Below are 119,524 nucleotides of genomic sequence, written 5' to 3' on the forward strand. Positions count from 1 at the left end.
GGGAGCATTTTGTTCCCGTTTCTCAACGCCTGGAAGCCTGAGATGTGCAGAAAGTATTTGCTTCTTTTAGTTAAAGTAGATGACATAATCTCAAGTTTATTTGATCAGATTTTGGCTTTAGAGTTTTATTTGCAAAATGAGTAATATTTAAAATATGAATCACATTTTAAATGTTTTTGGTTTCGTAGTTTTTCACCTACTCTAACCACTTTCATTCAAGTCACTTCAAGATGCATTTGCTGGACTAAGTAGATTTAGTCAAAATAACCTATTTTTTCCACACACATGGTAGTCAGATATCAGAAATGTATAACAACCAATCTGCAGTTGTACTTGAAATAAGTTTTTTTTATGAATATCTGTCAACATACAAACGTCAAAAATTAGGAATTCACAAAGCTCTAAAACAGTTCAGAGTCATTAGTTTAGTAATTGGCTAACATGTTTTCAGAGAGAACTTGTTTACATATTTATTAGAATTGGCAGGTAAACATGTCAAAATTAGTTATTTTATCTCCAGTAAAAATTATTCTTTAGTTTCTCTCTAGTCTATTCAGATTAACACAAAATTATGAAAGTTTCACAAGAAAAACTAGAAATTTCCAGCATCAGCAATATAACCCTTGAGTCACAGCAGAAATTAGTGCTGTGTACATTACGTGTGTTAACGCTGTAATAATGAAACCAGAGATATTTCCCAACATACACAGAATAAAACATTAGTAAGGGTTTGAGCTGTCACAGGACAAAGTATCATGCTGAAAACAAAGGAAACCAGCTTAGACTTGGGGAAAAGAAATGTTGGTGCTCACAAAGAAGAAAAAGGCCAGACAATGTTATCACAGCTTTCCCAAGTGTCAAGAACTGGAGTTAAGGGCATCAACAACAAACTTCCCTCAGCACAGGACAAGCCTAGTAGAAGAAGGAAGCCAAGGATTATGAAGAACTAGAGAGAAATGTGTGTAAAATCCCTTTCTGATTAGATAGAAATTGTAGTCTCAAAGAGGATGATAACTCTGCTCAGGAATGAACTGTGTGGTCGCAGAACAAGAAAATCTCCATTGTGCAGAAATGAAACCTTCAAGTGAGACTGAAGTATGAGAAAGATCATCATGTCCGTCGTTCAGCTGAGAGAAAACTAAACTCTTTGGCCATAAAGAGATTGCTTATGACTTGAGAAAGAAGGTAGAGAAGGGTGTATAACCAAACACTGAAACGCAGCTTTAGAAGGATTGTGCTGCGGAGACACTTCCTTACATATGGAAATGGGAATACTCTCAGGGAGGAAGGAATCTGACTGATGAAGAAAGAGAATATCTAAAAATTTTGATAGAAATCCTTAAGCAATCAGCAGCAACACTGGATCTGAGTTGTCGCTTTGTCTTCCAAAATGGCAACGCCTCAAAACATCTGGCAAAGAACTAGCTCCAGATAACCTTAGTGAATGTTCTTTTTTGTTGTAGATGGCATCTCCTATTTATTAAGTACAAAAACATGGTTTAATGAACTGCTGAGATATAATATATTTAGACATATAATTTAGACAACTCCTACATGGCTCAGTGGAGGTGCACCATATACAGAGGCTACAGCCCTCAACACAGTTGTTCCCGGTTCAATTCCTCGCCCCAGGCCATTTGCTGCATGTTTTACCATTGTTTCTCTGTCTGCCCTTCCTCCTATTGTGGCATAAAGGTCACTAGTGCCATTAAAAACGCCTAAAGGGATGGCATTATGTATTTTCCAAGCACATAGTCCTGTTTTATAGCAGTCAAGTAAATATGTTAGCTTAATCAAATTGTATCATATTTTACACCTTGAAATTGGGCTTCTGTCTCTTTAAGAAGCTCCTGCTCCTTCTGACACTCTCTCTTCAGCACAACATTAACAACCATTCTCAGAAGTAGTTTGTATGATGAGCTCAGCAGACTTGAAGTTTCTCCAGACGTTTTCTAATTGCTGCTGCCGTTAGTCTGGAGGAGCTGAGTGGGGAAGGCGAGGGAAAGGTGTGCTCTCTTTTAAGAAAAAATAAAATCTACCGATTGAAGGGCGGTCATATCTGGAGGAGCTTTAAAGTCACAGAACGGACTGGGATTTTATGGGAGCTGTGTCGGAGATATATTGAAAATTACAATGAACGATTGAAGCTTGTTATCGAAAATAAAAGATTCACAACCATCAGTATCAGAAGTAAAATTTTGGCCCAGGTGGCTTTTATTCTTTGTGGAATAATTTTGCTTCTGTGTTCAAAGTAAAATCTTGTAAGGATCCAGAGCAAAGTTAGGATGTTTGAATGACAATAATTGTGTCCTCTTGTGTAAAAGTCAAGAATTGTTGGTGTTTTAACAACTAAGCACCATTCTATTTCTAGACATCAGTACTGGATTAATTATGCCGCTATTCATGCTTCTTAAACTTAGTTTATAGAACTCCAACTAAATTGCATATTTCCATACATAATTACACTATTCTTCTAAACTTTTCTGAATAATGATTCTTTTTTAATTAATAACAGTCAATGCCACTCAGCTGCAAGCACAAACACATTCCTCTTTGGATTTTTTTGATTTGCTCAAGGGCACCAAGGCAGTGAGTTAAACATGAATTATTTTTTTCCCCCCTCCAATGCAAATTATCCAACACGTTGTTTCCAGTTCACCGGTTTGAACGCGTCTGAAGGACTGCCTCTCTGTCCTCCAGGCGGTCCTCTGTGACCCTGTCCTTCGTTAATATGTCGCTCAGACTGCTGGCTGCGGCCCGTGTCATATAGTCTTTATGAACATGACAAGACACCATTAGTTTGCTGAAATATCTTGTGCAGACAGTTCATGGCCCCCTAGCATCGCCAGCTTCTATCTCATCACGCTAATCTCCAGCTAACAGATGCAGCTGATGATGCCATTTACTGGACTTTTCGCCCCCCTCCTTTTCTTTGGAACCATTTGCTCACGCTGCCATTTTTTTTCTTCTGTTAGCGATTTTGATTAAGTGCAATGCTCTTTGCAGTCAGTTTAATTTCCTCTTTTTGGCACTCGGTTCACAGAGTCATGACATCGTAAGAGATTAGTCTACAAGAGCACAATTTCTAAAAATTGAATGCAGACGGCGGGGAAAAAGTCAACAGTGAAATATTTTTTTGAGGCGGGAGTTTTTTTTGAGGCGGGAGTAAAGTATACATACACACACCAACACTGAGTTTTTTTATTATTTACTTCTCACAAGTTAGTTTCAAAGAGTTTGTGAACACACAAGAAAAACGTCACTGACAACTTTCCTTTGGACTCGACATGAATTCAGTGTGTGTCCAATGAGAAGAAAGAGGCAGAGTTTGTTTGTATTCTGTAATTGGTTTTAAAAATTGAGCCGTGTGCTTTGCACATTTTGTCACATTAAAACCACAAACTTTAATGTTTTGCATTGGGATTTTATTTCATCTTAATTGTAATACGCCTAAACACAATCCAGTGCTTTCAGTTGCCTTCAGAAGATTTTAAATAATAATAAAAGTTTACCTTTCTGTCATTTAGTGGTCCATGGCGACTCTGGAGGAGCTGCAGAGAGCTACTGGACATCTGTTAGCCATGCACTGCAAAATGATCCGACCTTTATAGGATTTTAAAAAGTCATGCAGGGGATACAGCAGATATGTTCTCTGGTCAGATGAGACCAAAGCTGAAATTCTGGCCTAAATGTAAAAACACATCACCCACAATGACAGCATCTCCATGGCGAGACAGGGTGGTGGCAGCATCATGCTGTGGTGAAGTGTATTTTCATCAGGACTGGGAAGTGGACGAGAAGATGAGTGGAGCTCAATACAAGACTATCCTGAATGAAACATGTACAGCAGTTCAACCAGGAGGTTCCTAAGCATACAACCAGAGCTACTGTCAAATAGTTAAAGCACATTAAAGCGGCCCAGTCAAAGTCCAGACCTAAATTCAGTTGAGAATCTTACAAAGAGGCTCTTTACCCAACCTAAAAGCTCACCCCTCAAACACTTGCAGCTGTGATTGGAGCAAAAAACGTCTCTGCTACTATTATAACATTAACTAAAGAGGGTTGAATACCAATACATGGCACTTTTCAGATTTTTATTAGTAGAAAAACTTAAAACAGTGTATAAGTTTACATCCATGTGACAAATTATGCACCACTTTGTGTTGGTCCGTCACACAAAACCCCATTAAAATACACAACAGTTTGTGGCAGAAAAGTGACAAAATGTGAAACATGTTTTTGTAATTACAAGTGACTCGTCTGCAAAAGCTGAATAGAATATGACCAGATTTGTATTTTAGAGACTGGGAAATGAACCTGATTAACAAGTTGAGAGGATATGAAGAATATCTCTTAAATGTTGTAGCAAGCAGAACAAGCGGCACCTTGGACTCATTTAGACATCCTCTTTGTAGAAATGCATAGAAAAACACAGTGATGGCAGGACAGAGTGAAGGGCCAGTCATGCATTCATTAATTCACCCAAACTTCCCTTCTGATAAAGCACAACAATTATTTGGTTTATGACACTTTTCTTCTTCATCGTATATTCTTTTCTTTAAAAAAGAAACAAAATAAACAGAACTTTTTAATTAAAGTTTCTTTTATCTCTACAAACACAATCTTGTTCTTCTGCCTTCCTGGAAAAAGTACTACATGAGGGAATGTCATATTTTGTCTATAAACCTCTGTTGTCCAACGTAATATCAAAAATATCATCTTCTTAAATGTTAAAAGTCTCTGTAGAAAAAAATGGCTGAAATATATAGATATCAAACATGTTTATGTATATTTGTACACAAATAAAATTTGATGCAAATTATCACCTCCTCAACAATCCTTTAAAGCTGTAATTTGCCACATTGGACTGAACCTCTCTGCTTTTTAACCGTGGAGTATGCATGGACGCATGGCACCAGTTGAGCAAATACAGAAATGATGGACGTTAACGACTGGACACAGACCGGCGGCCAAATCGATATTCATTTCCAAACACTGGTCGCAACAGAAACAGCACATGGTTGGGATATGGCACATACTGACATAATACTATTTTCTCCTTTTCTGCAGTCCAGCGGAGACGCTGTTTTTTCTCTCGCAAGCCGGGCCTGTCGGGCAATCCGTGCACAATTACGATTCTTAAAAGGCAAATTCCATCGGTTGAGTGGAGCTATTGATTTCCATCTGACAGAGCAAAAGTCTGTGTTGGCATCAATCAAACACCAATTGACATCATTTCAACCCATATCTTGTGCGGCTTCATCCAAATCCGCCTCATTACTTTTGATAACTCGGTCTGGGCAGCATTCCGATCTAATTTAGACGGTTTTATGAACAAACATATCACTCGCAGCGGCCGGCTCTCTTGCCTTGCCTTGTTTTGGAGAGCAACGTTTTTTTTTGTTTTTTCCACCTGTACAGCTGTCGCCTGAAGGTTGTTTCATGCTCAGAAGAGGATATTGTCTTCTGTCAGTTCAGAGCCATTAGCACTTTCAAGCACCAGAAGGCTGATGTTTGGGCTCCTTCCTCCCTGATCAACCCTGGTCGATTAGAGTGTGAAGCCAGCATCCACTCCTCTCAGAGCTCAAGGATCTCAATGGGCCCTGCAGAGGAGGAGAAAAAAAAACAGGAGACACATTAAGGTGGATATCTTACTGCACAGAGGAGAGGCACTTGACAGTCGGAGCAACAACAATTGCTTTTTATAGAGAGCCAAATGAAAGGTACCACCGCCCAGTTACAGGCGCCCGGCGCCACATCCGCAGGTTATCAAAGTGAACGGGAATCGTTTGACACGTTTTCCTCTGTGGATTACAACAACTTCTTAGAGAGCTGTCATCTTTAGTCAGGTCTGGAGCAGTAGGTCACCGAGGACAGAGAACATTCTGGGCCACTGTTGCTCTGATGCATCTGATCCAGTTGTTGAGATGTTGTTTCTCTCTCCAGAACACAAAGCAGCTGAGCCCTCTATGTTTTAACTTCAAAGGGGCGTGAAAGCCTCAAATTAAGCAAAGCCACACCATCGAATCTCTGTAGGTTGCAGTGGACCATCATGGCCTTTGACTCTTCCTTACACGCATGGCTGCATGACTGCCCCATTAGCGCTCGCTCTTTGTACTCATATGCCTTGATGTATCCCTCATATGTGTCCCTTTAAAGTTATAATTTATGCAAATGACCTACTCACTTTCCAGCATCATGACTCGGTTTGACTCATGGGCTCAGAGGAAACAATGAACTGCAAGAAAGTAAACCTTACATGCATCTGAATGAATGTGTTTTGAAATGATTACACTAACTTAATATTTCCAGAGGTTGAAATTCTTTTTTTAAAAGCACAAAGGCAACATTCATAGAGATGCATTGATCAGAATATTGTGGCAAATTTCCAACCTTAGTTTTGGCCAATACCGATTTTAGTCAGGTTCGATTTCACTCTTGCACTTATAAAAGTTGCAAAATCCCGGCAAAGCAGCTTGAGGAATTTGACTGGCAACTAATCAGAAAGATGAGCACTGCAAATAACATTACAGCAAATTATTTCAACTTGTCTTTTAAAATAATGGTTGAAAAACAGATTAGAGCAGGGGTCTCAAACTCGCGGCCCGCGGGCCGACTGCGGCCCTCGGGACGATAGTTTGTGGCCCCCGCCTTAATATGAAAGTTTAATGTTAGTGTGGCCCGCGAGTTTGATATAATTGGCACTTTTCAGTGTTGTGTGCGGAGCTGAACGAACTTACCAATCACGGTGGAGTATATTGCTCTCGGGGGCGGGACATCGGCTAGGCCTATTTGCATTTTCTATTTGTCATTATTTGCATGCGGTACATGCGCAATTTCCGCGGCCGCTCCCGCTTCACGTGCTTCAGCATCCAGTCTAGACCCAGAACTTGCTGATCAGTGTAATGTAATTAAGGTTAGGCGCTGTAATGCTTGGGTTGTGTTTAAGGGAGGAGAGGAGGCGGCAGATTCGTCAGGACGGTCAAAAACTCACAACCACACTGGTACTGGGAATTCCACAGTGTTGTCCTTTAATAAATACGCTCTTCACCAACCTTACAAAGCCCGGTTGAACGGCTGCTATATTATCAGACATGAAAATTGAGCAGCGTCCAAACAACCCGTAACATTACTAAAAAGTTAGGGAGCTAACATGTCCGTCTAACATGTTTCTCCCACGCTCTCTACAGAGAAGCCGTGGCGCATACTTCTGACATCATTAGCAATACTAGAGTATCTTAAAGAGACACTACACAATTACCGCTGTTACAGCGCCTGACTACGGCCAAATATGGTAATAGGCAATCAGAAAGGTTCTGCTGAGGAGACCGTGTGTGTGAATGCGGCCCAGCTTCACCCAGACTCTACCTCCAGCGGCCCCCGGGTAAATTGAGTTTGAGACCCCTGGATTAGAGTTAATGATGAGAAAAATTATTAGAATAAATGTTTTTATTTTGGGTTTTTTTTTCCCATCTTCCCTCCAGATTTCTGAGACCATCCTAGGGGTCGCGGCCCCTGCTTTGAAAAACACTGAGATAGTGAACAATATGAGATAGTGGATGATGGAAAGGGATTGGAAGGTTTGATGGGCAGAGAATTAGACAAACACATGAATGGATAGACAAACATGAAGTACTGTATGGCTGCACATTTGGATGCACAATGGATAAATGGATGGATAAATAAATAACTGGGCAGATGATTGGTTGGAATAGATGGATGTATAGTCAGACAGATTGATATGTGGACAGATGACCAGATGGAAGGATACGACTTTAAGACATACGTATCCAAACCAGTAAAAACTCCAGAGTTGTCCAGCAACCTTCATTTTGTGCTAGAAACGAACCTTTAATACAGGATCTTCTGTGCAGACACAAGCCCTCTGGCATGCTGGGTCATAATTGCTTGTTTAATTTTGTTTCACGCTTCCTCGTATCGTTTTCATTTTATGTGATTATATTGAAATGTAGCTCATTGAGGAAAACAGAAATCAAAGTAAATGATGCATGCAGAACGAGGACGAGCAAACAGACAACCGTGCCTCTTTGCAGGACTATCACCAGCAGCAATCAGACAGAGAAACAACTGCTAATTAATATTCACTGGCAAAATGTGGGTCTCTCTCTGACTGTCGAGTTTTATTACTCGCTGTGCGTTTGCCAGGTTGGAAAATCAGATAAGACAACAGGAGGAGTAGGAGGATAATAAACACACATGTGACTGTAATTTGGCAGAAATAAATCAGAGTTATGACCTACAACAGGGAGCTGCACAGGTAACATTAAAAGGACATTAGAGGTGATTTTAGATTTATGCATTTAAGTTTTTTTATAATTTAAAAGTAAAGGTAATAAGATTACAAAAGACAAGCCCCTGACTTAAATTCACCTCCTTGGATGTTCTACCCTTTCATTTCTTTTGCAAATCAACCGTAGTCAACAAAATGTGTCTTTTTTTTTTAACAATAACAAAAAAGTGAAAAATGATTTCTACAACATAATGACAATCACATACAAATATTTTCTCTGACTTCATTTGAGTGAATATTTATGCCGCCACTTATTTTAGGTTCAACGTTTTATTTAATTGTCATTATTTTGTGAAATCGGTTTTCCGTTTTGACATGATTTTTTTGTGTCAAAAAATAGATGCTGTTGATCGTGATTGATTTTAAAAGCAACAAAAGGGTAAAAGATCCGAGGGGGTTGAATACTTTTCATAGGCACACTTAAACACTGAAACTAACAACTCCTTTTGCTGCAAAAAGTGTTGTTTCTTTGATAACAGCAACCTCACCCACATGTACACGGAGACGCATGCATGCAGAGAGATTGTTGTGCATACAGATGCTGCTGAGTGGGAGTGAAGCATCAGCCAAGGGGAAAGGAAAGAAAGAAATAAAGAAACAGTGAGTGCGAGAGAAAGATGGAGGCAGAGATACAGAGAGAGGGAGAGAAAAAAACGGAGCTGGGGTACGAATTAGAGCGGTGAGCTGGAGGGAGTGGGTCAGTGCCGTTGAGTCAGGCCTGACTCACGATGGAGGCGGTGGAGATCCACCTCCTTCCTGCCCATTACAACTTTATCTTGGAGCCTAGAGCTCTGGAGTACAGATAGCCTTTAGAAGACAAAAAAAAAAAAACCCAGCAAAACACTCCCACAGACATGATCAGGGGAGCAGTGGTATTCTGCTAACAAGAGCAACCTCATTACAAATTATGGGTGTATTTAATAATGTCTTATGAAAACAGAAGCTTTTCTATTTACTGAATGTCAAAATATTCTCTCTGATAAACATTGGTTTAATCTTGCATCAACCATTAGCTGTCTGTCATGGTGTCTTTAAGGTTTATTCTGCAAGAATGAAGCAATATTTAGTGTTATTCTGTGGCTCAAACCTCAATACAAGCATTAAATTATGTAGCATGATGGTAAACTGCCAGTGAGTGGGTACAATTACATATTTTGACCTTTTAAATCAAGCAAATAAAACACAGCGACTTGTTAAACGTTTGATGCTTTCTGTATTACTTTGAGTCAACTAATATCAACAGTAAAAGGTAACCAAAAAAAAGGATATTTACACATATTCATTTTTACAGTGTTCTCCAAAAACGTTCAGATCCTTAGGACTTGATCACATTTTAGCAAATTAAACCAGGAACTAAATTTTGTACGTGATCTATCAAACACAAAGTAGCGCCTGACCGTAAAGCTGAAGGTGAAGGACACAGGGTTTTTAAGATGATTTAAAATCTGAAAAAGAGAGCATGGATTGCTAAGTGGTTCATGGATTTTCTTCATGATTCATGGATTTCCTGCTCAAATGTTCTTAAGAAAATGTAGGTTAGGAAGCTGGGATACCCAGGTGAAATGCTACTTGACAGGCAATTGGCTGGCATTTACAAATGAGCCGATTCAGAAGCTCCATTCATTAATTTTAAGCACTGATTGGCTAAGATTAATTCAATTTGGCTGAACAAAGAAAGCACTGACCCACATCCTGTTCTTGTCACCAAGGGTACAGAAAATACATTTTCTAGCCCAAAAACAAAAACAGTTGAGAACAAATATTAGGAAATCATATTCCTGTCTTTTAATGAGACAGTCCTTGTTTATGTTATGGATCAACACTGATTTACAGATTCCATCAAAATATCGTTTTCCATTCAAATCTCTAATGTTTAGTATATTATTGAACAGATAAAAGAAATTTATTTTTCCATTCTTATTCTAAAAAAACAAACAAAAAAAACAAAACTACTTAGTTGCCCACCAGTGTTTTCAACTTGATGATTTCGGCCCTTGTGCACACCACTGCTGTAAAGCTTTCTATTGTAGCTCTGGATGTGAGTTTGGGTTTGTTATCCTGCTGGAAGGTGAACCTTCATCCCAGCCTCAGGTCTTTTTCAGCCTCTAACAAGTTTTCTTTTAGCTCCATCCATCTAACCAACAACTCTGACCAGCTTCTCTTTCCCTGCTGAAATAGAAACATGATGTTTGCAACTTTATCCTTGTTGTTTTTCCGTCTTTATGACTTTGTTCAGTAATGTTCTCTAACAACACAGCTGGATTTATACTTTACAAGTGCAACTGGTTGAGTTGGATTTTATGAAGGGGTATTAAAAGTATTGAGGAAAGAAGCGCCACATTTTAAAGAATTTTTTTTCCAACTTTATATTTATGCACTACTTCGTGTTGGCCTACCTCATAAAATCCCAGTAAGACACATTAAATGTTTATGGGTTGCAGTTTGACAAAACATGGGACGTGAATATTTTTGCGGAGCGCTGCACCTCAGCATTTGTATAAATATAAACGATCTTCTCCAAGATCATTTATGTGTGTTATTACTGGGTTGCTGCATGTGTGGATTTTTAAACGGAGTTCTCCTCTGTTTATTTCCCTGCATTTTTAAAACCCATATTAAATATTCCCGCCTATCAGCTAGGAAAATAAAAGCAGATAAGAGGGATGTATCCTTTTAATCAACTGATTCCAACCCCACTGTGTCAACGCCTTTGCTTTGGGTAAACAGTGCTTCAGTAAGTAAGGATGCACTGCAGAAGAAGAGACCTCCCATGAATTGCATATAGTGATGATACTGGCTGACTCTTTTCAGCACTAATGTGAATCCGTGTGTCTGCATGTTGCTGCCAGACTCATTAGGACTCACTGATACAAGATAAATAGAGTGAATGTTTCACACTGAGCAGTCATCAAGAGGCCAAAAAACACACAGCAGCAAACATCATGCACATGTCTCTTCTCCTCTCTCTTCCACACTTTCCTTCTTGGCCCCTACCCGACTCTATGCTCTAACTCAGTCTCTATTATATATATTTTTTTGTTTGTTTGCTTTCCTCACGGCTGGAAGTCTGCTGATCCCTATTCCAGATGTCGATTTTAGATTGTAAAGCTGACGAGTTCACGGATCAGATTTAGTCATCATCTACTGTTTTTTCATACCCTGATTTTCTCATCTTCCCACCCCCTCAATCCCAGAAAATAATAACATTAATGTTTCTAATCCCAGACCCCCTCTTCCCCATTTCCTAAAAAAAGCTCACCTACATCTTGAACTTGCTGTGCCTTTCGCTGATTCCTTGCTTTAGGTCTCCTCACCACCCTCGGCTGCTCATCCTCCCTGTTTATCACAAACAATATGTGCAGCAGCAGTTGGGAGCTTTGTCGAGGCAAAGCTGGGAACAAAGGTTGGTACAAAGGCTGTCTGAGGCAGGGCTGTTATCTTCTGTTGTCTAATGCGGCTAATTAAGGGCATTGCTGGGAGGAAGGTGCTACTATTCTCATCTAACTCAAGGGTATGCTGTCTCCCTAAGTCTGCCAAGCTGACATGGGCTTGTAGAAACGCATACACAACTAGGAAAGGCGTGCGCACACACACATATCCCTTATGCTCGGTCTCCGAAACAATTATCTGCACCCCCACACACACATGGCAGTCGTAGGCTTTATTAAATATACTTCCTAATAGAAGCTGATAAAATGGAGAGTGCTTCTGCTGAAATTAGGCTGAGATGGTATTATATTAGCATAAGGTTTTCTTATTTCCAGATGGATTATCAGCATTTAAGAGCAGAACTGATAAGCTTACAGCTGATTTAGTCTCATAGATATGAGAATAGGACGATAGGTAGCCGTCTCAGTGAACGGAGGCTGGGTGAATCGGCACGAGCGAGACTTGACGAGGATTTTTTTCGCTCTGAATTTGCTCAGAAATCAAAGGTGTGTGTTTAAAAAGAAAAAAAAAGAAGAAACATTTCTCTCTCCCTCTCCACCGGTCCAGCAACTCTCCCCTCATTATCTCTCGCTCCTTTCAATCCCACAGTCTGATAACGTCAGATAAACGCCACTTGGACTGGGAAGCAGTGAAGGAGAAGTCGGAATGATTGTATTCATACAGATCTGCGCAAAGATACAACTCAGTATTCAGGCACAGTAATGAAACGACTGCCTATATCACCTTCTGTTCATATGTATTGATTTGTGTCTACAGTTCTGGTCAGAAACTTATGTCCTCTTCACAAAGTGAAAGTCATATTCATCCAAGGCTTTATTGATGCACTTGAACTGTACAAGATAAATGCACTAAACTGTTTTGGAATCATGTTGTGTTTTTTTCTATTCCAAACAATGGAATAGAAAAACGTCTGAATGTTTTGGACGACATTCAGATGTCCAAAAATATTGGTAAAAGCCCAAACGTATATTTCCACCACCACCACCGATTCAGATAAATGTTCAGAGCAGAGAAACCACACACACACACACACACACACGCCCACTTTGCTACCATCTCTGTCTGGATATTTGACCACTCCTCTTATTAGAAACTGTGAAGTTGAATATTTTATTAGATTTTCTGGGACAGGGAAAGAATTTCAGCATAATACAAGGATTCCGAAAGTCTAAGAGCTTAATGTTGATATATCTACTCCAGAACCAGTTTCAATGTGTGTTTGGGATCATTTTCATGTTGGAACATCCAGTTGTGTCCAGCTTTCCTCTTTCTGATCCAAACTGTCATGAAAGGCGATTGGTTACTAACATTAAGATCAAACCATGAAGTTGCTGAAACTCCAGTGCAACTATCCACAGTGAAGCAAAGTTAACTTGGACTGAGACGGTACCAGCCAAGAAAGAAGCCCCTTTGCCAAAATGGACACACACCAGCAGCTGGTTTTCGGGCTGGACAATGCAGGCTAACGTTATGTTTCTGCAGCTAAACAAAGTGGTGGCAGAGAGACAGTTTTTCTGTTTGGACGACTTGCTGTATTTAATCGGATCCTGAATTCTGCTCTCTACTAGAAAATCTTAATGCACTTTTGTTGTGCAGAAGAATAATCAGGAGCGCAACAGCCATTCAGACATGTAGTCTAAAAAATACTTGTTGCCTCCAAAGGTAACATAACCAAAAGTCCACATCATACTTTCTCATATTCTGTTCAGTCCCCTGTACTCATTATTTTTTCAAAAAGTTTTGACTTTTGGTTAATTCCTTTGTACTTAAACCATTTTAGTTTATTCTTGCATTTTGTTCTTTATGCATATAGATTTTGTTCTCTTCAGTTAGTGTTATTTTTCTCCCCCCTCGATTTGAAGTTTCCTTTACTCTCAGTTCTCCTCCAGTGTTTATTATTCACCTGTCTTCCTCCTGCCAGTTTGCACCATTCCACAGCTATTTTCCATCCTCTGCCTCAGCTGTTTCCCATCTGCCTCTGATTAGTTCTGGTTTTCATTCTCCACCTCCACTCTCTTTCCTGTATTTAAGCTCTTGGATTTTCATTGTTTGTTACTGGTCCTTCTGTAACTCTGCAGTTTTGTGTGCTATTCTGTCTGTTTGCTTCCATGTCCCACTTTATCTGCATTTGCTTCTTCTGTAAGTTAATATTTTTTTAGTAAATTTCTCCAATTGTCACCAAAGGCTGCTCTGCATTTCGGTTCTTTATACTACAAACATGACAGTTTAGGGAGCAATTACTTTTTCCAAATAGGTCCAACTTGGTTTGAATATATTTTTTCTTTTAATATCTGAAATCATTGTTTGAACTCTACTCTTTCCTTTTACACAGGTTATCTTTGGAATTAAAATTTATTTGATGATCTGAAAAACTGAAGTGCAAATAATTTAAAAAAAAGCAACAGGAGAAGATACTTATAATCACATTTTGATTTCATATCATTTTAGCTCCAATAACAAAATCCTTAACATTAAAGTTTGATGTTGTACCATCTTTCCCACCTGAAATAAGATCAGCTAAAACAACTAATCAAATGCCCAAAATTACTACAAGAGCCACCCTGAGGTTGAGTGTATGCAAACTTCTGACTGGCACTGTGCTTATGTGTTTGAAATGGGATAATTTGTTGGCTAGAATATGAAGGAGGAAGGTGTCCTTGTTTCATCCAGAAAGACATGAATTAATCACGGCCCCCTCGAAGAAACAACTTCCTGACTTTGAGACTTGCTAGTAACGATTCTCCTGAGAGACGCAGATGCAGTTTCACTGTTTTGAGTCGACTTTTTGAATATTCCCTGATCCTTTTTTTTCCTTCACGCGGAATTCACTGCCTATTAATGCATGTATCCACAAACACATGAATAAATCTCATAAGAAGACATACTCGCAGTCATGCATCGATGCACACGTGCATTTGCTCTTCCTCCCTTTCCCCTTCCTGCCAAACACAATCGCACATGCACACACACTCACCGCTTCTCCCTGATCTCGCTGTTTTCCATCTCAGCGTTGCCCTTCTCGCCATTCCTTTTCACTTTATCCACTTTTTCTGTTTCCAAACCCTCTCCTCTCTCTTTGTTTGGATAATCCGAAGTTCAGCTTGAGTAGAAAACACTAGGAATCTTTTTCAACAATGTTTAAGTTGAGACCTATCAGGGTCAAACTGTGGTGGTGGTTGTTTTGCGTAGGATTGTTTTATGGGGCTTTAGGGAAGGTGTGTGAGGAGGCACACAAGGTGGTGGAGTGTGTGTCGTTGGAGGGAAACTGTGGCTGACTGAGAGCCCTCCATTTTCCAACATCAGTGGATGAGGGAGAGGATGAAGAGGAGGGGAAGAAGAGCAGCAGTGAACCGGGCTGAGCCGTAAGTCGCTCAGCTCGGCCTGTAAGTGGAGTTCTGCGTCGTCTACGTCGTACTGCATATCACAGTCTGGGCAGTAGCCGTGATACTGGACTTTCTCGCTGAAACGGACCCGCTCTCTCTCCCGGTGCTCCCTGCCTGGAGCCTTGGGGCATTTGTTTTTCTCATGCCGGAGAAGCGGCATTGGCCTGGGCAGCGTAGGAACCAGACCAGATTCCTGCATTTCGCTCTCTCCTGAAATGAAGCATGGAGTGGAGGAGAATAAATCCTTATTTGGTTTCAGTGGGAAAACGCCACCGTTCCTCAACAAAGACCCATTAGCCTTGGATATATTCCCTGATAAGACCAAAGTCGGATGAGGCAGGTTCTTGATGTTGTGTTCCTCCGTTCTCAGTGTAGTGTGTCTCGGCGGTGGCAGCGGCGGGTGTGGCTTCTTGAGCACCGTCAGAACTCCAGGTTGATGGATGGGTACCGGACTCATGGGCACCTGTGTCTTGAAGATGCAGTCCTCGGGGAAGAGCTTCATCTTCTCCAGGCTGGACGCGGTTGTGGTGGTAGTGGTGGAGCTCGAGCTGGAGTTGAGCGTGTCGGTCTTCGAGCTGTCGGTCAGTCCGTCCTCCTCCAACTGAAGGTCTCCAGTCAGGGTGTCGATGTCGTGAACAACCTGGTGACGAGAAGATCTATGTGTCAGTTTGGGAGCTCAGGTCACGGGTAGCGAGATTACAAAACTATTCATAACCCCTGGAACTTTGGAGATTTTGTTGTGACACTACAGCCACAACCTTCCATGTTTTGTATTAGGATCTTATGCAATAGCCCAACACATGCTAGTGCATGATTGCAAAATAGAAGAATTGTAAGTGGTTTTCAAAAAAGACACCCCAAGTCAACACTTTATATAACTATTACGGGTACTAGTTTTGGAGGCATGTCTCTACCATCTTTGCACATCAAAAGTAGAACTTCACAATCAGTTCTAGTGTCACAGCCACTACAGAAATATAACTAGTGTAGGCATTAAGGGTGGCCATTTAACTGGCCTAATATATTATAGAATAGAATAGAATAGAATTCAACTTTATTGTCATTGCACTGTCACAAGTACAAGCAACGAGATGTAGTTTGCATCTATCCAGAAGTGCTCTACGAGATATAAATATTTATTCGTTATTATTTTAGATATGCAGAGAGCAAAGTTGTTTGTGACTGCAAAATTACACAGATTGATACTGGAATGTCGACTGCTATTCAATATACTGAGCCATGTGTGTTTTTGCATCCACTTTACTACTATGAGCTACTTTGTGTTTGTTAATGATGGAAAATCCCGATACATTAGATTGAAGTTTGTAGTTGTAATGTGACAGAAGGTGAAAAAAAGAGAATGGATAGTTTTGCAAGGCAATGTGTGTGACAATGTGGCCCAGACTGAACACAACTAACAACAAACTCAGCTGTCTCAGAAAATAAAAGTTAAGAGATATAGCACTAAATGTGAAATAGGATTTTTTAAAATAATCTTTTCTACATAAAATTCAAACAAAGATGTTTAAGGCAAGAGGACAAAATGGGGACAAAGAGGTTAAAACACCTACCTAGAGGAGATGAACAGTCTCTAAAAGCGATGTCCTTAAGAGACAGAACAGATTCCAGCAAAGACCTGAGAGATTCATCCTCCTTCAGTTCATCTACTGTATGCCAAGCTTTTAGCTAAAAGCTGCTTGGGAATCACCTTAATGGCACTAAAATTCAGCTTTATGTGTGTAAAACTGTATTGTCATAGCCATTCTTACAGATTCAGCTAGAACAAAAGGTAACACATCTTGCTTTTGTAACAGTCTGTCAGCTAGGTGCTTATCTAAATGCTTATTTGTCTGTTATGTGTATACACAGCCCTGGTCTATCCCTTGAATTTAAGGAGCTTTTTCATGCCTGAATGACTCATAGGTTAGAGTTAAGACGCTTGACAAACAGAAAATTAGACATTCCTCTGAAAAACATCTAGACAAGACACTGAAAATGAGAGAAAAACAAACCAAAGTTCAAAAAAACAGAGAATAAAGTATGAGGTAAGACTATACGTCAAATGTACGCACACACAAGATCCATTAGACATGTATATAATTTATAGCAAAATCTACTGGACAACTTCTTGAGTTGTGGCTGTGATAATATAGAGCATAAATGCCAATGCAAAATAAAAAGGCATAAAAGCGATAATTTATATAAGAAGAGAGCTTGGGAAGAAAACAGAGGGCAAAAAGATATGAAAAATCAATAGGCTGGCAGTCTGTTGCAAAGTCGGCACAGTGAAGAACTGCTTAAGTAACAGAATGAATCTGTTATCTCTGAATGTTATATAATTTATGAATACAGAGAACACTGCAGAAAACAATTAAGAGGAGAGGCAATGAATACAAGTGTATAATAAGGAAAACTGGAAAATTGGTTCAAAAATGCAGCAGAAATTTGTATTGGATTTTATCTTGACCCTTTGGAAATAACATATATAGATGAAACCAAGATAGAGGACTTTAGTTTGCCATTAAAGTTTACACAGAAATATCAATGATTTCTTTTGGACAAAATTTACAGACCTGCAGATGTTTTTGGAACTTGATGATTAAGTTTATCTATACATTTATCTACACATTCATGGATTACTCATTTTATCTATTTAAAGGTGATAGGGGACTTGAGCCTTAGTAGGTGTTAGTATCTTCCAACTGTCACAAAGCAATCAAACGAGTGCTTTAATCCCTTCTTGATTCATGTAGGGCGTACTCATACTGCTGCAGCTTTGCTGTTATTGGCCAAAACATGAAAAACATTTTTAAAATAAAGCTACCTTCAGTGCAATAACTTAATCTTACACTAAAGAGAAATAAGAAAAATGTGGCCTTTAATTTAAATACATTTGTTCAGTTGAGGGAACTAGTCCTATAGATCTCTTTCAACGGCCATGGGAACCTTGTTGGAGTGAATAAATTATTTGAAATACCAGAACATTTAAATAAAAATCTAGAGGCCTGAAAATTACTTGCCATTTCAACTAGATAATGATCTAAAACACATGGCCAAGTAAACAGAAATGGTTAACGAGATACAAAATCAACATTTTTCGAAGGCCATCGCAGTCTGCACAGCTGTGTGAAATGTTAGATTTTTTTAATCTCCTAATCTATTTTCCACACCTCAGAAAAAAAGCTAGCATTTTTCAATGTTATTCTATGTTGTAGCTAAAAAAACAAATATATTTTAAAGCTTTTTCACATATTATTCTTAAAGGGTACCAATGCATTTGGGTGGCACTACAGATGCCTGTCCATGGTGGATACTGTCTAAAACACTGTCTAACCACAATGGACAGGAATTAATAATAGTTACTTAACTACTCTGATATTCAGAAATATTAACTTTTTGTTTCGTAACCATTTTTAAAAGTCCACCCAAAACATTCCTTCTCAAATTAAATTATTTTCCCTTTTTTAGAGCTGTTTTGCTTTGATACACACAACTGAATATTTTAAAAATCACTGCCTGACTTTGTCAGAACTAGAAAGAAAAGAACTTGAGCACGAAATGTCTACCGAGCCTTTCAACAGGATTTATGGTCCTTGAACTTTTTTGACATTTTGTCCCCTGACATTTATAAATTTCTATGTATTTCACAGGGATTTCTTTTCATACAACACACACCAGCACATACTGTACATATGAAGTGGAAGGTAAAGGGTACGTGGTTTTCTTTACAAAAAAAAAATCTGGAAAGCATGTCATACATTTATATTTTGCACCTTTTACCTAGATACCTCTACATATAATAAATCACTTAATTATTCTATTCAATTCAAAAGTATGATTTATCAAAATGGGAAATTAAATGTTGTTGTAGCTCCTCTCTGGAAGCAGTCTTGAAAAAAATCTAAAGAGGCCTCTGGTTGAAGACATTGTTGCAGATTGTCAAGACATAAGTGCTCAATTTCTGGGCAGCAGAGACTGTTTTACATGTCTAGAGGACGCATATTGCCAGTAAGCACTGCTAATCGACCTCATTTTCTTTTGCTGCTTCACTTTAAATCTGTCTCTGGTATTGTTTTAGCTTTTGATATGCTCCAAGTTGCAAAACAATACCTTGTTGGCAGGGCTACACACTTTTACAACTGTCCAAAAGAATAAAAGCAAGAGCCAAAGTCCTTCCAACTGCACAGCATTCAAAACCAGAGGGAATAATTATCCAAGCATGCAATGCCTCAATCCCAAAAATTATGAACTATAGTTTCCAAAAATAACAAATCAGAACTAAGGTAACAAAGTTATTCCAACATGCTGTCGTCATGAATGGTGCAATTATAGAGTCCACTTGTGTAAGATTAATATCAGTATAAATAACACTGTTCTGTCAGAGCCTCAGAAATTTATTAAGAAACAAGGAACAATGGATAAAAACAGTATGACAAAGCAATATGTGGCAGAAAAATAACACTGGATAATGTCCTGTACATAGCATTCCCATGGTGAAACATGGTAATGTTTTTCTTCAGCAGGGAAAGGAAACCTGGTCTAAGCTGATAAGAGAATGGATTAAGTTAAATATAGGGAAAACCTTTTAAAAAGCCTAAAAGAGGCTGCAAAATTAGAAAACATCCTGTCCAGGAGTGATGCTGAAAAACTAGTTCATGCAGTTGTTACTTCAAGACTGGACTACTGTAATTGTTTATAATCTATAAAATGAAGTTAAAAGTCTCCAGCTGATCCAAAACGCTGCAACAAAAGTTCTGATTCAAGTGAAAAAGAAACAATATTTCTCCTAATTTAGCTTCCATTAATTGAGTCCTTGTTAAATCCACAAAAGAATCTTATATTCCCCTGGTCCCATATAAAGCCCTTACTAATCGACTCCATCAAACATCAGAGATCTGATTGTTCCACATGTTCCTAACAGAGAACTTCGCTCTCAGACTGCAGGTTTACTGCTGGTTCCTAGAAACTCTACAAGTAGACTGGGAGGCAGATCATTTAGTTACCAAGCTACTCTCCCAGGTTTAGTCTGTGAGGCAGAGACCCTGTCTATTTTTAAGACTAGACTCAAAACTTTTCTTTTAGATAAATCTTAGTTTAAAACACAGATATGTTGCCAAGTTGGGCTATTTCCATAGTTATAGCTAAGTCTATAGACTTAGACCACTGGAGGACAATCTGGCCACTTTCCCTCACTCAGCTACTTTCTTCTTCTGCTACTCTCCAATTTGCATTATTTGCTGTTATGGGGTTTATTTTCTCTCCATAGAAGATACATCTGGTCTGGTATTCCGTTTGGCTCTGCTGCCTTCCTGGAAGGAGGCATAAACTGAGACAATGCTGCCAACAACAAAACTCTCTCCCTCTCCTGCTATTAACTTTTTTAATGTAGAAAGTATTCCTACATCAGTTCTTCTGTTTTTCTTTGTGTGTATCTGCTGTGTCTTCTCAAACCCCCAGTCGAATTTAACTTCTTGTACTGAGCCAGGTTCTGGTTCTGCTGGAGGTTTCATCCCGTTAAAGGGGAGTTTTTCCTCTATTGCTACGTCGATGCTCAGAATGAGGGATTGCTTTAAAGTCATCGACACAATGCAAGCGATTGTCGCTATGTGCTCGTCCAGGAGGAGTGAAAGCTGCAAGTCAATGACTCGATGCAATCTGCTGGGTTTTCTCAGAAAGAAAACTGTTTTAATGTGTTTGAATAGTGAACTGAACTTAATGCACTGTTTGAACTACCATCAGCTAGGATGTATCTATGAGTAAATTGAAACAACTTGCTTTTGTAAACTGCCTTGAACTGTGACTTGGCACTATTTAAATGAACTGAACTGAATAGAGTTAAAAAAGACCTTAGACTGGCCCAAAGGTTCACCTACCAGCAGAACACAAAGACCAAAAAATAATTGCCTGTACTGGATCTTATGTAGGCACATCCACGCTTAAAAGTACGCCACTCTTTTCAGGTTTGGTTTTGATACGCTTTTCTTTTTTTTCAAATCATGCAATCCTTTTACTTCTACATTGCAGTTATGCCCTGCTTAGTGTTAACGTTTGGAGTTGCAAAATGACAAAATATTGAAAAAAAAAAAATTGTTGTAGCTGTGAAACTACTTTTATAGTTTCACAGCTCCAATGCCAGATCCCTTGAAATGATTACAAATATATGGATTTTCCTTCAAATCATGTGCTTATTGCTATGTTGTGAAGAACAGCGTAGAGTATTTATTGACCTGTGGGGTTTAAATGCTTGTCTGGATTTGCTAACGGTGGTCAAAAGAGAAACAGAGAGACAAGGAACGAAATAGAGAAAAGAAAATAATAAAACGAGTGGAGAGAGCTTAACTCTTCACGCAGTCTTTAAGTGGATAATTTGTTGGGACACACACAAGAGGTAATATTGGTATCCCAGTGTGCAGCCCCTGCTGTAGGCCAGGCAGCCTGGGCCGCTGTGCCAAGCATCCGAGCAGGGTCCTTCCTCAGAGCCAGACTTAGCTCCAGCCCTGTCTCCGAGTTCTAACAGATAAACGCATTTCAAACGGATTATGCCCCAAACACTGGCTTTGATAGTAACACCCCCTCCAGCCCTGTGTTTAATGTGTGAGCGGTGTCAGAATAACTGATCCTCTATACAATTTCCTGCAAGGAAGAAAAAAAAAAAAACAACGTAATAATAAAAGAAACAAGAAAGGGAAAATAAAAGAAAAGGGCACATCAGCGAAGATTACAATAGACAGATTACAATGCCCTCCTGTTGTCATTTAACTTTGATGCCTGCTGTGATAGGTTGTAAACTGCTGAAAAGGACAAAAGAAATTTTATTAATCTCAAACTGTGAGAAGGAAAGAAAAGAGAAACAGAAAAGAAGAGGGAGAAGGAGAAAAGGGATGCAGGAAGACAGATGCTGTGGAGTAGCCATCCATAATGCAGGAAGCAGAGGCTGTATGCAATAAGATTTCATTAGAATGACAGCTTGTCATGTTAAGGTGAAAGGTTTGGGACGAATGCCTGGTATGTACCCAGTGCTGGAATGCAAACATAAGACCAACAACAACTGCAGGTTGATTGCAACCGAGGTGGCAGCCCGCGATTCTATGACTGGAATCAGAAGAACTGATTTGATACCAGAAAACAAGTCACAGAGGGACTCAGTGAGAATAGCCTGCAGTATAAATATTTAAAATTCAAATTAAATATAAAGTATAAACCCAGAGCCATATGTGTGAGTCCCTATTAGCATATCTACCTCTTCATCACTGAGCTCTTAATGCATAGATAGTTGACAGGGGTGCCACCAAGGAGGCCACACAACCATATACGCACATTTTTTATTCATATAACGTTAAAATAGGAGAGTGTATGTTTCAATGGGTTAAAAAATGTATTGTTAATGCTAAATTCTGAGCGTTGTGTCCAATTTTAGATCTCTTCTCCAGTAAAGCTTCGACAGATTACAAAGTTTTAAAAACAGTAATCAAAATCTTTGGGTGGGTACAAGTTCATGTCCTGTGCCAGACCTTTTCATACCCAAAAAAGTTTGGAAGAAAACAAACAAAAAAAAACTAACTGAGGCCATGCTATCTGCTGCAGCAGCCTTTTTGAAATAAGGTCACATATTTAGATTTTACAATAGTATATCCTCTTGTGCCTTTATGCTTGCTATATTTGCTACATTTAAACACCTAACTAATGAATGGCCAACTTCAGGTCTTCTTCCCACATTAACAACTTCCACACTGAAAAGTGTTACTGATCTGAAAAGGAAGGAATTTAGGAGTTTCAGCAGTGGATTTCTCTATCTCTAATTTACTCTCACTAAAGTCACACAGATCAGAATTTTCCTTGCAGATATAAATTGCCAGTGATCTTTAACTTTTTACCTTTTTGATAAAGGTTGAAGTTTTGAATCCAATAGGGAGCACAACTCACACTCATGTTCTACAACTTTTAGGGTGTTTTCACCAGAGATGTTTTAGTTTTAAAACCAACTGATTGTTTTCCCCCTTGGTCCGGTTTGTTAATATAGCTGTGAACACAGGGCGGGAACCAAAACAACTGTATTGAGACCATTTGAAGGAGGTGTTCCCGGTGCGGTTCAAAACAAACTCTAGAGCAGTTTGTTTATGGTTCGAGTGTGATTCAACGTCGATCCAGTGCAGCTACGAGGTGTTCGCTGCAACTAGGGCTGCACAGATTTATCGGCTCTGATTTCCTTAATATTGGAAGATCAGCAATCGGCCAGTACTTAAATATGAAGCCAATCTTGCACCAATCTTGTCTACATCAGCAAAGGTCTAAAAATCAACCACTGTCCTCTTCTGTTCTCTGGTGAGAGAAGTTTGACTGGTAGACCGGCCCACCAGGTCATGTCTGCAGGTTTGCCAGTAACAATAGTCAACCCACTGGTGCCAACTCAGCTGCATTTCAGACAAAAGAAAAATGGTATTGGCCAAAATAGTTTTTTAAAGATTGGTAATCGACAATCAGAAAAAAAACTGCAAACGGTGCACCTCTGCTCCCTAACCTTTACTTGATTTTTTTCCTAAACTAGAAAAGAAGTGGGTCCAGGTGTACGCAGTCGGTTGATGGATTTGTAGGCAGAAAATGTGTGCTTAACAAATAAGTAAGAAGGAATTGTATTTTTAAGTCGATGAAGGGAAAATCTCCTGATTAACGAGTGCATCTCTTATTTTTATGTCATCTTTTGAGGGAATGGAGGCTTCATATTGCTATCACTCATTCCCAGCTCTGCTTGACCCAACCCACTTGTGTCCCGCCACACCTTTGAAAAACTTTCTGGAGACACCCTTAAGCTTCAAGAGTTGAGATTTTTTAACAAGGAAGGCAACGGACACACAGAGTGATTGGTTGGGATTAGTGGAAAAATAATTTAAAAAAAGACAGCGAGACACCTAAAAAGAGATGAAAACGCATTCCTATTATCTAGCAGGAGACAATTCCCAGCGAACAACAGTCTGCATTTAGATGATGAAACGCAATGCAAAAAGTTCCTGTGTGGCTGGACCAACTTGTCCATTAAATATTAATTCTGATTACATTTTCTCACTTTCATCATGGCTTGTGAGTCAGGATGAAGAAGGAGCTGTCCTGTCATTTCGCACCCCTACACCCTCATGTGCCAAATGTCTTTCATGTTGGCCATAATGATCACATGCATCCCTGGGCATGGGGGCGGAGGAGGAGGAGCACAATTCAGGCCACAGTGAAGTGGACGTCAGTCTCCCATCTTTTGTAAGGCAAAATATCCTAAGAGAGCATCTTCAACCTGGGGAGTAAGACACAATAATACCAAAACACACGTCTTCAGCAAGAATAAAAATGTACCTCTTTGAGCTCCTTTGCCACATCCTTAAGGTCTCCCAGGATGGTTTCCAAATTCTCCACGATGGTCTTGATCTCCTTTTTCACTTTTACTTTGGAGACTACTCCTTCAGCCTCCGCATGTGGTGTCCCTGACATTCTTCACTTCGTGACACTGCTGTCTATTTCGCGAAGGATCTCGGGTCAAATCCTTTGGTGAAGCCACTTTTGCCAGCGCATGTTTTTTGTTTCTTTTTTTCTCCCTCCCTCTCTCTGTCTCTCTCATTCAGTCCTCCGCTCCTCTCCACTTTCCGCTGCTGCTGCTGCTGCTACATCGCGGCCAGGACGAAGCGGAGTCGCGTCTGGGCAGCATTCTGGATCTCAAACGGGGCATGCGCAATAGAGCGAGACACGAAAAATAACGGCTATCCGAATATCGTAGCGCAGTGTCAGAGAAGCGCCCGGCCACAGGTTTGTGAATCTAAGCGCACCTGCGTCCAACGGAGGCGAAGCACGACGCCACAGAAACATCTTCGCCGTCGGTGCGAAAGCCTATTTTGACATTTCTGAGAGAATTTGAGTATGGGTAATAAAACGATAATTAAAAACTGCGTTAGCTATGGCAGGGGAGGGCATGAAGGGAATAAGTAGGTAGCTATCCAAACCGTCACAGCCAGGGTCCGTAATCCTCAAGCATCGGCAAACATTGAAAGTCTCTCTGCCTCCTTCCCAACCAAAAGAGTCGGTTCTGGTATTGATGCAAGTGGGTAACGACACCCCAGAGGCACTTTCCTGTGAAGCAACTCCCCGCCAGGTTCATCCTGTTTCCATCTCTGCCTCCTTGGAGAGTCTGAGGAAAGCAGCCAACGTCCGGGCTCTCTCTCTCTTTCTCTCTCTCTCTTTCTTTCTCCCTCTCTCTTTCTCTCTCTCCATCGCTTCACTCTTATCGATGCTGACAGTCTTTTTTTTCACTTTATTTTATTTCCCTACCTCCCCCCCTCTCTATCGCGTCTTTATTATTAAGGGTAGCCGTGGTTGTTATGACCAGAAAGCTTAATTACATCCCCATAGCTTATTATTCCCAAAAGTACAACAATCAAAAAGATCCTTCAGTAATATTTTTTTTTTATGTAATAGTTTAAATAAAACTGCCAATAAATACTTTAAATAAATAACTGTACCCATGATTTATCCAGCCAGAAAGTCCTGAATTCAGAACCCGATCTGGGGTCTTTCTGCACAGACTCTGCATGCTCGCCCCGGCTTCCCTCCCACCAGGACTGGCACACACAAGTTAGTATGGTGAGAAATTTGTTCCGATGCAAAATGCAGGCAAAGAAATACAAAAATTGAAATGTGAAAAAAACCTCTAAATTAAAAACAACATATTGAGAGTAATTGACAGTATGCAGACAACAGTTGCACACATTTGCATTTTCCCTTTTTTGTAGTTTTTATTCTTTTACAGATTTTAATTTTTTAAAACTTTTTTCAGATCTTATTTTCAGGTTTTTTTCTTTCTCTATTATTATTATTATTATTATTATTATTATTATTATCAGATTTTTTTTCACATTTTATTTTTTAAAAGCAGCATGACTTGGTGGGCCCTCTTCCTGTTGAGAACATATACCACCACTAACAGCGTTTAAATACAGATTTGAATAATCTGGCACAGGAGGGTATAAATAATTGGAGGAGCTAAAAGGCAATCACTGAAAACTGGTTATTTGCTGAGAGGTAAACCGAGCTCAAACACAAAGATTAAACTCTTTAGATTGTAGCCGTAGTAACAGCAATCAAGTTATGTTTACTATTGTCTGCACTTTTATAAGTAAACCTGACAATTTCTTTATGTCTTAAATTTAAACGATTTAGTGCTGGATTCAACACTATGTATGCTGAAAGTATTAAATTCAATTCAATAAATAGACTAATTATGTAAACAAATGTTAAAATTCTGCCTTATTAGAGATGCAACTTTAAGACACTGTTCCACTATTGTAGATTGTAGATGTCCACATTTTTTCTAGAGGACTTTTGAGATGAATCTTGAAATTTCCAAGTTGTTGGTAAAAATGCACTTCTTTTTTTTTTTTTTTAAAGTTCTATCTCCAATGGCCCTGAGATGTCATATTCTTGGAAGAGGCATTATGTCTGACTTCCATCTGAAAGATCTTCATAGATCTAGTTTCAAGCTTGATTCTTTTGGGCTCCTCCACTTGTACCTCTTCATCTATTTTAAGCACACTACTTCATTTAATTTCATAGTCAGGCATAAGACCTCAGTTTGAATAAGCAGAAATAGTCCAATGAAAGATACTGAGATACTTTTAAATAATAAAAAAAATATATTCTTTGAAGTAGAGCACAAAGAAGCTGGGCGATTTAAAACATTTGCACAGCACTGGATTTCTTACAAAGACAAAAATATGTGTCCAGTATGGGAACAATAAGCAGTGGTGAAAGGCAACGGTAGTTTTCTTATACAATGTGCAAGCAATGGAGTAAAGTAGAATAACAAGTGGAGGACTTTCACTTAGAGCTATTTTTATGCTGTCTTATTTTCTGTATGTTTACATCTACACACTGCTGGGTGCCCCTGCTTGTTCCACAGTCAAGAGAGGATGACAAGTTTATTTTGACAAGCTCAGAGTAAAACATGTCAAGAACTTGGAGGATTCTGCAGTAGCGAAAACAGGGGAACAAGAACTGTGAGAGGCATAAAAATATATACATGCATTTGAAGTCAATCTTCTTGAATGTGACTTACAAGTTATTGAAATCCTTTTTAGTTGTAATGTTTTAGGTACTAGGTTGATAAATATGTGAAATTATCTATGTGATCATAACAGATTTATGAAACAACATAAAGTTGCTCCATATACAGTATATTCAATATATATATATTGAATATACTGTATATGGTTATAGTCAATAGTAATTTTTAATCGGTTCCAATTCAGTTCTGATTAATATAACTAATTAAAATACAATACAATCATATATTCACATTAAGATCCTGTTGCAAACACTGAAACTCAATCAACTTTACAATTGCTAGTCTGCATTTAATTAGTCAAATGCAGACTAATTAAATCATTTAATCCCAAATATTTTGCGTCTAGTGAAGTCCATCTGATTTTACTGCAATACTTTATCCTAAATAAGCATGTGGCAACAGTGGGGAGAAAAAACTGTTTTTTTTTTTAACAGGATAAAAGATTTCCTAAAATCATACTTTGTATGACCAGCCATCAGTCCTAAGTGACTCGAGTTTAGCGGAATGGGATTAATCCATGATCAAGAAGTAAGTAGAAGTCAGCTACTGATAATTAATTGGATTTTATTCTTCTAATTCATGCTATGTGAATGAAAATTGACATGAAAAATGAAAAATCGAATAAATTTACAGCTGGTTGGCCTAAAGGAATAAGTTTGAAGTTAAGCTAACAATGCAAAAGAAAAAGGAGATCATAAATAATTTTCTAGAGGCAATCAGTGCATGCCCATCGAACTAGTAAAGAATCCTTCAAAGTGACATTTTGATTCACTTTGAAATACTATAAAAAGTGCAATGTCTTGAAAGTAACAATATAAACGTTTAAGAAAAGAATTTTTAAGTATTGTTTGGGTGCATTGTGAAGCCAGTTATACTTAGAAAATGCATTGTAAAAGTTCTGAACATTTTGGAAACTGTGCATTTGCATTTTCAAACTTGGAAGTCAGACATCTGCCGAAATGGTTATTTCAAGTGTAAATATTATTTTAATAAGAAATTCTGTACTAAAAAGACCTTGATGCATCTGATTTAATCAATTAATTATGAAAGCTTTTGAGTTGTTTATCTAACTGTTACTTCCCTCTATTTTTTATGTATTGACTAATACTTTTGTTTATTTGAAACAGAGTAATAAGAAATGCCAGACTCTGTTTTTATATTTATATTTAACATATTTAATTATTTATTTGTCTTAATTAACCCAGTAAATATGTCTCTGTTTGGAAATGACACAGACATCACCCAAAGAATAATAAGACGATTTATCTTTGTTGAGTTGATCACCCTCAGTGTTGAAGTTTGAAGGCATGAATCAAACGGGAACAATACAAACGATACACAAACAAACGCTGGTAAGAAATGTAAAATAATTACATATGTTTAATACATAAAGGGCATTATTAAAAGTCGCTAGAGAACAAGAAGCACTGTTTTAAGACATTACATCAAACTGTACAGCCTCCACGTGAAACAAAGCGTCGCTATAGCAGCATCAGTAAATCGAGGTATCTGATTGGTCAGGACTGAGACTCCCCCTCTTCATGCGGAAGTTGTAGTTCTCTGTCACTACTGTCACTTTCTAGCATTCAGTCCTGCAGGTGAAGCGTCGGAGACCGTCCGTCCCTGAAGCAGAGAGTCCACGGAAATGTCTTTGTCATTCGAAGGAAGAGTGGCGCTTGTCACTGGCGCTGGAGGAGGTAAAACTGCAGCTCCGTGTGTTGTCCGTCACTTTAAATGGCATTTAGAGCTTTAGCTTCCGATGCTAACTGGCTAACTGTGGCTGACATTTGTTTGGGGTACTCTTTCTAGAGAAAAGTTACGAAAGCAGCTTGTGCACCACACAGCTATTTTACTTTATATTACACGCCCAGTTGTAAATCTGTATATTTTGCTGATTGCTAAAAGTTGGGACGAATCTGCAAAATTACTAGCAGATATAAAAAAATAATTGTTATGATTAGATATTAAACAGGTATGTTGCTATTTTATGTCCAATAAGACTGTTTCATTTGTAAACTCGGGGAGCAAAGTGCAAATAACGCAACGACCTATTATTACTCTGCTGTAAGTGTGTGAAAGGGCACCTGCATGAAGCAGCTCTTGCTGCTGGATTTGGGTATTTGAGTCTGGTGAAAACTTTGCTTAACTTGTTTTATTTTTCTGTGTTCCTTTCTACAGGTCTTGGCAAAGAATATGCACTGGCCTTCGCTTCAAGAGGAGCCTCTGTAGTTGGTAAATAATTGATGAAGTCTAAACTAATTGCTAGATTTTCAGAATAAAAGCCCTGCAAGCTTTGCATTCTAATGACATGAATGTAAACATTATTACCTAGGGTCTCAGTTATTATGTCTGGTCAGTTAGTTGTATTGTTTTTGATCATGTATAAAAGCAACATTCTTAAAGAGGTTCTATTATAAAAAAAAAATCAACTTTTTTGAGCTTCATATCATGTTATAGTATTATTCCATCATCCAGAACTCTGTTTCACATTTTTAGTTCTGAAAAAATTATGTGTGGGTGGAGGTACACTTATGTAGATAAGCTGTACCGTATAAGGTATTTGAGATATGTGCACTGCAGGTATTGCAACAGTTGTGATTGAATTTTATACTCACCTGCGATTGTCGGCAAAAATAAATGCTGCCTTTAATATTGACTTCGAACGCTGCTCTCATCTCTGACCAAGAATCTCCTTTAGTTCAATTTTCCCTTAGGGTTATCTGCTTTGGAGAACTGCACAATTTGCGCTGTGTTGCTAATCTTTGTCTTCTTTTTTTTTGCAATAAAGTGAATGACCTTGGGGCAGACACAAAAGGGGGTGGAAGAAGTTCTGCAGCTGCTGATAAGGTGGTGGAGGAGATAAGAGCAAAGGGGGGCAAAGCTGTGGCAAACTATGGTGAGAAACATGGCCTTCCTTCTATTAAATGTAGTATGTTGTTTATTTGACAGCAGACAGAAAAACTGTATGACTTCTTTTCCAGCTTGTCCCTCTGATGAATTTGTTAGTGAGTTTTCATAATGATAGAACCCCATATTATTTTCTTTGTGCTTCTTCTATGTGAAAAAAATAAAACAAGGCTTCCATGTGTCTTACTAGTTTTTTTTGTTTTTTTTTCTTTTACAAATATCAGATTGGTTGTAGGATGACTAATCAGCTAACTAATTGCCAGATTGTTGCTTTTGTAGTCAAAAATAGAGTAAAGTAAAGCTTTTTCTGTTTGTTTTTGTTATGTATTTTTGAACTCTTCCTTTTTTCTCTTTGAAAATGCAATCAGAAACAGTGGAGCTGAGATTTAGATCTGAACTAATATAATCAAGTCTTAAAATCCTCTATATTTCCTTTTGTGTATATAGATTCTGTTGAAGATGGAGAGAAGCTGATCCAAAGTGCCCTTGATGCCTTTGGAAGAATTGGTTTGTATTTAATTTTGGAAAGCTGTAATCAGTAAATGAATTTTAGTGGTGGTTTTTCTAGAATTTATTTTGGTAATATTCTTCTTTTTCAGATGTTCTTGTGAACAATGCTGGGTAAGTCATTCCCCAGTTATAATTATGGAGATCCTCTGGTATTAGAACGCAGTAATTAAAGTGTGGACCATTATAATAATGTGAAAGTGAATTTTAAGTGTTAGCTCATACATTGCTTTTTTTTTGTTGCCCAGAATACTTCGTGACCGTTCATTTGCCAGAACCAGCGATTTGGACTGGGGTAAAGAGATTGTTTGGATTAAAAATACTGTTTATTTATTTACTTATTTATCAGTAACTCAAGTTATGAGTCACCTGGATACAGATAAAAAAAAGTATTTTTCTTATGCTTGTTGTCATTTCAGACCTTATTCATAGAGTTCACTTAAGAGGGTCGTTCTTGGTAACTCGAGCTGCCTGGAACCACATGAAAAAACAAAATTTTGGCAGGTGAGGATCAAAGCAAGCAGCTGCCAGTTGACATTTATACTCAGGCTCAGGAGAGATACAATTCTGGCTCCAAAAGGTTTGTAATTAGGTAATCTACAGATGCATCTCAAAAGATGTAAAAAATCTTTAGGCTTTTCACAAATTCAGCTGTAAAATCTCTTTATGTAGATTTGTTGTTACATGTGCATAAAAACAACTGACTGTTTACAAGAGGTGAAAACTGTGGAAACGAGTTGTAAAGATTTATTTAGTTTGTTGGGATCAGTGATGGTCAAGGAGTCTCAAAGGAAAGACCTATGAGAACGCTCTTTTGTGCACCTGGGATGCAGCAATCTGCCACTGAAGGAGCTCTACTATAAATGTAGTCTTATTTGCTGTACTCTAAATAGAGAAGAGTAAATTAGAAAAAAAAAATGTAGGTTTTGGGCCTTTTTTTTCTTCCTTTTTGATGAAGTATCAAGTAGTATTTTGTGGAAGAGTAGAAAGAGGTGAACTCAAATGTTGCTGTTACCAGGAGTGGCATATTTCTAGAGTTTATTATATATGTTGTTATATATCACAGGAAAAGTACTTTGTATTGATTTGTGTTTTTTTAACACACCATACCCTTTATGTTGCAATAAATGCATCTTAGACATTTAATTATGTTGTATGTTACGATCTTTTCTTTTATAAGACACTTTGAATTCCCTTACACAACTAATGGCCACTGAACAGTAATAAATGTTAATTACACCTGCACTGATGTATAGAAATGCATCTAGCAGTGACAGGTCTATTTAGATGTGGCTGTTTGGGATTATAATTAGCGGAGGAAGGTTGTTAGCTTAAAGTAGGAGGCAGTTGCCCTTCATGGGTTCATAGAAGCTGCTCTGCTTGAATTGAAATATTACATTTTAAACACTGACTTAACTTTTTTGCAGAAACTTTCTTTGCACTGCAGCATGCTGCTGTTGACCAAGTCTAGCAGAAAGCAGTTGAAAATAGTTGTGCGAGTTTTAAATCAATACGTTGACAAATGCTATTACGGTGTTTTTCTTAATAGAGACAGAAATCATTTTAAATTCTCTTTTGTTTGACTATATGTTTTCCATTTTTCATGTTCGGGCCTGAAATTCAATCTTTGTGTGCAGCCACCCTAAGTAAAGAATTTATGGTGCACTTGAAAGAAAAGTCATATCGAGGAGACATAAAAAGAAAAGGCGAAATGTCAGTCACCTGACTCTCCAGTTCTGTCTCCGTGATGGCGTGGAGAAATACTGTCACTGAACAGCTTTATCCTCTCTACCAGCTATCTGGTGCAGCATTTTCTCAGTGTTGCTTTGTAAATGCCAGAAGATTTGTGCTCCATGTCCTTTGTGCATAATAGCTATTGATGTGAAAAGCATTTTGTCATTGCCAGTCCCTTGGAGATTGCATTGTTGTAGACTGTATGCTATGGATCACTACTTGTTTTATAAGCAGTGAGGTTTTGCAGATGTCTCCTGCAGTTAATGTGGCATTGATGCTTAACCTTTTTACTTCTTCTCGGCTGAGTTGAACTGCCTGCACGAGATTGTGCGCACAAGTAATATCCTGTGGGTTTGATGTATAAACATCCCTGAGCTCCTAAATATGGATTTCAAACTCTCACGGTTGCTGAAGAGAACATATTCTTTATTTGCAATGACTAGGTGCTTAAAGATGCTCAGCATGCATGGAAAGTATCTTTCCTGTGAGACTGTGTGTGGGTTGTTGCTGTCTCCTGCTCTTACACAGCGATTTCTGTCAAAGTGCTTTAACTCGGCCTTGTTTTCTGTGACCAGAATCATCATGACTGCGTCAGCTGCGGGCATTTATGGTAACTTCGGCCAGGCCAACTACAGCGCTGCCAAGTTAGGCCTGCTGGGGCTGGCTAACACTTTGGCCATCGAGGGACGCAAGTACAACATCCATTGCAACACAATCGCTCCCGTGGCGGGGTCCCGCCTCACGGAGACCGTCATGCCGCCAGGTAATCAGAGATGGCATCGCTACACTGAATTGGTCTATATAAGGAAAATAGATGTAAACCACACCCTTTTGTTTTTTTGAAAATGTTAGCATATGTCAACAAAATGCTTACTTTATTTTTATCTAGCAACCAGAGAGTGAGTGAGTTAGTTGATGCCAACAACCTTGATTAGCTGACTGGGAGAGGTTGAGCGGCTAAACCCTTTAATGCCTGTAATGTCTACTACACAGAAATGACGATAAAGCATTGGTTAGCCACAATAATATGAAAAAAAGCTTGGAACAGCTTTTATAGTACGCCTCAATACATATGAATCATTAAAAGTTAATTTATTAATTTATTTTAGTTAGTCAAGAAAGTATATTGTGTATATATTCAATTCAGAAAAATCGATACATTCCTCTTATTTCCTTAGCTTTGATAGTTATGGCTTACAGCTCAGGAAAATTATTACATAAGTCCAGCAAAAAATATCTCTTAAGATTAAATTCAAATATGTCTTGTATGCCCTTTTCTACCGCATTTCGTCTTTCCACTTAATCTTCCATTTGTTTGCTTAGTGCTCAGATGCAGCTTCTTTAGAAACGACCTTTGTTAAGCCTCACCCTGTATGTCAGTGGTCTCAAACTCCAGTCGTCAAGGGCCGACGTCCTGCAACTTTAAGGCGTCTCTCTGTTTCTGCACACCTGGCTCCAATAATAGTTAATCAGCAGAGATCTGCAGAGCTTGACTGCATGCTAGTGGGGCAGTTTAGCCATTGAATTTAAGTGTGCTGGACAAGGAGAACATCTAAAAGTTGCAGGACACTGACCCTCTAGGAATGCAGTTTGAGGCCACTGCTCTATGCATTGTCTGTATTAAAAATCCTTTTTTGTTTCTTTTTTTTGGTCTGAATTCATGGAAAATAGAAGTTTGGGTTACCTTTAGCTGAAAGCCATAATAAAACTGAATTACTGAAATAAATGTACTTTTCAATCATATCCAACTTTCTGAGATGAAATTTACGTGCTGCCTAGTAAAACGACCTTAAAACTAGTTATTTAACCAGTCAGTGAGTTAAAAATGAGACTCTGTGCTTGTGTTTTAGCATCATAAAGACCAGGACGATGGTGTTTGTAAATGCTTTTGGTTCATGGGCATCCTCTGTGACTACAGCTCTGTTGACACGGGGAATAAACAGGAATGGTTTTGTTGTCATGCCGTGCTTGTCTGCAGTAGCATCTGTCACGCTGTGCTGTGCCAACTGTCTCAGGATGGCGTCACCTTAGTAAATGACTTGGTTCCATATGTTCGGGCTCACTGACTCAGACTTTTCTGAAAGACAAAGAACAGAACTCAACCTGGTGCAAACATGGTGAACGCAGCAAGGCAGAATTCCTCCTCTCTTATCACCAGTGTGCAGATATTTTAAGCACATATACTGTATGGCGTCTGAAGGTAAATATTTCATAGTTGATGAAGGGTATTAGAAGAGTTCTCTATATTGGGCTTCTAACGTCTATATGAGTTGATTTTTTACGGAAAATAATTTCCTCCATTTTTGCAGCTCATTCTGTTTATTTTTACTATTAAAAATATGAACCTTAAAATAGAAGCAATCAGCCTTGTGTTGTCTTCTGTTTGGAGAAGAAGTAATAAGCGTACTATAAAAACCTACTTTAGATAACTGGACTGGTAAGTATCAAGAGCGTTCACATAAGGAGATGGTATACTGCACACAATGATTAAAATGTACAGATGTAGCTTCTATCATCCATCCATCCATCCATTCATACATACATGCATATTTAAATATATATACAGTATATATATACTATATCTCTGTGGTTTATGCAGTGTATAGTACTAGTATAGGAATCCTGGACTATAAATCAACTCTGCTCTGTATTAAATGTTTGTGTTTTGTGTCTTTAGACCTTGTGGCGTCTCTGAAGCCTGAGTATGTCGCCCCTCTGGTTCTCTGGCTCTGTCATGAACAATGCCAAGAAAATGGAGGACTGTTCGAGGTAAAATAACTGTCCTGCTGGACAGTGACAGCCTTCAAAAGATAATTTTTCTTCTTTAATTCGAGTGTGTGGTGGCTTATTCTCACATTTCCTGTTCTTGCAGGCTGGAGCTGGCTGGATTGGTAAATGTGAGTTCTGTGTAGTTTTCCTGAAGAGATGTCTGCATGTGTTTGGAATATCCATTAGCTCCAGGCTCTGCTGTAATGTATGCGTTGAATTTTTACCGGGCGGTGACCCCCTTCTCCTCGTTTGTGTGTATCCGTGTGCGCAGTACGCTGGGAGCGAACTGAGGGCCGGATCGTGAGGCAGAGGAACAAACCGATGACTCCTGAGGGGGTCCGGGACCAGTGGGACGCGATCTGTGATTTTGAAAATGCCACCAAGCCAGCTAATATACAAGGTCAGTGATACCTGAGGCCAATTATATGCTACAATATTTTTTATTAGTACACATGTATACTGTACTGTGAAGAAGCATTTTCCCTTCATAGATGGTTTTTGTTCTTTCAGATTATTAAACAAATTTTAAAGGTGACCCTTTACACTAGTAATTACTGTTAATGGGCTTCAACAAAAAAGCAAGAAGTACTGTTAAAGGTCTCACAAAGAAAGGGAGAAAGTCAAGGTGAAAGCAATGTTCAATCTGAACAAGTGCAATTTTCCTGGAAAGGTCTGATGAAAACAGGGAGGTTGTCCAACACTGATTATTATTTCTCTACGCCTCCTCCGGCCGTCTCTGTTCTCTCAGATGTTAAGTTGGGGGCCGCTGGGGGTTGACGTTAACCGAACGGAGGTGGTTTTCCCACAGGGTGTGAGCAGCTCTCATTAGCATGGCTTTGTTGTGCCTCCTCATTTGTAGCTTAATGCGAAGACTTGTTGCTGCCTGTGTTCGGTAACCACTTGCCACTGATTGATGGTAATGAGCGGCTTTAGTCTTCCCTCAGATTCTGCTTCCTCTGTTCTCTGGGATTGCCTTGTTGTGTTCATGTTATCTGCGTATGCATAGGTATTTAAATCTTTACACTCCAAATTCAGACAATGTAAAGAAGAAACTAATAAATATAACAATGAGAAATTTTTTGGATCTTTTTTCAAGCTACATCTAGACTGGTATTGTTAATTAAACTGCTTGTGTGTTTTCACGATATCAAATTAAAATAAACACTATTTTAAAATGTAAAATTGGTTATTCATTTATGTTGCTGATATAGAATTATTATTTTTCACAAAGTTATATAAAACCTTTATTTGGATTAGTATGGAGTTTGATCTTAAGTTTTAAATGGTATTTTGTTTCTAAATGCCATTTAAAAGTAAAGTTTTTTACTTTTTTAAAGTATAAAAGAATCTATACAGGAAAATGTTCCATATAACTTTTGGTAAAAGTATTTTTCTTGTAATCAGAGTTGCAGTTTTATTACATTCATCACTCCTGAAGCTCATAGTTTCTTTAATGATTTAGTCATTGAGTCTAGTGGTTAATTCAACATATAAAAAATCAGCTTGGTTCATTTGAAATATATAAAATTTACTGTTCTCAACAAAAAAAAAAACATCAGTAAGTTGTTTTGTTTCTTGTGAAACTCTGCAAAATCTGAATTCAGTTATGGTGAGTTTTAGACAAAATTAATTAAATTCAATTTAAAAATACTTTCTTTATCCCAAAGGAAAATTAAACATTGCAGTAACTCATATCATCTAAGAATCTTCAAGGAGTTGTTGTCGGAAATGCTTCAAGGATCTCCAGTAGCAGTCAGTCTTGCTGCCCGAAGAGGCTTCTGACTGAAGAAAGTGTTACTGAAATGCCATGAAATTCTACCAGCTCAGTTTCTGGGCACTTTTCCACAGTAACATGTCATTATATACACCATCAGCTGTTAGCAAGCACTGCTAATTCACCTGAAAGTTCAGGTATATTTTGAGTGCTTAAGATGCTAATCAGTAAAAAAAAAGTAAGAGCAAAAATACTTCCAGGTGCACAGAATACAAAACCAGAGGGAAAAATTGTTCAAAAAAGCAACTCCTGAACCAATCAATGAGTAAAAGTCCACAAAAAGAACAAATCAGAACTCAAGCGACCGAGATGCATATACCTTATATTTTTAATATTAAAAAATTACTACATTAAGTTGTACTCGACAACCTTGGGAGCAAGTTTTATTTATATCTGGTGATTGATGGTAAAAGCTAATTGAGAAGATTAGTGTCACTCTCTGCTCTTTTCTCTGTTTGGGAAATATACATCTTACATCAGCAAGTTTTTTTTTCCAGTTTTTGCGATGTGTAATATGGACAGAGTAGTTGTACGTTGCCAGCCGAACGTTAGATCATATTACAGTGCAAGAAGATGCAGCTCATCATTATTAAAACTTTCTACCGTTTTAATGATAAAGGCTCAGAGTTTCTTCTCTTGTTCTGTATTTTTCTTTCTTTCTTGTCTTTTTGCAGAATCTCTGCATTCAGTTGTGAGTGTGCTGTCTCAAGTGGAGTCAGATGGAGAAGTTGGTGCAAATCCAGCAGCAGCTGCCGCCTCCGGAGCAACAGGATCAGGGTTTAATCCTGTAAGTTAAGATGCAATTTCTGCTTCGTTTTTCTTCTACACTGGGCTAAAGATTGCTGAATTTAATTTCATCGTACTTCCCTCTTTATCCCTGTTGTAAACATTTTTCCACCCTGTTGTCGGGTTATGAATAATGTTTGGATTCAGCAAGCTGAGAACTTCATGGTGGGCTTATTTTAGGAAATCTGAAACATAGTTGAAGCACTAGATGCCTCAGACTTAAAGGGGAAATATAGTTTTCTAGTCTGGATCATATTTTACAAATAATATTCAAGTCTAATGCAAACAGTTAAATAATGCTAGTCATTTTAAAATTAAAGTAAAAACTATTACAGGAAGATTTTTTTCCCTTTGGAGTGGCACTATGACGGGCATTTTGTTAATTTCCAGTTCAGTCTCGTCATATTTAATATTCTGAATATGCACAACATAATTTTATCTATTTTTATAATTTATTTTTATCTATATACATGAGTAAAACCTTGATTTATTTTTTTGTAGGATGTTGAAAAAGCTAAACTTTCTTTTAGTAAAAAGAAAATATATAACTGGGTAACAATAATTATAAATAAATTGCTAATTTGAGGAGCTGAGCATTTATTTTGGTTTGTTATTGTCAGTACTTCACATGGTCACACGTTATTTGCTGAGTCAATTGAAGGCCACATGGAAATCATCAGAAAAGAGTTTGAAATCACAGTCAAGGTGTTTGAAGAAGCTGGAAAAATATGGAAAATGCTTTTGTGATTTTCAACTTTTGATTAAGACAAGAAAGATATGTTGTTTGTTTCGGAAATTACTGTTTCCTAAAAGTTCAAAATCCAAATTTCCAAAAACAACTTCTAGCTTTTTTTTTTCCTTGAAATTATTTTAAATAGAAAATCTTCTACTATGATTTGCCACATCAGAGTTTGGCTTCAATACTTTAACCCTCAGTGGGGTTATTTTTCCGTTTCTGATTGGGAACACAAAAACACCCAATTAAAAAATCTTTTTCGACCAGTATGCAATCTTAAATCAGGGTTTTGAACTGGACCAACGGTTCATAAATTAAAAAAATTATCAAAGGAAGTTTTGAAATAACTTTTGTTTTCAGGTTTCTCCATCCAAACTCTCTATAGGATTACAATTGTGCAATTATTTCAATATTTCACATTTACTTCGTTAGTCAAAGTATAATTTAGACCTCTAGAAATGATCCAAAAGTCAAAAACATAAAGTGTGCTCCCTCATTTTTGCTCTGCTTGTTTCATTGTTCAGACGCCCATGGTGACCTCTGCTTGCATTTTGTTTCTTCTTATGTTGGCTGCACTTACGAGGAGCTTTAGGGTTTTACCCTGTGGCCTGTGGGTGTGACAACAAAGGACATAGTGACTTCTGAAAGTACGCGGCTGTAAGCTCTCTGACTCTTTCAGACGTTGCATCTCATGACTCTGTAATAAACCCACACAGCATAAAGTCAGGGATGATAATTCCCTCTTTAGCAAAGCTCCTACAACATACATACTGCAGGAAGGTTGATATCCCCCGTAAATCTGAAAAGTCGACACACTAGACAAGCGTCTGCTCAGATTAGCTTTTTAAAAAGATGACTGCGGACAGCAGAGTATCTCCCCTCAGTAGGTGTTTGTTCACGTTTCTGTGTTCCCACTCGCTGAACTGCGGACGCTGAATCTGTGACAGCTCACATTGCAGAGTTGCTTAAATAAAAGATTAGCACTACAGTAAAATCACACCATGTGCAATGATTATCCACAAGGACAGCAGCCGCCTCACACTCATAGCATGCAATAGTCACGTTCAAACTTAAAATAAATAACTGCATTAAAATCATCCTCTCCAATGGAGTTTAGTTTATTAGAAAAACTGTCATCAGAATAATTTATACGATGAAAAATTTCAATTTTTGGGTTCAGTGCAGCATGAAGACTGCAGAAATGCTCACTGGAACTATAACAGAGGCTAAACGGGGTGAGTTAAAAAAAAAAAAAAAAAAAATCTGATCTTTTTTTAAAATCCTGCGGTGGATGAGAAGCCCTCGCCGTGCTCATCCAAAGATTTTATAGCATTGTTCCTAAAATGTTTCCGTCTCTCTCTGGTATCTCGGTCCTCCTCACTTTGTTTCTGCTGCCTGCTTGGGATTTGGAAGAGAGTCTCACTGTAGCCTGAAGATAAACATCCCCATTGTGTCTTCATTAGACTGCATGCGTGAGTTGGTGTGTGACAGTGTGTGCAGCTCCGCTAGTTGCATTTGCATTCTTGTCCTTGCTGTGCAACGCATTGCTTAAGTTACACCAAGCTGTGCTGCCGCTGTGCTTGTGTTGATTTTATGACATGCTCCTCTCCAAGTGCACAACTGTCTTACCAGCACTAAATGGTTTTATGTGTTTAGATGTTTGAAGGAGGATGTAAGGGCAGTAAAAAGGTTGCACAGTTTCAGAGAGGCCGCATGATAATTACAGACTGTAGTTTCCGGTTCAAATAACTCTTTTGTATTATTCAGAATTGTTTCTGTGCTGCTTTCACAACATGGCATGTAAAATATTACAGATGCTTTTCAGTTTAATGCTGTTATGCAATTCAGAGGCTACAAACTCTCTGGATGAATCTCTTATCAACTAAAACAGCCTAATAATTAAATGTACTTCTATGGTTTAATGCAGATGTTGATACTTGTAAACGGTGAAAAGGTTACTTATTATTACAACTAATAAAATATGTAGAGTGGACCCATCAGTGCAAAAGAGGATATTAAGAATCTCCAATTGTGGCAATGTCATATTTTCCTTGTTATAAAGACACCACTAAATTTCAGTATTAGTACTTATTTAACATAGATAACACTGTGCAACAGCCAAAACATTGCCTGGAGTTTTTCAACTGGTGTAGGGTAATTTTGATGTGCCGAATCCAAAAATCACATTGGTTTTGCTCAATCAGGTCAACTTTCTGAACTACAGATGCAACATGAGCATCAAGATGCATGACTTGTTCTCACATATGGATCGGTTTCCTGAGAATCTGGGATCAATGAGTGAAGAGCAGCAGGAGAGAAAAGAAAAGGAGAATTTTGTACAATGAAGACGTAATGTTGAGTTTATATGTACTAAACCTTATCAGTGTTTATTATTCAATCTACAGAAATCCAAGTTTGTAACATTTAATTAATACACATTTTTCTTCTTCTAAAATCTTTTCTGGATGAGTGAGAATAAGGGATGTCATTTTTGGATTCAGCAGTGCAAAAAAAACAGACAACTTCCAAAGAATATTTTTTTGGAAGTTGTCACAATTACACATTATTATTCTGTTCTGTTGCATAAAACTTCAGTAAACTACACTGAAGTTTTGAGCTTAATGCAGAGATGTCAGAACCTTTTGCCATGTAGGCTTTGTAGTAAAAGTTTGTAGTACTTTTTATCCTTTTTATCGTTATCACAATAGTACCACAAAACATTGTGATAAACTTCTAAGTCCATATCGCTCAACTCTGCAGTGGTGTAATGTGACAAAATATGAGTGAATACTTTTATAAGGAACTGTAATAACACTGTCTATTCAAACAATCGCACAATAGAGAATATCAGTATAAGTTCAAATTGATGCAGGGAATCTAAAAACGGAGGAATAATGTAGAGAAAATAACCTTTATGTAACTAGATTTTTAGAGATCAGCTTGCTAAGTAGTGAACTATTATATCACAATATTTGCAGTTTTGAATAAAACATTGAACCACCTTTAGAAAAAAAAAAAGCAGCATAATGTTCATTTGATTGTGATTTTTCCTTTTTCTTCTTTCCCCGATATTCTCAAGAGGCAGTGAGATTAATCTCTGTGTGAACACATGAAAGCATATAAAATGAAATCAAAAAGGAGTGTGGGAACAGTTCTGAAACAACGCCATTTCCAACATCTGCATTTTAATGCAGTTTTAATTAAAAGCGAGCCTCCGGAGGCCGGGCTTTATGGTGATTTCTGACCAACTGAGAGGTGATATTATGCAGAGGGAATCGCACCACTCTGCCAAGCAGGATCGTTTTAAGCTGAGGCTCTGCCATCATTAATATGACAAATCAGCTGCAGCAGGAGAGCTGTGACTGTAATGTTTCCACAGAGGTGTGATAATGCTATACGTTTCTCACGTTTAATAACTCTGATATGAATGAGCCGCTGCAGTCAATTTCCAACTCTTATTTAATTCATTCTCTTTCTAAAGTGGATATTTCCATATTTTAGGTTTTAGCACACTCTGTGGTGTTGGACATTAAGCATTCAATTAGCACTGTAACATGAGCCTGAGGGCCGTCGAGTTTTTGTCTGGGGGAGACAGAGAAGTGGGAGTCATATCAATTAAATACACACTTTTTAATTAAACATAAAAATCATTAACTTGATTCCATTATTCATAATTTCTTATTCAGAAATTTGCTCCTGGGTGACATTTTATTTAGTTTCTCTCCCCCGCCCCCACTATAAACAAGGATTGGGCAAAAGATTAAAACAACTTTCTGGAGCAACATAAAGAATCGGCACAACATTTTCACTGAACTGAGTTAGTTAGCTCCTATCAACACTGTTTTCTCTTGGCTTAATTTTCAATGCTGCAGCTATAGCTGGACGATATGGCTCCATACCTATCAATATTGATTATTATTAGTTTATTGTTTTGAATATCGGAAGTACTGCCAAACTAATGAAGTGACCTTTCCCATTTTAGACACCGACTACAAAGTCTTAAAATGCAAACATTTAAGAAAAAACTTAAATAAATAAGCAATGCTTAGCTTGGTGGGGGCACAAGTAAAGCCTGGTGGCCCGCCAGGCTTATAATACATTGGGGGAAACCGTGGAATATGAATGCAGGCAGATGAATGGCAGTTAATCTAATTCTTATATTTGGCAAATTTCAAATCTTCATCATCTTCACCCTTTTCCTATAGTTTTATTTGATCTAATCAGACTATATTTGGCCACTATTCCTAAGAGTTGTTAACACATGACTGTTGTAGGTCATGTCTTCTTCCTGGTGTTTTTGTTTGTTTGTTTTTGTAACAATGTATTTACTGTAGGAGCCTTCATTTCTCATTTTTTGTTCTTTTCCTCCTTTTTGTATTTGTAAGCCAAGATTTTATCTCAATAACTTAAGAAGCAACTAAAAACCAACCAAAATAGTCAGACTAGAATGGAATTGATTCATAGCCTCTTTTTAAAAATCTCTTCTCTTTTCTTTAATGGAGGCTTGAGTTTAACTGCTTGGGTTCAGTTCAAAGCTTAAACATTTTCTTAATTTCCAGAAAATGCATGATAGGAAATTTTGAGTGCAGGAGAACATAATAATCTAGTATCATAAATAAAAGGAAGTTTATAAATCTTTAATGATGTTTATTGGGTTTCTCCAGTGACTCATAATTGTGAAGCTGAAGGAAAATTAGTACTGACAGCTTTTTGCAAGTAAAAATTCTCAAAGTATGGCATCCATTTGTAATCCATCCCCTCTCTATTGCAACAAATTGACTTCGTCTAATTTGTAGAAAGTCTATCTGTATGTTTTGTGAAGGACTCTAGAGGTTTGTTAGAGAACAGGCAGCTTCATGAAGACCAAGAAGCAGCTAGTATGAAATAAGATTGCATGAAAAAACGCTACATGTGGTGCCGGCGTCATGCTGTGGGGAAGCTTTTGTTCAGCAGGGATGATCAGAGCTGATGGGGGGGAAATGAATGTTGCTGAAAACGGGTGAATAATGGAGAAAAACCAGTTGGAGATGGCAAAACATGTCTAAATCCAGCAATGGATTTAACCAGTTGCCTTCAGAAAGTACTTAATTAGTAAATATTAGTGGTGGGATTTGATTAAAGTCTTTAATCGAATTAATTGCTAGGTCTTTAATTCATTAATTTAAATGAGTCGTATTTTAATTGAAAGCTAAATATTGCCAAAATGAACATTTTCAATTCAAAAAGTGTTTTTGCTGCTAAGTTATTAAATAAAAAAACCCATATGAGCTCAACAACAAAGATATTTACTGATTAAATCAGTTGTTGTTGTTTGTGGATGTGGCTTAGTGGTGGGACTCGATTACCACATGGATGATCCAGAAACATGTGAATACAAACGTTCTGGCTCTAGACTTTAGTGTACATTAAAAAGAAAAATTATACAAGTTTTATGTACAGTGGTTAAATTAGCTAATTAAATTTCCGGCACCAATAAATAGTTATGTTTTTTTTTTAGGGTGAAAATATTCAAGTCTTATTTGTCACTTAGCCTGTGACAAATAAGACTACGTTTCAAATCCAGCCACTAAATTTATTATTTGTGGAATATGATGCTAAGAATAAAAACAGAAACATGTTTGTTTTTTTTACTTGTTCTGGAGCTGGAAGTTAATGACCTGAGGTTCTGCCAGATGTGCTAAAACTGCGGTTGTTGACGGTTTGAGAACATGTCCGACCCGGCGGATCGCCTCACCTCATTGATCTTTAGGACGGCTTTTGTTGCTCAGTATCATTAACGGTTAATTACTGTTCCGCTCAGGAGTTTGTGCCTGTTTTCAGGCCTCCCGGTGCCTCCGATGCAAACACAAATCGAAGTTGGCTCAATTCTTGGCCGCCTCTCTCCACTCGTTGTGTGATTGTGCTGATCTCTCACAAAGCTCAGCCTGATCCGGGCCTGGAGCGCAGCCCTGAGCTGCTGATTCTCTCTTGCTTTCAGAGACCACCCTCCGCCCCGCAGGCTCTAGGACTGCCAAAAACACACGATGAATGAAATTCATCGACTACTGAATATAAAAGTGTTATTCACTGAAAACAGGAAGTGTTAATCTTTCACCATAGTTTACTATGTTTAGCTAGTGGTCGTATTATTTCCTTTTTGTAGCAAACACTTGGTGTGTATTTTTTATTTATTTATTCTGTTTCTTAATCTGTTACAAGAGATTAAGAAACTCCATCTTCATCACACCTATTTCTTAAGAATGCAAAGGATTAAAATAACCAGATGAAATTCTTTTATTTACTCCAATTTAATATTTTAACTCCTTACTGATTCATAAGGATTATATAATTTGTTTATTTTTGCCTCTCACTTTCTTCCAGTCTTTTCATTATGAATATACTCTGTAAATTTTGTTACGTCTTACACATGCATGGTATTTTCGCTTGCTGCAAAAGCAGTTGTCCTTTGGGGACACACAACTAAAGTTGGCATGAATACTGAGATGACTAGTGGTTGATTTTTAATATTAGTCGTTGGCAGGAGAATCTGAGGGTTCTGTTTTATTTGGCTTAGTTTGAGAAGGAGAACAGAGTTTTTCTGCATTTTCCTACATTCGAATCACAGATTTTAATGTGTTTTATTAAACACATTAAATTAAATTTTATATGAATGTTGGTGCATAATTGTGAAGTAGAAGAAAAAGGGGATCTGAGAGGTAACTGAATAATAATAATTTTGTTCTTCAGGCGGACGCTATCGGACAAAAACTACCATCAACCTCGTTCAGCTTCACCTCTAACCAGTGTATCCTCTATGCGCTGGGAGTCGGCATGTCCACCAAAGATCCGGACAGCCTCAGGTATTCACCTGCTTTTTGTTTGTGTGCCAAAAAACTAACAAGTTGTTGTGAGAGACCCAAAAGTTTTTGACTGTTCAAAACTGCATTAAAAGGCAGTCATCCCAGATACTGACAAAATGTATGTTAACTTTTGAATTCAAGGAAAGTTACACAAAAGAAAAAATTTCAAAAAAATGTTTTTGCTACATTTTCTGGCATTTTCCAAATAGATATACTTTTTGTAATTCTACCTGTCCTGAAACAAGAGAAGTTTGGTGGGATTTATCTTCAGACAGTGAGAAAAAAAAAGAAGTTTGTATTGTTTTATTTGGCGTATTTAGATATCTGGTTTCAACTGTATTTTGTTGTGTGCAGGCATTTAATTTTTAGCAAGAAGGTCAGTTAGAAGAAACAGCCTTTATTGTCCCGCAAAGAGGAAATTCAGGAGTAACAGCTAAAAGTTTTGAAGTGTTAAAAACAATATAGAAAGTAATAAGATTAATAATAATAATAATATAGTGTTTACCCATGATTTATTCGGATTATTTCTGTATAGTTATTATTCAAAATGGCAAAATTGGTTATTATTGCATGTAGGTGATAAAAAAGGCTGAAATTTAGGGATTTTTTCTTCTTGGGCCATTTCAAAACGTAAAGTGTTGCTATATGTTAGTTTACCTTTTCGCTGCTGCAGAATTATTAATAGGAGTAATAAATATAATGCTGAACTGAAACTGTCTTGTACATTTGTGTTGCTCATATCTCCAAAATGTGATGCTGGAAAGGACTGAAAACACCTTGAGAAGTGCTTGAATTTTACTGTGGGAAAAGTGCATGAACTCTGCTTGCTTCATTGTCATGCATGTTCTGCCATCTGTGCAACTATTTCTGTCTTGGTGCGCTTTTTCACACCTCACTGACACTTTGCATCTTAACGTAGGTTCCTGTACGAAGGGCATCAAGACTTCAGCTGCCTCCCCACGTTCGGGGTCATCCCCTCGCAGGCCACCATAATGGGCGGCGGCCTCAGCTCCATCCCTGGACTCAGCATAGACTTCACACAGGTCAGGAAACGTGCAGATTACTCTCCAGGATATCCGCCTTGCGATCTTGCACATATCTAAGTTTACACACAACTTTGCTGTTTGTAAATATGTTGATGCAGATTTATGTCCATATGGGGTATTTCACACAGCCTTGCACACAGAAGAAGAGTAAATAGTACACTGCTAATGCTAATGAGGCTGCGAGACTTTCTGGTGAATGTGTGTCACAGCTGTTGTGTTGTTTCAGGTTTTGCATGGAGAGCAGTATCTGGAGCTTTACAAACCTCTGCCTACTTCAGGTATTTACCCCCTGATTCTACGCAGTGGTAAATTAGGGTGGTAGTTCATCATGAAAGGAAGTAAACGCTCTTTCAGTGTCATTTACTCAGGCTTATAAAATAACATATTATTCTCTTGGATATTTTAAATAATAAGCAGTTAGTTCTTTTACATTTTACTGGATGAGAAATTGTCCCAGAAATTATTGTGATAAACAATGATATTGTTGTTTTAAGATCATTTTCAAGCCGTAGCATAATAATTATTTTTTAAATGCTTTATATTGGAACTGGATAATATTTTAAATATCCAAATGTCTGAACTTTGTGTATATTTTTTAGATTCTACAGCCTAAAGGTCTATTCCTACTTAATAAATACAATTTTTTCATATTAATTTGACATGCTTTATGCTTGATTTCTCAGATAACATCCTAAACACATAAAGAAATAAAAAAAAGGGTAGTTTTATTACCTGTTTGGTCTCTAGGTGACTTAAACTGGGCCTAAAATATTTTTTGGAACCCAGAAGCTTGTTGATGCTCTTTTTGTTGTTATATTTTTCCTCAGAAACTCTTTTAATCACATTTCTTTTTACACTCAGCTGCTGGATTTTAAAGAGTTTTACCAGCTGTGACTCTGTTTTTGCATTTCTAACAAAGACTGTAGCCCACAGCTGCATGCATCAGTATCTCTTTTTATCCAGAATATTTTAGTAGAGAGATGGAAAATAATGCCACTCTGTCAGTTTTTCCAATTGATTGATCGCTCTGATAATTGATTTTCTCGCAGAAATCAACAAGCAGCTTAGAAATGTAACATTGACTGGTTCTCTTTTGAATCAAGATGTTGCAGAATTGTAAATATTTTCATGTTAAGCGTTTAATTGTCCCTCCAGGCACCCTTACCTCTGAGACTACAGTGGCAGACATTCTAGACAAAGGATCCGGAGCCGTCATCCTGCTGGACGGTGAGTTTTGATTTACCCTTTAACAGCGCAGAGTTTTCATCATACAGTGTATTTATTCAATATCCATTAGTTTTTTTCAGTTTAATGTATTTTTTGGCCTCACAGATCCCTCTCAGGCTGAATTAATGAAAGTTAATTTACAGTCTGTGTCTGCAGGGGCCAGAATAACATGCAATGCCTCATACTTTTGTGTGGCAATTCCTCAGAGATGAATGTTATTTAAAACCTTTCTGATCTATAATTAATCCATCTTAAACCTGGAAACTGTGGAACCTGGGGTTTTTCTGTGTGTTGACTCGGGAGAATGTCAATAAAATGTTCTCACTCACATTAAACCTGTTAGCTGTGGTGAAAAGAGAAGTTATATTGGGGTTATTTTGCATGTTGCAGTGACATCATGTCTATTTTCCTTCTACTTGACAACTATGCAGAAATTTGTTTTGGTTTATCATATTAAATGGCAGCGTTTGCTCTGTTTTGCAGTGAACACCTACAACGGCGACGAGCTCGTGTGCTACAACCAGTTCTCAGTGTTTGTGGTTGGAGCCGGACGCTTCGGAGGAAAGAGAAGCTCAGACAAAGCTAAAGTATGTCAGAACTTTGTGTTGAATGTTTGCTTAAGAGTCATAAAAAAGGCTTTTCTGATTGAAACAGCTAATTAACAGACTGGGAAGCAAAAGGCTTGTTGAAATGTCCCAGTTTGTTTGAACGTAAAGAGGCTCATCAGTTCTGAAATATGACACCGCATTACAAATTATGGAAGCTTTTTAAAAAATAAAATGGCAAAAAATGAAGATTTCATCAAGTAAAGGGAAGAAAAACAATTCAAAGATCCTCCTATGCTACCTATTGTAATAAAAATTAAATATTACAGCCATTATAGAGAAATGTCCAGATCTGAGTTGGATAAAGTGGAAAACATTCTTTGATACTAAAACTTTACCCAAAGAAGTAATATTGTAATAACCTTGTCAGTAGATAATAAGAAGTTTCAGTGATTGTTGAGACACTTTACACAGTTAATAAGGAGCAGTATGTGCCAGAATTCGCTGCCATATTTAGTATCCTTCACACTCATTAAATCAATCTTTTATTGCAGCAGCACAATTTTATGCAGAAAACTGTATGTTTCCACTAAACAGGCTGCAGAGGAAATAGTTATGTTATTCATGTTTGCATCTTAATGTTAATAAAACTGTAGATATTTTCTCTCGGTGGTCTTTAAGTAGAGATCCTGACACTTCACAAACTACTTTTAAAAGATATCACGTATTTTCCAGGCACATAGTGGCATTTTATACCACATTTTTTAAAATGTTTTTCCATAAGTGGTTATGAAAATTCTGAATATCTGAAAGATGACTTAAAAGAGATTTTACGTTGCAATTTAATGCCTTGATATTTCCACTTATTTATGATGGTAAATGTGACTTTTTACTCGCTGTATAGATTGTGGATTATAATCTGACATCAATTACGGCTGAGGCAGCTGTTTAGTAGATGTAAGAAAGTTTTTGGCAGTTTTTGAGAAAAATCTGCAATAAATTCCCATTTATTAGTGCAAAAAAGTGTGGGGATTTGTTGATTTTGTGTGAATTTCCAAGGTAATTCTCAAAAAACCTTAAGGACTGATTGATATAATTTGGCAGTAAACAGATAAAAATTGCATTGATTTGATTGATAAAATAATATTTAAGCACACTTAGTGTTTAGTCTAGAACCTAGAGGACCACATAAAAAGCTATGAAAAACTGTTCTGAATGCTCCATCATATTTAACAGTTTTTTTTCCTTTGCTTTGTTTAAATTTCCCCAGGCTCCTCTGCCTGCACCCAAGCGCGCACCAGATGCTGTGGTGATTGAATCAACCACAAGAGACCAAGTGAGTGCGTCTGTGTGGGTTTTGCTGCAGAATAAATCAGCCGAATTGATGATGCAAGGGTGAAACTAGAACATGTTGGATTTTCTTTTTACTCCTCTCTGCAATAATCATTAAGTTCCAGTCAGAATATGTGTGGCGACGGAGAGTTTGAACGCGGGTTTTCGTTCTGTGTCAGAGAAGAGAGATTGCTGACTGCAAGAGGCCGTGGAAAGTAGCAGAAAGAAAAGAGAAATCCCCCAAGCATTTTTAAATGACTGCATCTGTGTCACCTCAAAGGCATTCTTATTTTAGGTGTCTTTATGATAATTTAATTTTATCCCACAAGAAGTTATGAATAAGATATAAATCTAAACAATGTCTGCTCCCCCTGCGGATACAGGCCGCCTTGTACCGTCTGAGCGGAGACTGGAACCCGCTGCACATAGACCCCGACTTCGCCGCCATGGGAGGTGAGAGCAGAACAAGACGAAATGCTGTTCAGTGCGGACTCCCTGTCTTCTTTTGGTTTTTTTTTTCTTCTTACGCAAACGATGTGTCTTTATCTCATTTATTCTTGCTCATGCTGTGTTTAAAAATGCTGTTTGTTCAGGCTTCAGGGCTCCCATCCTGCACGGCTTGTGTTCGTTCGGCTTCGCGGCGAGACACGTCCTCAAGCGCTTCGCCGACAACGACCCGGCGAAGTTCAAGGCCATAAAGGTGAGCGTTACCTCTCTGGGGTTTCAGATCAAATGTCTACATTGCTGCTTCCGTTGGCTGCGAAGAATCATCACATAGTTTCCACATGAGATTTGGTGAAAGTGTTAAGAGTAGCTCTGTTTCTGCCTGCAGGTTTATTACAGCACTGAATTGTTGCAAATGAAACAAAATATGGACATAAGGTAGAGATGGGGAAATGTTTAGAGTCGATAGGAAGATGAATGTAGCTAAAAGCAGGAGAATCCTGGAGGAATATCTGTTAGGCTACGTTCACGCAGCAGCCTCAAGTGACTGAATTACGATTTTTTCCCCCTTAATGCAACCCATATCCGATTTTTTTTCATCCATGTAATTCTGTAGTTGTGTGTCCTCTCCCTTCTCGCTGCTCTTTCAGGTCCGCTTTGCGAAGCCCGTATTTCCGGGTCAGTCGCTGCAGACCGAGATGTGGAAGGAGGGCAGCCGGATCCACATCCAGTGTAAAGTGAGTCTGTCTCTTTTTTTTTTTTCTTTTCTTTAGCGGCAGCGAGGATTACACCCTCATCACGAGCTGCGGTGAAGAAATGAGCCCAAGCCGCCTGTTCTTCTGATGAGCTCTCGTGTCTTTCATGCAGGTGAAGGAGACGGGTGACGTCGCTCTGGCTGGGGGCTACGTGGATTTGCACGGCATGTCAGAAGCTTCTCCTGAAATTCTCCCTCAGGTACATGAAGTCTGGGAACGAAAAAAAAAAAAAACTACCCTCACTGTCAATTATTCCACTGTAATTCCTTTATTACATTTTTTTTTTTTGGTGGCCTCATTTCTTTCCATTCTCAAAGTGGGCGGACAGCGGCGTTCACAGTGGCCTTTTTATTCAGCAAATTAAAAAAAAACTGCTTAATGTCGCCTCGTTCATTTAGGGGCATCAAAGTGAGCAAATGAAGCTCAGTTCAGGTTTTTATTGAGATGTTAACCATCCAGATTCAAGCGAGAGAAATGTTGTCTGTGATTGCAGGGAAAATTCGATGTCTGCTTGGACTTTGCTATTCGGATTTTATGTTATGCAACATGTTATGCTTCATCAGATCGTGATCTGCAGCTCTCGCTGGATCGGTTCGCAGCCGAGTGTGAAGCGGCCGGGATGGGGATCAGTGCCTCCAAATCCGAGGCCATGGTCTTGAGCCGGAAAAGGGTAGAGTGCCTTCTCCGGGTCAGGGGGGGTGTCCTGCCCCAAGTGGAGGAGTTTAAGTATCTCGGGATCTTGTTCACGAATGGGGGAAGAAGGGAGCGGGAGATCGACAGGCGGATTGGCGCAGCGTCTGCTGTCAAGCGGGCGCTGTACCGGTCCGTCGTGGTGAAGAGAGAGCTGAGCCAAAAAGCGAAGCTCTCGATTTACCGGTCGATCTACGTTCCTACCCTCATCTATGGTCATGAGCTTTGGGTCATGACCGAAAGAACGAGATCGCGGATACAAGCGGCCGAAATGGGTTTTCTCCGTAGGGTGGCTGGGCTCTCCCTTAGAGATAGGGTGAGAAGCTCAGTCATCCGGGAGGGACTCAGAGTAGAGCCGCTGCTCCTTCACATCGAGAGGAGCCAGTTGAGGTGGCTTGGGCATCTGGTCAGGATGCCTCCTGGACGCCTCCCTGGTGAGGTGTTCCGGGCACGTCCCACCGGGAGGAGGCCCCGGGGAAGACCCAGGACACGCTGGAGGGACTATGTCTCTCGGCTGGCCTGGGAACGCCTCGGGATTCCCCCGAAAGAGCTGGAAGAAGTGGCTGGGGAGAGGGAAGTCTGGGCCTCCCTTCTGAAGCTGCTACCCCCGCGACCCGACCTCGGATAAGCGGAAGAAGATGGATGGATGGATGGATGGATGGATGTTATGCAACATAATGAGGAGGTCTAACTCAAAAAATCTTTTTTTACAAATTGCAAAAAGGGCTTTCGCAGGTTGTTTGATGTGTGCATTTTCCCTCCACAAGCCTCCCACCACTGAGCACCTTTGATTTAGACAAAATGGATGTATATTTTCTGCCTTTTCTCCTCCTGCTGCAGGGAGGAGGCCTGCAGAGCGACCTGGTGTTTGCAGAGATCGGGCGGCGCGTTAAAGGCCTGGGCTCAGAGCTGGTCAAGAAGGTGAACGCCGTGTTCGGCTGGGAGATCACCAAGGACGGCGAGAAAGCTGCAGAGTGGAGTAAGTTACATGGACACAAACGTTTTTCGTTATCACTCAGCAAAAACGATAGTAGAAAATTAGACGGACATCACTTAAAAAATAATATAACACTAAAATTGAAGAATACATTTATATTATATAATATATATATTTAATATACATATTTTCTGTTTTTATTTTCATTGGAATATAAAATTCCCTCAATAATCAATGGAAAAAAAAAAATCTAACTCTTCCTATAACTGCTGAACAACTTTTTGCATAATTATTTCTACCGGAAACTCTGTGAGGTTGGAAGGCCTCCTTCCCTTCCAACCTCACAGCTTCCTCCACAGGATTAGCTTCCTGTGGAGGAAGCTAATCTTCAGCTTCCTCCACAGATTCTTTCAGATTTAAGTCTTATTTTTTTCCAGAGCTGTATAATCGACTTTTTCACAGCAGTCCTAAATACGATCTATTTCAAATTTCAGCCTCTTCTAATTCAGATCTGATTGTTTTCAAAGCGTCTGCAGTCTGAACGTTCATTTTTGCATTTTATCTGGCTTTTACGTCATTCTTGTGAATAAGTCTGTAATTGAAGCACATCACAATCCCACTACTTCTGGTTTTGACTACGTATCCAAACTGATTGTTCTACAGAAGTTGCTCCACAAAACACTGTTTCTATTAGTTGTGCTTTCTTTTTACTATCCTTCGCCTTATGATCTTGTGACGATACTTTTTGCTCCCGTTGTTGAATGAACTATAAAATCGATCCATAAACGTCTCCTTCCATTGCTACTCCCATAAACAAAACCCTGTTGGTTGACATCAACGTTCCTCTCAAGGATCGGCTCTAAGCGCCGTCCTGTTTGCTTTGCTAATGGACAAGCTAGGAGACGAGGTTAGAGAGGATTGTTCATGGACCGTCATGTTTTCAGATAACTCTGTGATGTAAGAGAGGACGGAAAGTTGGTTGGTTCATCGGATTGCACTAAATGGCGACAGATGTGAACAAAAGAGAACCGAGATTAAAATTGTCACTTTTTGATCCAAGTTAAGTTGATTTCACTGATGTCGACGTTTAAAACCAGGATTAGTTTTTACGTTTCGTGCTGGAATTTGAGGACTAAACGAGTCGATGGAAAGTGGAGCTTTTTGTCTTTTAATCCGTCTTCTTGTCTGTGTTTGCCTCCGTTCCCCTGCAGCCATTGATCTGAAGAACGGCAGCGGCTCTGTGCTCAGAGGGCCGCCCGGCGGGAAGGTCGACGTGACCTTCACTCTGTCAGACGAGGACTTCATGGAGGTGGTGACGGGGAAGCTTCAACCTCAGAAGGTAACGTCTTTGAAACTCCTCCGCCGCCGTCTGGGAAACTTCTGCCTCGCATTTAGTAATCGCCTCCCGTTTCAAACGGCCGCTGCGACGGCGAACCACTTCCTGTACATTCTCATTACGGGGAAAGTTCCTTAGAGGCTCCCTTCGATCCATAACGACGTCCTGTTTGATCTCGTCTCGTCAGATAAAATATGGAAGCGGTGATCTCTCGGAGAGTCCTCAGCGCAGACAATCAATCGCCGCTGCTTGTTATGTCCGTGGCATCCCATCTGTCAGTGGGAGTGGCCGTCACCGCGCAGAATTCATGCGCTTCCTGGAGCTCTGCTTATTGATCTCAGGCCGCCTGCGTTCGTCTTTATTGAAAGTCGGAGGGCTGGAGATCCCTGAGGCGGGTCTTCTCCTCTCTCTGCGGTGATGAAAGGAGCAGCTGGGGGAAGATTAGCTGACGGAGTTGAAAGAGGAGCTGCTAACTGTCTTCCAGGGTCATCATAACCCCGTTGTTGGATTGATTTCAGCCGAGCAGAGCAAAGAAAATCCTCATCAGAGGCTCGGTTAGCTTTCTTCTGCGGAGGGATCATCTTCGTCTCCTTTCATCTTAATTTCCTGAACGCTGTTCAGCTCTCTGATGACAAATGCTGCAAAATAAACGTTTGTTTTTCTTGTTAGGCGTTCTTCTCCGGCAAGCTGAAGGTGAGAGGGAACATCATGCTGAGTCAGAAGCTGGAGGTCATCCTGAAAGACTACGCCAAGCTGTGAGCGCCGCCGCCGCCGCCGCCGCCAACCAATCAGACGGCTTCAGGAACCCGACCACATCGACTCCCTCCTACTTTGTGTTTGGTGACCATTTCTTGGCTCTCTAGGGAAATTCATTTTTAAAAAATCACCCACTGAGACATTTCAGGAATTAATTTATCTCCATTGAATTAATTTAAGAACTCCCAAACGGCCTAATCCAAGCATCAGTTGGAGAAATGTTTCAGTTCACTCACATCTCTAGGTGCTCAAGTCCCTTCAGAATATTTAATTAACCACATTTTTCATGAGTTGTGAACATTTATTCACATTTTAAAACTCACAAGTTGAATTTATTAATGTTTCAGTTAAACTGAAATAATCGATATCCAGAGCAGCTTTTATGATCTATATTCTCGTTTCATGACTAATTTACCAAAGTCAGAGGCAGTTTGATGTATCTGATACTCTAATCAGCTCAGAGTTTTATACTAATGTAAACTTTTACTTTATTTCAACTTTATTTGTGCAATTTAATGCAATGTCACGGTTGCTCTTGTAAAATAAATTGTGACTCTAATTAAAGCCTTAATGCATTATCTCACATTTTTCTTCTGCTAATTTACATAACACCATTTAATAAGCCTGATCTGAAGACTTCAGACACAAACGAGCAGAAATTGATCCAAAAAAGTTCTAAACTCCAGTTTCATCCTAGTAGAAAAACGACGGAGTATTGCAGTAAACTCACATGAGCAAGCATGTGGCGACTGTGGGAAGGAAAATGAACCAGTGTCTTAATCTGTCCGTCACGGCGTCGAGTTTGAGACCCAAAAATCTCTGTCAGCAGTAGCTCTTCGTAACTCTAGCAAGTAGAAATTTAAGCTGTTTATGTAATAAACTGATTTTGCATGAGATAATGACACCACAGTTACCACTGACGTTGTTTTTATCTATTTTTTTTACATTAGAAATGATGTATTTTTATTCCCATTTTCCAAAAACTTCAACATTCCCCAGACGGAAACACATCCATCTTCTTTTCAGCAAAAGTTTAGTTTTCATTCAAAACTTAAAAACAGAAATAAAATTGGGTAAATCTGAACTAGATATTTATCAGAATGTTTTATATAAATGAAAGGTCATGTAACAAGTCTTATCTATCTTAACTGAATGCAGACATGGCTGCTGGGACTGTAAAGGTTGCAGAACTGAGTGAATCCTCTGCAGTGAAACATTTATTACTGATACTAATAATAACATTTAGTAAGTTATTGGCAGCAGCAGTAGCTCAGCCGACGGGCTTCAGCAAGTTTTCACAGCTAAACAGAAACTTTGGATGAGATATAACTTCCACAAAAAAGGAAATAAAAGGGAGAAAATAAAGCAATAACAGCTATCTGGAGAGTAGTAGGAAAAAGTTTGTCTTCCAGCAGCCAAAAACCTGCAGCAATAGATTATCCTGAGTTCCTCCAACTATGGGTTTTATCAAAAAGGAAAGTTTTAAGCCTTAAAAGTAGAGCTTTCTATTTCAGGGTGGAAGTATGGGCAATTATTTTGGTTTGTAAGTAAAGCAAAAATAATTACCACACAAGAATGGCTGCACTTTGTGCTGCAACTATTCTGATTAATCGGATAAAAATATCACGTTACACATTTTTCATTTCACCTCTTTAGCTTTAATTACACAGATGCAAAAAAAAAGCAAAAAATAAATTATTTTATTGCCTAAAATACAGTAACATTCCTTAAATTAATTTGAAGCGGGGAAAGGCAAAACATTAACAGATGCTTTTATCTTAAATGCAAATTGTATATATATTTTGTACTGTTTTGACTGTTCTACTGCTCATAATGTTTTTTCAGTAAATGGCCACTTTTTGAGCCTGTATTCTCCATTTAACGATTTATTGACTATTAAATCACTTAATATTTGATTCATCACAATTAGTCCGATTAACAGTTTCAGCCCCAGCTGCACTCGAATGTTAATAAATTTAATTAAAGCTTTTATTTTGCAAAGGAGTGTTTACCGATTCCTCTACTGCTTTTGGCTGATGATGTTCAGGAAAGAATGGATTGTTTGTTGCCAAGGTAACGTCACCCTTAGCAACATCGTGTCAAAGTGGCCACTTTTGATTGGGCCGTAAGGCAGTTTGTTACCACGGAGACGCAGGCTGGTGGAGAATCGTTGCTGTCCTTGAAGAAAACTCAAATTTCTTGGCGTATTTCTAATCCACCACCAGAAAAAAAAAAAAAGTTATTCTTGATTCGTCTTCAAATGCGTACTGAACCCAGAAGTTACATTAACAAAAGTGACCAAACGTGCTAAAAACACCATGTTTCTCTTTAATTAAGTAGAAAAGTGACATAAATGGAGCCAACTTATAGCTATGCTTAACAAATGAGCCACAAAAAGAAACTGTCGACATAAAGTGTCAAAGCTACAGAGGCGAGACGTTGGTGTCAGTTTTCAGCAGGTGTTTCCATAAAGATAAATGAAGAGCATTATGTTGGATGAGAAGGTCTACATGTTAATGTGACTCACAGCCATTTACTAATAAATTAAAGCTGATCAGATGTGTCAGTTTGCATGAAGTCACTCCTTATATGGTCACGGATTATTACTCTGAATCCTTTCATGTTAAAATTGCTTCATATATACATAAAAGAAATAAATAAAAAGACAACTTTCTTTTTTGGTTCCACATTTTTCCTTTATTACATCAGTAGATTTCTGTATATAATTCAATGATTTACATTAGAAAATTAGACTTATTTAATCAAGTTCACATTTGGAAGATTAAAAGAAGAGAGAAGAAACAAATCATTTCAATTCAATTCAGGCCAGCGACGTTTGTTTGATCGTCTTTGTGCAGCAGCAACCTGAAACAAAACACTGTTAAACTGCAGGACTTTAAAGAAATGAGCAATGATTTGTTTTTTTAAAAAAAGATCTGTTTATTGTCCAGTTTCTGCAAAAATACACTCAGCTGGCTACAATAAAACTGACCGTTCTCTCCAAGCTGCTGCAGAACATTTTCCAAACACGCATATTTGCAGAGACAAACAAAAAAAAGGAAGGAAAATACGAGTTGAATTTGCGGTTTGATCAGCTTATACTCCTAAACATGAACATATTTCATAAATATACCCGTCTACACAGAATAATCTTCATAAAGTGGCTTTTATTGTTACCCACCGTTTGTCTACGACTAGTCGAGATTAAAATAAACTTGTGTATGTATATATGTACAGAATTGCATGAAACACGTTTTCCTAAGATCAGGTATGTCTGATACAAGTTTTAAGGGTTTTAATCAGAATAATATCAAGATATCACTAGAGCTGCACTGATCAGTTGGGCAAAAGCTGCAGGAATTCAATAAATGCATCAAAACTAGAAACTCCCACCCTTTCTCAGTCTATGAACACATCAATCAGCATGAACTCTGATGGACTTTTCTTTGGAGTGTAATAAAAATCTGATAAATATTAGATGATATATGTTCTGATGCACGAATTGGGAAAAAAAATGTTACTTTCTTTGATTTAAAACAAGAGAACCTGCAGCACATTTTTCCTCATATTTAATAGTCCTGAGAGAGAGAGAGAGAAAAAAAATCAGAATTGGTCAAAATCGGAAAATAAATTGGCCTGAAATCGGTGCATCTCTGGGTATTTTGCTGAAAAAGGTTTTGTCTCTGTTTGGACAAAACAAAGGCGATGACTGAAGTAACGCCCCATCCATCGGTTGATGGGGAAATTGCACCAATTTTGGAATAAAACATGATTTTCCACTAAAACAACTTCCAATTTGAGCCTTACATCTCCCCGTTTCCATTGTCAACAGCAAAGTTTCCTGCCACAGGGAATAATCTGTGGAGTCAAACAACAAGAGAAAGCTCTGATAAATTAAAGCTACTTTGTGCAACACTATAACCAAAGCACTGTGCCGGATTGGCAGGAGGAGATTCAGAGGATTAAGGACACTTAATGTTGATTATAACACCACTGGTTAAATTTAGGCTGGGATAAACACACATCCTGGCATCTGTTATTTTTATTACCTTACCACCTTCAGCCTGCCTACTGTAGTCATATGCATTACACTACATATAATTAGCTTCATTTATCTTATGTGCAAATACAGAGAGAAACTGGTGCAGAGATGAGGAAGCGTTCACCTTTAAGAGACATATTTGCTTTCTGACAGATGGATGAGAGGCGTGACGCTCGATTCACGCTCGTAAACTACTGCATATCAGCACTTACATTTATTTTGAAAACAAGTCATAAAAATGTTCAAATCCCATCTATGATCATATTAAATTGTAACGTTTTGTTACTAAGAATGGGCAATTATTGTTTATGGTTATTGGGTAGATAAAAGTAATTATAGTTTTCTATTTCTGGTTTCATTAGAGGACCAATAAACGTCAATATATCGCACTACTTGGTGTAACTGGTGAACTACAGGAGTCGATTTCATAGCTTTATTTCTAAGGTTAGGTTCTGATTATCAGTGCTAACAAATTTATTAGCAAAAAAGGAAAAAAAAAAAAGAGCCTGCACTGAATTTTTAAATCACTTTTTATTGTAACTTTTGTCATTATCTCCCTGTCCATTTATTTTAGTTCTGCTCTTCAGAAATATGTCTGGTCTAAATAACTAAGCGTCCTGCAGAGTTCAAAATAACCAGAACATCAGATGACTGGATGAATCTCTGCTGATTATCTTTGCTCGGCTGCTTCTGCCTGGAAACAGCAGAGCTAAAAGCTGTTTGGACCTTCATTATTGCTCAGTTAGTGTTTTATCCAACCCATTTGTCAGAAAGCAAGAAGCATCTCCCTGTAAAGGCGACCGCCTGCGTTCATCTCTAACTTCATCCGACTGATCGAATCCGGCTGGAGAGCAGCTCCAGTGAAAAGAGTCACGCGATACCAGCGACGGGAAAATTGGCATCTGCTCGCTTCCGACGATCCGTCTGAACATCCCGCTGCTTTCTGACCGGATGTGATTCTGTTACATCAATCCTTCCCACAGAGGGTCACCTGTCATTTATATGAGACGTCTCCGGCTTCCCTCTCTGTGCAAAACGAGCTCCTCAGTGGACGGGGAGCCGGCGGTTCTGTTGGCTGAGCGTGCTCTCGTCTGTACCCTGTGCAGTTTTAAACACTTGTGACAAGCTCCTGTGCTTGGTCGCCCTTGGAGACAAGATTTGGGTTCACATTTCAGAAGAGAGAAAAAAAAAAAAAAGAAATTCACAGCAGGTTATTTTACTGCGTTGTTCGTATCCGCCATGTTTTCCCGTCTAGATGAAGAACTTGACGTCGCTCTTGGGGGTGCTGCTGCTTTGCGCCGCGGCGAAGCGGTTGGGGAGCGTCCTCATCTTCATGGTCCCGTCGGCGCCGCAGGAGAAGATGTGGCTGGCCGGACCCACCTCGATCTGCATCACCCCCGTCCCCAGGTTCCTGAACAGCGACTGGCGGGCGTGTTCGTTGGGGAAGTGGTAGAGGAGGCCCTGCGTAGCCAAACTCCACACCTGGAGGCAAAAACCAGATCAGGACCAAAATAAATGACTGTAAAAACTTACCACGTGTTATTTTGGTAGTTTCTAGTCCAAATGTCTCTGTATAGTTGAAATAATCTTTATTGTCATTCAGCTCCATTTTCAAATCTTAAAACAATATTTATTAGCAAATGATCAATCTGGTTTCCATCATTCTGCTTTTACAAGTCCATCAAAGACGAAAGCAGCTCAGATTCAGCGGGGCGGGGGGAAGCTAGAAGCCTGAGCATATTTTCAAACGGACAGAGTCCAAGAGCAGGAACATGAGAGTAGCAGCAATTTATGGGCTTTAGAAGAGTAGCTGCCCTCAGAGGAGACGAGTCTTCAAAGCCTTTTAAAGGTTTAGAGGGACAGTTCTGCTCTGATGTCCTTCAGTAGCTCTTGTCCTCACTGTGGAACCATAAACGAGAACTATGGACTGACAGAGGAATAAAGCAGCTGCTCTGAGGACAAAACGGAGCAATAAAGTAAAGTTACAGATGGCTGCACACCGTGCTGTAAGTAAAGGCTTCGACTTCAATGGCTCAAACAGCATCGCAGGGAAAAACTAAGTACACCCCATGAACCCTTCAGAAGTAAAATAAATAGAAACCACATGGGAGTAATCTAAAGAGAACACTAGTGGGAATGCTTTGTAGCATCAAAACTGACAGAAGACTAAAGTAGGTCATCTCTTTAAAAAATAAAAATAAAGCAAGTTATAAGGAGCAACAGACTAGAAAAGCAGCTGAGTCATTGCTTAAAGACAAAAGGAGAAGTCTTGCTCTTGTTTGCAGCATAAAGTTAAGTTAAAGCTGCAAACCTTTAACTTAAATAACCTTTTAGTTAGGTTATTTCCCATTTCCTTCCTCTAAAGCAGCTCGATTTCTGTGCACACTTTATTACTGGATACTGAATTCAATACCCTAAAGTCTATTAAATATATCAGCGTATCACCCAGTTGCTGGTCTTTCTTGCAGTGCTTTAAAAGCTTCTCCCTGTGCAGAATAATGACAAAGAGTTTCCATTAGCCAATATACAATTAATGACTTCAGATCAGGAACATCTCACGACGCTTTGAAGCTTTTTCACGAGCAATAATCCGGAGTGAAAGTCATTTGAATTCTGAGCAGCGAGATCTGTAACCAGAGCACAATGGCCTCATCCTGCAACAGCTGGCTGATCAGCACCAATCTAATCAAGTCAGGAGATTAAAGTCCCCATCCCCCGATATGGAGGAAAAAAATAAAACATCTTCATTCGAAAACTTAAAGAGTAGAAGTCCTCTGCCTTATTTTTAGTGCCACCCACTTTCACCTTCGACATACGTTTCCATCGGTCACTGCTGTCCAGAGCAGATGGTTAATCATGGAGTGACATTGATTTCCATTGACTTTGATGGGGCTCGCCGCCCCTGTGGACAAACGGCCGTCATCTGACTGACGATCTGGAAGACGGCCAGACACTTTCCCACCTGGGTGCCAGACGCCCTGTGGGGATGTTCTCTCTGTCGGACAACTTTACTTTGTTCAGAGGAAATGAAGTGCTTTCATTATCAAGGGCTTCATGTCTCCATATTACTGTGTGGATTTAAAAATGGTCGATTTTCTAAAACCCGAAAAACTTAACCTTTTCTTGGTTTTAACTCTTTCCTCCCATCTAATCGAATCCTCTTCAATCAGCTCGTTTAAGTACCTTAATGTTTCCCTCAGCGGATCCGCTGATGAAGCAGTCCTCAGTGGGATCGACAGCCAGCGCTTTAACCGGCGAGTCGTGGGCCTGGAAACTCTGCCGCTGGTGTCGATGTGGAAGCTCCAAGATGGTGATCCAACCTTTCCTCCCGCCGGTGAGGAGAAGCTGCCGCCGCTGCGCCATCGAAAGCACGGTGGCGCCGGAATCATGGCAGCAGAAAGCTAATGAGAGAGACGAAGAAATGAGGGAGAAACAGGAAACATGAGGACTCAAAGCAGAATGGCCGTGAGGTTTTTAATGGGCTTCAGTGCAGAGCTGTATATATTTGAGAACGATTAGTTTATTTCTTAAAATTAAGAAAAATAAATCAGAATAATTCATAACTAATAAAAAAAAATAGCGTACCATGAACTAGGCTGTTTGCAGGAGTGACGAGTGTGTCCCAGAGACAAACATTCCTGCAGAGCAAAAACATTTCCAAATGATGATCCACTTCTTATCACACAATCTGATATTATATATGCCATTTTGTCAAAGGAATTGGCTTTTCTGTCACAATAAAGCCTCACTGACAGGATTTACTACGTCAGCCCATTCTTAACAGCTTTAGCATCTTCAGCTGTTGTGGGAATGATTTTCATACGGTTCAACAACATGGTTGTGGTTACATTTTGACCATCCTTTCAGAAGCATACTTTTGAGGTCAGACGCTGATGTGGGACTGGATACTTGGCTGGCTTACGGTTTTTTAGTCATCTTTATCTCGAAACAAATCACACCAGCAGTCAAAATGCACATAAACAAAACTCATAGGACATTAAGGATTCAGGGTAATTCAAGTTACAGGGAATACAGATTTAGGACAGGAAACAGTTCAAAAAGAAAATAGTTCATGTTTTTGTACCTGTTGTCTGTTGAAAGACCTGCGGTGGCGATGAGGGAAGAGCAGCCAACAAAAACAAAGTCATGAGCTGTTTTGTTGTGGCACTGCAACGTCTGGCAGAGAGGAGCACAGAAGGGAGTCGGTAAAAATGACAAAAGAATAAAACCGGTAAAACATTTATTTCACATAACAGCCGTAATGGGATATAAATAAAACTATAAATAAATAAATAAATTACCAGGTACGGTTTGAGTGTGCTCCCACTGGTGTTGGTTTGCCAGAGACTTAATCCTCCATCTGCATCTACAATACCAAACTAAAAAAAACAGACAGCAGATTGCAGTAATTGAAGTAGTAGCACCATTAATTTATTTGAACAAATAAAACCCCTAAAACCAGGTTTGCAACACGATACTGAGAGCTGTAAAGATTGGGCCAAAATTATTCTACAAAACACAAAAGTCACTTGTCATTCAAGTTGAGGGGAAACAAATAAAAAAATAAAGGTTCTGTTGGGAATCTGGGATCAACAGAACATCAATAATGTTACTGAATTTCACCGTCAGTGGTCATAATGTTCTGGCTGATATGCTTGCATAACTAAAATGAGGTGCTTTGCTTGTATTCTCTCTGCATTACTTTTATTCCAGAGCCTATTTCTCTCCCTGCCAGCACAGGCAGATAAGTACTGGCACAGGAGAGGCACCATCTGAGAAAATTATTGGCCTGAGGCGAGAGCCTGAGTTCAAAACGCTGGCTTCGTTCAGCTCAGTAACAATATGTGCTGAGGACCAACTCCCCACGGTGGTGTGAGCTGGAGTGGCAAATTTGTGACAGCAAGTATGAAAATATCGTTGAATACAACAGAATGGTGACCCATTTCATAACAGTGTACCAACAAATTACCTAACGGATATATAAAAATGACTTGGAGCCAAAATCTCCTAAAATTAGAAACATGCAAGACAAATCAATCACAATCAGGCTTTGTGTTGTTTTATTTTTACTTTTCTGACACAGGAGTTTTCAAGATCACATCTCTCTAAAACAGAAAGACTGAAATTGATTGATTTTGACAAAAAAATGACAGATTTGTCACATGACAGCACATCGAACAAAGAAAGGATGGAAGGAGAACTTCTAAATCTAGCCCTAGTGAAGTCCACATCCAGACCTCTGAGCCAGCTGTGGGTATTTGTGAGACTTAAGAAACTTTGTTTTACCGTGTGGTTCACTTTATGTGTCTCTTGTTAGTACAAAACAACTGCTGATGTTTATAATTTGTATTTAATAACTCAGTCCCTGTTCTCCAGACCATTCCAGTTGCATTTTAGCAGCTGCAGGACTGATGCGTTAATCTGTCTCAGACAAATTAACTTTACAGGAATTAAATCCCACTGAGGAGAGAAAATTGTGACTTTTGACTACTTCTATTCCCTGCTACTTTTGTTAAATGGCCACAGCAACCATGCTTTTTAAAAATATTTCAGGCATGTTTATCCATGACTTATAACAAGAGCAAAGACAACTTTTTTTTCTACAAACTGCAAATTGTATTTAGTATGCAGCATTAGTTTGAAGTCATTTTTGGGGGAAAAACATGAGAGAACTGACTTTGGATTGACTAAAAAGGATTGACTGTAGCAAAGTTAAATCTTCATGAGTGGACAATGTTATTAGTGGAAAAAAGTGAGAATTGTTTCTGCTTCCATTGATTCCTGATATATTTTACAAAACCACTAAAGGATTCTGTTTGCAGTTTGGAGTGCTGACCTGAGTCTTTGTGCATCAGAGAAACAATGACGAAAAACTAAATACAACCACAATTTTAGTTTTTCATCATAATGTTTGGTAAATGTTTGTACACTATAGTAAATTATGGACTGAAGTCACCACAAAGAGCTTTTAAATTGCTGAGCATTGTGCTGGTTTTTAGATCCCCTAAAATACTCAGACAGCATTTTTCTTCATTGTAAAATTTATAAATCTCCACTTTCTAAGCACAAACTAGAGCTGTAGCTTTTGCCATCACTACTTCCTTCTTTGAGAAACATGGTGTCATGCACTGATGCCTGAGTTCATTTCTGTCTTATACTCAGTTGACATGGCAATTAATTTAACTATTGTTAGATGCAACCTTGGATATAATTTAAAATGATGAGCTTTAAAAAATGCAATTCAATTAAAATGTTGGCTGTACAGCAGATATTGAAAACAAAATATTGCTGTGCTCCATGAGGTATTTATGCTTCATTTCTATCAGATTCATTTCAAACTTCAGATGTGGTTCTAGTATTCAGTCTTTATCAGCTTGCAGCCCATAGGATGAGTGTGAATTCACCTTGTTCCCTTGGTGGTTGAATCGGATCCTGGTGACTCTGGAGTTGCCTGGACTTCTGAAGCAGATGATCTGCTGAGAGTGACCCCACTCAAACATCCTCACGCTTCCGTCTTGAGCTCCTGTCAGGTCTGACGAACAGGAAAAGGAACAGCAGAAATGAAGATGTAACATCTTTTAGGTAGATGTCAGTCAGTGCACGGATCTCAGCATATCTTCGCTGCTGTTTAGTTCCCAAACCATCCATAATTGATCAAGGAATGGGTTCATTTATACACGCTTCAGGAGGCATTTTCCTGACATGCTGGGAATTGTCCTCCCCAGTTTGCATTTTCAGAGAAAATGTACAAGAATCTCAACCAATATACGCTAATATACGTAATCTTTATTTGAGGAGGAGCAGAAAAAAAATAATAAAATTTCAGTTGCAGAATATGTAAAACTTTTGGTCATGTAATGCTCCCTGGAGGCTTTTCACACCAGAATATGACGAATGTGTTGCATTTTTAATATAAAGGCAATGACTCCTCCGACCTACTGACAGACGTCAGAGTTCTACTTACAGTATGGCAGTGTGGGATGAGAGGTCATTCTTCTCACGTTGTTGATATTTCTCTTTATCATCTGGGAGAAGGAGAGGAAAGAGGGGGTGGACATGAGCTTAACCAAGAAAACTAAACTTATTTTTAAAGAAGAAAAAATATACTGTTGTAAAAGAAAGAGGTCAAAATAAATGCATTGCTAGGAATGATGGTGCAGGTCATAGGGGGATCTCAGAGAAAAACAGAAACATAGCAAACTTTTTGGACTTAAAAACAAAAACCCTTCAATGTTTTAAGGTTATTACTGCACTGAAAATGAACCACAGTTGTGGAATAAACTTGCAGGCTGAATAATTTAGAAAGGTGACAAAAGCTGATGATAGAACAGAACAACCCATGTACTCACAGTGAGATAAAGATGGATTATAAACACAGAGGGTGTTTGATAAACAGATACAAGTACATCTAAAAATATGATATTGTGAAAAGTTCAATATTTATTCAGTTATTTCAGAAATGTAACCTGATCTATTACATAGAAACGTTAAACATGGAGAAATGATTATAGCTTAGAGATGATGAAAACCCAAAAGTCAGTGTCTCAGAAAAATGGAGTATTGAAAAAGCACGTTATCGGTAACTCATGGGCTCACATCTATGGTTTTTCTCGAACTTCTACTGAACTTCATGCCGTCCTCTGTAGAAATCCAGAAGCCGATTTTATTTTCTAGCTGGATTTGGCAGCAGCTCACACTGCCAAAGCTACCGAAACCTGGTTTGGTAACTATGAATCTCTCTCCTGACCTTTAACCCGATAGAAAGTCTATGGGCTGTTGTCAAAAGATGGTAAATCCATCAAAGCAGTCTGGGTTTCCATTACGCCTACAGAGTGCCACAGACTGATTGCATCCATGCCACGGTGCATTGATGCAGTAATTCATGGAACAGGAGGACCAAACTGGAAGTTAATCTACTTTTCAGAGGCTTGACATTTCTATTTAAATATTCTTTTTTTTATTACCAATTACTGCGTTTTTGTTTTTTCAAAAACTAAAGTATGAACTTCAAAATTACAAGACATAAGGGCTTGACATGTTGAAGCATGTTTTTATTGAGTCTATATAATTTATAACCTTCACTCTCTGAGATTAGTGACAAAAAACATATTCAGCTTTTTCCACAGTATTCACATTTTTTCCTTTTTTTTTTGATGAACCCGTCCTGGATAAATATCAAACAGAACAAACTTCAAGAACAAATTGCCACAGCAATTAAGCTGGGAGCTTAATGTCTTCTAACGCGCCAACCTCTCCAGAACGCCCTCAGGCTTCACAGCCATCCATTTTCAGGGCTGGTTTAGAGTTGTTACACACCACTTAGCGCATGTTTGCCCAAGTCCAGTCCTCGAGAGCAACTATCCGACAATTTCAGATGCATCCCTTCTCCAATACACCTGAATCAAATGACTGGATTTCCTCATCAGCATTCAGATCTGCACAGGTTTGGTAACGAACCATTTATTTACTTCCTAACATCTCTTTTCCTCATTCCTACAGACATAAATAATGTGGTGACCTTTGTTTTCATGTTTTGCCTTGGATTATTATTTTAAGATCATATCATCCTCTAGTTCTGGTTTATAACTTATAAAGCTGGAAAGCTGTTAACATGAAAATTAAAATAAAATTAATATCTCTGTTGACACTAACATTACATAAATCTAATATGCAATGTTACTTTGAACAACAGAATTAGACAATTGTTTCAGTTTAATCTACTGCAGCTTTTCTGTCCCACTTTTCAGCTGTTGGCTCTGTAAAAGCACACATTAACCTCAGAGTTTTATTTCTTATTCCATTATTCAGCCACAACTTTTTCTGCTCCAACCTTCTGCAAACCGCCTGACTGCTTAGTAACATCATAATCATCCTGAGTGGATTTTACTGCCCAGGACTGACCCAGGACACGCTGGAGAGACTATGTCTCTCGGCTGGCCTGGGAACGCCTCGGGATTCCCCCGGAAGAGCTGGAAGAAGTGGCCGGGGAGAGGGAAGTCTGGGCCTCCCTTCTGAAGCTGCTACCCCCGCGACCCGACCTCGGATAAGCGGAAGAAGATGGATGGATGGATGGATTTTACTGCCCAGTCCGCATAACAATAAGTGAACTGGGTAAAAATCAACAAACATGACTCACACCTACATGATTCAGACCATAAAATTAAATCCAGCTCCCTTCTGGTTGAGAACGCCAAGCTTCTCCGAGTCAAAACAGCTTCCTGCCTTTTTATATTGAAACCAGCTGAAACCACAGCTTCAAAAAACAAAAAGGTGGGAAACAACCTCTCATTTCTTCTGTTAGCCTATGATAGGAGCTAATGTTAGCAGCAGCCAGAACGCTTTTGGCAAACTGAGTACAGATGAAAATGAATTATTAATGTAAATTATTTCAGCTGTATTGAGGATTTTGCTTTGAGAACAAAGAAGAGCAGATTAGGAGCAAAAGACATCAGTTACTTCCAGAACAGCAGGGTTTGGTATTATACTTATAAAGTTATTCCATCTCTGCTATTTGAAAGCTGAGATTGTTTTGCTGCTTTTTGGAAAATGGGTCTTTGAAATAACTTTCAAAAACTCTGATTATTAACAGTCAGAACAAAACTGGGTTGTTTCATATTGATTGATCCATAAACATAATTTTCATCTCGACCTGTCTCGATAATCTTTATCCAGTTAATTTAACTTAACTGAGAAATATGCATCAATAAATTCTTTGCAGCAATAAATTATGCCACCAAGTAGGTTCAAACATTTTGTTTTTACATTTTTTAAACTACATTGATCCAATACATATTGTGTTGATTTAAACTACTAATTAGAGTGCTCCACAAGGTTCTGTACCTGAGCAAATTACTTTTGTATTGCGAAATTCTAAAAAAGTATTTTTTTAAATTAGAAATACCCTTATTGGATAATCAAAATCCTCAGTATTTCAGCACTGGAGCTCCTGATCTTTGTGCTTTAATGTCTGTGTTTAGATCGGTCGGTAATTTTTGCAGACACAACTTGCCAAACTGTGCAAATGATATTGGTAAGGAACTGAATTCCTCAACAAGCTAAACGCTTCACTCTCAACATTGATGTTCACATTTAACTGATTGTACAGGCTACTGTTTCTTCCTGTCTGAGTCAAGTGACTTGCTTTGTTTACAGATATTTCCAAAATGCAGTTTGTATTATTCAAAAGCAAGACAAAAAGCAGATATTACAGGTTCAGATGTTCAAAACAAAGCAGTATGGTTAAAGATGCGGATTTTTTTTTTCCTGCAGTTTTGTCTGCAAATGATTTATTGGATATGCACTGAAATACTTCATGAAGCAAATTATCAACGAGTCACTTGAAAAGAGACAAAGCATGCTAACGTTAGCCTAGCACTTTCAGAATACTAGGAGGACTTGTTTTTATTGAAGCCTGCTACTGGACGTGGCAAATCAAATTTAGAGATAAATGCTATGCACATTTCACACATAATAGTTCTGCCTACAGAATATTAGCAGAATATGAAGCCCATCCCGCAGAGTTATTTGGCTGGGACAAAATGGTACAGATTTAATTTTTCCTAATACATGTCGACAGATGACCAAAAGCCTAATCTATAGTTAATCAGATCAGTGACAGGCAAAGAAAACCATTATTGCACCATCACTAGCTTATATACTATGAAGTAAAAATGAAGCCTAATAAGCCATTGTCATTCTTAACACCTGCAGCGTTCATTGGAGTGCCTAGTTTTAACGTTACAAACTCACCACAGCTGCACCTCTGCCGGTCTGGTGGCCTCCAAGCCACGGCACATTGATGGGTGTGCCGGGGCTGCTGTGGGTGTATGGAGTGGTGCCGTGAAGCGAACCAAAGTCATCACGCGCATGGACCACCAGGAAGTCATCACCACCAACACTACAGGGAGAAAATAATTAGACATGTATAATTAGATGACATGGGTCACAAGACAGAGCCTGACTGGTTAGGGATTAATTTCACGCAGCAAATGAACAGCCTTACATCTGCATTCAGGAATATATTAATATTTTAAGACTATAGCTACATTAAAATGATTGTTTATACTTAGATTTTAAATTAAAATAATCCAAATTTGAGTTAAAATGAAAAATACTGTCAACAAATAATGAGTGGGCGAGTTGATATCACCCCTGGTGCAAACCAGCGCAGTGTGAATAAGCAAAATGCTCAAACATGCAGGATTGCTCTCATACCCTTTGGATTCGACTTCATCTTCATCGATCCAAGTCAAGATCTGCGTGGCCAAGATGGATGACACATCCAGCTCCTGAATGTCATGTGTGGAGGCCATGACTAAACAATTACGGTTTGCCTAGTGGACAGACAAAAGACGGGGCATGAGGAAAGAAAGGGATGGAAGAGAGGAGAAAACAGGTCGAGTCTCAGAGGAAACTGCATCAGACAAATTTAATGTGCTCTAATCAAGTCTGTTGACCCCGGCCTCCAACTTCCCTACTGGCCAGAGCTCATCCATGTCGGTTCACATCAGCATCAAGATCTCACTTGCAGACACAAAGAGTGTGTAGTAACACTTTGTGCTTGTGTTGAACAACAAACCTGTCTGTCCTTAAGCAGAAAATATTTCTTTTTTTAAATATACAGGTGTATCTCAGTAGATTAGAATATCATCAAAAGGCTTATGTAATTAATTAAACTGAAGAATCATTAACCACAAAGGGAAACATTTCTGTCAATTACTTTGGATAACTTGAATTGTTATGGCTCATGGCTAATTAAAACAAAACCTTTCCAAATCAAAATGTCAACCTACTAAAAAGTATGCCCATGTATAGTACACAACATATGGACTTGTTTAAAGTTAATATTGATGAAGAATTTTCAAATGAAAGCCAAACTTTACTTTAATCTGGGAAAAAATGGCATTAAACCCCTGAGCAACAGTCCAGTTCTTTTTCTCCGTAGCTCAGATAAGTCATTTCCGACACAATATTTGGATCAGGAGTAGCTTGACACGAGGGATACGATATTTGTAGTCCATGTGTAGGAATCGTCTGACTAGTGGGTCTTAATGGACCGACTTCAGGCTCAGTCCACTTTTTGTGAAGTTTCTTGATCGGATTTTCTTTGTCAAACTTCTCAAGGTTGCAGCCATCCTTGTTGCTGGAGCACTATTATTATCACACTGTTTCCTTCCACTCAACTTTCTATGAATATGCTGGGATACAGAACTCTGAGCAGCCAGTTTCTTTCACAATCATCTCATGCCGTAGCTTCGCTGTAGATGACATTTGTCCAGTCAGCAGTTTTACCCACTTTTGTGTAACTTCACACCCAGACTCGGAGACCTGTGAGGACCTCAGGAAACCTCTGCAGGTGTTTTGAGCTAATCAGATGATTAAATTCAAAATTCAAATTCAAAAAATTTTTACTTTTTGAAATGAGTGACAACATTTTTTCTAGTTGTACCTTTACATATTTTTGGCTACTGTCCCATTTTACCAAGAAAAATTAAGCTGTTTTTGGAACTATAGAAAACACACAGTGCTAAAATATTAACTGAATAAATAAGAAGACAGATATACCATGTTTCTGCTGACATACTTGTTCCACATTCAGTCCAAATTTAGTTTTTATCACGAATTCTAGTGAAAAATTTCAATGACTGAACAAACTTACTCTATGTACAATGTTAGTCTACGCATGAAATGTGTAGCATTTTTACAAAAACAATGACTAGAGGAGATAAAAAAATAAACACTGAAGGAAAATAATAAAATGAGCAACGTTTGTTGCATAATATTTGGTCACAATGATGATTAGAATTCTAAGTAAACAAGTTTCTACAGCAGTTTTCCATTACAGAGAACCGTGTTTCTTCAAAGACAGAGGAGCTACAACACAAATCACAAATACTGCATCAGCTTCCATGGCGCTGATAAAAGTTTTATATTACTGAGAAAAAAAGCAAAAAAAAAAGCAAAGGCAGCCAAACATGCAACTGAAGTAATTAACTGTGAACACTTGTATCTTTTTTCATAATGTTTTCTAATACTTAGTGACATCAGTGTGAGGCTTTTACCTTGTTGATGGCAAAGGCTGTAATGATGTCAGATTCCTTGTGGATGATGCGTGCTTTGCCTCCGGGGCAGCCCAGATCTGACTCAGTCTGTGGCAAGTAACAGACAAAGACACACACACACACCATGTCACCACCATGGAGATTTAGTAATTACAAGTGAAACATTGGCAAATATTTCCTGCAGACAAATAACAGCCTTAATCCCTGCTCCATTTCCTTTAAACTATGGAACAGACATAACAGAGCTGAACAAATTATTTGTCAAGTTATGTTCAGCAGAATTTATCTGCAAAGCTAATCCTATAAATTATTTTTATTTCTATAGCATTTAAGAATCTCCCGCTTCTGTTTAACAGAAGAAAAATTTAATCAGGCCAAGCTATTGTTCATTAAGGCTCGATTACAGCGCTACAATGCAAAAAGTACTCACACTTCCTAATCTTTTTCACAGTATCACCAAAGCTTCAATGTGTTTAAATGGGAATTTACGCGACAGAGCAACAAAAAGTGGTGCAGGATTATAAAGTGAAAAGAAAAATGAAAACCAGAACCACCTATTACATCTCTACTAGTTTTGCATATCCAGAGACTGAGCATTAGGAGACAGATTGGATGGAGAGCACCAATAAAATACAAATGTCAAGTCTTCCTACTGATTTTCAATTGGATTTCGGCCTGGACTTTGACTAGGCCATTCTAGCCCATGAATTGTAGCTAGTAATGCATAGTATTAATCACTCCTTCCAGAACTATTGTTCTGGAAGGAGAACCTCATCTCAAGTCTTCTGCAGCATCTAACTTGTTTTCTTCCAGGATTGTTCCATCCACCTTCCCATGAAGTTGTACCAGTTGTACAGAAATCCCAATAGCATGATGCTACCACCACCATGCTTCACCAAAGAAATGATGTATTCAGGAAAATGTGCAATGCTTTTCATGCAAAATATGTTTTTTATTTAGGCAAAAAGTTCAGTTTTGGACTCATCTGGCATCAAAATAGTTAAACCTGATTACTGCCCTTTCTCTTGTCTGTTTATGTGGATGAGCATGTCTTTGTAGGATTGCAGTAGTGTCATACTACCTCTATTTTCAGTTGATAGATTGAACAGAGATGTTTAGAGCTTGGGATATTGTTTTGCAGCCTAATCTTGCTCTATACTTCTCCACAAACTTCTCCTTGACCGGTCTTTGTTCTCTGGTCTTTAAGCAAACCTTCACAGAACTCTAAAGTTTAAAGTGAGATTAAATTACACAAAGGTGGACAATATTAACTAAGTAGATGACTTCTGAGAGCAATTAATATATAATAGGGCATAAGAGTAAAGGTGGTTGTGCAAAAATGTATAAAACACTTCCAAGGTTTTTATGTACAGAAATTTTGAAACCTCATCTATCATTTTCACAATTATGCATAACTCTGTGTTGGTCAATTATTTAAATCCCAATTAAAAACAATAATGTTTTTGACTGAAACATGAACACAAAAAAGGTCAAGGGAGATGAAAGGCTCAGTAAGTAAATGCTGGCTAGTAGAGAGCAGAAGGGAAAAAGACCCTGGAGCGATGAGTGGTCCGGTGGAATGCGTACAGCTCTGCAGGCTCTTCTGTAGCTCTGCACATTGGACACAGAAGCTAGAACTTAATGCCCAAGTTACTCGAGTCGAGATTGAATTAAAGTCTTCTGCGCATTCAGTCAGGAGGAAAAGATTGTGCCGTTTTCTTTCAAGGAGTCAAACAAAACTTGACCTGCAGAAATCTAAATATGGTGTTTTGCCATTTTCTCTAGCACATAATCTCTGCAGGATGGAGATTCACTGCGACAGAGTTGAACCCATTAATGTGAAGCTGTTCAGCTTCATAGGGTGTCCTCCGAGAGACTGGGTTAATTAAAACTGAACCAAATGGGAGTACCTACAATGTGCCGGCTCTCATGGTGGAAGCCAGAAGATCTGTAAAGCATCAGTTTACAGACTTATCTTAAATTTATGCCATCAATATTGAGGCAGGTAAATGTAAGATTAATCTCAAACTCATGACAGCAACATTCAGAGTTCATAGTCCTAAAAATACATGTACTGTAATTCTGTCAGAATCATTTAAAATTGGATTAAAGAGGTCACATTTGCAAGTACTTTGAACACGTGTGCATATTGCCACTCCTGCTTGAACCATTCAAACTCTAAACCCATGACGTGCATTACATAAGGTGTTACATTTACAGAAGTGAACAGCAGCATGCCATACACATCTTAGTGTTAAAAGAATTACATAAAATGTTCTGTTCTGCAAGTCGCAAAGCTTGTGTGCTATATTTAGAAGCACTGTGCTTTGTAAAAGCCTGCTGATAAACATGGAGCCCCATCAGAAAAACTTTACAGCTGAAGACACTTTGATTTGCTTGACTTTTTTCTAATGAATCTGCATTTCAAAGCTGGACTTTGAAACGCAGAGAAGAGTTTTTTCTTAATTTTATTTTTACATTAATTATCACATCTCTCAGAACCTGTTGCAACACTGCTGTTTTTTATAAAGCGAAGGACCAGAAATGACCAAGATAATTTGCTAGTGACCAAATTCAGACAATTTTCAGCTTGACCTGCACTGGACCACAAAACGTTTGATCGGTGGACCTTTGGTTAAAGATTTTAAAGCAAGTATTTCATCTTGGGGAGTTTGGACCTAATAAAGTGTTGCAAAAAATTATGAGATTTGAAACCAAAGTCCATCTCACTCATCCCACTCCCATATAAAAAACAATCATTGATCAAAAGTAGCAGTACCTGACTGTTTCCTGCCTCCTCCACTTCTGAATATTTCATACTGTCAGTGTGGTCCTCAACCGACTTTAGTGATTGGGGGAGCAGCGAAAGGTAGACCAGCACAAACAAAACACACAACAACCAGTGATAAAACATGCAAATACACAAACTTTGATTTACTGCAATGTTATTAGTTCAGAGTAATTATTTGCATACAAAATGGAAGCGTCAACATGCTAATGAAGGCAATTATGATACATGTGGATTGCATGCAGCACCCAAAAAGCACAAAGGCATTAACAGGGATTTAATTATGCTATCTGACCGGGGATTCATGCAGATGCACTGTGGTAAATGGTAAATATGACACTTAGTGAGGGTTAATATAGCGTGTCTCATGCAGCAGGTTGGTTGACTAAATGTGACGCACCTGATTTGTGCCTGGTTTCTTGGTGAAGATGTTCCTAATGAAAGTCTCCTGCACCTCTTCCTGTTTCACCAAGTACTGCCATAAACGCTTCACCGGCAGTACTGAGTGGTGGTTATTTCTGGGAAAAATAAAAAGAGTATTAGAGTAAAACATATACATTCTTTTGAGTGATGATTAATTAGTAGCACAAAGCTAATACAAAGAAAATCACATTTTAAAAACTCTGTCAAAATACAGCTTACAAAGATGAGGAGAAAAGGGAAAAAATAATAGCAACAGCAAATAAAACGAATCAAGAAATATTTTATATTTTAAAAAATTCCCTAAAACAATAGCACACTCTCATCCTCTGTCTTCACCTCCCAATTGCCTGTGAACACCCTAAAAACAATGAAGCCCTTCAACAACGGACAAATCATCTGGCAAATTAATAAGCAGGGGAGACCAAACATCAAGAATTGAATCCTCATTTCCTCCGCAGAAACGCTTTCATGAGGAATAACTCTAAAACATTTCAGTTTACCACAAACTACCAGTAGGAAGTTTATAGCCAGAATATATTTCAGAGCCACCAGCAATAGCTTATCATATAGTTTACCCTGTAAATAAGTCAATGATATTCACCTTTTCCAGAAATAGAGGGAAAGTATAGATTTTTTGAATCTTATACGTGCTACATATGGGTGGGGTTCGTGTGGTTTTCTACACAGTTCAAACTCCAAAGAGATAAAAGATAAAGGAAACAATACTTCAGGGGAAACGTCTTGTTTCAGAGTCAATTCTGCTAATTTTTAAAAGCTTTAATCAACTCAGATTTAATCAACTCAGATTTCTCTGCCTTTAAAAGAAAAAAAAAAAAAAAAGAGAGATTGATCATTTTAGTTCAACCTATAAAGCGATGGTACCTGAAGGGAGTGTTGGATGGCTCAAACAGGGCTTTGTGTCTGAGAAGGGCGGGGCCAGGAGTTAGGATCTCATCGTGAAGGTGAGTGGAGATGTACTTGGGCGGAGGGCCGCCGAACAGCTCCAGCCGCTTTTGCAGCACCTGCTCCCATCGCTGCAGCGTCTTCAGCACAGCGTGACACAGAGGCGAGGCCACAGGCAAATCTGTGTTTAAAAAAAGCAGCCGCACACAAAGGAGGAGGCAACAAGATTAGCTGAGTGAGGCAGAATGAAGTAGGGCAGCACTCATCTCCATCCTGGATATTATTTGTTTTAGCATACAGAGTATTTTAGCACTTACCTAACAAATCATATCCTGCCATCGGGTAAAAAGACTTGAGGTTGACCAACACCAGTTGTACCATGGCCAGGCGCATCAAACACCAGCTTAAAAAGAAAAGAAGTCATGACAAATCAGATTATGATGGGGGGACGTCATGCGGTGTTCAAGCTGAATGTGGAGCAGCAATTCAAGGAAGCTCCAATGGAAACAACTGAAAGGAGAAACACGAGGCTCGGTGAACACATTCAGGATTAATCTAAGTGTCTGGTTTTGAGGGGGAAGATGAGTCACAGTACACAGAGTATGTATAAATTATGTCACCTGTATGAATTATGGTTTGAATGCTCTTTCGCTGGCAGGTTGGGCTCAAACACATCTTCAAATTCAAGGTCTTCATCATCTTCATCCTGGCTGTCCTGGCTCTCCTCTGAGTCATACTCAACTCTGTTTTGTGACAGTGGCAGCTCAGGCTGAGAGGCAGAAGGACAGATGCAACAAGGAATCAGTTGAAGGAGCAAGCAGAGCCATGAGTTTTTGCTCATTGTTGTCTGTGCTGTACCTTGGCAATGAAATAATCCCAAATACTGAGATCTGGAGGAACAAAATCCTCTTTAAAAATGGAAGTCGCTTCCTGTTCCACTACGATCTTAGGACTGGAAGGTCCTTCACGGTCGATTCCAGACTCTTCCCTGGATCCACTGCGGGATGACAGAATCCTGAATCGTCGTGGTTTCCGGTCCAACCCACTTGGGGAGGCTGATCAAAAAAAAAAAAAGAAGAGATAAGTTAAACATGTTTCAACCAATCCAAAAAACAAACAAACAAACAAACAATAGTAAGCCACGCATAATTTGTTTTGGAGAAGCTACGTTTCATTTATGCCAAAAAAAGTGCAAAACAATCACTTGGAGGCGGAGTTCTTGCTGGACTGCTGGCTTTATCCATGACAGGGACACGGGCGCCTCCTCCAAACACAGTCATCCAAAGCTTGCAGTTGAGTGGGTGAGCCACGATGCGAAACAGCTCGTTGCTGGAGTGTGTGGCCATGCCGTGAACAAACAGACTCAGGAAGACTGCTGTCAAGATCTCACAGAGCAGCACAGCGAGGCCTGGCTGGGTCTCCTCACCTGCAGAGCTCAGCAGGCGAATAAGAGAGGGGATACCTGGAGAAACAAAAAATTAGAAAAATTGCAAAGCGATGAAAACTTAAGCATTTTTGTGTCTAAAAACTTTAAGCAACAGCACAGAATCTTTTAGATTTTAAATTACTTTTGATAGGACATGTTGATAAAAGCAGGATTAATTTTTAAAGAAACAGTATCCATGTCATAATTATAGATTTTTCTAACGATACCCCTCTCAATCAATGAAACATTTCAAGGCATTATACTAGTCAAACCTTTTTATAACAGTCAACCTTTTTTTTTTTTTTTACATGTTTCCACTTCTATTTAGATAGTCTTAACTGATGACCACTACATATTTGAGGCTGGATGCCACCATCCTAATCTTCTGCTCCATCCTGAAGGAAATGCATCAGTAATATAGAATAGTAACAAGAAAGGCCTTAAATACAATAAATTGCACCAAGGACAAATATATCCATGTTAAACATGTGATTTAAAAAAGGGACGCTCTAGTAAAAGTTTTTATGTTAGTAATATTGTGTGTTTTAATCAGAAAGGCTTTAGATCTCAAGAGTGGATCAACGTGTGAGAACAAAATAGGCTTTTAAAATTACTATAAATGGTTGTTCCCAACACATAAAATAAGGATAGTGTATGTCATTAAAACATTAACAGGAAGCTATTACTGGCTTCTCTTAAGCTGAAACATTTCTTAATACCGCCGAGGATTTTCTGCTGTATGTTACTAAATTATCACCACCAAACATCTATAAATAAAAACAAACAGACAGCAGACACATCCCAAGCCAGAGAGACTGAATAAAAAATTTATGTATAAATGATTCCACCTCAAAGACAACATTTAAATCTAAATAAAATCCAAATGGAGATCAGAAGGGCTGATATCAGTGCAGTCAACTGCCACGCAATGAATTATTAAAAAGACGGACAGCAGCAAAGAAAGATCTCTAATAATTAATGCAACAATAAAACATCTGCACTGACGGCCTGCAGTGTCTGATGAGAATAAACATTTCTGTTAAAATGCTGCTTGGTTTACTCTAAATTCTCCTTTCCACTTGCAGAGTAAGCAAAATCTAATGTTTTCATAACATCCTTTAAGTTTTGCTTTAATTACGTCACAACCATAATGTTCATTGTTCATATGGGGAAAGAAAATATTGACGGCGCTAATAATTCACTTTGCTCTGTCCATCATTATATCTGCTGGAATGCATCAAATTACTGTGTTAGAGTTCAGTGTTTCCACTTCAAATAAAAAGACTGAGAAAAAAAGATACTGAAACTTTAAACATCTACTCAGTGGAAGAGAAATGTTTATTGCTGTATTCTCTACAATCACATTAAAATCACAGCCAAAAGCTAAAGTTTAAATGGCAAGTCAAAAAACTTATAAACATTGATTGATGAACTCTGGATTCAATTGGCCTTTACATTGGTTTCCAAAGCAGATGTGCAACTTTAAAATACATTTTAAAAACAATAACAGTCTTTAGAGTCCCTGTTGTGCATTTATCTGTATTTGGTGATATGTCTGCTACAAGTTTAGTGAAATTAAAGCTAACACAGACTAAACATTTAGAAGCAACTTAAAGTTTAAGAATTTTGGGGTGTAATTTCTGATTTAGTTATATTATTAATATGTGCCATTTTCCTTTATTCAGCTTTAGACCTTAATGTCACTAAACCATAGCTAAATAAAAGACAAGCCAGAAAAACTTAAATGTCTCAAATTTATAGTAAAATTGCATTCTGATAGGTAATCCCATTTATTTTCTTACAAAGTACACCATTAAGCTAAGATCTTTTTGTACAGATTTGAGAAGTGTATGCAACGTAATGCCACACAAGGAGAGAAATAGTTTTGTTTTTTTTTAAATCGCTGAAAAAACCCCCCAAAACTTAAAATATTCCTTTAAACCGAGCCAAAAGTTGAATCTGTGGGACTTACCAGGCCACTGAGCAGGAGAAGTATTTGGCTGAACAGCCTCACCCAAGCTGACGGTTTTCACTGCCTGCTTCTGAGACAGTAAAACACTCTGATACACAGTCCCGGTGAAATGGTTCACATGGCTGTCAGGGGAGCAGAAAAAAAAAAAGAAATGGACCAATTCAAGATAAAACTTCCAAAGTAACATTTGTGTTTTATGCATAATGATTAACTGAAAGGTAAACTTTGAGGAAAAAAATGCATAAGAATACACAGATACTCATGCACACAAGATTTACAATGCCGTAAATTAATTAATTTACAATTAATCAAAAATTAGATTTTAGTTTTTTAAATGAGTTTGTCAAAAACGGTCCTTCATTACAGTGGAGAAATGCAAACAGCTTGGGCTTACTAAGAATATTTTTAAATTTCTGTGTAGTTTGCCAGTTTGTTAGGTCTCTAAGCAATAGATCACAGACAATCTTTCTCCTGACTTCTTCTTCCTCACTGGATAAATGACAATATAAATCTACATTCTATTAACTCTAATTGAAGCTGCAGGACTGAGGCAATATTATTTTTGTTCATGATCACTGAGTTATGCATTGAAGCAAGGAAAAAAATCAAGCTGCTTTGGACTGCTTCTCAATTTCGAAGACTGAAAACAAATGAACTTTTATCAGTTACGATCGCAAACACAACTGAATAAAAATGATGACACATGGCATTTAAATGTGACATAACTTGCCTAATTTGAGACCTACTTACAGCTAAATAAGTAAGGGGAGAGAACTTTAATAGTAAGAAGGAAAAGAGCTCTTCTCCATAAGACATGACACACCTAATTCATTTCTATTGTTGTAGTACTGTGACTTTAAGCTCCAGCCTGGTAAAGCATTCATGCAACTGTAAACATGGAGGATTCTGACAAAACCATGACAGCAGCGCACAAAGCAGCACAGCTTTAAGCCAAACGGGCTATTTTAAAAATGGCTTCCCACGCATTGGAATTCATCTTGAGTTTAAATCCGACTCCATTGTCAACCTGATTGGAAGCTTTGGTACATCAGACTCTTAAATAAACAATGCTGCCCCCCATGTGTAAGAACCAAAAAACATAATTAAGCATTTACAATAAGAATAACAAGCATCCTTAAGAGTTTTCATAATTTATACTCCACATTATCAAAACAGACAAGTGCCCGTCATACTTCTGCATCTCTTTATCCGTTTTAGTTCACTTTACAGCAGCTTTTTGCAAAACCTCAGTAAAAAATACTTACCAGTTATATATGCAGTCTTTGACTTCAACTGAAAGTGTGTATTATCCTTCCATTATGCAACACATCCTTCTTACCAGCAGCCGTGTCGCTGCCTTATTAATTATTATTCAGCACCAACAGCCCTTGAAATCATTCAGTTCATACACCGTGGATGAACTGACACAAATGTTCTGGCTCGAATATTGACAGTCGGGTTACTTGTGACGAGGTAGTAATTTGGATTTATAGTGAAGGTTAATCACACTGGAAGTGAGAAACGTGTTGAAAGAATCACCTGGAGACCAATAAGGGATTAAAGCAATGGGAGCAGGCAGGACACTAGCCTGGAGCTAACACTTCCTCAACCTTGGTTGCATGAAGTAGAGTTTGCACAGTTTTATGTAGAACTCTGGAGAAAAGATCCAAAGTATTGTATTGTGTAGGATTAAAATGCTTGTGTTTAAAAATTCTGATAGGAGGATCTGTCAGTACAGATCATTTCAGCAAATTAATATTGACAGCGATGATCGCCATGGTAACAGAAAATACATGAAGGCAGCAACCTCTCCCATGCTGTATATGTGAGAAAGCAGTGGTGAAATCAAAGACAGAGAGGTCCAGCTGTGTGAAGCAGGATTAACACTCAGGCGATGTTGTTCTTTTCAAAGCATGTGATGCAACTGTGCTGTCATATGTTGTTCATGAGGCTCAGGCCAGATTACATCAGCTTTCACAGATTTGCTTTTCTACAAAACCTGTAATAGTTTTATATATACACTTTAAAACAGGTAAAGTCAATTATAGCTGATGTTAAACCACTGCGAAATTAAAGAAATAGTATATACATTTAATTTGATCATAGAAGTTGCCATTTTACATTTGTCTAAAATACATTAAATAGAGAGAGAGAAATACAGAGTTATAGATTATAATAAAAGAGAAAATATTCTGCCACACTCACCTGTATTTGTGTCCGTCACAAAGACATTGATAAATACATGCAGACAAGGAAGCAGCCAAGGTATGCATCACATAGATCTGAAAAGGGGGGAAGATGCACAAGGGTAAAAAAAATTTCTGTTCAGGTAAATATTGTGTTTTTAATTAAAATTATATTCATTGACAAACATAAAGCGTAATAGTAACAATAAAAATATTACTTCAACTAAATGTTAGCTTTAGGGCTGCACCGTTGTACCGGCACCAATTTCCTTAATTTTGGAAGATCTGTGATTGGCCGATAGTTGCATGTGAAGCCAATCTTATCCCCTGATCTAATCCACTTTGGCAAAGGTTTAAAAAACAAAAACAAAATCTGCCACTGTCCTTTTCTGCTCTGCAATAAGAAAGGTATGACTGGCAGACCAGCCCACCATGTCTGCAGTTAACAATAGTCACCCCACTGTTACCAACTCAGCCACTTTCTTGCTATATTTAGCGATATTCCAGACAAAAAAACTGATATTGGCTAAAATCAGAATCAGCAGGTCAGGCTTTTTAGAGATCGGTAATCAGAAAAAATCTGTGCACCCTTATTAGTTTTGTGCTCTACTTTACAAATGGACCAACTGTTTTCAGCCATTTAGAGACACCGATGCAAATTAGATTTCTTCAGTTTTCACATTTGAAGACCTTCAGTGGCACAGTATTGAATGAGGAAGAATAAACTGCCATACCTCGTTGTTAACGACATCCGGATGTGGAGGAGAGTCGAGTGCATTGATGGTATGCAGGATGTCGTGGGTCAGATTGGTCAGATAGACAATGGGGTTGGCCACCACCGTCTTTACACTGACCGTACAGGCCGTGAGCAGCGGGATAGAGGTAGGCTGGGAATCCACTGCCACCACAGACTTGAGGGAGTCATCCTGCAGACAGAGGGGATGCATCCAAATGTGCCTTTAAGAACACTGTGTGCACATTTATCATAAAGCAGACTATACAGGAAAACCCTGTGTCCAAAGGGACACAATTGTCTAATGTGTCCTCTGCACGACATATAGCTCGTGTCCATACCGCTTGAACTTTTCAACCACAAATGTATTTAAAGTATTCTAATGAAACTTTCAGATCAACATGAAGTAGCAAATAATTGTGAAGTGGAAGGTATAGGACAAATGGTTTCAGGCATCACAAGGTCCAACTAAAGTAATTTAAAGTCTTCTATCAAATTTCTCAATTTTTTAGAAGGCTACACATAAGAAACTCTCACAAAGAGAACAAAAGACTGTGGGCAACATCTTTAAACCTTCAAAACAGCAGCCTTTCCTCAGCAATGAAGTAAATCAAGTCAAGATGAGCTAACTGCTGGAAATGTCACACATAATTTCCACAAGTATCTGTCTATGTGTGTGTGATTGACAGTTAAAGAGAAAAGAAGAAAACACTGGCAGTAGAGAGGTGTGTGATTCTGGTGTGTACTATATTTCTAAACATGACTTTCTGCGTATAAAAATACCAGGAAGACTCATTTTCTTCACCCTCGATGAATCACACTCAGTTCTCACTAACCTACTTAACAGGAACTCTTCACACCGTTTGAAGTAAACACAAAGGAGGAACATGAACATTTTCTCAACAACGAGGAAATTTGACAACTAAGGGACCCAAGCTGGGGGATCAGAAATTTATTTTCTTTCAAAATCAAAGCAGAAGAGCAAGAAGTACTCCCTGTGCCCATTGACTGTGCTACAAACACAGCTCCCATGTCGTCTCATTGGGTTGTTTACTACCTACCCCGCGTTTTACTTGTCAGTCTTAAAGCAGGAGGTGTTTGGACACTTACAGCAAGTCCTGTCAGCTCATTGCTGGAGGTGTACAAACAATCACCTCAACAGGATGTAGTAAGTAGGTACAAATATGTGTCTAAATTATGGAAAAATTGTCAAAACAATTTATTATTTTTAGACAGCTTCGTAAATGTGCTTTAAAAATACATCAGTGCTAATCTGCTCATTAGTTAGCAAAGATATGTAATCAGTTGCGGGGTGACAAACAAACTGTAAAAGCAGTTAAACAAATGCCTGCAAGAGTTAATCAGGTCAGTTTAAAAATTTTCTACTCCGTTTATTATTTAGAAAGATGAAGAAAGAAAATTTTACTTTATAAGTTTTGATTATGTCATATTCATCAGACAAGTTGTCAGTGTTTAACCTAGTTTGACTTACTGTCTATGTGATTAGACTTGTGAGTGACACTCAACATCTAGTAACAGTAACTTTCTTGGCTGAGGGGTGTTATTGCAACAAGCTTTTTCATTTCTCTTATGAGAAAAGCCGACTCTGGATTCCTGCCCACCTCCACTTGCCTTCCCCTCTTTTACTTTACCCTCTGCAAAGAGTCAGAAGGAAAAAGAAAAGAGGGAAAAAATATCTGTAGATGGAGAAAGGAAGAAATAGGAGGGGAGAAAAGGCAAAGAACAAACAGTAGAGCAGGAAATAAATCAATGGGTGCTAAGAAAAACTGAAAACATTAAATAAATACAGGGTATTAAAAAATTTGAAAAAAAAAAAAAAAAGAGTAAGATTGGAAATAAAATGGAAAATTAAATATTGCCCATGTTACATTTAAGCAGTTGAAAATGACAAATATTAATTTGGCACACTGTATAATGGAATAGGATGGGAACAATCTTATTCATTTTTTGGATTCAATATTTGGCATTAAAATTACAATTTATTTAGATTGATTGCAAATTTTGGCAGGTTGTGAACTCTACAATTATGCATGTTGCAGCTCTCTGTACAAAAAAACTCAATGACTTCTGTCTTTTCATACAACCGATAAGCTGATGAAAACGCTGATAGTGTTTTCTCCTCCACAGTAAGGCTAAAATTGATTATGGAGGTGCAGAAACACCCATATTCATAAGGAAATTCTGTAAAAATACTGAGGTGTAAGTAGCATTGTTAAAATCAAAACCGGGAAACAAATGCCTTGTGTCTACCAAGAAAACCAAACTGAAAAAAAAAAGAATATAGAAAGCAGGTGGATTTTCTCATCCTCACATTCACATACAAAATAGGTTATGGTAAATGGACTGAACTTATATAGCGCTTTTCCAGTCATTTTGACCACTCAAAGCGCTTTATACTAGAGTCACATTCACCCAGTCGCACTCACAAACACACACGCAGATCGGTAGGCAATTTGGGGTTAAGTGCCTTGCCCACAGGCACATCCATATGTGGCAAGAGGAAGCTGGAATCGAACCTACAATCTTCAGATCGCAAGACGACTACTCTACCAAAGAGCTACAGTCGCCCCAGTTATGTTGGAATAGCTGCAGCTACAATTCAAAACACTGCCAAACCCTGCCCAGAAGTAGTCTGTTGGTTTGCATCTGTGCATCTTTTATTTACCTGATGAGACTCTTGAAGCAGTAATATGAGCTCCATGCGTACAGAAGCCAGTCCTCCACCATGGGAGCCGTGCAAGCTGCAGTAGCTCAGAAACATCCTCAGTAACGGCTGGTTGCTCTGGAGCCAGAGCCTCCTGCTCTTCTGGCCTTCATTGTGGGGGCTGCCAAGCTGAAAAACATCTTTGCTTTAGTAGTTTTTGGAAGAAATTATTTAGCACTCTGTATATACATGTCACTATGTCTATATTTGCAATTTTTCAAACTGAATGAGAGAAAAACATGTTTATAAACAAAGTAAGGCAATTTGTTCCTTGGGATATAACCAACTATTGATTTTTTATGTGATTGCCTGACTTGCACAAGCTTGCAGCGGTAAAAGCAATCAATAGTTGGAAAAAAGAACCAGAAAATCATGTCAGTAAATAGACATAGAGTAGTTGTCTTCATTTAATATCACCGCAAGGAGCCAGCAATCACCACCCACCTGTTCCTCCTCCACCAGGCCAGAAACAGGGCCATCACCCGAGACGGACAGTTCTGGTAAGGAAGGCTTATAGCTGCAAACATGCTGGTGAGCCACAACCTGAGGGGTAAAGGAAAAATAAGAAATTTATTCTCAAATTCAACTCATCAGGAGTGAGTTTATTATTTATGCATGACAGACAGAGCAAAGCATTTTACCAAAACATCAAAACATTGTCTGTTGTTCACATGAGAGGAAAGCAGTGGTGTTTCAACTAAAGTGATGTTTATACAAACTGACAGAGATAAAAATGCTGAAACAATGACAGGAACAGAAGAAGAAATGATTGGGAGTTATGCAACTTCCAACTTAAATTTACAAAAGGTTAATTCCACAATGGAGAGGAACGCTACAACTTTTTGGAGGAATGTGGAATTGTGCGTTTGTACCTCTCTCTCCAACCACTGACAGAGCTGGTACCGCAGCTTCCCTCCATCCAGTTCGTATCCCGTCGACAGAGTCCGAAGCTCGTTGCTCATGATCTTCAAGCAGGCGGTGAACTTAAGATGGGCCAAAAAGATGTCTTCAGATGGAGCAATGAAGTCATCGCCGTCTTCATTTTCCTCGCTTTTTACCGTTTCTGCTATAGTCAACATGGAGTCCTGTCGGTCCTGAAACACACTGTTGTCTGTTTTTATATTGTTTTCCGGAACGTTCTCTTCGTCTTCGTCCTCTTCATCTTTGTCGCTGTCCCACTTCAGCTCCAGATGCTCAGCTGGTAGCGTCATCGACGGCTGGCTCCAATCAAAACTCAACACCGAATCGGACCTGCTGTTGCTGTTTCCATCCGACTGGTAGCCGTTCAGACCCGGCGGAGACCAGTCGGGTTCCGATGCCGGCCCATTCCTGCTCCCGACACTCAGTTCATTCGGAATGTCTTTTACTCCGTGTTGGGAAACTTTGGAGTGCTTGTGAACTTTGGGCATTTTGGAAAGGACTTCCAGTGCTAACATGGGGCATCCGGTGTGGAGGTGTGCGTATGCAGTCGTGAAGAAGAGTCTCCTCTCATCCAGGCTGATGGTGTCGGCCCTGCGGACTTCTGTGGTCAGAGCAACTTTAGCTTTGTCTGAAGAGCTGAAATGGCGGCGAAGGAGCAGCGGGTGTGTGCGGAGGTAGATGTAAAAGTTGAAAACCTCAGGGTTACTTGCAGACATGGTTGAGGAACCTGGAACAGATGCAAGGGGACAAAGAAACTGTCAAATCTAAATCCAGAAGTCCTACAGACCCCCAAAATACAAGCTGTTTACACTGCCATGTTTAAGCATTTAAACTATCTAATTTTAATTTCTGTTTCATCATGTTATGTTGTCAAACTTCAGTGTATTCTAATCAGATTTTATACATTTTTTTTGCATGTCTCAAACTATTTATCTTTGAAAAATATCCAGTCAGAATGGACTGAGAGCATCTGTGAACATCATACCACAGATTCTCATTTCGGTTACGGCTTAGACTGGGCCATTCCAGCAAATTGATATGCTTTCATCTAGACCATGGATGTCCAGCTAAAGTCTTGCAGGTTTTCAAGTGTGTGATGGTTGAATTAATTCCTCAAAAAGTAACACAGCTCTGCAGAGGCCTAATAATGAACCATCTTTGAAACATTTACCATGTCCTCTGCGTGTTTTGAGACAAACTATACCTCTTTTGGCTTTTCTTTCAAAAAAAGCTTTTCTTATTTCCACTCTAACATAAAGGCCAGATTTATGGAATGGACTTAATCATTGTCCTGTTGACAGATTGTTTGAGCTTTGGATTTTTGCAACTCCTTGAAAGATTACCATTAGCCTCTTCTCTGATTAATGTTAGTCCTGTGTCGCCAATGCTTGGGGTATTTTATAACCTATACTAATTTTGATTAGGGGCATCAGCAAAATGTGAAAATGCATGTCATATATTTTTACCTCAACTTCAAAATTACGTTTTGCAATGAGTTGGTGTTCTGAATAAATTCCAAATAAAAATACACTGACAAAACCTAATGTTTAAGGGATATGAGGCTTTAACAAGTCACTGTAACCAGATCAGAGCTCAACCACCTCGACTGTCTCCATTGGGATTCTAAATATATGAAGCAGCAGCAGAAGTTGCTCACTGATTAACTATACATTACGGTTACTGAAATGTGAAAAGAAGAGCAAGAAGTTAAGGGAAAGAAATAGCTTAAGGGCAGGAAGGTGAGGAATCAAATTTCCTTATCCACGTAAATATTAAAAAATTCAGAGATAGAGAGAGAGCATCTAAGTTTAAAGAGCCAGAGTATTTTTTAAATTTACAGGAGCCAGTATTATGTTTTCTGTAAGCATACCAGCTGTGGTTCGAGGACATCATTTATGGAAAACATGTTAGCATACGGAGGATTAATCTGGGACTGGTTTGGCTTTTAAGTAAAAAAAAAAAAAAAAAAGGTTCACACTGAGTTCAGGTCTTCATTTATTGTTAAAGGGGGAGTTCAGATTTTTCACGGCAGAGCTCATATTCGTAACTATGCTCATTTAGCAAATTCTGACAAATATCTGTTACATGCTCAGACTAAAGATACTTTTACGGTTCCTGGGTTACCACTAGCACAATTAGATTATTTCAGAAAACATTTTAATGTTAAAAGACAAACATTACAAACTAAAGAATACTGACTGGATATTCAACTCTTGTGTGGTGCAATGAATCAAATGAATGTAGGACTGTCCCAGGACTGGTTTTAATATTCAGCAGCAGAAGTCCCAGCCCAATACCCAATTAAAATTAATTAAAACTCAGTAGCTTTAAAGTGGTGTGAAATAAACAACATTTCATCAGCATCGGTATTGGACAGTATTTAACTCATTCACCAGAGACTTTGTGTTTCAACATGAAGATCTAGAGGAAGGTAATGCTTATAAAATACTGTATATTCGATTTGACATATGCAGATATACACTTTAATTAAATCATGTTTTGCGCCTATGGACAACATTTTCATCCACAGCAGTTGGCTGAAGTGTTAGGCTAAAGTTTTCATGACTAAGTTTGGCTTCAATTGATTATGTGAATACAAAACATTCAGAAAAAACTTCTCAAATTTAACACTTCACTTTGAACAAAAAAATGAATTTATGTTTCAGTTTACGGGGGATAGGTGAGGTTTGGAAATGGTCAGCATTACCTCAACACTACCAATACGTAAGTTTATGGAGAAAAGCACCAAGCATTCCCTCTATAGAGTAAAAGGTAAACGTAAATGTGATAAAGTTAATTCTGCAGAAATACATTTTATGTCATTACAGGGGACAGGTGTAAAGAGAAACAGGTCAAGTGACACTGACAGAATGGTAGCTGCAATAGCCAATACAGTCTCTCCATAACTGTGAAAATCACTGAAAATTACAAAAACAATTTTGATCAGTGAAATATTGTGCCTGTGATACAGTTTTAGACAGCCATAAACACAAAATAAGCTGCATATATTTATATATGTAAAAATATATGTAAGATATAGTGATGAAAATTGCACTGTTACAGGTGCAGCATGCATAAAATTATAGAAAATAAACTTACTACAGGCATCATGATCTACAACAGGCATTATGTTATATAAAGCCTCGACTGAGACCCAGTACTTGTGTTTGGATGTGGACATTTTTACCTTACCTTTACAGCTAACTACATAAATGTTTGTGTGGAAACAAACCAAGTGTTCCCTCTATAGAATAGAAGGTAAACTTAAAAGTGATCATGTTAATTCAATAGAAACAAATTTCATCATTAATAAAGTCTGTTTTTGATAGAAAAAACAACAACTTTGAAAGTAGATAAAAAGACGACCTCAGAGCAACATTATACATACCACTGTCACATTTGCTCTGAGAGGGTCCAGAGCTTTTGCAGTTTGTAGGCTGCTCAATCAGTGTGTCTAATGCTTTGCTGTAATCTTCCAGGACCCAGAAAGCTATGCTTCGCAGGAATGGATCTGGATGGACTGGAATCTGAAAGACACAGGAAATGACTATGGCTACAGAAGTTCACATATTAAAACGAGATGGGTGGCATCATAAAATATTGCATGTTTAAAAAAAATAAAATACTACTTGTGTGTCTTTTACATCGACGTACACAAACTGCTTACCTGTTTGTCTTGACCCAAAACATGTCTCTGGAGGATCTTTTTATAAGTAGAAGATGTCTCAAACTCAGATTCATACAATCTAGAGATCACCAAGGCCAGCTGCAAGTCCTGCATTTTCTCTAAACACACCTAAAGGAGCAAATAAATCATTCAGTCAGTTATTATAAATACTATTTGTTTCCTATTTATGTAAAAAAAAAAAAAAGAAGTAAAATGTCCTAGGAGGAAAACATTTTCGTTGCTCAAAACTGATTTATGGTGAGGTGCATTTCAATGAGACAACCTCCGAGCCAGGGAAAATGAGTAAAGTCAATGATAGCCCTTCGCCTGGGTGAAGCTCATTACCATAAAATGCTTAGAGAGGTAGCGGTTACTCATGCAAATGTAACAATGTGACTCATTGCTTAAGGGATCATCTGAGCAGGAATAACCTTGATAAGTAAAAGCCTAAATAATCATGATGGCTCGTGTCAACTCCCTGATAGCGATAGCTGCAGACTGACAGACAGCAGCCGTTTTCGTCACCATGCAAACACAGCAACAAAAAACAGTCAACTTTTAAGAATTAGTATGCAACAAATGTGACTTCAAATCCACTTTACTCTCAAATGAAGACATTTCAAGCATAAATATAGAAAATATAAGGTGGATTCAGTGTATGTATGCAGAGTATTGATCTAACCACTCTAGCTCTTCTGAGTACTTTTCAAAATTTAAACAAGAAAAAAGTCAAACTGATTAATACATTTTTAAACCACAGACCCAACCACAGGAGGAAAGGCTGCAGCACTCAATTAACAACTCAGATGCCAATATTAAACAACTTTTCCAGACTACAGTCTCCAGAGTTCTCAATCTGTTTTTTAGCATAAATAAAAGGTTTTCTAAAGTAGTGACTGTAGATATTTCCATTGATGTTTCTAAAATGAAACCTAGAGAAACCAGAAAGTGTAAAATAGAAATGTATAGATGGTCAAACAGATAAACAGAGGACTGAAAGCCTGATGGACAGATAGGTGAGTGGGAGTGTTGATGAACTGACAGACAAACTGATAGATAGATGGACAAAATCAAAAATGATAGGGATGGCTGGATGGGAAACGCTGAATAACTGATGCAGAAACACAAGGATGGGTGGATTATGATACTGAAAAACTGATTCAGCATTTACTTATTAAACCTGCCATCTAATTGGGTTGTGGACAGGCAGTGTAGCTGAAACAACAAAACCTTCTTACAAACACATTGTCATGTGTGTTTTTTTTCCACTTGCCTCCACAGCATCTTTAAGGGAACCAGCCAGCAGAAAGAAGGCGGCAGAATGCTGGAACCGCTGCTTTCCCAACAGAGAGAAGGCGTTCTTCAATGCAGCTTTCCTCCACCTGTCCTCGCTGAAGTTGTTGTGGAAAAACTCTGTCATTTTTGTATTCTTCTGAGACCTGGAGAGAAAAACATTTAAAGAACATCAACGTCACAAATCCTTAGCAGCTTGACACAACTAAGGTTGTATAGGAACAATGTGCCACATTATATCAGACCTACCTGTACAGTCCCCAAACCACTGCCTTTTTTTTCATTGCGAGGTAAAATATAGCAGCATCCAGAGGATCATTGTTTCTCTGAAACGAAGCCTTAGCAACCTGGAAAAACAAGGAGGAGCGTATGATTTGGAGAAATATGCTCTCTGACCACTTTATTTAGTCCAACTATTTAAAGGTTTAACTCAAAATAGCCAAGCAGATAATCTTTCTACACATCTAGATATGATCATGGTGACTCACTTAAAAGTAGAATGAGCACCAAACTGGGGGGAAAAAAGAGGACTTAACTAACATTAAATGTGACATGGTTATTGATGCCAGACTAGCTGGCCTGGGTATTTCAAAAACTGCTGATCTGAGATTTTTAACACAGGATGGTCCAAAAATGAGAAAATATTTAGTGAGTAACAGCTGTGTGGATGAAAAACATCTAATCAATTTCAGAGGAAACCTGACAGACTGGTTCGAGATGACTGACAGGCAACAGCAACTCAAGAACACATTTGTTACATCCATCCATATTTGGACGCACAGCATTTCAAATCTTGCAGCAAACGGCATAAAACAGCAAAAGATCAAACTGTCAGCTAAGAACAGAAAATTCAGAGGAACTCAGACTCATCAAAATTGGACAATAGCAGACTGGAAAAATGTTGCCTGGTCTGAAGAGTCTGGATTTCAGCTGCAACATGTAGATGTATGAATAAAACTTTGGTATAAAAACAAATTCTTCAATGTATCAACTGTTCTGGTTGGAGGTGTTGAGGTTTGGGGGATATTTTCTTTGCACCCTCTGGGGGGAGCTTAGATGAATTTACCGTTTTCAATTGGCCTTTGTAGTCACTTTGTCTCAATCACTTTTGAGTTATGATGGAATGGGAGATTTACAGCAGCAACCGTGAGATTTTATAAAACCAACAAAAGCATGTGGAATCTATGCTGTTGCAATTAAATTGAAGCTCTAATGGTCATTTCAGGAAAAAAAGCTCCGCTACACTGATCTATTTCAGACACCTGACAACATTTCATTTATAAATTGCAGTCAGTGCAAGTATGAGTATACAAAGCTCACAAAGCAGTCAACTTAATTTTATGAGAGAATGTCTGAGATACATCTGTTTAATATTTTGCAGCTGTTTTGGTTTAAAATCATCTAACAACTTTCATCAAATTTTTATTTGAAGAATAAAAACAACAATTATTCTAACATGTTGAAAACTATTATTTAATTAAACCTAATTACTTTGTAATTAATTTAGATACGTTGGTTTAAGCAAAATGATTAATTATAGTTTTCTTGAACTGTACTCATGGTGGCAGCATGTTGGAGTAGTTCTCTTACAGTTAGTTCAGAGATTTTGTTTTCCTTTAGTAGACTATTGTTCATCATAACTGAATTACATGATGGTCTGTTTTACCTTCTCTATACACCTGCGCAGCTTGTTGGTGCTGCGCAGCCACCAGCCCACACCCATGGCTCGGAGCTCAGCCCAGGTAGGCTCTCCCTTCTGCAGGGCGGGCAGCATGTTCAAGAGCTCCTCCTCCGCTTCAGAGTGGAAGGCCCAGGCATACTGACAGGTTGAAAGGCCTACAGACAGAAAAGAAAGATCCAGAAAACTAGTTTTACAGTTAAACTTCCAACAATGTAAACCAAAATTGTAAAATAAGAGGCTGCTTCAGCAACATTGACAAGGATTTTCTCTAACGGATAACATATGGAGAGCCTAAAGGAAGCACTTTAGATGTCTCAAAGGAAACATTACTGCAGTAGCTTAGAGTGATGAATAGACAGTAGCTTGTTCACGTCTCCTAAAGAGATCTGCAGTCAAGTGATCACAATTGAGACCATCATTGCATTTTCTTTCTTAATTGAGGGATTCTTGGAGTTACTGCTCTGAACGATGCCCAGATTAAACAAGCGGAGAGACAAACAACGAGGTAGAAACTTACAATGTAAATTATAACATGCCAACAACCCCAAAGATGATCCATGTTGATGAAAACATCACTGCTACATATTTTAACTAATTCTACTCTTTAAGTTGTGTATGTACAGATTTTTCAGATAAACTGGCTCATCAAAAGATGTATATGTATATCTTAGAATTGAATTGAAGTAAAGAGTGAACGGTCTACCAGTGTCTGAGATATTTCAGTGGTAGTGAGAAAATGAAAGATGGGTGTTTTCTGTGGTGTTTTATGGTGGAAGCATTCAGAGTGGTGCAAGTTGTGTCCAATTGCCATTTTAACAACAACTGATGAGGAAACTCTAAGACGCTTCACCAGACAATAAAAAGGCTAACTGGATAACAGAATGTTTCTTTGTTTTATCCTTCAGACACTTCAACTGTGAACTAAAGGGAATTCCTAAATACTCCATAGCTGAAGGAAGTTGATGGCAGACAAATCAAAGCACACACAATTACTCTCAGAAGGGTCTTTTGTCCCTCACCTCTAATTGATTGTCTAGTTCTGATTTAGCAGCTTTTTAACTGATAAATATAGTCATGAAAGCATCAGTTTGTGGTTTGTTATACAATCATCAATGTTAATACATTGTATTACAGCACTGTACAAATACAGCTGAGAAAATTGGCAAAATTGCTTTTCATAGCTCATATTCTGTAACACAACAACCTAAAATTATAGTAAATGTTCAACAAAAATGACCAGTGTGGCAGATATTTAATTTCAAAATTGCAGGATTAGATCAGAGTCCCAGAGGCCTGGGATGGAGCATCTTTAAGCAGTTGTACATACAACACCACTGTACCTTGCCGTAGCAGCTGGGCTCGATGGACAGGAGGCAGGGATGTTAGAAGGAAGGTATGGAGTCTGACAGCCAGTAAGAACTTCAACCCACACTCATCCAGTGTTTCTCCACCTGCAATATTTATTAAAAACTGTTTTGCCTCCAAATATGACCACATTCTTCTGTGAATGGTAAACTTATTTGCCCAAGTCTTTTGAATATTATTATGTCTGGTCTACCTTTGCTCTTATCCTGGTTATCCTTGAGGTCTGTGCTTGTCGTGGCGATGGTGTCAGCCAACGCCATGAGGGACATCTGCTCCATTCGGGTTAATCCAGGCAAACTGGAGTGGAGGAGGTGGCTGGACAGAACCTGAGCATGCTCTGGCCCAAAGTATGTAGGACTGTACTGGGAAAGATCTATAACCTACAAATATGGAGCAATACAGGAGATGATGGGTACCATATAAAGTTTTAAGTTGCATTTAAATCAACTTGACATAAAGAATTTGTAAAATATGTCCAGACAGAGCAGACAAGAATATATTTAATAGACTTTGTTTAGCCAGGTACATAATTTTTGCAGAACATTTGCTGATCTCAACAATGAATTTGAAAACCAAAAAAGCCCAAACGATTGCTTTGTCCACGGAACAAGTTCAAAGAAGCAGTTAACCTTATTCCCAGGTTCTTCCTGTTCGTTGTCCAGAGGATTGAGATCGAGAGTGTTGTGTGTATGAAAGAGCTCATCATAGGCATCAGTCTGACTGGAGCCATGTCCGCTATCACCGCTCATACTGCCTCCTTTCTCTGCAAAAGCAACACATTACTGAGCTGAAACAGACAAGACAAGCAGAGCACAAAAAGCAATATTCTGTAATACTGCTGAAAAAGTAGACAACAGCTTGTATTCTTTTTGTTTTAAACATGAGAAAGGCCATAACAGAATGCTGCTGAATAAGAAGAGGTTGCCTTTCTTTGTATCTCACACAGTAAGGAGGTTTAGCAAACAATGATTCCCATTTTTAGCCTAGTGTTAAACATCTAGCTCCAGACATTGACATATATAGCATCACTTTTGACATGAATCCAGGTAGATTTACAAAGTGTTTCAGTTAGAAAAAATAGCAAATCATTTACATTTTTTAAACCATTTCACAAAGTTTGCTCAATTAGAAATTATTAGTTCAAAATGTTGTCAACTGAAGACAAAACGTTTACATATGAATATAGTGTCAAATCAGCAGGTCAGAATTCAACAAAATGTTGGATTTTGGAATGAAAAAATTCATTCCTGTCCATATTTTTACTCATTAGCATTTGAGGAGATCTACCAAACTAAATACTGCTTTATTTTCAACTTGGCATATTCTCAATAATCTGTATGCTTCAAACTCACCAAGATGTGGTGCATCCTCATCAGCTGCCAGCAGAGCGTACAGAGGCAGGGGAGGGACAGAGCTTATCTCGGTGTAGTCAGGGCTGGAGCTTTCTGACTTGTTGAATATCTTTTGGTCCCTGGCTGTGCTGCCTCCCACACTGATAGTCCGAGAGCGCACGCGTTTCTCTGGATGGGTGGCATTGTCCTTAAGTATCACAATTTCCCCAGCAATGCATTTTACCAAGTGAGAGAGGATTGCTTTGGCACGGTTAACCTGAAGACAGAGAAATTACGTTGCAAACATACAGCTTAAATGAAGGTACTCGTTTTAGTTATTTTGATAAATAGCTAACAACAACCACTGTAAGCATAAACATGAACTCTACAGAGTGGGAATAAAAGAGGGGCCAAAAATTATAAGGCTGTGCAGCTGGCTGCCCTCTGCAGGAGTCACTTGAGCTACAAGAGCAAATTTTGCACCTCAAACTAATTTCACAGCAACCATTCAAGCCAGACAATCAGTAGAGAAATAGTTTAACAGGGGATAAACTGGGTTACTTTCTTGCCTCCATGTTCTAAGCACATTTAACTGAACTACTACTTCTCTCAGAAAATCTTGCATGCTTTAGTTTAATTGCTAAGCTCTCAGATGATGTGTTTGTTTAATCTGCAGGTGTTTCTGGGTAAAGAGGACTCAGCAGTTTTCAGTGTAAATCGGATGTTTAAAAATAAATTTTAGCTGAACCACAAAAGGTTAGCTGGGAACATTATAGCAAAGCTGTTCTGTATTAGCCTTCTGAAGAGTTACTGCCACAGAACATGCTGGAGGAGAAAATGTTGACAATCTTTTGTAAATTATGTTAAAACATAACAGAAAATCACTGCTTTCTTCTTTTCAATTAAACATGAAGCTGGATACAGTCATTCATTCTAAAAGGAACTTGTAATGGAGGAAAATTAGGTCATCATGTGATGTTAGGCATATTACATTATCAGCTGTGCAAATATAGAGTTAGTGAGCTGTAATAATCTGTTCGGTAAACGACTAAGTAAGCTGCAGTTTTTTAAATACATAACTATGTTATATAAGAAGGAGGATTTGACTATGTTTTCAGCATAATGCAGAAGTAAGGAGCTCTAAATTTTGTGTTGTTTTTGAGAAATCACTGGGTTGGATTTTTCTCTAAATATTTTATTAGGACGACTCAGCTTTTGGTTTTTAGTATTTTGTTGTCATTTATGGTGATTAAAGAGAAATTGGCTTAAAACTCCTGTCAGATGAATCTAATGTTGTGCAGATGTGCTAAAAATTCTTGATAACCATTGTATATTTGGGTGTAAAGTTTTAATTTTACCAATATGTTTCTTCTGTCTGAAAATAATAATGCTTGGGCACAGCCCCGCCGGGCTCCTGACCTGAAGTTGATGGGAGGATCTGTGGAGCTTACAATTATTAGAAGCTCATCAGCAAAAAAAACAATGAAAACTTTGCAGTGCTGCGATTAAAACGAAGGTTTGATTGCTAGAAAACCACAAAATTACTTATCTAACATTTAATGAAAAGGGTCTAAATACTTTCCAACATGCAGGTAAAATGTAAATGATAGATTTTTTTTTTCAAAGCTGATCCTCCTTTTACATTTCTTTCCAGCCTTATTTTGTTTGATAATTGTCCATCATATTTGTCAGCCATCTTCTTGGTTCAACAAAAATGCTTCTTAAACTAAATTTGTCATTTTGGTCAGTATGTGGACCAATTATGTTTTTACAAAAGTGCAGGCACTTTTAGAAAATTAGCAGTGTTTGCTTGTAATGCACAATTTGAGATGAACGAACACTGCAGTAACAGAATATTACCGTGAAATTATTGCTCCAAAAAAGGGAATCAACTAAAAACAGAATCAGAGGATATTTTTTTACCTTCCCCAGATCCAAAAGCTCCAGTAACTGAACAGGATGGTATTGAGGCAGAGTAGGAGAAAGTTGGTGAGCCGCTTCAAAGAGTCCGGAGTCTTCCAACTCTACAGGAAGGTCATAAACGGTTTTCTTCCCACTAAGTTTCTGCGCCAGGCTCATCATTGATCTTGTTAGGGATCGTTTGGGTAGGGTCAAAAAAGCTGTGGGAGCACCAGTGGTGAAAACGTCCTCTTGGCACTGTCTGACAGCTGAGACGATAGAGGAGACGCTGCTGCTGATATCTGCGTCTTGGACGACCGTAACGCTGGGTTTGGGAGGAACTGGTGGTTGCCACTGGGAATAAACATGCATCTCACAGTCCATGCCCACCACCAAGATCCCATCTCGAACCCAGGACAGTGAGACTGGGATAGGTAACGAACCTTCAACAGAGGAAACCAGATTAACGGACCGAAGGAGAACCAGACGAGACAGACTTTGGTCTCTATTTGTTTCAGAAGACAGGCCTAAGTCTGGAGGCTTCCCAGAGAGACGGCCATACATATAAATCTTTGTCCCAATGCCAACAGTCAATACGTGTGACCCGTCCTCTTGGGAAACCCAGTCCAAGTGAACCTGGCTTCTATTAGCAGAACCAGGACAGTTTCCGTTTAGTGTAGAGAAGTCTGTGTTATTTGGAATATTGGCAGGTCCATTGCTGGTGGAAGAAAAAGTTGTGGGATCTGTGCTTTCCAGGGCTATAGTTTGCTCCAGTATCCACTGTGAACCGCCAGTGGACTCACACTGAAAAGTGCTGATATGGACTGCTGGTTCCTTCATGTTGGCTGAGTTGGGGCTTAACGCGAGACTTTGACAAGGCTGTAGAGTAAGGGTCGAGGTCATGTGAGTGTTGCTGCAGAAGGGGGAGGATGCCAGGGCAGGCGGGGATTGCAGCAGTCTGTGAGTGTTCAGATGAGGTGTTGAGTTCAGTGGTGGGTTCGTCGTCTGCCTGTAGGCAACAGCAATCCGTCCAGAGTGACAACAGCTGACCTTGATGGGCCGACCAGGCACGCTCACGGTGCTGCTGTTCGGATGAGTCTCCTCCACCACCAGGGGCCACTCTTCCCACTGATATGCCAAGCTGTGTACACTGGACGGGTCCGTTTTCAAAGCAGTACACCTCCAGAAGCGCACCTTTTCATCAGAACAGGAAGTAGCAAGGAGATAAGGCACACGACCCGACGGCAGAGAACATGATGCACTCAGATGACCTGAGGAGATAACACAGCATTAGCTGAGTTAGTCAAATAGTTTGAAAGAAACTTTTTGTACCAAAATTGAATCATCATGTTAGACAAGCTTAAATATTCTCCACATCTGCTAAACATGGCATTTTCTAGGCATACGATTCACTTAAATAACAAAGCCCAACCTTATTTAATTGACATTTTACTCTTAACACAGCAGAAATCAAAATTAAAGTGTTTTATGTCCTCATAGCCATACAGATAAAGAAAAATAACCAATTTGAGGTTCATTAAGTTAAATCTATACAAGCTTATTAAGTTCCTAGAGGTACCTCTAAAGCTCAATACATGACCCAGAACTCTGTTATACATATATATTTTTTTAAAATTCTGAATAATTCCCTTTTCCTTTTACTTCCGAACTTTATTAGGCAAAGATCCTAAGAATCACAGCCAAAATAGTGCCAGAGGAGGCAGTGAACATAATTGATGTAACTTGATTTTTTTCCCGACGTCTGACAACAGCTCTGCTTGTTACTGTCAGTCCAATAAAATCCAGACAAATCCAGACTAATAAAAGCCTCTTTCACAGAACCACATTAATAAACTAACACATGAAGAAAAGAGATGTTAATGAAATCAAAGATTTTATAAAGAGAAAAACCTTTATAATTCCTAAAAAAATAATTTGTTTCTGTCTTTAAGCAAGGGTTAATGTAAGAAACTCATATATCTTGTTAAAATTTAAGTTTCAGTGTCTTCAAATCTCTTCTTTTATACATGATCGTGTGTCCTCATTATTTCTCACCTGCTGAAGGAGTAACGCTAATGACTTCCACCCCTTGCGGTAGCGCCATTTCTTGGCTGCACAGCATGTGCGTTGTCAGGCTGAGACGACATGCGCTCTGTAAATTGGAAGTGCAGGGTTTACTCTTCTGTACTGGAGAGCTGGGGATGTCGAAGATGAACTGAGAGCCAGTTATAGGAGAAACTGCATTGATTTCTTTTTGAATTGTAGCTTCCTCTAAAAGGGGAAGGAAACACAAAAGGTAATACGATTAAAATCTCAATAATAGCCTCTTTGGTTTATTTACAATGCACAATGAATTATAATTGATTTTAAGACAAGGCAAATTTATTAGTGTAGCTCCATTCATAAAATATAAGCATCACACAAAAGAACATCAAAATTAGACTTGGAGCTGTTAAACTGAATTGAAATTAATCTTTGACCTTTACTGTTTACTGCAGCTTTCTCTATAACTCCTCAACTTGTTAATATTATTAAGACTTAGTCAGTGTGGTTATGCTGTGACAGAAAAGTTGTACATCATCAACATAAATATCACAGTACTGCAATAAGTACTGCAATATATTGCAGTACTTAATCTATGGCAGGAGGAGCTCCTAAATAATGAATCTAATAAAAATGAAGCCTTGAGGAACCCCACATGTGGTCTTTGTTTCAATTTGTGACCAATTTAGAACAATCCCTAATCTCATCCACTTTTCCAGTCATTTAAAACCTTTATGAATACAGAGTCCATGATTTGTTGTTGCCAAAACCCTGACTAGAAATCAACAAAGAGATTGCTTTTAATAATGAATATTAAAAAAAACTGCATTTGTAATGACTTTCATCTAAAATGGTATGTTTGATACTCTATGTTTCTGCAATTACTTCCAACAGAGGCATCCAATCCTTAAGCCATTTTTGGACAGCCAGTTAAAAATGACCTGAATGAAGGTCTTCATTCAGGTCATAAACTGAAAGCTGAGAAGACTCGCTAAGCTTGTCAAAGAAATAAAGTTAATAAAAAGGAAGAGGGTGTAAAAACTTTTACCAAAGATTGAGAAAACAACAAATTTTAGTGCTAAATACAGAGGTACTGTCATCTAAATCTTTAGAGCAACCGACCACTAAGGTTTCTCAGGCTACAAATGTCTCTAATTTTAGATTTAGTGCAATAATACAAAACAATCTACATCCTCACAACCTTACAATGCAGTAAAAAAGGTTTATTTTCTCAAAGTACCCACCTATTGTGACAGGACAAGCTACCAGATGCAGATGCCACATGTGGAGCAAGGAGCGACCAGTAGGAGTCAGTTCCACCACCACCAGAAAAAAATGTCCTGAGAAGGCTGGCTTACTGCAGGCTGCTGGGAAATGGGCACAAATAGTAGTTGAGATATTGTTCCACTTCAACAAAACACCAATGTTTAAAACAAACAAAAATGTCATGCCAGTAGATGGAGACTGGGGAGTATCTTGCGTGTCTTCTGTTTTCATACTGCCGAGGATCAGATCTTCCTCAAAGACATGCAGGAGCTGGGTCTCCTTCCCCTGCTGTTGAGAAACAGCAGCAGGTGTTATCAAAAATAAATCTGATATTTTCCAAAACCTTTATGCAGACACATACAGAAAGACTGTATGTGTGTGTAATCGCACAAACAAACTGCCTCTGAGAATAAGCGAAGATTTTCTCTACATCCCTTCTGTTTCTAAACACAGACTCCTGTCTACTTCAGAATGCTGTGGCTCTATGAAACATCTACAGCCAAGACAAACACATAATCATTCTACTTTTATGTAGATGTGTAAGACTTTAACAATAAGTCTTTGCAATTCAATGAGAATATAAAAAATAAAAAGCAATGGTGAGAAGAATTAAATGTTTTTCTAGACCTCGTGTATACTTACAAAGTCTGTAATGGCATCCAGCTCAATGATGCAGCCTGGTTTTGCTGTGGACTGCTGGCTGATGATGTTAAACACCTCCCCAACATATTTCTGAAATTAAATAATAAAATAATGAATAGAAATTACTACTTTGACACACAAAGATTATGGGGAATGTACCAGAGGTAAACAAGAGATTTGTTGAATGCAAACACTTTTTTTTCATAAACTTATCTAGACCTGTAAATAAAATTTTTTTTTTACTTCTACAGATTGTGTAGGAGACCTGAATACATAATGTAACATTAGGAATTAATTAATTTATTTTTTCAGCTGTAACCAGCAGGTGCCATGTTTAACCAAAACACCGTAATACTATAGTAACGACCTATTTCAGTGCTAAATATGGGTAGAACAATAGACAAACATCACTATTCTCGGTACATTTCGCTTCCATTGAGAAAAATAAATAAGCTTCTTTTTTTCCTTCTTTGGTCTGCAGTAAACAGAATCTTTTTCTTTTTCATTTTCTGAAGAAAATTTGATTTTTATTATGTTTTAAAACAAAAACAGGTAAAAAGTACAGAACTGATTATAAATTTGGTTGGATTTATTTTTGAATAAAAATAAATTACCGGTAAATATAGTTTAAGCAGGCATAGCCAGCCTTGTGTGAATTGACAAATTATACGATATAACCACTTGAAAACAGTCAATATTGATTTTGAAATACATATATATAAGAATGTGTCCATATTTGACGGAGAAATACAGATTTAAATCACTTTGGAGTTGTTTTGATATTCCTAATCTACACAACCAGACAGGTGACAGACGACCCTTAGTTTGGATCACTCACAGAAATCTCAGGGTTGGAGAGTTCACTCAGGAGTTTCTTCGCCTCAATAACAGCCTGATATAGCCTGAGTGACTGGCCATCACTCGCCACAAAGCAAGCACTGGGGGAGTTACAGTACATACCTGATGATGGAAAGAAAGTAAATTAATATCGACTTAACACTTAATTAAAGACATTTCATATTTGAACAGTAGTGAACAAAAATATTAAAATTTGATTCCATTTATGAAAATTGTTGCTTTTACAAAAATATTTATACAAATGAGGGTAAATTGGACACAAAAATATTGATAAGTTACCAACTTGACTCTAATGTTTAAAGATTGATCTCTTATAATCCAGATAGGAACTTAACATTTTCATTAATGGACTGAATAAACCAAAAAGAGGCAGTGTTTACTATAAATGTGATCTGTAAGAGAGGTGAGAATCAGATCTCACCTAAGCAGCTGCTGGGAATGAGGGTGGGAAGCCAGGCTACATTAGCAAATGCTGACGCATGGAGGGAATTGATCCTGGCCAACTCTGAGACTCCGCCTGATAGAGACAACGGCCCGACCGGGTCCACCCTCCACAGAATCAGCTCGCTGTAGATGGCATTGGGATCTTGGGAAACCCCTCCAAGGGACACACGGGAGGGTCGTGACCCATGAGAGAAAGACGGGACACCAGTCGAGTAAGCCTCCGCAAGAGCCAGGATGCTGTCTGCCTCTGGCGTCCTCAAGGCGTTGTGGTGCGAGGTGGTGAGGAGGAGAGGAAGCAGCGAATGACAGGCCAAGTCATTGAGGTGGAAACGGTGACCACAGTAGCGTGATTTGTGAGAGACGCTGAGCACAGTGGAGAAAGCAGAGTCCTCTGCAAAACTGACTGCCCACTGATTCAGAGAGCCGTCGTCGTGCTTGGAGATCATGAGGACATTAGGGGTGAAAATGCTCAGTCTGAGGCTACTGCTGGGAGCAGCTTTCCCAAGACTCCCGTAGCTTATCAGAGCAGATTTGGTTTGAGACAAGGAGCTCCCGGGGGGGCGCTGTCTGACATGTTGAATAGCCAGATCCACATTCTTGTTGCAGGCATACATGACCACACTGTGGCTCAGGGAGATTGCATCGCCTGTAGGGAATGCTACTGGGATGCGAGACACAAACGACACCTGGGAGAGAAACAAAAGAATTTCAGTCTGGAGCACGGAAAACTTGAAGCTTAATTTGAATCATAAGGCAAGAAAATCTGTTTCAACAAGAGCAAAAAGTTCATCCAGAGCTGAAACCGTTTTAGGGACACTGGGAGCTCGCAGATAACACATGGGATCATTAACTTTTATCTTAAAACAAAATGAAAAGACAAACATTCTTCTCTCCAGCAAAAAGTGCCAAAATGAAAGAAAAAGCCACTCATAATAATGAAGACACAAGGGACACTTGTGTTTCTTTTGCTTTCTTGTATTTGCTTCATTTATGTTGATATCAATAGTGTTAATAGAAAAGCCAACTAATTTTAATTTCTGGATAAATAACAATAATGTTGATAAACTCTTAATTTATTTAGGTGGTGAAATTTTCTCACACAATTGCTCATCTTCCTTATAGGCTTCTTAGGCTCAAAAACAGCAGCATCAAAGGTCTAACATATAGAGCCCTGCATAAGTTTTTATACCTTGAATGTTTTTTCCCCACATTCTGTGATTGTGAAACTTTATCAACAGCATATACGCAAATTATATACTCCACAAAGCTGCTCCTTGTGGAATTGCAATAATAAAAGCCAATGTTGGAAGAATGCCATTAGAAATCCTACAGTTTGCCACAAGCCACATAGATGGCACAGAAAATGTGTTCTCAGTTGGATACAACTGAATTCAACTTTCTGACCTATATAAGAAAATTGGCACTGCACATCACTAAAGTAAAATATGATGGTAGAATAATCATGATGTGGATTTAATTCAAGCGTTTTCTCATCACCTGCTGATAATTTCCAGGCACTTAAACCCAGGTTGCCAAATAATCTGTGGATCAGTATGTGAATAAGAAAGTTTGGTTTAAAGTGGCTGTAAATCAAAGGGATTTGAGTAGATGATATGATTAGAAAAGAGCTGTATAATTTCAGTCCATTTAACCCAAAATATACATCTGGAGCTGATTTAAATCAAAGCATATCCATTTGACAGAAGCTAAATAAATTGACTTTTTTTTATGCTAATACAGTTTCTAATTGAGCAGTTTAGTGTGCAACACCAAACATGTCTGACAAACATTCACTTTTAGTCTATCCTATAAAACTCCGGGAAAATAACCTGAAGTTTGTGGTTGAAATTTGACGAAATGTGTAAAAGGTCAAGGAGTATTAATACCTCTGCAAAATGCTGCAAACCTAAGACTCATAAAAAACAAACATGTAATGAAACAAAATTAAGAGTTATTTACCTGAGTTTGCCTGAACATGCCTGGCTGGTATTCATCTAAAAAGTCGACATGCCAGACCAACAAAGAGCCGTCCAGCGGGTGAATACTGAACAGCATGTCGGCCCCTTTATTCCACTCCTCTAACAAAACGTCCACCTGATGCTCCACAGCTGCTACAGGAAGCTCCCCACCTTCAGGGCATTGGGGGTCACTTGGTCTGTTCTCTTCTTCGTCAGAGTTTTCTTCATCATCAAGCTCTGAAATTGAATGCAGACATTGGTGAACTAATCTCCTTACTGTAACATGCAACATCTTTTACTGATTGGAAATAATTTACTGAACCTTCATTAGAGGATTCGTTCCTCTGTTCCAAACTTCCTCCAAGTTGCTGCAGGAAGACTTCCATGGCTAAAGTGAAGTGAAGCTCTTTGTTGTTGAGCCAGTGGACGGTAAACAGACCGCCGGGTTCCTCGTCGTCCACCGCACTCAGAGCAGAGATGGATGGCAGTAGAGGAATGTCTAGAGAAAAACAGATTAGAGCGGAAAAACAAATTGTTACATTTAACATTTGAAAAACACTAAATCTGTCCAAACAGATTACCTTAAAGAGATGCAAATATGGTTTGTGGTTTTCTACAGTTTAACAATTCAAGCATGCAAATAAACTCCTACAGCATTTCTCAGCCTTGAGGCAGAAACAATCTAAAAGATTTTGCCCAGACTCGGGTCAAATTAGATTGTTCCAGAAAAAACAAGAAAGGAACAAAATGCTCTCAGCTACTCTGAGCTGCCCTCAGCACAGAACTCACTGAAATGGTGAATAAACAGCCAGAAGCAACAAAAAAACCCAAAAAACTTTAGTATGCAGCAAGACATCCACAGATATTGCATCTGACTTATTTGACTATATTTTATACAGTCAGAACCTGGGAAATGAGTGATTTAATAATTCAATAAAAAAGAATGTTATTGAAATGTTCATTTATTGAAGTAATTTAATTCAAAGAAAATAAAAATGATAAATTGGCAATAATTATTATACACAGTCTGATATGTTCCAAATCGTTATTTCAGTTACTGTTGATGATTCTGGCCTACAGAAAATCTAAAATTCAGTGAAAGACAAAAAGGGATTTGTAATACAGAAGTGTTGACTTCCTCAAAAATCTGTCCACTTCCTGTATATGAGCTCAATATTAGATTGATACTCAGTTTACATGAATTACAGCATCAGTGCAGGATGGCAGCCTGTATTAAGGAAGTCAAAGTTTCTTTTATTGCATCTCCGAGTTTCTCTGCATTGCTGGATTCCCTCATCCTCCACATTCTTTAGCCTTTTTTCTAAACAAAATTAAACATTTACTTTTTATTTAAAAGAGACATCTGGAACTCTGAGGAACAGTCCAGTCTTTTTCTTCTCAGTCCAGGAAAGACAGGTGTTTTATTGCAATAATCTCTTCTGGCTCAGCCTCCATGTTAAACTGTCAAGTCAGCAGTCTTCCCTACAACTGACTGGCAACATCATAACCATGAAATAACATTCCTCTATTAAAAATACTGCTTTAAAAAAAAACATTACGCAGTACTCAAATTTTCTGAGGAAGTAAATTTAATTACCTGCAAGTCATAATCATCAACGGTAACGTAAATAAATATACGACTGTATATTAACTTCCAGGATATCCTGATTTTAATACTTTTCAACAATGGTACAACTTTAAATGCCTCACAAAAAACAACAACAAATGAATATTTTGGATTCAAACCTGTGGCTGGGTTAATGCTGGCTGCGATATGGAAGTGGCAGAGCGCATTGGCATGAGACGTCCCGCTGTTGCTGCTCCTCCTGTGGTTATGGTGTTGGTTCTGATCGTGAGGCAGGCAGCCAGTCAGAGACGGCCGAGGAATATCCCGGTAAGACGAGGAATGCCATGATTCCTGAAAACTTAACTGTTAGGAGGAACAACGATAAACAATAAGTTATTGGTTGAATAAGTTCAAAAGACATTGGCTACACATATATAATTTTTATTTAACGAATAAAGACATATTACATTGTCCTATCTTGCAACTTTTAAATGCATCCCTTCTCTAAAACATTTGAATCAGATTACTGAATTCCCTCATTAGAAGTCCAGAACACTTCTACCACGATTTCGCTTTTCCCATTTCTTTTCCAAAGTTACTTATTTCTCTTAACAATTACAAATTTACCATATCAGCTGTAATTTCAATATTATCATTGTCAGTGTCTAGAATGACATACTTCTTGTGAAGACATTCCTGCTGATTTTCCATTGCAGGTGTGCTTTGAAGAGGAGGCAGCAGAGTTGACTGTTTCCCCTTGTGGGCCAAAAAGATGGCTGCTATGGTAACCGGAGATGAGGCTGTCACCTGGCAACAGCGTCTCTGCCCACATCCGGCAGACGCTGTCCTTACAGCAGGTGAGCAGAACGTTACACACTGCCCCTCTGTTAGGAAAAAAGGAAATGAGAATAAAGATAACAGCAAGGAATTAGTTCTGCTATCTGGTTTACTTTGCTTTCCTGCTTAACTTTAACCTATGACTCATCCAGGTACACAGTTGGAGAATTATTATTATTTTTTTTTTTAAGTGCAATGTTTCTTGTTTTCTCATACCGTGGCATGTACTTGCTAGTCTTCCTCCAGGAGAACCCCGTAACGGAGCGAGGATGGGCCAAGTAGATGAAGGAAAAGTTCAGCTCTCCCTGCTCACTCACACTGGCGTCTGGAGGAGTAAACAGCTCCGCAACACATGACTTCCACTTGTTTGTGCTGTACCAAACCTTCACTAGACAGTCATCCTGAAAAACGCCCACATCAATCAATCTAAGGTTTTGCAATTAAAGTTGACGCCAATTAACTTTAATAATAGTTTGTAAGTTTACACACGTACCTGTCCTGCAGTAGCAAAGAACTGTCCATCAGGTGAGAACTTTATAAAACTGACTGGAGAGGCAGTCCTTAGGAAAAACAAAACAAAATCAGTCTAAATTTATTTTGGTTTTTCAAAGGCATAAACCAGCATATGACAAGAATGTAAAAAATAAATCACAAAGTGTACATCAGAATGAAAGCAGCTAAAGGTTATAAACTGTAACAGTAATACCACAATGCAAGTAGTTCTGCAACTAGAGAATTTTTCTGCTCATTTCTTACTTGCTCTGCCAGATGCATCTCCAGGTAGAATTAGAGTCTGGTCTGGTGGGTTTTGTCTGCTTTCCCTTTTCTTCACTTTCATCTTTCCCATCAGTATTGGACCACAACTGAAGGCTACTAGAGCCAGTTAACAGAGTATCACCTGCACACGTAAAGTAGACCCTCTGTCAGTACAGTTACCATTCCATGTTCATTCTAACATGAACTTATCTGTGACCTGTGGCAGTGAAGTAGTTGATTTATTTACAGTTCAAAAGGTAAATTTTATATATGGATTCTATACAAAACAAAATATGTTTCAAGCATTTATATTCTGCTAAATAAGACAAGCTTCAATGCTGAAATAATATTTTATGGTCATATTTTGGTTTACACTATTGTGAGAAACACTGCTGACATGACTGCTGTATTGAATCAAGTCACTGAATCCATCCACAAAGAGGTTAAGCCAGCTTCCTGATACAGAAGCTGGCTGTCAAAGGCTGCTATATTCAAGAATATTAGTGGAAAGTTTAGTGGAAGGAGAAGTGTGGTAGAAAAAGGTGCACAAGCAACAGGGACAAATATAGCCTTCAGTGCTTCAAAGTACTAATTTCAGTTGAAACTTTATAAAGATGCCGATTTAATTTTCCAGCATGGGTTGGCACCTGCCATGGTGCCAAAGGTAATTTCCCGAGAAACTGAATTTCTTTATTTTTTGCTGTAAGCCATAAATATCCAAATTAACAAAAACAAATGCATGACTTATATCCCCATTATCAAATCTAGATATTAGTCTCACATTTTTAATTAAATTATGGAAATAAAATCAACTTTTTGATAATATTCAAGTTTATTGAATGTAGGAATATATCTTTTTTTTAGAAATATATTCTCTCAGTTTTGGTTCTTAATAAAAAATTAATATCTACAAGCTGCAAATAAGATTTAAATAGTTGATTTAAAATTTTCAAGAAACTTACCCTAAATTCTAACATTATAACTGATTTATGTGTGAAAGTACCTGTGGGATGCCAAGCCAGGTTTCGTACCATTGACTCTAAAACAAACTGACCAGTCTTCTGCCATTGGCAGCTTAGTTTCTGTACAGAGGATAAGAACAATAAGTGTAGTAAGACATTCACATTACAAACAGAAATGATTAAAATGAGTTCCTTCCCTTTTTTCAGCTACTTCAAATGTGCAAAAAGCTGAACAAAAACTAACCGAGTCCTGAGAGTCACATGTGATCAAACCGCACGTATGATGACATAAAACCATAGAACCTCTGTGGAGGCACTGAATGTGCCCAACGTTACTTCACTTCTTAACGCTTTTCATGGTAACTCTGAGCTACGTGGTTCTGACTGAAGAGATATTCACACATGACTATGGAACATTGTAAATAAAAATCAAAGAATATCTGTGCATTAATGCACACTGGAGGAACATTCCTAGTATCAACTTCCAATATCTATCAAATTTAATCTTTTTTTTTTTAAATCATCTGAACACAAGCATGAGCGGAAAGGAATAGAAAACATCACAAACTACTTACAGATGAGGCGTACTTTTGATCTGGGAGGTGAACTGGCTCAAAGACACAAACAATGCTTCCATAGGAAGCTGCAATCTGTCAGAAAAAGGGAGAGCAATGTGATATTAGACTCTTTTCTGACTGAAACAGAGTGATTAAAATGAAAATACTGTTGAAACCAGAAGTTTACATATACCAAATAAAAATACTTTTTCTTCTTACTGTTTGAAGTTAAATTAGGCCAAACATGTCTTGTTTAAGGTCAGTTAGAATTATCAAAATTATCTCTGATTGCTTAAAACTACAATTATGCAAGAGAGAGAGAAAGTATAAGAAATTTACTTATTGCCATCTCCAAGATCAGAACTTTGACATACAGAATAATTACTCTCTCTTTAAACAAGAGAAAGCACAAGTAATGATGCCATGGCTTTGGAAACCTTTGTTTGGTTAACAGATAGATCCGAGTTAACTGGAGGCACACCTGTGGCCACACCTGGAAAATACTGCTTTCTTGTTTGACACAATAGAAAAGTAAAAAAACAAAATCAGTCAAGTTATGAGGAAGAGAAATGTGGAGCTACAAGTATGGTTCATGCTTGGGGACAATTTCCAGTGTCCTACACCAACATGGGATGAAAATTTCCTCAGTGAAGAGGAAGCCATTACTCTAAAAGCAAAGAAAAAACAAAATTGCAGATACCTTTCAAGATAGATACCTTTACCCAGTAATATTTTTACATGTCCTGTCAACTTAATATCTTTTAATACAAAAACATGTTCGACTGCTGGTGGACCGCCTCGGCGCCCCGACCACCAGGTTTAGCAAGTTTTCTGCTTTGTGACAATGTTCAATTGTCAATATCCAAAGTCTCTAATGTGACACATACTAATTTTGCAATGAAAATTTGCAAAATGTAAATGACGTGCTGAAAGCCAGAAACAGAATAAGTGAAGCACTTGCATGTGTGCGATTGTGGATGCTAGGAATTCTACAAGCGATCATGTGCTGAAGCTCAGTCACACGGGAATCCTTCTAGACAGACAACAGACTGGATAAAGAAAAATGAAAGCTCTTTGTTTAAAGTCATCCATGTTGTTTTAAAATTAAAACATTTAATCACATTCAAGCAGAAAGTCACATTTTTTACAACTGCAGCTTTAAAAGAGCATGAGGAAATTTTTATAAACTATATTTCCTGTGTGTTGCCATGTTATAACTTTACTTAGGACTGTTTGTCATTCATTTTTTAGGTTCAATATTAAAATAGCAATGTAGTGCAAAATTTAAAAAAATAATTAAATTCTTTTGTAATGATGCTATAGCTGGAACCTGTTTTTACTGCTTTTAAAAGCAGATATATTTCCACATCTATGTAATGTTGCTTTAATATTCTACCTTTATGCTGATTTCTATAAATGAGACCTGAACAAAAGCAATTAGGAAAGTCTCTTCTTTAACTAATAATAACAGTGGTAATAGTGCAGATATTGAGTGGGCAGAGGATGGGAAAGGCCAACTGGCAATCCTGCCAACTTTCTTGCATTCCTAAACAGATACTAGACCATTCTGGAGGCACATGTGGTTACTTCTGACCCAAGATAATTGGATTAAACATCACGAGCAGAGCAGCAAAAGCATGACCTAGCAGTTTTTATTAATCTGAAATCACATCAGGCTGGTCTGCTGTTTAACCCACCTACCATCCACAATTAAAAGATCCACACTACAGGTCATTTATTGCTTCATTTCTTCAGTATAATCTCAGATTTGCCCTTTAAAGTGACCTGAGTTACTCAATAAAAAGGAACCGAGAATGCCTTCCGAGAATTAAGGATGGGCTCTGTCACGCTTTGAAGAAATACAAGGAATCACCATTCTGAGTATGTGCATTTTCATCCAACAACCAGCCTGTATTTGGTAGACCAGGTAAAAGATACCAGTATTTATAGAGAACAATTCTGCACCAAGGCAACAAAAATGTACATCAAGCTATTATAGTCGATCAGAACAGACTATATTTTAGGCGTTTATTAGTTTCAGATGAATGAAAACCCAAACATTCAGTTTCCCTAAAAAATTTGAATAGAAAGGAATGTAAACCGTTTCTACAGAATGCTATATATAAGAATAGTTGTAGAAGATTCAGTGGAAGAAAAAATTGGTAGAAAAATGTGCACAAGCAACAGGGATAACAGCTGCTATGAGATAATTGTGAAACTAAGTTAATATTTTTTTAGAATCAGACTGCAGCTGGAGTCAAAGCTACTTTCCACAGTAAAGCCACAACCTCAAATTACTGATCACTTTCACATTATACCACCGTGCATCATTTCACTCCATCACACCAGTTCCACAAACCTTTATAACTCCCACAAAGTCTATTTCAACCCCTTTTCCATGTGGGAACCAAACAAATGATTGCAAGATGTATGAATCTTAAAATTAAAGGATGATCAACACAATCACTGTCCATCCTCTTCCTGACCAGAAAGATTTAACTGCTCATTGCCTCTCCAGTGAACTACTCTGGTGACTGGAAGAACTCTGTGACAGAAAATTGTATTTGTTTTGAAACAATAACTTTTTAAATCTTAAATATACCTCAATGCAGGTAAATGGTGCATACCATATTTCCAATAACTCACGAAATGTTTGGGAAATACTGTGAACTCACACACTACATGTGCAAGACAAAATCATATATTTATATAATCTTAGATTCCTGTGACAAATTCTGAATAAAATCAGGCCAACACACAAGTTTAGTAGAGTTATGTGCGGCCCAGTGCAGTGAAGTGTGTTCAAACTTTTCCACTTTAGTAAAATGAAATGGCAGCTACACAAACACATGGTACAACACAGAAGAGCCAACTCCTCATGTCTAGATATATCAGTTTATCTACATCTCCAGGACAAAGGGGGCTTTTAAGGACAATAGTGCACTTATATTAGGCACAAAAGAAACATGTGGTTCAACAGACGTGTGGAGGAAGCAATCAGAAAAGGAAAACATTTCCCAGAGGAGGTTTTACTCTTTATTTTCTCCTCAGCAGTTTCACAACCATTCACACATTGAAACATGTGACTGTGACACCTCACATATTGGATTTGATACAAAGGTTCCCTCAAGTAAAAACAAGCTAAACTTCTTTCAGGATGGATTAATGACACCTGTTATTTTAAGAGCCGTTAGCATGACTGTCCTACAAATAAGTTGTAGGCCGGAAACTCTCAAAGCATGATTAAACATTTCTGAATGAGGTGAGAAAAGTCTCAGAATAGTTTATTTTATTTAAGTACCAAAAAGTCATGTAAGCCTGTCTGATTTTCAAAGACGAAATTTATTTAAGTTAAACTAGCTAAAAAAGATCTGTATGCAACAACTTCAACAAAACAAAAAGCAGAAAAATATTTAGTTTTTCTATATTCAAATCTTCAAACAGCACAGTTAGTCTCTTGCAGTTTTGAGCACTTAAATCCAGATGGGAAATTTAATACTTTACAGCTAAAAAGTGTATTTTTTCCCCATCCTCAGTTACTGGAGGAAATGCTAAATTTAATTAAGCCACTCTTTGATGTTGCCAACAGAAGCATTTATAGCAAACACATGCTGTCAACATGTAAGAGAACAGCAAAGCTTCCAACTAATGTGCTGAATTGATCCAGTTGGCGTATAAAAAAAATCCTTTGTCTTCAGACATTTAACCCAAATTGGCTTCATCAGATACGTATGATCACTGTGAGACTGATCTTACCAACAAACTCATAAAAGAACGAAGGAGGGGCAAGGGGAAAGAAAACCTGCCTCCTAGTTTTATTTTTCAACATGAAAGAAATCCTAATTACAGATGTGAATTGGTGCTAAATAAATGTACTGAATTAGTCTGAGCTCAATCAAGCATAAAATGATTAGGTATTCATGACCCTGCAACTAAAAACTTATTTTCATCATTATAACTTTGACTAGTAAACTGAAGACAAATTAATTGTTAAAGTCTAAAAAGAAATAACATTAAATTTATATATTTTGGAAACTGAAACAAGGAAACTTTTCAGTTTTTCCCTAATGGAAAGAAATCTGACAATATTCAATCTGTTCAGTGCTTCAAGTGGATTAAAATAAGTGCCAGAGTCCCATGAAGGTCATACAAATATGTAACAAAAACATATTTTTATATACATGTGTGCATTAAAAAAACGAAAAAGAAAGAACAAGACCAGTTCTAAATCAACACTAGCTCCAGGGCAGTAGCGGGAAGTTAACCTCGATGAAACAGGATGTTTGAGTTTTCAAGGTTGACGTAACCCCTTGTGCGAGCAGAGCACACCTGTTACAGGTCAGTGAACACATCTAAAGAAAAACGCAAACTGATGTAAAAAATTTTTTTAGAAATTCTGATACGCTGAGGTCTAAAATTTGAAAATGCTGCTTATTGGCCAACTCGAAGCACGGAATCTGTTATAAAAAATTTAAGTCAGTAAAAAGATATAAAAATTGTATCATGTAAATGCTGTCTTGTAAGCACAAATCATTGACCAGTCACTGGACACAAAAGTTTTACCAAATGTGCACATTTAATAAATCTATAACTAACTAATATAACTGCAAATTAAAAAAAACCCTGTACATATATCCATTTCAACAACAAAAACATTGCTTTTTGTACGTCCTTTTAATTCTTACCTGTCCACCTCGTTGTGAGCAGTTGACACAACCGACCTGGATATTCCCATGTTTGGCCCCCGGGATGATCTGCAGCCGCTCAAAATTACTTCCTAAAACCACCACGTCACAACCTGACGCATAAGCCTATCAGAAGATACAGAGATAACAAAGGGAGACGAGGGTAATCAGGGCACTCAAATATACCCAGAACCTGCATTTGTGGTTGCACACAGGAAAAAATTATCCGTCACTTAGATTTAGTTGCTCTATTTCTGTGGTTCTCAAAAGGAGATCCTCACATGAGCTGTGATTCACAGTGACAGAGCCTCTTACTGATGGATCTCAGGCCGCTGTTCATTCTCTTAGAAATTAAGTACTGTTTGTACACTGTCATTATCCGGCAATATTTACACTCAGATCATCCATAAAAATACCATAAGCAAACTAAAAAACATTTCTGGATGTTAAACTAAAGCCCACAGGATTATTTTTTCCCATAGATTGAAAGTTACATTTGGCTCCCCAACTGATCACTTTAGCACCTCCTCTGAGAATTAGAGCATCTAAATGCTGAAAGGGAAATATTTCTAGAGCTTGACATATCTTACCGTGAAAGGCACATTGTTGACACTCCCAACAGAGAAGCAATTGTCCCCGGGGTTAACGGCCCCTGTAAGGACTTGATGGAGATTCATGACTGCTGCTGATCGTCCACGTGTGGTCTTCCCACTGCTCTCCTTTCACAACACGCTCCCACTCCAGGCAAGATTCATGGGAAACCACGGGAGGGATCCGCTCATCCTTGCCTGTGGCCTGTAAACTCACGCTGGTATTCCTGCAGACCTGCTGTGATGACAAGAACAAAAGGATGTAAACACAGAATAAATACGTTCAACAACAATCTGGTTTACATAGACATATGAATAAAAATTTATCACACATAATGATTTCCTAACATTTTTATCAAGACTATTATGCAGACTAGACAAAATATGAGCTGCAAAGCTATTAATTACAAAAAAATTAAAGACACTCTTGAACTTACAATTTATCTACATCTGTTAAAGATTTACTCTTTTGTACATGTTAATTTTTCCTGAAACAACTTTTACCTCTAAAAATAAAGAGAAGAAAACTTTCAAGTAATCACACAGCTGAACAGTAGCATCAAAGCTTCCCATTTTATCCCATTAATTCAAATGCATATCTCTGACACATGCAATGCTGTTAGAGGTTATGATCAAGGGCTATTTTGCTTAAAGTATGCACCCAGCTTGATTAGTCAGAAAGTGGTGGGCCTGCATATAAACCTGATTGACCAAAGCTGGAGGGGCGAAACTAAAGAAGAGCTTTCGAAGGTGATTGAACAAGGTGATGGTGATAGGATTATCATTTGTGCTTACAAGACATCATCAGCACATAGCTGATGATGTGCAAGAGATAAGTTACACAGAGAAGAGAACAGTTCGTAGTCATCAGAACAGGCTTCAGTACATACAGTCCCTTCAAAAGCACTCATAGCACTTTAACTTTTCCGGTTTTTTTACATCACCGCTGCAACTTGTAGTGTATTTATGTAATATAGTCCAACAAAGTATAGCTCTTAATTGTGAAGGGGGATTACAAGATGTGTGGTGCATTTGCATTCAGCCCTAGAGTCGAGGCTTTGCAGAAATAATTTCTGCTGCAAGTATTTTGTCTTTACCATCTTTTCACCTCAAGAGTCAGAAATATTAGCATTTTCTTCTCTCCAAAGCAGCTCCAGGTGAGAACGACAGGGTGTCTGAACAAGCAATTTTCTATGCTTACCAAAGATTCTTAATTGGCACTTTGACTTGGTAATTTTACAGGTGAATATGATTTGATCTAAATTGTGCGCTATAACCATTGTTGCTCTGGTTGTAGATTTATAGGATTAAAAGATCAAATTCTCAAGTCTTTTAGAGTCTCTAACAAGATTTCTTCAAGGATTCTCCTATATTTAGCTCCATCCATCTTTCTTTTAACTTAACCAGCTTCCATGGTGGCAGCATCCCCATAGCAGGATGCTGATCTCACCTGCTTCTAATTATTTTTAGTGTTTCATACACTAGCTGAACATACCACGTTTAAAGCACTTTAAAATAAACCAAGTTTCACAACATGCATAATCAAATGACATAAAAAGAAAAGAAAAACAAACATGTTAAAAACTCAGTCAACCTCTTAAAACAGGGGTGTCAAACTCCAGTCCTCAAGGGCCACTGTCTTGCAGTTTTTAGATGTGCCACAGGTACAAAACACTTGAATTAAATGGCTTAATTACCTCCTTCTTGTGAAGATAAGTTCTCCAGAGCCTCGCTAATGACCTAATTATTCTAGTCAGGTGTGGTGCAGCAGAGGCACATCTAAAGGTTGCAGGGCAGTGGCCCTCCAGGACTGGAGTTTGACACCTGTGTCTTAAAATGTGCCTAAGGCTTTCTAACTACTAAATACCCACCTCTGTTAATGGATTACGAATAACCAAGGCTAAAAAATGTGAAAATGGTATATGAATGCTCTTTGACAGGTTCAACCTAAAATCAAGTGTTTTATGGATAATAGCTTGTCAAGAGGTTTGCATATTTAGACTACATAGGGAGGCAGTAAATTACTAAAGCAAATATAGGTCAACTTATTAACTGATAATGAAGTAATAAAACAAATTGGGCTTCAATCATGAATATTCAGTCTACTGTATGCTGCAGAGACAAAGTCCAGTGCAACAAGAGTATACTGGGTCGAGAGAAAAAAACAAAAAAAAAACCTACCATGCAGGTATAAAAGAGCCAATAAGCTGACCATGCCACGTCAGGATACAGCCTGTTTACCACTTTGGGTTAGAAAACCCTTTGCAAAGCTTTCTAGAAACACTGACACATATCAGAATACCGAGTACAGAAATAATGTTAATTTGCTAGCACGAATTGAGGTCACTTATAACAGAAGTGCCACTTTAACTGTACAAAAAAGATAAGTATTTATTTATTTATACTTATGCAATGAGCAGCTCTGTAAGCAAGGACACATTTGATAAAATGCAGCAGTGATAATGAAACGAGTTGACTAAAGGCTTCCTGTGTTGTGCTATCTCACGTGATAACGTTTCACAAGCTAACTCATTAAACAGAACAACTAACGCCATACACAACAGTGTCACCAGTCTTCATTTAAAAACGAACAAAAAACATGCAAAAATATCTCCCTGCTTTAAAGCAAACATATAACCATGTTGTCATTTTCACTCAGTTATAACCTGACGCTAACTTAGCTGCCAAGTTTAGCTCATTGCCTACTGTTTTAAAGACGCACTGAGATCCGGACATAATGAAAAAAATCGCTACGAACCTTTTGTTCTTACGCTCTGTCATAACGCCATAGATGTGAAGTCAGCATTTCTTTCTGTCAGCGGCTGTTTTTGGTGAATGTAGCACCCCGACGTTACGGGTCTCCTCACTTAGCTGCGCTAGCTGCGACTAGCTCGTAAAGCTTTCTCTCTCAGCGAGCTCCAGCGTGTCTAAGGAAGCTCCAGACAACTTATGACACATTAATTGGTAGACACTATCTGCCTGACAAGACAAGGAGCTGCTTACTTCTCAAACAGCGACAAACGGGGTCACCCTTACTCCAAGGTTAACAAATAAAACGCTCATACAGAGAGGAAGCTTTTCCTTAGGTTGAAGATGTGTCATGATAACGGCTGAGTCGCCGCAATGCATCATGGGCCTTGTAGTTGCGATATTGCATTGGGAAAAAAGACGATTCAGGACACGCTGAATTTCCAGCTAAACTGCCTAGAATTTTATCTGAAATTTCATGTGATCTATTAATATAGTTCAAATCCTACTTAAGAGGAGTAGGAGCACTGGAAAAAAGGAGAAAATTCAGATTTTTTCCCCTCATTTGCATTAAATTCTGACTTTAATAGTGTAGCTCGACTATTGATTTTTGACTTTATTGCTGGAAGCTGAGAACAAACTTCTTAATCTTTTTACGTAGCCCAAAGCACTACCACTTCTGTTTTATCTTCATTTAACTGAAGAAAATTATTTCACACCCAATCCTTAATTTAATTGACACATTTAATAAATGTCTGGATTTGTCTCCCGGCAAGATGGTTATGTTATCTGCACAGTTACAGTAATACATTTTTATGCACACATTTTGAGCAAGTTCAAAACATGGGCCCCAACATTTAACCTTCAGGAACTATTTTTCTATTATATTACTAAGAAAGAGGTTTACAGACCTATAGCTGTTCGTAAGAGACCTGTCTACTATTTCTTTTTAAAAATGGCTTAATCACAGCTGTTTGTAGGCACTGAGGAAAGATACCTTAAAGCAGTGACATATTTACAATGTGCAAAACCTGCACTCTGTTTCCAGAGTGTCAAGGCTGTACGTGATGGAATTGAAGTGATGCATGAAATCATCCAGGTCCTCGTTTGTTACATTGACAAAACTGTGTCATGGTTTCTGTCTGTGGACACAGAGGCAACACATCTCGTGCATCTGGCATTGAAACAGTGACTGAGCGTCTAATTTTCTGGATTTTGTCAGTACAGAGAGAAACATGATTGTACAGAAATTCAGGGTCCACTGATTCAGGGGGAACTGTTTGCTTCTTAACACTAGAGAACAAAGTCTGTGCATTATTGTTGTTTTTGTCAAAAACAGCAGCTCTATGCTACATGTGCTCTGTCTTTTTTTATAGATGTCATAATGAACCTGTGATTTTCCACTATTTTCCTCCATGTAGGTTTTTTTTAACAGTGATCAGTTTCTTCTTAGTGGGAGCAATGGTATTAATAGCAAGAGCTTTATTGCTAAATTTATCTATCAGTTCAGTAGCTGAAAGCGAGAGGGAGACGGGTGAGCAAGAAGAGCTCTCATGAGTAAACCAATGAGAAATGTTTACTCATTTCATTTACCCGTGAAATGAGTAAACATTTCATGGGTTGTTTCATAGTGTTTCTTGATAAACTCGTTTTTTTGTGGTTTTTCTAGTTATCCTGGTTATTTGTTTCCAAGTTATTACTTGGATAAATATGTTCACAGTCAAGATACAGTAGAAGGTCAACAACTCTCCTTTATTTTGCTGGATCATTGCAGTGGTTTATATTAATCCATAAATGTGAGTTTAAGTGTATAGTTTGGACCTTTCTTTTATCTGAGATGAGATTAAGATTTAATTGGCTTTAAATGATCTTGCAGTCATCACAAACTACCACGAGGTGTCACTGTTGCTTAGTACATTAAATTTTAGATTACATTTACCAGTTGAAATTAATCTAACAGAACAAAAGTCATTAGACACTAAATTATGCATACATTTCTACTTAACAATAGCAATCCTGCATTGGTCAGAAACAACATGGTAATAGTTGTCCATTTGCAGGTAGATGTCTCTAAAACACTCTTTTTTAGACCCGCTGCTACTCTCCAATTTATTGTGGAAACCTCATTACATGTGGAATAAAATGAGGAGTTGTAGGCGTCAAGCTGAATTAAATCATGTACACATAAATGGAACAGACACTCTTCATGACTAATTAAAATCGCTGACATGTTGGTGACATGGTGGAAGGCTGGTGACATGCAGTGATGATGAAAATGTTGACTTCCCAGGAAGAAAGTAGGTCACACAACATGGCTAAACATGTTCCTTCCCTGCCTAACTGTGCTAAATGTCAAGCTGCCTCATGATATTGATCATGTTTAGTATAACATTGCCAATTACTTATAGCATAGGGGAGCTAGGCGTGTAAAAACAGACATGATTTGCACTTCCCTAAAAGACTTGCACACATGCATACACACGCATGCACACACACAATCCATCTTGATGTAGTAATGTCGCAGTATCGATTTTCACCTACTCAGCTCTCTTTCAGTGGATTTGACTTTAAATGACATTCACAGAGAAAGCAGACGAGGCATCTGTCATAGGAACAGCATTGACAGATGTCACTTTTTTATGCACTGCTGTGTTTTTGTAACTGGGAGTCTTTTGACAGCATGTATTCTTTAAGGACTGACACACAAGCAAAGAGAACTCACTCAATTTAGATCGATTTACAAGTATATGTTAGATTATCTTCAGTACATTTAAAGGAAAGAAAAATCAGCTAACTTATTTTTATTAAGGTTAATTACATGCAATGATGGCTAA

The 119,524-nt window shown here is 38.3% G+C and overlaps 3 protein-coding genes across 8 annotated transcripts; 1 reads left to right on the forward strand and 2 right to left on the reverse strand.

The window, feature by feature from the left end:
• Positions 1-707: 707 nt before the first annotated feature.
• On the reverse strand, positions 708-25,347 carry prr16 (proline rich 16). Its single transcript, XM_028033800.1, has 3 exons — positions 24,484-25,347; positions 14,736-15,784; positions 708-5,603 (listed from the first exon to the last, which is right to left on the reverse strand). Exons 1-2 carry the CDS (start codon positions 24,616-24,618, stop codon positions 14,921-14,923), a joined length of 999 nt encoding a protein of 332 aa, XP_027889601.1. The 5' UTR covers positions 24,619-25,347; the 3' UTR covers positions 708-5,603; positions 14,736-14,920.
• A 3,428-nt stretch (positions 25,348-28,775) lies between these two features.
• hsd17b4 (hydroxysteroid (17-beta) dehydrogenase 4) lies at positions 28,776-54,944 on the forward strand. Its single transcript, XM_028033799.1, has 25 exons — positions 28,776-28,938; positions 29,420-29,473; positions 30,030-30,137; positions 30,596-30,655; positions 30,748-30,769; positions 30,904-30,950; positions 31,075-31,159; positions 32,965-33,152; positions 35,067-35,158; positions 35,262-35,286; positions 35,430-35,558; positions 37,607-37,719; positions 45,181-45,293; positions 46,213-46,336; positions 46,566-46,617; positions 47,495-47,566; positions 48,050-48,153; positions 49,382-49,447; positions 49,827-49,896; positions 50,037-50,143; positions 50,538-50,624; positions 50,755-50,841; positions 52,173-52,311; positions 53,481-53,608; positions 54,275-54,944. The coding sequence occupies exons 1-25, from the start codon at positions 28,887-28,889 to the stop codon at positions 54,362-54,364; spliced, it is 2,214 nt and encodes a 737-aa protein (XP_027889600.1). The 5' UTR covers positions 28,776-28,886; the 3' UTR covers positions 54,365-54,944.
• A 2,096-nt stretch (positions 54,945-57,040) lies between these two features.
• On the reverse strand, positions 57,041-117,051 carry dmxl1 (Dmx like 1). 6 transcript variants are annotated; one of them, XM_028033794.1, is made up of 51 exons: positions 116,946-117,051; positions 113,943-114,180; positions 113,353-113,478; positions 108,686-108,760; positions 108,152-108,230; positions 107,149-107,290; positions 106,886-106,952; positions 106,609-106,793; positions 106,235-106,439; positions 105,735-105,918; positions 104,311-104,487; positions 103,990-104,225; positions 102,008-102,716; positions 101,567-101,688; positions 100,729-100,818; positions 100,272-100,374; positions 100,065-100,187; positions 98,833-99,048; positions 96,802-98,048; positions 94,900-95,155; positions 94,177-94,310; positions 93,741-93,927; positions 93,523-93,633; positions 92,168-92,337; positions 90,751-90,848; positions 90,482-90,647; positions 89,209-89,337; positions 88,930-89,068; positions 85,493-86,268; positions 85,065-85,163; positions 84,582-84,749; positions 81,897-82,088; positions 81,182-81,258; positions 78,977-79,098; positions 76,783-77,040; positions 76,437-76,633; positions 76,199-76,347; positions 75,896-75,981; positions 75,558-75,759; positions 74,653-74,770; positions 74,244-74,306; positions 71,465-71,551; positions 69,618-69,736; positions 69,153-69,300; positions 65,368-65,428; positions 64,808-64,935; positions 62,705-62,782; positions 62,488-62,579; positions 61,989-62,041; positions 61,587-61,804; positions 57,041-59,885 (listed from the first exon to the last, which is right to left on the reverse strand). In XM_028033794.1, the coding sequence occupies exons 2-51, from the start codon at positions 114,027-114,029 to the stop codon at positions 59,655-59,657; spliced, it is 9,285 nt and encodes a 3,094-aa protein (XP_027889595.1). In that variant the 5' UTR covers positions 114,030-114,180; positions 116,946-117,051; the 3' UTR covers positions 57,041-59,654. The 6 variants fall into 6 exon arrangements, with proteins under 6 accessions (XP_027889595.1, XP_027889594.1, XP_027889596.1 ...); XM_028033793.1 differs by having other exon boundaries at positions 113,943-114,177; positions 116,701-117,051; XM_028033795.1 differs by having other exon boundaries at positions 100,065-100,184; positions 116,701-117,051.
• Positions 117,052-119,524: the final 2,473 nt, after the last annotated feature.

This window comes from Xiphophorus couchianus, chromosome 12 (genome assembly GCF_001444195.1).
Source record: "Xiphophorus couchianus chromosome 12, X_couchianus-1.0, whole genome shotgun sequence".
NCBI classification, from domain to species: domain Eukaryota; kingdom Metazoa; phylum Chordata; class Actinopteri; order Cyprinodontiformes; family Poeciliidae; genus Xiphophorus; species Xiphophorus couchianus.

What these genes read in the sequence shown, in the direction of transcription:
- hsd17b4 (XM_028033799.1), top strand. Translation starts at nt 28,887, where the DNA reads ATGTCTTTGTCATTCGAAGGAAGAGTGGCGCTTGTCACTGGCGCTGGA. An exon ending in AGCTGGCTGGATTGGTAAAT is followed by an intron (nt 35,287 to 35,429) that starts GTGAGTTCTGTG and finishes CCGTGTGCGCAG; the next exon opens with TACGCTGGGAGCGAACTGAG. An exon ending in GGAAGCTTCAACCTCAGAAG is followed by an intron (nt 53,609 to 54,274) that starts GTAACGTCTTTG and finishes TTTTCTTGTTAG; the next exon opens with GCGTTCTTCTCCGGCAAGCT.
- dmxl1 (XM_028033794.1), bottom strand. Translation starts at nt 114,029, where the DNA reads ATGAATCTCCATCAAGTCCTTACAGGGGCCGTTAACCCCGGGGACAAT. An exon ending in AGAAACCAGGCACAAATCAG is followed by an intron (nt 74,307 to 74,652) that starts GTGCGTCACATT and finishes CAATCACTAAAG; the next exon opens with TCGGTTGAGGACCACACTGA. An exon ending in CCGCTGAGGGAAACATTAAG is followed by an intron (nt 59,886 to 61,586) that starts GTACTTAAACGA and finishes TTTTGCCTCCAG; the next exon opens with GTGTGGAGTTTGGCTACGCA.
- prr16 (XM_028033800.1), bottom strand. Translation starts at nt 24,618, where the DNA reads ATGTCAGGGACACCACATGCGGAGGCTGAAGGAGTAGTCTCCAAAGTA. An exon ending in TGGCAAAGGAGCTCAAAGAG is followed by an intron (nt 15,785 to 24,483) that starts GTACATTTTTAT and finishes TCTCGTCACCAG; the next exon opens with GTTGTTCACGACATCGACAC.